Source organism: Puma concolor, chromosome E1, assembly GCF_028749965.1.
Source record: "Puma concolor isolate L17-30 chromosome E1, mPumCon1.1.hap2, whole genome shotgun sequence".
Lineage (NCBI taxonomy): Eukaryota > Metazoa > Chordata > Mammalia > Carnivora > Felidae > Puma > Puma concolor.
In genome coordinates, this window is record NC_141680.1 from 7,476,611 (window position 1) to 7,620,789 (window position 144,179).

Consider the following 144,179-nt stretch of genomic DNA (forward strand, 5'->3'; position numbering starts at 1 on the left):
AATTTTTCCTTCCCTACACAACCTATTAAGTTTTTAATCTTCTAGTTTACAAAATGCATCTTTTATGTTTATTATTTCCTTTCTCTGCTAGGTTTAAAATTGTTTTCTGTTCTTTGAATACATCATCTGTCCATTTTGAGTTTTTCTTGCTTAACTATAAAACCATCTAGTATTTTGATTTTGGCTTTGTGTACCATTTTAGCCACATACTGTCAATTTTGAGAGTAGTATTTTCATCCTGTATATGTTCTAGAGTTGTATTTTCTTTTAATTGTCTCTCTTAATAATTATTTAGGACTTTAATTTTTTTATTGGTTAGCGCATATGTAATTACCTTTCTTTGTTATGAATCTATATTTCCGTTGTACTTTTGTTAAAGTAATCTGTATACTTTTCACTTTTTGGAATTCATTAAGTTTTTATTAACGTCCTCGGGTATGATCAGTTTTTATAAATGTTCTATAGATGTTTAAGAATGAATTATAATTTTTACTTTTATAGAACAGGTAATATACTAAAAATGTGATGATCTTTGGAGTGCCTGGATGGCTCAGTCATTTAAGTGTCTGACTTCAGCTCAGGTCATGATCTCACGGTTCATGAGTTCAAGCCCTGCGTCGGGCTCTGTGCTGACCGCTCAGAGCCTGGAGCCGCTTCAGATTCTGTGTCTCCCTCTCTTTGTCCCTCCCCCACTCGCACTCTGTCTCAATCTCTCTCTCGCTCAAAAAATAAACATTAAAAAATTTTTAAATGTGATGATCCTTAATTAGTAACATTATTTACTGTGTTCTTTTGTGTGTGTCTAATCCATCTGTCAAGTCTAAAACATGTAAAAAGTCTCATAGAGTGTGTTTTTGTTAATTTCTTGGTATTTGTTTTCTACTTGTATTGGCTGTCTGTAACTTGGCATCTAAATACCCATAGCGCGTATCTTTATTGCGGGTTGTATTTTGATTGATCTTATAAAATCAGCCTCTTTCTTTCACTTATTGTTACTATTTTCTACTTTGGCTGCATCAAAAACTATCTCCTGTGCTTGAGGTGAAAGATTAGTTACATTGATTCCTGGTCACAATGGACGTTGGGGCCAGAGCGGTGGGAGGTCTCAACTCCCGGGTCACTCTCTTTTTTATGTCACTTCTGATTTATTAGAATAAATCCTAGTATCTTTTGCTCAATGCAGCTCCACTGATCTTAAACTTAGTAGAAGCTCCTCCAGAAATGCTTGCCAGACAGTGTCCGGTATTGTGATTTTTCTTGGTTTGTTATAAAAGAAACTCTAGGTATTTGAATAAGGTAGACCATGCCTGTGGGATCCAGGAATGAGAATAATCCTATCAGTGGCAGGATGCTATGGAAGGAATTGGCAATCAGCCTCAGGGCAGGGATTAAAATCCTTTTAGAACTCAGTGGAAACGTACCTTTTTATGCGTAAGAGTGGGAAAAGTAGTCCATTTAGTCTGTCCCTGGAGCAGGTTGGCATTTGACACTAAGGATTCAGATTAAGCTTCCCCGGGCGGTACTCTGTACCTTTGAAATTCCAAATTCCTCATTTGTTTGAAGGTGAAACCCTGCTCTTTTTTTTTTTTTTTTTTTTTTAATTTTTTTTTTTCAACGTTTATTTATTTTTCGGACAGAGAGAGACAGAGCATGAACGGGGGAGGGGCAGAGAGAGAGGGAGACACAGAATCGGAAACAGGCTCCAGGCTCTGAGCCATCAGCCCAGCGCCTGACGCGGGGCTCGAACTCACGGACCGCGAGATCGTGACCTGGCTGAAGTCGGACGCTTAACCGACTGCGCCACCCAGGCGCCCCGAAACCCTGCTCTTAAGATCTAGATCACGGTCCTTGGGAAGAAAATTAAGGGCTCAGACTGTGTCCCAGGACTTAGCGTCGGGGTGATAGATGGTACTGAAATTATGTGAGTGGCACGATTTTAATCATCCGTAACAGCACGTAAATAACTCCGACCTCCATCCATTTCTTTTCCTTAGACAGAAACACCTTAAAGAAGTTCCTCACTCCTACTAATACCAGTACCCTATCGGTACGACTCTCTAGAAATACCCCTAATTCCTCTTTCCTAACCCAGAACGTTTCCAAAGTGGCATATTCATCCAAAGAACATCTGAGAGTAGAAAGCCAACCAGCTGTCACAGAAGAAGCAACAAACTTGGGAAGAACTGAAACGTGAGGAAGTCTCATTTTACATGCAATCAGATCTGGAGACCGTCTTCACGCTGGAATTTAAAATATTTGGGCAGTTCCCCATCTTTATCTTCATCATTTGTGCGTTCGGATTGGAGGTCTGCCGGCCGCACCTGCCTTCCACACGAAAGGAAATCCCAGTTCTTTGAGAAGACAGTCATCATCTTGGCACACTATTTGTTACCATGAAAAGGCTCCGTGCAGCCATCTGTTTCATATAAATGTGTTTATTTGCTCACCCTCAAGGAGCAGGGCTTTGGCTAAGCGGTCCCCAGTTGCATAAGGAAAGTCCTGATTATCATCAGACTCTTCAAGAGCTGATAATGAAAGTCATGGTCTTTAGTTTTGACACTGTGTAAATCAAGACACACAGAGCTCACTAAATGTTTGTTCAGTGACGCATGCCCACGTTTTCAATGCCTTCCTTTTTTTTTTCAGGCCTGTAAAGGTCCAGAGGTGAAAATGTGAATATATATGTGTGTGTATATATACATTCACTATATATATATATATATATATATATATATATTTATATATATATATTTATATATATATATATTCACTATATATATTCATATATTCACTATATGTATATTTGCTATATATTTATATGTATTCACTATATATATTTTTATATATTCACTATATATATACACTATATATATATTTTTATATATTCACTATATATATATATATATATATATATATATATATATATATTTTTTTTTTTTTTTTTAGCCTAGGGCATATCTATGCATTATGAAAACAACTGGCATAAAAGTAGAAATTATAAACATCTACTGAAGGCCAGGACAGAAGGGAATGGTATTCGGAAACCCTGTCTTGGGGACAGTGAATTGGTTTGGCATTTTAGGAAAGTAATCTAGCAGTCTCAACAGCAACAAAAGTACACATCCTTTAACTCAGCAATGTATCAATGCAAATGTAGTTTATAGAAATAAGAGACTTGGGAACTTCAGGATATTTGGCAGCATGGTATGGGAGGCTGAGTTGACTATTTTTTCCCCCAAAGGTTAAAACCCCGTTGAGATAAAAAAAAAAAAAAAAAAGGTCAAGTTGCTCCCATTTTTTTTAGCTCAGTGTTCATTGGAAACATTGTTCACTTTGAGTTTTTGCCAGAGACGTGAATGTGGCCAGTATAGGGGCATAGGGGGGCTCGGGAGGAGGGACTCAAAGGTAGAAATCCAATGTCAAAGGAGATCAAATCTTCTGAACTCAAATGAGGCTGTACTATGAAACAAAAGCTACCAAATTGTGATTTTTTTTTCCTTTTTTTTTTTTTTTTTTGTGGAAAAGGTATACAGAATTAGATATAAATACAGAGGACAGGGGCGCCTGGGTGGCGCAGTCGGTTAGGCGTCCGACTTCAGCCAGGTCACGATCTCGCGGTCCGGGAGTTCGAGCCCCGCGTCGGGCTCTGGGCTGATGGCTCGGAGCCTGGAGCCTGTTTCCGATTCTGTGTCTCCCTCTCTCTCTGCCCCTCCCCCGTTCATGCTCTGTCTCTCTCTGTCCCAAAAATAAATAAACGTTGAAAAAAAAATTAAAAAAAAATAAATACAGAGGACATATATATAAAAACCCAGCATCTGGGTGGCTCAGTCAGTTAAGTGTCACTTCGGCTCAGGGCATGATCTTGCGGTTTCTTGAGTTCGAGCCCCGCGTCGGGCTCTGTGCTGACAGCTTAGAGCCTGGAGCCTGCTTTGGATTCTGTGTCTCCCTCTCTCTCTGTCCCCTTCCCCGGTCATGCTCTGTCTCTCTCTGTCTCAAAAATAAACATTGAAAAAAAATTTTAAAAATCTAAAAGTCCAGAGGAGAGCTGGAAAGAGGCACAAAATATTGCTTCGTTAATTTGGGTTGTTCATTTGTAAATGGATGAAATACATGTGTATGGATCACCTGCTCTGTGCCACGTCTGAGTTGGATGCGTTCACATTTACTTCATTTAATACACCTGGCGTGGTCAGAGATGCCTTACTGGATTTTGTGGTTCTCTGTAGACAAAGTTTTCAGTGAAGAAAATTTAGAGCACATGATAGCCTGAAGTTTTAAAAGTGGTTTTTGTGAATTTCACAGAACAGAGCATATATATATTTATATATCTATAGATATAGATATAGATATATATAGATATACATAGATGATAGATAGATATAGATTGATAGCAGGAAGGAGTTAAAAATAAGTAAAAGAAATTGTGACTTGAGAAAACAGGGTCAGTTTTTCCTAAAGACTCATTAAAAAAATAAATGTAACATGGTTGTAATAAAATCTTCTCTGAACAGGGATGTTCATTGCCAATAGTGATTTCACTTGATGGTCATCCATATTCCTTTTTTTTTTTTTTTTTAACATTTATTAATTTAAAAAAAATTTTTTTTTTTCAACGTTTATTTATTTTTGGGACAGAGAGAGACAGAGCATGAACGGGGGAGGGGCAGAGAGAGAGGGAGACACAGAATCGGAAACAGGCTCCAGGCTCCGAGCCATCAGCCCAGAGCCTGACGTGGGGCTCGAACTCCCGGACCGCGAGATCGTGACCTGGCTGAAGTCGGATGCTTAACCGACTGCGCCACCCAGGCGCCCCCATTTATTAATTTTTGAGAGAGAGCACACACACAAGTGGGGGAGGGAACAGAGAGAGAGAGAGGGAGACACAGAATCCCAAGCAGGCTCCAGGCTCTCAGCTGTCAGCACAGAGCCCAATGCGGGGCTCGAACTCAGGAACCGCGAGATCAGGACCTGAGCCCAAGTCGGATGCTTAACTGCCTGAACCATCCAGGCACCCCGATGGTCATCCATATTTTTTACCTCCTCCTCTTCTCTCTACCCCCGCTGACTGCCCACCTCAAAGCAAGTTTCTTTCCCTTAAAAAAACAAACAAGAGAAATGGCTACCCGGTAATGACCATCAGTTTGAACTCACCCAGGATCATTAATAAATAATCGACCTCAGAACATAAACATCACCAGGGGTGAGTCTTCATAAGGCCAACTCTGGTGTATGCCAAATCTCTGTTTTTCCAAGCTCCCAACTTGAACGTCGCGGCATGAGGACCGTAAGCATCAGGTCATGGGGTTCTGGAACCCAGTGAGAAGAATCCAGACCCAAGGCTTACAATGCCTAATGTCTCATCTTGCCTTGGCTAAGGGCTCCTGGCAGCGTGAGTCCTTTATGTCTGATGTGTTTTTCTCCGGAATGATCCCCAGGTCACCCTCCCCTTGTAGCCTGTACACCCCAACTGTTGTTGCCTGGATGCTTAACCGACTGAGCCACCCAGGTGCCCCTAAACAATGTCCAATTTAACGCCAGGCATTATAGTTCTAGAAATGTCTTGGCTCCTTCCAAAAACATTCTTATTGGCTGTGTCCCTTGGTAGAGCCTTCCGCTCTAGTCCAGTCAATGGTTCTCCTATTTGGCTCTATGTAAGAATCACCTAAAAATCGTTTTAAAATGCCAGCTCCCAGGCCTTCCCCCAGACCAAATGAAATCTGAATCCCCAGGGGTGAGAAGCAAAAGAACTATTTACCCCAAAGAGAAATGATGTCACTGGCTGAAAAAGACACAGCTGCAGTCAGGTTTTGTTTAAATAGTGGGTTGTCTTCTTTTTCGAAAGAGTATGCATGGGGACGGTTCTTTGAGCCCCCTTGAAAATGAAGGGCTTTTGCACATCTAAAAACTCTTCCTGTTTGTACAGTGCCCGCTTCTGCCTCCCTGGGGGTTGAGACTTCCTTCTGCCCCAGCAGTATGATCTCAGAGAAGGCTGTTCTCACCCCAGACTCACCAAGCCAGACCCTCCAAAGTTAAGACCAAGGGCGCTCCTGCCTTGCTGCCTGGGGCTGGATAAAATGAACTGGGAAGCGTTTTTGATCTTTAACTCCTGAGAGAGCGATTTCCCCTGCATGTAGGGGGTGGGGTGGGGGTGGAGGAGGAGGGGGAACCTGCAGGGAGCTGACCCACAGGTGTGAACTGAACTTGAGTAACCTCTGCTCTTCACATCTGTTCTCTTTGCATTGGTGCTATTTGGCGTTTTAATGGACGCTTTTATTGAGGGCCGGCCAAGAGCACTATGCAGGCTGGTTCCATCGCCCAAGATTTGGCCTTTCCAGAACAAACAGCATCTTCAGCCTCTCTGTCCAGGTGCTTTCCGGGGTCTCGTAAAGATGCCAGCGAGCGCCTGCAGTGTGTGTCTGGGGAAGGCTAATTACTGAAGCAGCCAACAAGCCATGCAAGACACAGGTGCCTTCAGTTAATTGCCGGGTTGGCAATACAGGTGGTCGTCTCAGATCTTAGCAGGAAAGGGTGGTTTTCCTTCTTATAAACCATGGGTTGTGAGCACTGGCATTGCAGGCTACTGTTGCGCACTGAGCCAGTAATGGTGTTTTCGCGTTCCTATGGGCGAACCGTTTACTTCTTAAAACCTATTTGGGTGGATTCAGCATTATTTTTGTCTCTAAAGAAGAAGAAGAAAATCCCCGTCTCTCACTTGGATTCTAGTTGCTTCCATGTGCCTGACAGAAAGGCATGGGGTTCCAGCCAGTGCCCGGGAACCCTGCATGACACGGAGTCTGTGCGCGGTAATGGGTCCCACATGCCATCCGTCACGTGTGCAGGGGAGAGAGTTTGAGAACCATTGGGATAATTAATGGGGTTATAGGCAGTTAAGTTCAAGAAGACTTCAGTGAAAATTACATGAATGATCACCTTCTTTCCACCACACGCTGTTCCCCCCGCTTGGGTGAGGATTTCCACGCCCAGGAAATTATATTCTGTGTCTTCTCTGTTTCATGGTAATTTATCCGGCGTCCTTTCAGATGTTAATTTTCTTCACTGTGGGGCACGGCCATGGTTCCCAAAGTGGGTGTTTGACGGGGTTTAATCTCTTACGACCAGGTACATTTTTCCAGTCTGAACCGGGGAACTGGGGAACCAACAGGAAAGGGCTTGTGCACAATCTGGACTGAAACGTTTGTTGACGGAATAGACGAACGAAATAGCCGATGACCTAGAACATGCAAAATGTGATGTGAGGAGGTCACCATCTCCTGCCACCCCCTCCCCCTTGTATTTCCTACTCCTGGGGAGGAAAGGGAGGCTCCTCTGATAAAGTGCTACACTGGACTGCCTGGGAAGGACAATGCGTGTAATCGTCATTTTGACCTCTCTTCGGTCTCTACTGAGTCTTTCCTCCTTCAGCTCACTTCCGCTGCTGCCTTCGTGCACCGCTCCCCCAGACTTGCGCCAGCCTCTCCGCCTCCTGTCTGAGACCTGCTTTCATTTCTCTCTGTCCCTGCTTCCAGCTGGGGAGAGTCCCGAGGGTTCTGTTCTCAGCCTTCTCACCGCTCTGTCCTTTTTCTCTTAGAACACTTACAGATTCTTTCCTCATCTCTGTTACTTCTCTCCGTGTTGAAAATGCCCAAACCAGGGGCGCCTGGGTGGCTCGGTTGGTTAAGCGCCAGACTCTTTGCGGCTCAGGTCATGATCTTGAGGTGCGTGAGTTCAGGCCCCGCATCGGACTCTGTGCTGACAGCACGGCTCCTGCTTGGCATTCTTTCTCCCTCTCTCTTTGCCCCTCCCTTGCTTGTATCCTCTCTCTCTCTCTCTCTTTCTCTCTCTCAAAATCAAATAAATAAACATTTAAAATGGCGCAACCAGGATCAAGAGAACTTCGAGCCTTGAGTCTCAGGCTACTGTGTCCAAATGGACACCTCCACCTGGAAGATTCACTGGGATTTTATTTTATTTTACTTTATTATTTTATTTTTTTAATTTTATTTTTATTTATTTATTTTGAGAGAGAGAGAGACAGAGTGAACAAGAAGGGGAGGGGCAAAGAAGGAGGGAGAGAGAGAATCCCCAGCAGGTTCCACGCTGTCGGCCCAGGACCCGACTTGGGGCTCGAACTCGCTAACTGTGAGATCATGACCTGAGCGGAAATCAAGAGTCAGATGCTCAACTGACTCAGCCACCCAAGGCACCCCTCAGACTCCCTGTGGTTTAAAATTTTTTTTTTTCAACGTTTATTTATTTTTGGGACAGAGAGAGACAGAGCATGAACGGGGGAGGGGCAGAGAGAGAGGGAGACACAGAATCGGAAACAGGCTCCAGGCTCTGAGCCATCAGCCCAGAGCCTGATGCAGGGCTCGAACTCACGGACCGCAAGATCGTGACCTGGCTGAAGTCAGACGCCCAACTGACTGCGCCACCCAGGCGCCCCATCCCTGTGGTTTTAAAATCAGTTTGCCCCGTGGCGGCAGGTGGCGTTACCCAGGCTTCTGCCAGACCCGCAGAAACCCCAGGTGAGCTACAGAAGGGGCTCCGTTCTGGGGATGTGACTTGCCCCCATGGCGAGAGCTGGTCAAGCAGTGTGTGTGGGGGGGTGTTGGAGCCTGAAGCCAGTGGAGCAGGCCATTGTGAAGGGATGATGGGTGTGAGAGTGAGGCAGCGAGAGCAGCCGGGACCCACATTTTCCTCTTGCACCTCCAAGTAACCCACCTCCCTGACACGGGGGGTCTGCTGGAGCCCTGTGTCATGCACCTGAATGCACGGCTGTCCCAGGGGTCGGAGAAGCCAGCACGTGTGAGCTCCGCCAGCGCCGAAAGCAGAGCTCACGGACACAAGCACCTGTCTAATTCCACCCCCCACATCTCGCACGGGACACCCTGTGGCCACCCCAACCCCTGGCCCCGTCCTGGGAAGCGCAGTCGGAGGAACGTGGCTCTAGCTGAGTCACGTTGACGCAGCGCGAAGTCACCCCACCAGGTGGTGTGACTGTTCCCTCCACAGCGTGGGTCACCTTCCCACCGACTTGATGTTTTGGGGATGTTGATTTTTTTTTTTTTTTTAACCACCATGCTATTTAAAAAATTCCAGTGGTTTGGCTACAGAAACTGGTGAGTTTTGTTTTGTGTGTGTGTGTGTGTGTGTGTGTTTAACTGTGTTTTTGGTAGAGGGGTTTTTGGGTGTCTTAGGGTAGGCATTCTCAGCAGAGCGTTGGGCTCCTTGGCCCTGCTTCAACCAGAATGGTTTTGCCTTTATCTGCTTTCTCCGTTGAACTTCTCAGTGATATTTCATTTGTAGAAAAGGTACATGTTGTTGCTTAAAGAAGAAGAAAAAAAGAGACAGGGATGGAAGGAGAAGAGGGATGGGAAGAAGGAAAGAAGGGAGGGAGGAAGGAGGGAGGGAGGAAGGGAGAAGGGAAGAAAGAAGAAAAGGGAGGAAGGAAGGGAGGGAGGAAGGAATGATGGGCAAAAAAAAAAAAAAAAAAAAACAAAAACGAGGGGACAGAGAAACTGGTAACATAGAGAATCATGATTGAACTCTCCAACCACAGTCCACCATATTTACCCAACTTTGTCTTCTATTACGAACCCCAGTGGGAGCCATCTTCTTTAGTTTGACTGGGTCTCTCCTCCATCTCCAAGAGACTGTGTTCGTTACCAATTTCGTGACTTGGCTCTTGTAATTTTTTTTTTTTTTTTTTTTTTTTTTTGGTCTAGAATAATCCATCTCTCTTAGTGTTTTCTAAGGGAACTGTGGACCAATGTTGTCCCTGGACTAAGATAAAGAGATTCAGGCTGGTGTCCTAGAAAAGAGGGGAGGATGACAGTGAGTTTTCATTTCATTTGAACACACACAGGCACACGCGTACACAACATGGGCATCGCTGTGTAATTTTATGTTGAAAGTTTTATGTAAATGGCTCTATATCTATACATTTATATGTAAATAACTATCTCGTTGAATTAGATAAAGGTAAAAGTACATCAGAAGCCATCTAGGAGAGGGGAAGAGATACGTTAATAGCATGTGTTAAGTGTCTCCTGAGCGCTAGGTCTCATAATTATTACCTGATTCAATTTTCAAAGCAACCATAAGATGTGGAAGTCATGACCCTCATATAACCAGTTTATTGAGGAATCTAAACTCTTCGTGGGACCGGCATGAAACAGTTTTATTTTTTCTAATAATCTCTACAACCACATTCTCTATTCTGGGCGGTGGGGATGTTTAATGGCATTTCAGCTAGGAGTCTATGACTTTTCCGTCTCATGGTTTTTTGAAGTGTCTCATTTGAGTTCTTAAGACTCGGTCCTGTTTATTTAAAGCCTTCAATCTAATGCCTAATAACTTCTGTCTTTTCCCTGCTGCCTGGGTGGGCTAACCGTGGCTGAGGTGGCTTAGGGAGAAGACCGACTGGGCCGGGTGGTCTGCCTGCCACGGCTTCCCTCCTCTCCCTTTGGCCTGCCCTCCTTCTTCCTCTCCAGTTGTGGTTGGAAAAGTAAGAGAGAGAAGACAGAAGTCTTTTTACTGAATGCTCCTAATGAGGTCACAGTCCTTGTCTTGAAGAATTACATGTACTCCCTTCACTCAACTCTTTGGACTCTGTGTTTATGAGCGGTGGTTCCAAAATGCCTGCTTGACAGGGAACTCCTCCCGGGCCATTCTCTTATGTCTCTTATGGTCCCTCGTAAGATCTCCCACTGTGCTTTCGTGCTCACGTGGAGACGGTCACTGGGAAGACCGGTCGCGGGAAATCTCCTCTCTCCTCCATGGTTGAGTTTTGAGCTCACCAGTTTCCATCTTGCATACCTCTTTGGAACTGAGATCTTGAAGGGAGGAGAATTTGGAAATAAGAGAGATGAAGCATTCATGCGTTTCATGGAGAAATTTGCCAGAGAGGTAGGAACGTGGAAAACTCAACTGCTCAGTGAACAAAAAGAATGTAGCTTTTTTGTTTTCTATAACTGATCGAATCTTTCTAATAAGCCCCTATCCTTCTGTATGTTGCCTGAAGATAGAAGGTGGCATCTAAGTAATATTTCAGCATTCAGGAGCTTAAACAGTGCTTTTAAGGTTGTTAGACCTTTTGGGGACAGAGGCTTAATCTATCAGAGTCTCGACTTCCCCCACCCACTTCTCTCCATACACATCAAGGTACTTCTATGACATCATGGCAGTAGGCGGGGAGGCCTCAGAGCCATGTGTTAACCTTGAACTTGGCTGGTCTAGTTTGCAGGTGAGTTTTGAGCATTTGGGCTACCTCGTGGGTACCCATAGCTATAGCTCATGATCTCGGTTCTTCATCTCCGGTAGCGAATTCCCAACATTCTGTGTCTCTGTTTCCGATTTGAGTGGACATCAGTTCTCTGACCCTTCCAACATCTTGGCACTATCATGGGGGATGCAGAATCTTCTGGATTCACTGCAGCCATATTTAGGACATGGGCCACCTTCGGTAGCGTTGGCTTGATAAGTTCCTTTGTCTAATTGTCTCCATCCATTACGGCTGCACCATTGATGACTTTTGGCCTAGAAGCACATGGTCTCAGGGCACAGTTGGGAACGAGGCCACTAGCCTTGACTTTCCAGAGTTCCCGACACCTCTGTGGATATGAGGTCTCTTATGTCTGGTCTCCTCATCCTACCTCAGTTGCTTTTTCCTCCCATATTCCTCTAGACCAGAAGGAGCCAGACTCCTACTCTCCGTCACGTCCTTCTCCCTGGGAGTGTGGGCTTCATGGCTCGATGGGAAGATGTGGGAAAGGCAAGTTACCTAAAAGGAACTTTGGGAGGGAAGACAGCTCTAAGCCTCTGTCGCACCTTGTATTCTAACACTTCGGCCAACTGGAGAGAACACCTGATATCCCAAACCAGCAAAGCCTGAAGTCAGATGTATTGTCTCTTCCTGACACAGAAACAGAGATGCTACGCTCTTAGAATAGAAATCTAGGGGCGCCTGGGTGGCGCAGTCGGTTAAGCGTCCGACTTCAGCCAGGTCACGATCTCGCGGTCCGTGAGTTCGAGCCCCGCATCAGGCTCTGGGCTGATGGCTCAGAGCCTGGAGCCTGTTTCCGATTCTGTGTCTCCCTCTCTCTCTGCCCCTCCCCCGTTCATGCTCTGTCTCTCTCTGTCCCAAAAATAAATAAAAAAAAAATAAATAAAAAAAAAATAAATAAAAAAGTTGAAAAAAAAATTTAAAAAGAATAGAAATCTATCCTGAGATGCCCTCAAAGCTGCATTTTCAAAATTAATGTGAAATCAGTATTTACAGGTGGTTCAACAAGAATTGAAACGAAGGACACATTGCTGAGGTTGTAGAAGCAAAAATTAAAAGTACAGGAAAAAAAAAAAAAAAACCACCCTGCTTTGTGAGCCTAATTCGTTACGGAAACGTGTTTGTCATCCAAAGCGCTCGGATATCAAAGCGAATTTCCAGGACCATGGGCTCTGTCATGATCACATGATGTTCGGCTTCACAGGCTACTTGTATTGCAAGACATCGTTTGTTAATCAAGTTAAGATTTATTAGACATGTTTGCTCGTCTTTCGGAACACTCGCAGAGCAAGTCACTTGCGATCCAAGGTTTTACTGTATATTCTTAGGTTAGTAAAGGGTACATCAATGCATAGTTTTCTTTCTGTAGGTGAGAAAGAGATAGAAATTCATTGTGAGCAGAGAACATCATTCCTGTTGTACAGCAGCTAAGATTGTGTGTTAAAACTGAGAGAGGCGCCTGGGTGGTTCAGTCAGTAAAGCTTCTGACTCTTGATTTTGGCTCATGGTCATGGGATCGAGCCCTGTGTTGGGCTCCACGCTGAAGGTGGAACCAACTTGGGATTCTCTCTCCCTCTCTCTCTGCCCCTCCTCCATGCTTGCCTGCTTTCTCTTTCTCTCAAAATAAATAAACAAAAAATAAAATAAAACCGAGAGACAGAAAGTTCATTATTAAAGGTATACACTATTCGTGTGACGTAACAACTGGGTTAGGAGATCAGTAACTAGCCAGGTTTAACAAATTGTGGGAAAATTGTGGTCTCTGTGAATTTTACAGACTCAAAAGAGTTGAGTAAGAGTTACTTACTTTGTAAGTAAGATACATTGTACATATACATCACTTCCAGAGAGGAGGTTTGCATGTGGCTGGTAGGAATTTAGTTACACTCTGAGATAAGCTCCCTCACCAAGTGGGATTCAAGTTCTCATAAATATAAATAGCTTTATTACATGACGCTGTTTGCCATATGTGGCCGTGGTCCCCGTCCTCAGAGAATTTCCAGCCTTAGAGAAGAGAACAGTCATTCCACCAAGAAATTGTTAAATCACATGGTGTTGACTATTGTACATCTAATACCAGTTTCTTTTTTTTAATTTTTTTTTTTTCAACGTTTATTTATTTTTGGGACAGAGAGAGACAGAGCATGAACGGGGGAGGGGCAGAGAGAGAGGGAGACACAGAATCGGAAACAGGCTCCAGGCTCTGAGCCATCAGCCCAGAGCCCGACGCGGGGCTCGAACTCACGGACCGCGAGATCGTGACCTGGCTGAAGTCGGACGCCTAACCGACTGCGCCACCCAGGCGCCCCTCTAATACCAGTTTCTGAAGGTTCTATGCGATTGGGTCATCTGGGGGCTTGTAAGAGTGCAGCATCTTAGGTTCATTAAGAGCAAGGCTTGTTGGGGAGAAGTTATTCTAGATTTCCCTTTTCATAATGGAGGAAAAATTCTATCCTCAAAAGGGGTGGGAATGGAACCGAGTGCTAATATTTTGTGTCAGTGAATAACAAGAGAGAAAAACGTGAAGACCCCATCCCCACTGCCCACCTGTGGTAAATTCACTGGATGGAAATAGAGGAGCAAGTTTTGGACTTGCTGAGCCCCTGTCGCAAGGGACGGTAGTGACATGCCGATAGAGAGAAACTCTAAAGTGGGGAGCAGTGGCTGCTGTAGTCTGTGGTTGTCCTACCAAAGGCATTTGAGGAGAAAAACAAAATGATGGAGCCAGTTGGGAATGCAAACTGGTGCGGCCACTCTGGAAAACAGTACGGAGGTTCCTCAAAATATTAAAAATAGAACTACCCTACGACCCAGCAATGGCACTACTAGGCATTTATCCACGGGGTACAGGGGTGCTGTTTCGAAGGGACACATGCACCCCCATGTTTCTAGCAGCACTATCGACAATAGCCAAAGTATGGAAAGAGCCCAAAAGTCCATCAATGGATGAATGGATAAAGAAGGTGTGGTATATATACACAATGGAGTATTAGTTGGCAATCAAAAAAGAATGAAATCTTGCCATTCGCAACTACGTGGATGGAACTGGAGGGTATTATGCTAAATTAGTCAAAGACAAAAATCCTATGACTTCACTCATGAGGACTTTAAGAGACAAAACAGATGAACATAAGGGAAGGGAAACAAAAATAATATAAAAATAGGGAGGGGGACAAAACAGAAGAGACTCATAAATATGGAAAACAAACTGAGGGTTATGGGAGGGGTTGTGGAAGGGGGTATGGGCTAAATGGGTCAGGGGCATTAAGGAATCTCCTCCTGAAATCATTGTTGCACTATATGCTAACTAATTTGGATGTAAATTAAAAAAAATTAAAAATTAAATTAGAAAAAAAATTGTGGAGCCAGTGATTAAAAGCAGTTGAAAAGATGCCAATTTTTTGTCCCAAATTAAAAAAAAAAAAAGACTTTTGTGCAAAAAAAAAAATTGTGACCTAAATTTTATTCTTTTTGAGGGGTACTACCAATTTAGATACAAAGCACGCTGGTCCAAAGGCCTGAAGATCTCACTCAACATGTGATGCAGTCCTTATCAGGACACTTGACTGTTCCAGAGAGAGAGGTAGCAGCTGAGATTAGCAAAGGGAGACATGGGGAGGCATTTCAAAGGCTGAGTGTTGGCTCTTAGGAGGCAGAGGGCATCGAGGGTGGGATAAAGAAAGTATGCTGATTCTTGGAATAACACCGGGATTGCAAAGCCACGAAAAAGGTGGAACCGTTAACGGCTGTTCCAAGAGAAGGGAGGTGCGGTTGTGGAGCAGATTTTAGGTGAGCGAAAAGGAGCTTCTCTGAGATTTGTTCGTACAAAGTGATGTCACAGCCAAGTCAAGAGGTAAGGCTGATGACACGAACCCTGAAGTGAGGGGTCAGGGCTGGAGAAAGGCTTGGGTCCTAAGGGATTGCACTAGGCTGAATAACGGCCCCCAAGATATTTACATCCTCACCCCTGGAATCCTCGAAGGCACCGATCATAGGGTTCCTCGTGAGAGGAGGGAAGGAAACCAGAGGGATGTGAGAGAGAAAATGATGGGAGCAAGAGGTCGAGTGACGTGAAGAAGGGGTCGGAAGAGGACGCGTGTGGGCAGCCTCCAGAAGCTGAAAACAGTGAGGACCATGTTCTTTCTCCCTTGGAGCCTCCAGAAAGACCGGGCCCTGTTGACATCTGACTTCATCCTGGTGACATTGATTGCAGTCTTCTGACCTCCAAAACTGTAAAAGAATAACATTGTGTTGAGATATCCCACTAACACTGGAGGGAGAAAGACCCTCTAACTACGACGTTTCCTTCCTAGTGATTTGAGACTTTTAGTTCTGTTTCAGTAGCTTACGGCACAGCAGGGAAGCATGCAGTCCCACTCAGGTGACCCCAACACTCAGAGCCCTCAGATGATTTGGGGGCGCTTGGGTGGCTCAGTCAGTAAATAGTCTGACTTCGGCTCAGGTCATGATCTCGCGGTTCGTGAGTTTGAGCCCCGCGTTGGGCTCTGTGCTGACAGCTCAGAGCCTGGAGCCTTGTTCGGATTCTGTGTCTCCCTCTCTTCCCCTCTTCTACTGTGCTCTGTCTCTCTCTCTCAAAAATAAACATTAAAAAAAACAAACACACACGGGTGATATGCTGGAGGCCTCTTTGGAGGCCTCTTTCTGTCTTTTTGAAGACCAGGGCAATCCTTAATGAGCTTCGTAGGCCCAGGGGGTGTTAGGGTGTCTGATGTGATACACTTTAAGTATTTCATAGAACGGTAGTTTCCCAGACTCAAGAGAATTTTAGGGAAATCTTGTGGGTTTTTTTTTTTTTTAATTTTTTTTTTTTTCAACGTTTATTTATTTTTGGGACAGAGAGAGACAGAGCATGAACGGGCGAGGGGCAGAGAGAGAGGGAGACACAGAATCGGAAACAGGCTCCAGGCTCTGAGCCATCAGCCCAGAGCCCGACGCGGGGCTCGAACTCACAGACCGCGAGATCGTGACCTGGCTGAAGTCGGACGCTTAACCGACTGCGCCACCCAGGCACCCCAAATCTTGTGTTTTTAATGCCATAAAAACGTTAGAAAGTATTTTTACCCAACTTAAAAATGAGATTTCTTTAAAAAAAAACTTTTTAATGTGTATTTATTTTTGAAGGAGAGAGAGACAGAGTGTGAGTGGGGAGGTGCAGGGAGAGAGGGAGACACAGAATCTAAAGCAGGCTCCAGGCTCCAAGCTGTCAGCACGGAGCCCTACGCGGGGCTCGAACCCATGAGGCGTGAGAACAGGACCTGAGCCAAAGTCGGACGCTCAACTGACTGAGCCATCCAGGTGCCCCTGAGATTTCTTCGTTTTTTGTTTTTGTTTTTTTCTTTAATTTATTTGTTTATTTTGAGAGAGAGGGACAGAGCACACGGGCAGGGGAGGGGCGCAGGGAGAGAATCCCAAGCAGGCTCCACATGGTCAGCGTAGAGCCTGATGTGAGGCTCGAACCCATGAACCATGAGATCGTGGCCTGAGCCGAAGTCGAGAGTTGGACACTTAACCAACTGGTGCCCTGAAAAATGACATTTATTTCTATTTCGCGTTGACTCTTCTGCCTTGTAAGATATTTTCATCGGGTAAGCTTTTTTTTTTTTTTTTAAATTTTTTTTTCAACATTTATTTATTTTTGGGACAGAGAGAGACAGAGCATGAACGGGGGAGGGGCAGAGAGAGAGGGAGACACAGAATCGGAAACAGGCTCCAGGCTCTTGAGCCATCAGCCCAGAGCCTGACGCGGGGCTCGAACTCACGGACCGCGAGATCGTGACCTGGCTGAAGTCGGACGCTCAACCGACTGCGCCACCCAGGCGCCCCTCATCGGGTAAGCTTTTAAGTTCTTAACCAAGTCCATGTTGCTCAGGCAGATGTCCTAGGCGTGTCCGCGGACAGATTCTTGGGAGTAGTAAAGAGGTTTACACATTACTTGAGTTTGAGGGGCACTAGAACACGTCCTTGTTGAATGAACAAAGGGATAAGGAATACACGGGTCCCAAACAATCTCTCAGGAAGTGCATTCAGTGGAGAAAAACACCTAAAGCAAGTTGTTTGCTGGTGTGAAAACTCAAAGGCCTGGTGGGCATACTTCATTTTTCCCATTTCAGGCAGGGCAATTAGGTAGGAATGGCCTTGTGACACTTTCCCCCCTTATTTGGATTCTCTCCTGTACTAAAAGCAGGGCAGCCGTGAGGACTCCTATCTCCACGCCAGACTACATCTTGCACCTATTATCTGTCCTGGCCGACAGTAAGAAGCAAGTGACAGCATCCCCCCTTTAGGCCCCTAATAGATGGCATATCGTTGTTCCGGAACACCTAAAAGAATGCCTGGGTGTGCCTCTCTGAGCACCTGACAGGGGAGGGTTGAGAACCCAGGAATAATTGCCATGTCACTGGCATGTGATTTATTGCAATGCTTAATTATGTCTACAGGGCACCATCTGGAGACCCAATTTGGGTTCTTTACGAACGAAAATTAAAGTCAAAATATACCTTCTTCTGAACGCAACTGGGTCCCGCTTTGGACTTCTCGCACCTGGAGAATATTACCCTGTGCTCAGTCCCCAAACCACATCTTAATTGTTTCAGGTTAGAGGGTCCCAGGCACACAACAGCAACTCTCGCATGGAGGCAATAGGGTTTCCCTTTCTTAGACCTTGTTCTCCAAAGTGCGAAACGTGTAGAATGTTCTGTGTTACACCCAAAACGCAACATTAGAGTGAAATCACCGTCAGTATGTTTCTGAATTTTGACTGGCCATCAGCCAGAAGCAGGATTGTGTTTATTGGCATCTGATTATTTTTTTCTAATGGTCAATTGACTAATAATTGTCCCCAAAATATTTGTTTAAAGGGGATGATGGCAAATCAGTATACATGATGAAGATTTTTTTTTAATATTACTTGGTTTTCAAATAAATGTTTAACCTATTCTAGGAACCTTTTTTTTTTTTAAGCTATATTACTGTGAAGAGCTGATTTAAGAAATGCGTATTCCTTTCAATTAAAACCCAGAGCATTAATCAAATGTTTGACACTATAAATGTTTCCAATTAACATCTAGCTTAAAACCACATGTGTTCCAAGTGAAATTCAAAAGATCTATCTGTACAGGTGACCTCAGAGAAACCATTAACACATGGCTGGAGATAGCAAGAAACGTTCTCCATTTGTGAGACAGTGATAAAGAATCAGTTTATGACTGATTATTACTTCAAACATCCTTTTCAGATGTGGGCTTGCTAAGCTAGAAGTTGGGTGTTTCTCACCGAGACAGAAGGAAAGAAGTGAAAATGTGTGTGTGTGTGTGTGTGTGTGTGTGTGTGTGTGTGCGCGCGCGCGCGCATTTCTTCCTCTATCTATGTATATCTATCTATATGTATTATCTATCATCTATTATATATATTATCTATCTGTGTATCATCTATCTATGTATTATCTATCTATCTACCTATCATCTGTCTATCATCTACCTACCTACCTTCCTCTTGACAGAGAGAATAGAGAGAGAAATCAGGATCAACTCCACAATCCCATCTGGATGAACAGCTAGGAGTTCTAACCCTATCAAAGGCAGTGATTGGTCACAGTGTGGACCTGGTCAGGTCCAAGAGAAATTGGACCAATGCTCTTAGGGCGAAGGGAAATTTCCCCAGTAGCCCTTTTTTTACTTTCTGCCTTAAGGACAGCACACTCAGCTCCTTCCAGGGCCCAGGCAGATAGCATAAATAGAAGACACGGATGTCAAATGGCAGTGGTGACCACGGTTCCCTGGGACGCATGGCTCCTGTCTAGATGTGAGGCACCAGCCAACTCTAGTGTGAAAATGGAAGCCCAGTTGGGCCAAACGTTCTGATACTTCAAGAGAAGCCAGAATGGAAGCTCTTATTTTTTTTTAAATGTTTTTATTTATTTTTGAGAGAGAGAGAGAGAGAGAGGACTAGTGAGGGAGGGGCAGAGAGAGAGGGAGACACAGAATCCGAAGCAGGCTCCAGGTTCTGAGCTGTCGGCACAGAGCCTGACGCAGGGCTCGAACTCATGAACCGTGAGATCATGACCTGAGCCGAAGTCAGACGCTCAACCGACTGACCCCCCCCCCCCAGGTGCCCCAAGACTGGGAGCTTTTTAATGTGACCTCCTGAATTTTATGTGATGGCAGTCAATTCCACAAAAAACAAAAACAGTAACACAGACCTCTTTGCAGCCGATCTGTGATCATCATGTCTGTTGCACGCGGAGTCAGGAGCTGGGCTAACGCGGTCAGGGACAGGAAAGGGCATCCTTTGGATGATCGTGAACCCCCATCACTGGCACATCAGCACATCACCGGCCTTGGAGAGCACACTCTGGCTTGCTCGCTGTCGAATCCACCAGCCCCTGGCAGAAAACGAGAGACCGCATACTTTCCAAATAATATCTCAACTGATCAGTCAAACTCAGTTAAATTATTCCAGGTGTGCTATGCAGGGGGTTATTATGACCATAAGGAAAATGGTAACATTAAGACATGCCCATTTGCCCAGTGTCCTGACGAATTGCATTTTCTCTCCCCTGTCTTGCCACAGCCTATCAACAGCTGGGACTGTCAATCCGACAGCAAGGGCTGACGACAGGCACATACGGTTAGTCTGTTGTGGCTGCAAAGGTACATATTTCCGCCCCCCTTTTTTTCTTCTGCAAATATTTTTCCAAAGGAAAAAAAAAGCGGAAAGCAAAAGATGACCATAATAAGATAAATGCCTGGCACTTTACAGAGCGAAATATTTGACATTCAGGAACCACTTAAAGACCCAAGGAGCTGTGACATTCACGTTTTGTGCGACAATTTCTTTTTCCTTACAGAGCAAAACCAAGATCTGAATGTCTTTGGGGGGAATTGTTGAATGGCTTTAAGAATAAGAAAAGATGATAATTTTAGCTTATCAAGGAGACTCTGCAGTTCACAACTGGAGCCGGACAGCACGGGTTTTATTTTAGTTCTTTGTTTTGCTTCGTAACTAGCTACGCGAATGTCAAATAATTTGCACTGAAGGGATCCAGAATAAGCCACTGTGACATAAAAATTATCTTGAGCTGAAGGCATTTGTGTCCCTGATATCCTTTATCTGCCTAAATGCAGAGACCCCCTCAAAAGAACTCAATTGTTCTAAATCCCCTTCTTGGGAGCAACTCTAATTTTCTCTTTCTCTGAGAAAAGCGGTCAATATCACACCCAGACAGACTTTGTCCAAAAACTGTCCTGCGTCCCACCCATTCTCCTAAGAGCCCATTTATCTTTCCAAAGAAGTCGTTTGTCTTCTTATAAGTGCCCTTTTCTCACCTGTTAAATTTGGTGTTTAAGTCCTAAATTCTAAATACCTGCCCCCAAACCCCAAGTCATTTTTCTGTGTACTCCTGCATACAGAGTAGGTGAATAAAAATGCATTCTTTTGCCAACCTGTCTTTTGCTCATTTAATTTGCAGGACTCTGAGCACAGACATAAGAGGATAGAGGAAAAATTTTTCCTCCCCAAGAGCGTGATTTTTTTTCATTCTTGCTTTCAAAGGAATGGTCACGGATATCAGGCTTTATGCTTAAGATGTAGCTAACCACACAGGAGCAAAATAATGCACATGGTTGCTAGATCCAATAAAGCCTGTTAAGCAATCGGTAAACACTAGCTCATTTGTTTCCTTAGCAAGATCATTTATGCATTATATTGTTTGAGTTGTTTTTTTTTCCTGAAAACATTTTCTGGGTTTCCTTTTGGACTTACTTGATTATAAGTGGCAGGAAACCCAGTTAAAACTAGCTTAAAACAAACAACGAGAAAGCTAACCTTCATGAGCGAAACATCTGCACGTAAGCTTCAGGCAAGGCTCAATTCAGGTACATAAGCAATCCAGGTATAAGGATACAGTATCTCTCCCTGTCTTTTTGTCTCTGTGTTGACTTTTGTCTCTGTGTTGACTGCACTAGAAAGAAATGTCTCTTCACACAGAAGCCTCAGAATTGGGTCTTAGTGGCTTCATTTAACTGATAATTTGGTCTAATTTGGTCTCAATCTTTATGTCTATGGTAATATGATGCCTGATTGGTCAGGTGTAGGTCACATGTCCCCTTGGAAACTGGGGATATGGTTAACCCTTCAGTACCTGGAGTTCTGTACCAAAAATACGGGGAGTGAATATCTATTACACCCCACGACATGAGCCATATTTTGTTTAAATTCCAACCCAAAGCAATGGTTTTAAACCACTTATGCCTTAAATAAAGGTTAAAAAAATTTTTGCTTTCCTGAAGAAATTGGCTTTGCCAATATTCCTTTCTTTGACTATAGGAAAATCATAAACCTCATTTTCTCCCCCCAAATGATTCCCCAACAATAGGTCTTCCTAATTACAGAGTATTTTTTTTCCACTGGATGGTTTTCTCCCTGTTACAACTTTTCTTTTTTTCTTTTTTTCTTTTTTTTTTATTGAGGTATAATTCCTGTGGCACCAGAGTCATCATTTGGAAGTGTACAATTTGGTGTTTTCTGGTATATTCACAAGGTTGTACAGCCACCATTACTGGCTGATGCCAGAATATTTTTGTCACCCCCAAAAGAAACTCCGTATCCATGAGCAGTCACTTTTCATTCCTCTGTGTCCCCAACTCTTGAATAACCACAAGTATATATATATATATATATATATATATTTTTTTTTTTTTTTTTTTGAGAGAGAGCATGCGTGCAAGAGGGGGAGGGGCAGAGAGAGAGGGAGACAGAATCCCACGCAGGCTTCGAGCTGTCAGCGCAGAGCCCGATGCTGGGCTCAAACTCATGAACCATGAGATCGTGTCCTGAGCTGAAATCAAGAGTCAGACGCTTAACCGACTGAGTCACACAGGTGCCCCCGTGCATAACCACAAATCTTTCTGTCTTCCTGGATCTGCCCATTCTGGGCACTTCGTATAGATTGGCAATGTCTTTTATTGTCTGTGTGCTGAAACATTGACATCTGAGGTCTTGCTAACCCTTGAGGGACTGACCCTTCCAGGAGTAGCTAATTCCTAGAGTCAGTAAACAACCCAGCCGGAGTGTGCCTTTCAATGCAGATGCAAACCCACAGATCCCCAACACACACCTCCAGGCCCCCCCTGGAAGGAGCTCTCACACATGGGCCACTCTGCACCTGCACTGATTACCCCAGGGCCAGGTATCAGACAACTTGCGACAGTCCCTGCACCCTTGGAATTGCCCCCTGAGCTTGCTTGCTGTTCCTTCCCATGAAAACCTCAACGACCACTCTGGTTCATGGCTGCCCACCCTTCCTCTGCCTCCTGCCACATCTGTGTTTTCTCATGTGGCCTCTCAGGTATGGTGTCTCCCTTCCTTCTGGAAATTGTGAGGAACAGACTCTTTTTGCAATGCCAGTTGTCAACGGCTCTATTGTCTTTACTTATTTATTAGTAAATTATTATCTCCTAAGTAATGATAAAACCTATTTCAAATTATCCAGAGTCATACAGCGGTGCCTAGGTGGCTCGGTCGGTTAAGCATCCAACTCTTGGTTTCCGCTCAGGTGATGATCTCACGGTGTGTGAGTTCGAGCCTCTCATCGGGTTCTACACTGACAGGGCGGAGCCTGCTTGGGATTTTCCGTCTCCCTCTCTCTCTGCTGCTGCCTCTCCCCGCCCCCCCCACCCCACTTGCTTTCTATCTCTTTCAAAAAAGCAAATAAGTAAACTTAAAAAAAAGAATCCTACAATATGTGGTTTTGTTGTCTCTGGCCTCTTTCACTTAGTATGTTTTTAAGGTTCATCCATGTTGTAGCATGTGTTGGTACTTTATTCCTTTTTATGACTGTGTGGACATGCCATTTTAGGGATATACGTATTTGTTTATCCATTCAGCACTTACTGGGTACCTGGATTATTTCCGGTTTGGGGCTATTATGAATGATGCCACTATGAACAAGTTTACAAGTGTTTTTATATGGAAATATGTTTTCAGTTCTCTTGGGTATATTCCTAGGAGTCGAATGGCTGTGTCGTACGGTAACTCTGTAATTTCACATTTTAAGAAGCTGCCGACCTGTTTTCTAAAGTGGCTTTGCCATTTTACATTTCCCACCAGCAGTGTTCAAGGATTGCGATTTCCCTACATTCCCACAGTGCTTCTCTGTCTTTTTGGTTCTGGCCACCCCAGTGGGTATGACATGGCATCTCACTGTGGTTTTGAAATGCGTTTCCCTAATGACTAGTGATGGATAAGCATATTTTCATGTGTTTATCAGCCATTTAAAAAAAAAATTTTAACGTTTATTTATCATTGAGAGACAGAGAGACACAGAGCGTGAGCAGGGGAGGGGCCGAGAGATGGAGAGACACAGAATCTGAAGCAGGCTCCAGGCTCCAAGCGGTCAGCGCAGAGCCTGACGCGGGGCTCGAACTCACAGACCGCAAGATCATGACCTGAGCCAAAGTTGGATGCTTAACCGACTGAGCCACCCAGGCGCCCTTTATCAGCCATTTTTATGTTATCTTTGGAGAAATATCTATTCAAATACTTTGCCAATTTTTAATTGGGTTGTTTGTCTTTTTATTATATGATTCTTCCTATATTCTGAATACTAGACCCTTATTAGATACGTGATTTGCAAATATTTTGCCCTGTTAATTTGGGTTGGCTTTTACTTTCTTGATAGTGTCTTTTGAAACATAAGAAGTTTTTATTTTGAATGAGGATGTTGGGAGGAAAACTTCCTGTTGTTATTTGGGTGCGGTGGATGGGGGCATACAAATTAACAAACAGCAGACAGGTTAAGAGGAGAAAAAATATTTATATATTTATGCATTCAGTGAAGTGTATCTCCCTCATTAGCCAGAGAGAAAGGGCTATATGCATAACTTGACGGTATTTTGTTTTGTTTTGTTTTTGTTTGTTTTTAGGGCTTCATTGGGATGGTCTGGAAGACTCTATTGGACCTTTTCATGCTAATGGAATGGGGGCAGGCTGTCTCTGCAGCTGAATTCACAGGAAACTCCCTAGGAGCGAGGTCACTGTCAGTTGTGTTTTTTGGAAGTTCTATTCTCGTAAGGTAAGGGAAGTTCAGATAAAATTTCTTTCCGCATCTTCTTTAGCCCAGATGTTTTCATTTAAAAGTAGTCTTTATACTGTGATTGACTACTCACAGGGCCTAAGCCATCTTGTTAATTTTCTGGTGACCTGTGCCTTTGATGAGATACCTAAGAAAACACCGCCACATGTAAGGTCACAAAGATGTTCACCTATGTCTTCTTGGAAGAGTTTTATCATTTTAGCTCTTATATTAGGTGTTTGATCATTTTCTGTTAATTTTTGCATATGGTGTGAGCTAGGGGTCCGGCTTCATTCTTTTGCATGTGGCTCTTCTGTTGTCTCGGTACCACTTGTAAAGTGTATTCTTTCCTCATTGACTTCTCTTAGCACATTTGTTGAAAGTCGATTGACCATACATGCGTGAGTTTCTATCTGGACTCTCAATTCTCAAATGCTATCTTCATTCAGTCTGATCCTTTACGAGATCTTTTCAAGGTGTTGGTACGTGTTGTGATAGGCAACTCAGTCAACATTGCGTGACGTACGTGATGTGGCACATGTCAGCTGTGGAATGTCACAGTAGGCTGCAAGCCAGCAAACGGGGTGCCACGGCCAGCCCCTCTGTGCTGTGGTCCTCTGTCATCCCTCGGGGTGTTTCAGAGTAAATGTCAAGTGTGACTGGAGGGACACCTAGACTGCGCAAGGGGAACAGTGTCGATCTATACAAGTATTAATAAACATTAATGTGACTTTTTGGGGGAACGAAAATGAACTGAAATTTTAATATTTTTTTCCTTGTGCTGTAACCTATAGTCCTGTGCGCTTCCTGGGCCGCCTGCACCCCAATTTAGAGATCACTCATGCCAAAGCCCGTACATGAATATCTCTCAATTTTGGCACCACTGCTGACTTGAGCCAAATAACTATGTGTTGTAGAAGGCGTGGCTGTGCATTGTGGAATATTTAGCATCATCCGTGGGCACCATCCAGTAGATGCCGGTGGAAACCCCAGTTGTGACAACCAGGCATTGCCAAGTGTCCCTGAGAGAGGGGGACAAAATTACTCTTGGCTAAGAACCACCGCTCTATACTGGTTAAAGCCATAGGCGCATGAGTTGCTCCCACCTGACACCCCCCGCTGTAAGGCGATACCCCCATCACCCGCAGATCTATCAAACAAGCACCTTCTGCCCCGTCTGCAGTCTACCTTGCTTTCTCGTTTTGTTTGCTGATTTTTGTCTCTATCACAACGGAAGTCCATATTACTTGGAAAAGATTTAGAAAGCACGAGGAAGAAGACTGTGAACATTTATTATTGGACCACTTAACTTCTCAGTTTGTGGCATTTTTTAATTAGTTGTGTAGAATTCATTGGCTGGCAAGCGCTTGGTTCAATGTGATCTTGTTTATGTTCTGTATTTTGGAAATTTCTGTATATTCCTATCACAGACTTTGAAAATTCTACCCTATGGGACTTAAACGTTAATCTCTGGCACTGATAAAATCAGAAGCCCCCTCCCCCATTTATCTAATTCTTTTATGGGGGTTTTTGGAAAGAAAGAATTAAAAATTAAATGAACACCAAACAGGGCATAAAATACAACCATAAAATATAAATATATTTTGCTACAATGGAAATAAATAAAAGCTGTACCTCCCCAACGTTGTAAATACAATTAATATTCAAATGACAGAAATCTGATAAAATATTTGGAATTTATGTAAAATGACAGCATTAATACTTTCAGTAGAAATTTACTTAATAATTCTACCACTAGGAATTTATTCTAAATAAATACATACAGATGTATTTTATGATTTTGCTCTAAGAAAGTTCATCAGACTGATATCCATAATAGTAAAAAATTTGAGAACTGCTTCAGTGTGTAATATTAAGGCATTCTAGGGGTGCCTGGGTGGCTCATTTGGTTACACGTCCACAGACATTGGCTCAGGTCACAATCTCATGGTTTGTGAGTTCGAGCCTTGTGGCTCTGTGCTAACAGCTCGGAGCCTGGAGCCTGCTTTGGATTCTGTGTCTCCCTCTCTCTCTGCCCCTCTCCTGCTTATGCTGTCTCTCTCTCTCTCTCTCTCTCTAAAAAATGAATAAACATTAAAAAAAAAACTTAAAAAATATTAAGGCATTCTAAAATAAATTATGGTATGACAGTATCTTATACCATTATTAATACTGTATTTTAGAAAACCATTTACTAGCACGGGAAACAGTCATATATTGTAGGAGGAAAAACGTAGTATGCGATTATGGTCTAATACCAAACAGGATAAAGTAACAAACGTAATATGTGTTCGCAATTTTGAAAGTTTTAACACTCGGAAGGATCAACACCAATATATTGCTATCTCTGCCAGTGGCTCTCCCAAGTTTATTTTAATTTTCTTCTGTTTTTCCATTTATATTTTCAAAATATTGCTACAGCGACCATTTGTAATACAAACGATAAAAGTGACCGTAGTAATACAGTGAGTTCCTTGAAATAATTTGTCGTCGAGAAAGAAATAGCATAACAGCGTTTTCCTCTGCAAACGGCCGCCAGCTGGGAAAACCATCATGTAAGTTGTTTCACACAACATGCTTCATTCAGCCTTTGAAGGAAGCACATCTTGAGAAGGCCCTTGTGTTCATGGGCAGCAACGTCCACTCAGGGATCCTTTCTTGGTTTTTCCTCACCGAGCCCAGCGTGTTCACCTTCTGCTTAGGTAGAACTGTTTCTCAGCCAGGAGCACATAGGAATGTTTACATAAAGATGCCAGCAGCATTTAGAATGCGGCTTGGGTGGGTTTTCAGAGGACGTGTAATTATGATTTGATAGCTAGTGGCAATTTAATGGGGTGAGAGCTGCCTATACCGATGACGATTATTCTGAGGGGAGGGAAACAGAGGGTGTCTGAAGAGACCGAAGGGCTGTCCAAAGCATCTGGTTTTCGGTTTTATGAGGCCAGGGGCCAGATTTGTCTTGTTGGTCACTGTACCTCTCTGGCCAGCCGACTCCCAGGCTTGGAATTAAGTAGTGCACACTAAGTAGTTGTTAAATAAATGAACCTGTATTGTAACATAGTACAGAGTATGTAGTCAAATGGCAAGAAGCGAGTATAAAAAGCAAGTGGAAAGGGAGGAGGGACATTGAATAATCGGAAGAAAATAACCCCGAACAAGATACTAGAAAATATTAAATGAAAATCAAGTAAATATATATATATTGGAAATAGAAGACTATCACAGAAGTGGTCCCACTCTTGAAGATTGATGATGTGATACGAGCCAAGGACATGCTTCGTACATTCTTTCATTCATTCTTTCCTTCCCCTTCCTTCCTTCCTTCCTTCTTCCCCCTCTTTAAAAAAAAAAAAAAGTTCCTGGGGCGCCTGGGTGGCTCAGTCAGGTCATGATCTCACAGTTCATGGATTCGAGCCCCGCATCGGGCTCTGCGCCTCGGAGAGGCCTCGCATCGGGCTCTGACAGCTCGGAGCCTGGAGCCTGCTTCGGATTCTGTGTTCCCTCTCTCTCTCTGCCTCCTCCCTGCTCAAGCTCTGTCTCTTTCTCTCTCAAAAATAAACATTGAAAAAAATGGTCTTGAGGAACATTCCATGCCAGACATAAGATAAACACTATACTTTCTCTTCTAGGACCAATTTTACTCAGAGGTTTTGGGGAAAATTAAGCCACAGTAGGCTTTGACGTTTTTAGGTGGAATGAAAAAAGGTCATATGCGTTATAAAATGTACAGACAAAAAAAATGTCCTATTTGATTTTAGTGAATCCAACTTGATGTTGAACGTGCAGAAGATCATTTTGGACTCTTCACGATTAGGGATTCTTGGGTAGATGATTGTGAGAAATAATGCTTTACGTGAAGTCCTAGAAAGCATGCTTATCCAGTAGATGAAAAAATACAAAGCCTGGAGGGATGGCTTTATGTTGGATGAAGGAATCAAGATCTGAAAAGTCTCTCTGTAGCTGGACCTTAAGGAACCAGCGGTCCTTTACTTTTTAGTAAAGAGATAAAAAGATAAAAAAAGTAAAAAGATAAAAATTGTCCTGGGATGATAAATTCAAAAAAAAAAAAAAAAAAAAAAAAAAGAGGGAGAAGAAAGGGTTCAGAGAAGTCCACAAGAGAAGGGTCTTAAGGAGTGTATTTTTAATATGAGCCAACAACAGAATAGAGGAACCCAAGAAAGGCTCACGGATTTTAGGCTGAATTCAGATGGAAGGAGGGAAACTCCCATTTTATTCCAACCCCATCTGGTGGGTTGCATTTGTCTCTGCACATCATATTTTAAGAGAGCCATTGACACATTAGAACATATTCACAGAAGGATTGACAAGACAAAGATGTGAGACCATGTTAGACGGGCGACAGTGCGATCTGCTCAAGAAACGGTAACCTTCAACCTCTGAGGCATAGTATCTAGGGAATCACGGATGTGGTCTGTGGTTATATTTTCTCTAATACGTATTTGAATAAGTGACTTTTGGAAATCCAGAACCTCATTCATCTGAAATCATTTCCCATGATCCAAAATGTGTCCCCTTTAGGGACCGGGAAGGCAACCTATATAGGAGGGGCGATGCAAAGAGGCTGCGAAATGCTGTAGGAGTTCTGAGTGGAAATTAGGGGTCAAACTGCAGAACAATTACAACAATGGTGTCTTAGACTGGCACAATAATTCTTTTTTTAATTTTTTTTAATGTTTATTTATTTTTGAGAGAGAGAGACAAGAGTGTGAGCAGGGGAGGGGCAAAGAGAGAGGGAGACACAGAGTCTGAAGCAGGCTCCAGGCTCTGAGCTGTCAGCACAGAGCTGGATGCGGGGCTCAAACCCATGAACCGTGAGACCATGACCTGAGCCGAAGTGGGATGTTTGAGCCTTGACTAGCACAATAATTCTGACTTGGAAACACTGAGCGAGACGAATGCGCAGAAGAATAAAGCCATGGAGGACTAACAATGATACCAGCAAAGAAATGCGACATAAAAATGCATTTACAATGCCTGAGTTTGGACTTTTCACGCTTGCTCCCCCCCCCCCCCCCCCCCAGTTGCATTAGTCGCTTAAGGAGGCCAAGGAACTGAAGGAGAAGTAGAGTTGATTCACTTACAAACTGCTTTGCTTGGAGAAGACTCACTGGTATTGTTCCCACCTGCTGTGCCCAAGTCTTTCCCCCACGGGATCTCATTTAATCTTTTCAACCATCCTACAGAGTGGATTCCAGTAACGGTCCCATTTTACAGACGAGAAAACCTGAGGCTTACGTACCGTGAGAGTCTTGCCCAAGTTCGTAGAGATAAACCTGCGACCTAGGTCCTCACCTAAAATCCAAACCCTCAGAAGGAACTCTGATTTCCCAGCTTGTTTCTGGGTCTTTTGTTTTAATTTCTTCACCACTTCTTTGTCTCCGACTCTCCCTTTTGGAGTCAGTAAGTAAACAGTAGCTCAAAGAGGACTGTTAGATAGATTTTCTGAGTGATCATCCATCTTGTTTCATTTTCTTTCATATTTCTTTTCCACCGCGCCTTCTTTCTCTTCTTCTTTTCTTCCTTTTTTTTTAAAAAAAAAAACAATTTTTCCAGTCCAAAGGCCAGAGTCAACAAGATCAAAAATCAAACAGAAATCTTGAGTTTCCCCGAGGACACACACGGGGGATTTGGGAATGTCAGCTGTACAAATATGACGCCATCTTTAGACAAACTGTCTGGAAGGACGGGGGGACCAGCCCCTGTGTGTTGCATGCAGATGTCATGTGGTCATGCCTCTAGCCAGCTTTATTATCTGACAGATACGGAGCACAAATATTGACTTTTGCTATTTTTACTGTAACTGCAGCCATAAACATTGATTCCTGCAGGAGAGGGCGACTGGGAAGAAAGCAGCAGTGTCTTCAGAGGCCGGGAGAGCTTTGCCTTTGCCTCGGGAGGGAAAGGAGTAAGATGTGAATGAGGTCCTCCTGGAACGATTCAATACAGAAATAATAAAACGGTGATGATGTGAAAGGTCCCACAGGTTTGACGGGCTTGGAAGAAAAAATCCCTATTGATTCTGCGTTGTCATCTGTGTTCATTTAACCCGAGTGAATTCTGAACGTAGGAAGAACGGAAACTTAAGAGAACTTCGCCTCCCTCCGAAGGTAGACACTTCCATCGAGTCAGGCTTCTGCCTATCCCAAGGCAGCGCACCATCGGTAACCACATCTTGCTCCATATCCCGATGTGGCACGGCAAGAGAAGTAACCACACAACCCTGAGCGTTTTGTCCGTCCTTTGTAGGCAGTGAAGGGATTGCTCTTTCAGTGGTGATCCGTTCACTCGGCAGGGGAGAAAAAACCCATGGGGTTTTTAGTGATTTATGTGATTGTGGTTTAGATCCATAGTTTAAAATGTATGTTGCCAGAGCAGGGTAACTCAGATTTCCTATTTGATTAGATCTAGCGTATCCTGCACCACCCAGCAAGATCGCAATAAGGACCGTTAGCAGAATAATGTAGGGGGAGACAGCCCTAAACCTAAGAGTGGGTCTGCAGAATGGTCTCCATACGCAAGAGAATGGAGCTAGGCGGCTCAGCCAGGCACCTAAAGGCTCCATTGGTACAAGCCTGCAGAGTCTTTAGGTAGATCCTGTGCTGGCATCTAACCCTGAGCCCAGATCAGCCCAGGGCTCAGGGATATGCACCTTCTTCAAAGATTCAGGGAGCAGGCATAAAGCTCACGGAGTCACTGTCGGGGGTCAAAACTCATTCAAATAAATGCAGAGGAACAAAGGAATGAGTGTGGTCTCTGGCCTGTGTTGTAGGTGGTAGTATATGTGACGTGTATTTGAAGGAGAGATGAAATCCTCTATTTCCCTACGAGTCGCCGTCAGAAAACTTAGGACGTTCGACCTAAGACATCTGTAGCAGTGGCTCCATGTCAAATGCTGCTGGTGTCTGCCTTTAAGGGAGCTACTCGTTAATTGATGAAGTGAGCTTGATTGGGGGGTTTCTACTCTTGAGCAGTGGGGTGAAAGACACATGTCACATGGGGGAAAGACCTTGTTTTTTTATTAAAAACATTTTTTTTAATGTTTATTTATTTTTGAGAGAGAGAGAGTGGGGGAGGGGCAGAGAGAGACGGAGACACAGAATCCGAAGCAGGCTGCAGGCTCCGAGCTGTCAGCACAGAGCCCGACGCAGGGCTTGAACTAAAAAAAATGTGAGATCATGACCGGAGCCGAAGTTGGGCGCTCACCTGACTGAGCCACCCAGGCGCCCCAAGACCTTGTTTTTTTTTTTTTAATTTTTTTTTTCAACGTTTTTATTTATTTTTGGGACAGAGAGAGACAGAGCATGAACGGGGGAGGGGCAGAGAGAGAGGGAGACACAGAATCAGAAACAGGCTCCAGGCTCCGAGCCACCAGCCCAGAGCCCGACGCGGGGCTCGAACTCACGGACCGCGAAATCGTGACCTGGCTGAAGTCGGACGCTTAACCGACTGCGCCACCCAGGCGCCCCCCAAGACCTTGTTTTACAGAGTCCAGCAGAGTCGGATGCAAACCTACATTCAGACACGTGCACTTTTTGTGTGATTTCATGAGTGATTTCTTGGGTTTTCCTGAGCCTGGTCTTCAATCTCCATAAAAGAAACGATGGTTCTTGGTGGGCTGAAAATAAATAATAGCCTTACAGTGTTTTGCATATATGGTCACTCCTGGTCTTAATTACCATCCCCCACTCCCCATAAGAAGACCAGTCGGGAGAGTATAGGATTGGTATCTAGGAAGCACTCTGTAGAATAGTGTGGGGCTGAGCTTCTCTTCGAGAGAATTCAGTTGACCGGGATCTCAGAAAACTGGCTGACATATCCTGTTTACCAAGAAGGCTGTAGAAGCCACCACATTTGTTTAAACTTCGCATAAAATATTAATCTCCTGTCTACCTTTGTTGTATGTACCTTCTAGAATGCCTTTCCTTTCAAGCTTTTGTAAAAAGAGTAGAAAGGTGCCATTGATTTAGTTTCTCTCTACCACTGGCTGTGTAATCCATCAGAAGGGAGACAGTCTTTTCAAGTTCCCGGGCCTGGAGATCTTCTCTAAGTTCTCACTTGGTGATATGAGCTTGTTCTCTGAGTCATCCATTAAAAAAAAAAAAAATTGTTTTTTTTTTTGTGACTTGCAATCTCAAGGATTTTCCGTTGAGATTGTAGAAGTGTCAATTATCCTAGATACACATCTTAAGTCTCCTCTTGGAACCAAAACCCGTAAATCCCCATTCATTGTTATAAATACAAAACACGCACCTCACTCCCCTTTACCAATATCCCCTGAACTCTCTCACTTTAAGGAATGGTTGTTGGATGACAGTGAAACCATTTTTGTGTGCCGAGTGTACTTTATGTCTATATTCATTTTGACTATCCAATATAACAAACATGATGACTATTTTTAGCGACTCTGTAGAGTGACCTTGACATCAATCATCAGGTCAATTGGTTGTAAGAAGAATATATTGTTTGCAATATCAGTCTTGCCCTTAATGAAACTAGGAATATAATATGGCATCCTTTTAAAGACGGGCAGATGGAGGGTCCAGGCCAGTGCCAAGAAATGTAATGAACTTATGTAAGGTCAGCCAGTTAGGACCCAAGTCAAGGGCCCTGGCTAGCAGGGAGCGTGCGGATAAGGATAATCTTGCAGGCTGGTTGGTCGTGTAACGCATGGGATTCCTAGGCCTAAGTTTACGCTCACCTTCACTGAATAGGAAACTATTTGTAGACCCCTCTCCATTCCATTGGGGAAAGAAGTATTATTTATATTATTTCAAGATCTAAGTAGGCAAATGCAACCTTGTTATGGTGGCTTGAGCAGGATACTTGTGGCCTAACACTACTATGAGATTATTTAAATAATTTGGGGATGAATATTGCATTTGGAATGGCAGTAGCTGCCCTTATGTCACGTTCTACTGGTTGAGTGACATTAACCAAGTCACTTCCCCCTTGTGTTTGGTTTTCTCATCCACTAAGTGTGGATGGCCATTTCTGCTCTGCACTGTTGATAGGATTAGGCCAAAACTATGTATGAAAAGAGGCGCCTAAATTACAAATACAACATACATCTAAGATCCATGTCTCTGTTCTCACCCTTCTTACCCTCCTCCCATTTTTACTAAAAATTAAAGAAGCTTTGATGACTTTCGGTTATTTCTTAAAGCTGTTAAAGCTGCGGCAATGAGACAGCTCAGTCGGTTAAGCGACTGACTGACTTTGGCTCAGGTCATGATCTCGCGGCTCGTGGACTCGAGCCCCACGTCGGGCTCTGTGCCGACAGTTCGGAGCCTGGAGCCTGCTTCAGATTCTGTGTCTCCCTCTCTCTCTCTCCCCTTCCCTGGTGCTCTCTCTCTGTCTCTCAAAAATAAATAAACATTTAAAAAGGAAAAAACTTGGGGTACCTGGGTGGCTCAGTTGGTTAAGCATGCGACTTCAGCTCAGGGCATGATCTTGCAGTCTGTGAGACAGGCTCTGTGCTGACAGAGCCTGGAGCTTGCTTGGGATTCTCTCTCTCTCCCTTTCATAAATAAATAAACATTAAAATAAACATTAAAGAATTTAAAAAAAAAAAAAACTGTTAAAGCCAAATATGTTAGCCTGTCATTCAGAGTCTCAACATGTCCACTCTTCTTCCCCACTGTTTTCTTATACAAATTTTTAGCCAACAACGGCAGATCTATTTTTCCCTAAGTGTGTTCACCGTAGTTGAGAGATCTCACTAGGACTTCCCGTCGTCCTATTAAGCAGGACATCACGTCTTGGAACTTTGCCTCAGCAAAAGAAGGGATTTGGGGCTTTTACGCACAGAGAGTCCGAGGGCAGAATCCTGGCCCCATCTCTGGGCGTGGGTCATGCTAAAAGGTTCTGGTGAGAGCCAGAATGCCAGCTTGTGAATTACCACAGATCAATTGCCCACTATTTATGTTCTGCTATACTAATATCTTCGTGGAAATTCACATTATAATCATAGCTTTGCTGGATGACCGTGACATCAGAGGAGGAGGAATGTATTCAATGATACTGATGAGTGTGGTGTTAATGCAGACAGGTCCAGACCCCGGTGGGATCTAGTGGGTGCCCCTGAGAGGCTTTGGTCTCTCAGCAGAGCTCTTTCAAGTGTTCTGTAGTGTAGCTGGGGGGACGGACATGAATGAATGGACCAGAACTGCCTTCAGGCAGGGCCTGGAGGACAGGGGAAGCACCTGAAATTTAGTGTGTGTGTCTACAGGGGCTTTTAACCAGTCCCCCGGCTGCCTCGGAGAGACAATGTCATATTTAGTAAGTAACGGTAGACAGGGAGACTGGGAGAGATCCCAGCACACCTCTCTTTGGTGAGCTTATGAGTCATTCCCCCCCCCCCCCAATAAACAAAAAGCCACTTAAACAAATGAGACCATGTTGCTTCTCTCAGTAGCCTGTCACATATTTTCTTCCCCGCTTGCCCATGTTCTGTCAAAGATGAGCAAGGGCCTGGCAGAATTCCTGACAACGTTGGGATCACAGCACAGCCAGGCTGACCTGGAAGCCTCACGGGGGATTTCTTCTTGAAACATCTCAGCCCCATTTTCGGGGCCTCTGTGCTGAGTCTTCAGATAACAGTCTCCACGCCTTATAGCCCGTCCATCACCTCATTTCTAGGGTTTGCCACTCTTAGTTTGTGTCAAACTGCAAAGAGTTGGGAAAACAAAAAAAAACCAAAACAAAACATTTGGGGGCAGGCAGTTCAAGAAAAGCCAAGGTCGAGTGGTTACTTGGCCCTTCCGTTCTTTCCCATTCTACACACCAGAGAGCTGAATTCAAAATCACGCTGTGCACAAACGAGAAAACGACACCATCCCGATTTCTGTCCCTGTTGTTGGAGGTAACCATGAGGAATCTTGTAGGATCGTTCATGAATTCACAAGAAAAGCCCACTCTGGCCTTCCTGAATGAGTTTGTCAGCCCGTATTTCGTGAGATCTGTAATGCGTTCTCCAGTATTCTCAAATGCAGCTGTGTTATTATCGCTGGATACGGAATATAAATGTTTAGTCACCTCTGAGCTATCGACTAGAATATTCCCCAGGGATGTCACGCCGCTAGGTGAAAGGGGCGTCGCTAAGTGGAGGGGCAGTCATCTGGTTCTGTTGAACATGTAGGGGGTAGGGAGGAACAGTCTGCGAGGGGGAGCGTGTAGTCTGAAAAGGTATATTGAATCCTGTAATTGCTTATTTGTTTTCGTTGGTAGGCATTATCTTGAAATCTCAAGTAACACAAAGAAGATCTCAGTGTTTTATATTTCGGAAGGAAGGCCTAGACTAAAAAGGGCTAGGAAATGAACCTCAGAGCAAATAGACAGTTCTTAAATATGTGCTCTACCAATAAATATCCCTTTAACAGAGAGGATAAAGGGAATGAAATACAGAATGTGGAATCTTAAGCAGGAAAATCTCATTGGCATCTTCAAGATCCTTTTCATTTTTTAACTTTGTTAAGGAATAATTGGCAAATGCAATTATATATGGGGGTGAGGTGGCCAATATATACATTGTGGAATGATTACCAAGATCAGGATAATTAAGGTCCTTTTTCCTTTGGCCGTTGAAAAAAATTTGTTTTCACTTATTTTAGAGAGAGAGAGAAGGGAGGGGTGGAGAGAGAGGGAGAGAGACAGAATCCTAAGCAGGCTCCAAGCTCAGCTTGGAACCCGACAGGTTCATCTCACAGCTGCGAGATCATGACCTGAGCCGAAACCTAGAGTCAGAGACGCTTAACTGACAGGTGCCCCTCTGTTGGCCATTTTTGCATCAATGCCCCATGAAGTGATGCTCTCTATTTCGACAGATGCTTGTATGCAAGATCCTAAAAGTAAATTGTCCATGCTTTTTACAGTACTCTCCTCTGTGGAAGCAGCAGACTCACAAAGAGCTGTATTTTTAGACAACTGGACTGTTCGTTACGTGTTACACTATTAGAACGTACTTACCTATTATGGAATTTGAGTACGTCTGAAGGAGATGCTTCTTGGTCACGATTAGAGAATTGCTCACAGGGCTCTGTGGTTTCTCCCAGTTCCTGGCAGGTCCTCAGCCTCTGGGATCGGAGGGACCAGGAGGCCCAGGGAGGCTAGTGAGAAAGCTGGGTGGGTGTGTATGTGTGTGTGTGTGGGGGGGGGGGTGCTACTGCTCTAAGACCCCCACCCCAGTTCCGATCCCAGCAGCTCTGCTCCCACTTGACTTTTTCAGAGTGTCCTTCTACATTATAACCAAAGAAATGCTGGACTAGTTTTCTGTTTGGAATTCTAGTTCTAAGAAGACCAAACCCAAACCCAAACAAGCTGTATGAGGAGGTCCTAGATCTACAAGGAGGGTGCTCTGGGCTGAAAGGTACAGTGTGGGTTAAAGTCACCCTGAGGCACTCAGCCCCCATCGCAGCCACATCTGTGTGCCTGTTGACAGAGGCAGGGAGCAAGGGAAAGTCAATCTCACCGTCCAGCCCTCCCTCGCTCCTTCACTCTGGTTATTCTCACCACGGCACTGGGGTGTGTGTGTAAGTCTCATCCTGATGGATTGTGATTCTTCAGTTTTAAGATCAAACCTCAGTGATTTTTTTAAAAACTCAGTTGGAACTTTTCCCATTGCAAATGATAGAAAACACAATAACGGTTTTTTAAAGGATGGTATTTTTTTGTGTAACTGAGGGGCTCAAGGCTTCAAGCTTAGACGGATCTAGTGCCTCGGGTGACACAGCTGTCCTCTCTGCTCCATGTTGGTTTGTTCTTGGGTTCCAGGGGGTGACAAGGTGGCTGCCTGCCAGGTTCAATCCAGCGTAAGGGGAACATCTTTCTCCGGTCACTTTTGTGAAAGTCCAGGGATTTTCGCTGGCCATCCAGATCCCAGTCGCCAGGGAGGGGAGATTGGTTGCTCTGATTGGCCAAAGTGGAGTCTTACCTCAGCCACATGATACGCTGGGATTGGGGGTGGGGGTTACTCAAAGAAATTACTGTTTCCTGAAATGTAGAATAAATAGTAGATCCATTAATAACATCCCTGCTGGTTCTTATGACTACTTAAAAAAAATTTTTTTTAAATGTTTAATTATATTAGAGAGAGAGAGAGAGAGAGAGTGTGGGTCGAGGAGGGGCAGAGAGAGAGGGAGACAGAATCCAAAGCAGGCTCCAGGTTGCAAGCTGTCAGCACAGAGCCCAGTGTGGGACTGGAGCACACGGACTGCCTGTGAGATGATGACCTGAGCCAAAGTCAGATGCTCAACCGACTGAGTCACCTAGGTGTGCCCCCCACCCCATGACTACTTTTACAAAAAGTTCCAAAACCAGTAGGAAATAGGATTCCTTGGGTGACCACTTCTGCGACCTCCCCTCATGCCTGTGAGTGTAAGGCAAGAAGCAAGGACAAATGTCATCTCTCTGCAGCTTGAGTTTTTAAAAATAATTTGCTTTTAACAACTTTTCGATACACGGTTTTCTTTGAATGTCAAGCATTTTGAAAGCACGTAGACATGTATCAGTAGTTCCTTGGGCAGATCCACATAAGCAAGCTCTGAAGTGGGCAGAAGCTATAAAAGGAGTCCCAAGTAAAATCAGAAAAGCCTTGGAGAGAATCAGTGCATGAAAAATAGTAATTTGTGCACATTATGGGAACCTCTAGGCATGTTATCCTTAACAATGTGATTTTATTAAGCGATGTCTCTAAGCACAAGGAAAAGATTATTTTAGTTCATTTAATTATTCCCAAAGTGTTTTTTAATGATATTAAAAAAGGTTTTTTTTTAATGTTTGAGACAGAGAGAGAGACACAGAGCACGAGGAGGGGAGGGGCAGAGAGAGAGGGAGACACAGAATCCGAAGCAGGCTCCAGGCTCTGAGCCATCAGCACAGAGCCCGATGCGGGGCTCGAACTCACAAACCGCGAGATCATGACCCAAGCTGAAGTTGGACACTTAACCGACTGAGTCACCTAGGTGCCCCATTTTGACAGTCATTTCCAATGGCAAACACATTCATCTACATATATAGAAATGACTATTTTTATATTAAAAGGTATATAAAAATAAAACGGTATATATATTCACACACACACACGTAACCACACATAACTATTATTTGACTTGAATCTATAGCCTGAGGTAACGAGGAAATAAAAGGTCAGACTTCCAAACACAAAACACATGTATATTGAGAGCACCATAAGCTGGAAAGAAAAAACAAAAGTTTTCTCAGATTTTTCGTCATTTTTTTAGCTTCACGAACAGCAGAGACGCTTCTTCTCGATTAAATTTCATACTTCTGAGTTTGGTCAAATCCTAAAACGCCAATCAGACTGTGGCTTTTAAACCACTATGGGTCATTAAGGAAGGATGGACACTAAGAGCATATATTATCCCATCTTTATCTTGTTACGAAAAATGAGAACTTGTGTGCGTGTTTTCAATCCCACAGTTTCCTTGTAAACTCACGAGAAGCCCAGTGCTCCAAGTCTCTGAGGATGGCGTAGTTACAGGTGGACACCAAATACTCTTTTTTCCACATGCCCTCTCCCAGTACACAGGGTTTGTGTTTCCCTGTTGACTGTCTGAAGAGTCCCGATGAAGTCAGGACCTTCACATCCATGGGCTCAGAACTGGAGAGTATCCTTGATGTGCAGATGTTGTTGCTCTCAAATTTCCTGCTGGCAGTCTCCTAAGAAACACTGAAAGCTTCTCAGGAATTTGAATTACCCAGTTAATAGAGAGGTGTCTGCTCCAGCTGAGAACTTCTCAGCTTTACTCAAGCCTGATCAGTATTCTGGGGGAGAGTTGTTCCCCAAGTACAAAACGGACTTGCTGCTCCTTGTGGGACCAGAAGGGGGAGCCATTGTGTAAAGGTATCAGAGGCTGTTCAACTTTTTGGTGTAGATGAAGAAAAGTCACAGCCTAGAAATACGTAACGGGTGGCACAGCACAAAGGAAACCAATGCTGTTACAGTGCAGTTCTGGAAAGAGTATTTGGGTAAAGATGGCAGTCATCATATTCCCACTTAGGTGACCAAGAAGGAATAGAGAAAAATCTTTACCCATCTTAGAAAGTACTAATGGCTGCCATCAATATGTCAGAAATCTTAAGGTTCTTTTGTAGCACAGATTGAAGAAGCGAATGTATTGGTGAATGGGCTTCGGTGCTTGAAGCCTGACTGCAGAATAAGTTGAGGGACTCCCTGAAAGGCGCCCAGGTATCCAGAAGTAGCAGGTGTTCCTCAACTTGGACAGGTTGGCATTGGGTGAGCTTTGTTCCTACCTCTGACAACAGCTCAAAGCACCAGCAATCACATGGGGCAGGGAAACCAGCTGTGGCATTTGTCCTTGACTTACACCAGCAGGAGCCATACCAGTAATGAAGGCAGGCACTGATTCTGCAGACTTCCGGTCCTACAACCGGGAAGTGTAGCCTGAGGCACAAAGGCATCCTTCACAGTTGGCATTTGCTCCTCCTTACGGAGAAGTGGACCTCAAGTGACAAAGTAAAAGTAGCCTTCTCATTCTTTCTTTTCTTGAGTTTGAGAGACTTAGAAGTGTTACAGTTAAAGCAGATCTAACTAAACCCATTTACTCACCGCTTTAAGGGTGAGCAAACAGAAAAAGGAGACACAAAGAGGGGAATGGGTGGCATAGGCGATGTGTATTAAGGAGCGCGCTTGTGATGAGCACCGGCTGATTTATTTTAGTGTTGAATCACTACACCAGAAATGAATAGAGCACCGTAGGTTCACTAACTGGAATTAAACGAAAAACTTGAAAATCCACCGAGAAAAGATTGTGCCAAAGAAGAGAAACAATCTGCAAAATCTCTCCAAGGTAGCCCGTGAAACGAAATTCCTACATGAGAGAGAATACAGTGTTAGGAAATCTCTAATTGGTATTCTGACCAAGTGTGAGAGGACCCAGCATCTTTGCAGCTAGAGTAGGCAGTCATAAAAAGGTACAGATCTGAAGTCAGGCAGATTGTTTACAGACAAAAAGCAAGCTGGTTAAATTTTAAAATGCCATGAAAGGAGTGAACTGAAGAGAGACCGCCACAGGACACTGAATCACTCAAGTAGAAGGAAGTTGAAGAAAGTCAGAACTCAGAGGAGAAGCATCCTGACTCTAAGTGGATGAGAAAAAAAATGAAAGGAGACACGTTTTGTGTATTAAGAATAACAGAAGCAAAAATAGAGCAGATCAGGGAGAAGAAATCACCAAAATAAGAGAAGAGAAAGTTGCTAAAATGAATAAGGGTTACATTTTATTTAAATCCCAGAGAAGATTTATTTAATAAAGTTGTTCAATGGGTGAAACTGATCAAGTACCTTTATATCATGGCCCTGAGCGAGGATGGATGTGGTCCCTGTTCCAACAGAGCCAGATCTGCCTCGTAAGGCAGACCAGTCTCAACCAGCAGCACAAAGCACAGAAAGTTCTGGGAGAGAAGTAGCAAGCTTATAAGAGGGGCACTTTAATTGGCCGAGGGGATCAGGAGTGATTTTTCCAGAAGACATGATATTTTAGCAGACTTGAGGAATACGCAGGCATTATCTGGATAAATAAATATAAAAAAAAAAAATCTCAGGGAGCAGAAAGGGATGTAATCCAGGTGGAGGTCACAGCCTGGAGAAAGTCTCAACACTGGAAGAGAGTGGCAAAAACAACAGGAAAAATTCCTGTAAGCCTGGAAAAATCAAAGATGAGTTAATGAGAGTGAAGGAAAACCAGAGTCTACATTACAAATGATCTTGTCGTCTCTAGGATTCACTTTAGCCATTATTCTAGGATTGAGGATGTAACACAAAGATAAAGACTTTTAGTAATGATTACATGTGTGTTTTCAAAAGGACTCTCCAGTGATAACGTGAAGAATGAGCACTGGAACAGCAAGACTAATTGTGGGAGATCAATTAGGAGGCCACCACAAGAATTTAGGGAGGGAAAGGTAATCGTTAGTGGCCCTGGGAATGGAGGGAAGTAGGTAGATGTGAGAAATTTTTAAGAGGTAGAAGTGACTTTAAATTCATTAGATGTGGGTATCAGGAAGAAGGGGGAGTCAGGGATGACAGCCATGTGGAAATGCCATGTGGAAAATCTTGCCCCAGATCACTTAGTATTTGGAAGAACTCTGCAAGGAAGGGTATTTGGAAGGGAGGACTAGGTTTCCAACATGGCCTGACAGTGAAGTGACAGAAAATTTACAAGAGTTTTTTTTTTTTTTTTCTCATCAAAGAAGTGCTTCAATTGGAAGAAAAAGGAGAGATTTAAGAGAAAGTATAAAGACATATGTGGAAAAGAGATAAATGCATGACAAAGGATTGCGTCTTATGTGTTGGGAAAGGATAGGAGATGTGATATGAGGTATGAGACATGATGAAGTAAAATGAGAGCCACTCTGAGGTATATTCTAGACATAAGTTTTTAAACATCGTGTTTAGTGGGAAAATGCAGTAAGTAAGCGGAAGGAAATCAACAACGGAAGTGAGAGCTAGAAGCAGTCTGTCACCAGATGGTGACTGCAAATATCAGACCACCGTGGGACAACACTTACAAGATTTCAAGGTGGAAAGATTGTGAGACCAGGATTTTATACCCAGCTGTTGTTTATGTCAGAGGGTGCTAAAAATTCTTGGAAATGCAAGGGTGCAGAAGATACAGCAGTTTGTTGAAGATGCAGCAACCAACATACACTTCTTGTAAATGTACTCAGAGCAAATTAAGAAATGAATGAAGGTTAGGAACATGGCTTCTATACCAAGATGGCGATTAAACAAATATATACCTCCACCAGCTCTTCTTCAAATCCCAGGAAAATAACTAAAGGAGTAAAAGAACAAAATGAAATCCTTAGCAGTCCCAGAAGACAGAGAAGTTTTTATCAGCAGATATTTTAAGGAATTTTAGAAAATTGTAAAGTAGACTGGTTTGATGGAAAATAGAGCCAAGAAAATCACAAACAAATAGAGACATCTGGAATGGGTCACTGAAGAAGGGAGTACCAGTCTTCCCCACAGAGCCCTGGAAAAATGCCAAGATCATCATCAACAAGAGCTGGAAATATTTGTTGAATGATGTTAAATGAATGAGCAGCTTGTGTGGCAATTAGCAGCATAATTAATTGAAGGGTTGCCAGCCCAGCTCAACTGGTCCTCAGTTCTGGCACACAGGCGGCTGGCTGTGGGATTTTCACTTTGGATGTAATAGATGAGATGAACTCTAGAAATAAAGTGGCAGCACTGTCTTCCAGAAAGGGAAAAATAATAGGAAAGGGATTGTGCAGACCAGTGAAATGACCTAAAACTCCCTGCTTCCAGGCAAATACCTTGCTTGGCTTACTCTGAGTTTTTGAGATGAGACCTTAACGTGCTTATGTGCTTTCTGCTTGCACAGCTTGAAAAGAGGTCCATTGGCAGAGCATCCCCCCACCATCCACCCAAAGAGGACCAAATATGGTCCCAGTCAGGGCAGAGTCCTGAGGCGAGAATGGGACCCTCCACGGCTACCGAGGAAGGCCAGTGGAGGGACCAACATTGACTCAGGTACAACGTGTAAAGAGCCAAGTAAACTTACAGGAGTTGATATGCCGATTGTCAATTCCCTTTTCGTCTGTACCCTCCCCCAGGTCCCCAAAAGTCACTATCACCTCTTCCAGCTGATGACTGTGGTGTTTTCCTGCATATCTCTAAATGATGTGTTGGTCTTTCTGCTTCTTGATTTTTTTTTTTAATTTGAGAGAGAGCAAACACATGCAGAAGCTGTGGAGAGGGGTGGAGGGAGAGGGAGAATATTAAGCAGGCTACCTGCTCAGAATGGAACCCAGCGTGGGGCTCAATCTCACATCCCTGGGATCATGACCCTGAGATCAAGAGTTGGGCACTCAACTGACTGAGCCACCTAAGCACCCCTTCTTCTTGATTTTTTAGCTTTATACCTTTTCACTTCCTGCTAGGGAAGATGAGGCTGTAACTTTGCTCAGTAGTCTACGTATTTATTACCAGGGTAACACAGACTTTCCAGAAGTCATCTGAATCTCTTCTCAATACACTCATTCACATTAGTCATGCTGACACTTTAAGAAATCCCTTCACAGCTTGTTTCAGTGTGGAATGGTTTTCCTCCACAAGGGTTATCTGAGGTTCTCTGATCCTCACCATCCTGGCGATTTTTCATTTCTTTTCTCTTGAGTGGATACCCTGTTTCTTTGATCTCAATACTTATTTCTGGGTTTACTCCCTAGTTTGGGTGGAGCATGTCCTCCAGTAGCTTTTCTTGGAGGGATGAATAGGAGGTAAATTTTTTTAGACCTTCAGTTGCTGAAACGGTTTATATTTCTGCCTGACACTTGGTTGATAGTTTAGCTGGGTACATAGTTTTAAGAATAGGGATAGGGAAATATCTCATGCTTTTCTTTACGTCTTCAGGATTTCCTGTTAAGAAGTCGGGAGCCCCCGGGATTCTTGATCTTTTGTGTAGAACTTTTCATTTATTTTTCTCTCTGGGAGACTGTGGGATTTCCTCATTGTACCCAATCTTTGTTTGCCCAATTACATTAAATAGAAACTAATTTCTAACGTGATTTCAACCAAGCCTTCTTATTTTAGGCCCCTATTTTCCCTTTACCTCCACTTCCAGAAGCTGCTCATATGTATGCTCACTGAAACTTTTGAGGGTTCTGTGGTATAATCTGTTTTCTCTACCATTGGCTTCAATTCAGCCTTCTTAAATAATAAGCCTCTTATTGCTCATCCATCTGCTTTTAGATTTTAAAATGTTGTTGCTCTGCGGGGTAACTGGGTGGCTCAGTTGTTTAACCACCCTACTCTCGATCTCAGTTCAGGTCTTGCTCTCAGGGTCGTGAGCTCAAGCCCCACATTCGGCTCCATGCTGGGTGTGAAGCCTACTTAAAAAAAAAAAAAAATTGTTGCTGTTGTCCCTCCTGCTCTATCTTTATGTTTATGTTATGAAATTCCCCATTGTTTTCCTTATAATGGGGTTTGGGGAGGGAAGGAGTACACACACATGTGTCTAATATGCCATCTTTATCTGGAAGTTCATTTTTAGTGTATTTGCTAATGGAAATAACATACCTGGTTATATCCAGCTCTCTACACTGGGGAGGTCTTGGGCATCTGTGTTGATCAATATAGGCTGGTAATGCGCTATAGCAACAGCGAACCCAAAACTCGAGTGGCTTTATACAACAAAGATACAATTTTTACTTTTGTTGAATGTCCATTATGGGTGGAGGTGGTTCTGCCCCATGGTTCTCCCTGGGGATTGACAGAGGCTTAATCATCTTGCAGCTGAACAGTCAAAAACATCCAACCTTCTTGGTTCCCGTAGGAGGGACAGAGAGAGCTGGAGGATCTCACATTGGCAAATGAGTATTTTAGAGTGATACGGTCATATTTTGTCAGCCAGGATGTTTCATGACCATGATTTACTGAAAGAATAGGAAAGTCTCATCCATACAGATATTTGAAAACAAGAGAGATACTAAGGGAACCCCGGAAGTCTCCACCCTCGCAGCTACCTACATCTTCGGGTAAACATTATAGATCCAACTCTATTCAGTGGCTTAAAAAGGCGTGTAGTCTATTTATCTGTACTGTGGCACATCAAGATAAACATCCAACATTGGTGGGTAGCTATGCTCTATACCAGATGCATTTTATGTTCACAGCAGCACTCCTTAGACTCAGAAAAGTTATGTAACATGTCAAGAGTCCCTACACGCACAGGTAGGAACTATAGAGACAGTCACACTAAGGGCTAACTGTGAAAGAGCGTAACGCTAAGCCCCCAAACATCTCTGCACCTTCCCACCTTTCTCCTGCAGGCGATGTACCATTATGTTTGAAAACACAAGGTGGGGGCACCTGGGTGGCTCTGCGGGTTAAGTGTCTGACTCTCGGTGTTGGCTCAGGTCATGATCTCATGTTTCCATGAATTCGAGCCCTGTGTTGGGCTCTGCACTGACAGTGTAGATCCTGCTTGTGATTCTCTCTCTTCCTGTCTCTACCCCTCCGCACTCATGCTGTCTCTGTCTCTCTCAAATAAATTTTTTAAAAAACTTAAAAAAGAAAAAAAAAAAACAAGGAAAGGTATCTGTTGAGAAAGATGAAAGTTGATAGTGAGGAACAAGATGGAACATGTGGAAGCCTAGTCATGGAAAAGCTGAAGACATCATGCCAGGATTCTCTGAAAATAGGAGACAAGAGAAAAATAAAAAGCCCAACTCAGTGACTGTGGTGCTTCTGTGGTTACTTCGGTGGGAATTTTGACTCAGTGTAGCAGAAGTGGGAAGGCTTGATGCGTTGTGTGTCCATTTCTACAAGCAGGAATTGCCTAACCGTGGAATAGACATCATGTGATTTCAAATAATACACAATAAACTGGAAGTTTTCTTACTGGTGTTTCTAAATTCACTTTCTTTCATTATGCATCACCTTAGATACAGTAATCAAGCTTCTAAACATATGGAGCTAAATGATGAAATCTTAAAATCCTGAAATACAGAAATATCAGAATAACAGAGCGTTAAGATATTTCTGCTCTGGCCACCATCTTTGCTCCCACAGGGCTCCTTAGTATCTCCTGATAATCTTCAACATTTACTCACCTCTCATCCCACATCAATTATAAGAAGCATCATAGGATGGAGACACAAACCCTTTTATTTTTTTTTTTAATTTTTTTTTAACGTTTATTTATTTTTTGGGGACAGAGAGAGACAGAGCATGAACGGGGGAGGGACAGAGAGAGAGGGAGACACAGAATCAGAAACAGGCTCCAGGCTCTGAGCCATCAGCCCAGAGCCCGACGCGGGGCTCGAACTCATGGACCACGAGATCGCGACCTGGCTGAAGTCGGACGCTTAACCGACTGCGCCACCCAGGCGCCCCGACACAAACCCTTTTAAATACAATCTCCGATGGTGCTGCTCTCACTTCAAGTTCAGAAATCTTCCCCTATAAGAAGATGAATTTTAGAACAGAAGCATATTAAGTGGATGGTTATGACCAATATTGGGAGGTAATTATTGGCTGGTGAATGGCAGACCAGCTAGCAGTATTCTGGCACAATGCTCAATGGAAAATGCTTCTGGGTCAGCTAGGGCTATAGATGAAAAAGGGTTTTATTTCCCTAGGAAGACAGAAGATGCTGTGGGAGGGAAAGAATGGTTTTCGCAGAAACTGGAGGAGAATTTGATGACTTAGGGAAGTGGGTCCTTGAGCGTGGCCCAGACTGTCCCTTTAGTCAGGGAACTTGATTTTGATTAATGTTAAAACATCATGATACGAAAAAGAAATCCTGGATTTCTCTGGAATTTCTCTGGGACCCACGCTGAAACGTGGGTCTTCTAGAGGGGTTTACAGTTGTGTTCATAATTCTCTCTCTCTCTTTTTTTTTTTTTATCTGTAGAACAGACTGTAAGATGAACACAGTCACTTTCCCTGTTGAACACAAACGTGGCTTCTGAAATAAATCCAGGAAAGCCAATCACTTGTCCCGAGTAGTTACTGGGTTTCGGCGTCCGGTCCACCCAAATCAAAATCGAAAAGCTGACCAAAATGGCACCTGACTTACTCTTCCATGGTCTCTTTCCTGTCTTCCTCATCGGGGCATAACCTTCTCAAGGGTTATCACACCTCCCAAACTAATCCTAGGCAAGGAGTGAGCTAATATGTTCGATGATGAGAATGCCTTCCAGAAGAGTAAATTTCAAGAGAAAACAGGCTTCAGAAGAAGAAATGGCAAGACAGGCTTTTGGTCTGAGGCTGAATGGTGTGTTACCCAAAGGGGGGGGGGGATAAATAGGAAATCCAACGGGGAGGGACTTACAGGGGAATGTCCAGAGTGGAGGCCACAAGCATTGGGAGGCCAGCACTGAACCAACAAGTATCAATTCATTCAACACTTAGAGTGAAAACCTACTGAAGTAAGCGTATTGCATCCTCTACGTTGCAGATGAGAGGACCTCTATGACATGGATGGAACACTGATGTCCTATTTAAGGCCATGAAGATTTGAACTGAGGGAGGGTTGCCTGACAACAGAGCCCTGTTCTTCCTTCTCCACAAGAGGCCTGGGATTCGAACCCATGGTGGAGGCCAACACCAATCACCTTGTGACCGCTAACATCTCCGTGTCCAAGGGTGGCCTGGGGGGAGTCCCATGAAGTTGAGGGCCTCTGCAATATTCTGAAATATCATGTGCCAACCGGAACCCACCGATTACTATTAATCCTACTTACAAATTTGTAATTGTAAACAGGTGGCATTCCCTCCTGACTACAGTTGATATTTTGTAGGCCAGAGGTTGGTCTCCTGCTGCACATCCTCCACACCCACTTCCTGCCCCCACCAGGCACTCCCCGCATCAGGGGCCACACTTGGACGGAGGCCCCAGAGCTGAGCCCATGTCAGCTGGTCAGGGAAGCCAAACACTGCCCCTGTTCTTGTCTGTGTGATGGAAACTTTTCCTCAAGGTGTCCCCTCTTCTCTGGGAAATGGTTTCTGTTCTTCACAAGGACACTGATTCTGGGGCGGATGACCGGTCATCTGCCATGACAAGCAGAGGATGGAAGGTGAAGGGCACATTTCCTGAAGATGGGACCCCACGGAGGTGACTCTCTCTGGGAATGGTTCCAGTAACGTTGTAGGAGAACCCCCTTATCCTGCCCCTTCTTTTCCTCTAGTTGAGCTCAGTTTAGGGGGGGGGGGTCTGCTTCAATCCCACTGGCATGTAACTGAGGGCCGTATGAGAGACATGCATGTGAAAATATCTTCTGTTTGTTTTACCTTAATTGTTTTACCATTAGTTAAGCCTATTCATATCCACGACCGCATTTTGGACACTCTAACGCGCTGTTAAGACTGACCTAACATTCCCAGCTGGACCTCAGTGTTATTACAGGGTTGCCTGATGCCCACAGCCAGGCCACTTTGTTTTCCTGGAGCACGTAATTCCACAGAGCACCAACTTCAGACACGATTAGTCTGAGACAACGAGAAAAGGAAACAAAAATAGGGCCGCTTCAGAATCTTGTCTTAGATAAAAACAAAGTCACCGTGACACCCACGAAATACCGAGGCATGAAATTTCCCCGCCCTCTGACAGCTTCCGAGCTGGAGGGAACCGCTTGCTTTTGTAGACCATTCCCCAACTAACCCAACCAAAACTCTGTGCTTTCTAACATTTTCTAACTGAGGTACACCCTCCCACACTCTTGTCTGTGGTGTTTTTTCTCCCTCGTGAAAGAAGTAATAAAACCCCATTCGTTTAACATCGTATTCCTGTTGGGCTTGGCTGCAGGGCGTTGACAGACCTCGCGCTTAACCCACGACTTGGCCATTGCAAAGCCAGAGTAATTAAAAGTCCTCCTTTGAATCCTCCTTCCTCACCCCATCTAATGCCTGTGATCGTCATGTAGTTAAAGGTTGTAAGTTGGGACAATTTCTCCCGCACTCCTACCTTTTCAACTAGGCAAATGGTCAAGTGTCTTGCTTACCCATAGGGAGCATGGGGTCTCTTCTGTCCTTGTCAGGTGGGCTCTCGTGGTGGGTCTTGGGAATCACCTTCATTCCAGAAGGCATGTATCAACTCTAGATTCCACGAAGGAATTTGTACAGAGCTGGCTAGTGGAATCATGGGAGGCACGGGTTACTCTGATGCTTCCTACAGGCATCCATGTGTGTAGTTGGGCTCATGGTCAGAAATCAGTGATTGCCGGGCAAAGCCAGCAAGTATGCTCATGAGTGAGAGAGGCTAGGTGTAATACACTACAAGGTTATGGAGCGCTTGGCAGACTGGCAAGAGCATGTCCTTTCTAAGGAGTGGACAGCTTACTTGCTGCCTGTTGCTCTCATGAGGCAATGGGGTCCCAGTGTGGCCAGACCTTTTGATTTTTTTCAAGTGAAGTTGAAACCCATATTTTATTCATTCATTTATTCATTCATTCATTCATTCATAAAAGATATTCATTCATTTTTGAGAGAGACCGCAAGCAGGGAAGGGGCAGAAAGAAGACAGAGAATCCAACGCAGGTTTTGCGTTGTCAGCACAGAGCCCGATGGGGGGCTCGAACTCACGAACCGCAAAATCATGACTTGAGCCGAAGTCAGATGATCAACCGACTGAGCCACCTGCAATGCAGATTTTAAAATGTGAACTCTTGGGGTGCCTGGGTGGCTCAGTTGGTTAAAGCATCTGACTTTGGCTTAGGTCATGATCTCACAGTTCGGTTCATGGGTTCAAAGCAGGCTTGGGTTCGAGCCCTGCCTTGGACTCTGTGCTGACAGCCCAGAGCCTGGATCCTGCTTCGGATTCTGTGTCTCCCTCTCTCTCAGCCCCTCCCCTGCTCACTCTCTGTCTGTCTTTCTCAAACATAAACATTAAAAAAAATTTTTTTAATGTGAACTCTTGGGGTGTCTGAGTGACTTTTTTTTTTAACAGAGCGAGACCAAAATATAATAGGAATATTTGAGTTGTTATTCCTAAGTCTACTTAAGATGATCTTTCCTTGCAACAGAAGTTAATCTGTGTGTGTTTTCCTAGAAAAGTAAAATTTTAAATATTTGGTTTTCCTTATAAACGTATACAATTCTTAATGATAATTATTTCCATCAGGCTAATCTCCATAAGCAATTCTGCGATAACAAACCAGGAGCTCAATGAACTGAGTAAAGTCACTACTTCTTAGGTTGAAGATTGCAGTTTGGGCTTATAGTGAATTATTATAAACAAAGGGATGTACTTTGTCTTGAAAATATTAAAAATATCAAAATTATATTCTTGGCTCTTACAGGTCTTTTAATGAAGTTATTTGTTGCACAAGAATAAGTCCTATAAATTTAGTTTAAAACTAAATAAAAGGAAACGAGAAAACTATAAAATAATGATTTATGAGTTTCTCTTATATAGGAAAATGCAACAAAAAGAAGGTTTTTCTTCCCCCGTCCCATCATGATGTTTATATTTTAAGGTTACAACGTTGTGTGACGATGGTCGAAATTTTGCTGACTTGATTGACAAATGGTATAATTCTCTTTTCCTGTTTCTTTTAGGAGTTTCTCTCTGTGTTGTGTTTTGTTTGCTTGGAAATAATTGTTTAGCACTTGGAAAAATTTGAGGACCCCAAGGGTTAAAAAATATCTAGTCCTATGTATCAACCCCCTGCATTATATGCTTGCGCTGGGGAAGACTCTAGAATGTAAAGACCCATAACATAGCACTTGCTTTACAAGGGCTTGAGATCAAGACTCACACAATCATAGAAATAGAACAGCCTCAATGACCCTTAAATTCAGCTCCAAACAATGTTTGAGCAAATACTCCTTTTGTTCTTAAGTTCTTAGTAATACAGAACATACAAATCCCAACCCTTATATTGTCTTGAATAGCTATAATAGTTACTATTTTTTTTTTCTACAGGGACTGATACATCTCATTTTTTTTTTTTTTACCTCATTTTTCACATCAGGCCATACAAAAATAGACCCATCTCTTTCTGCATGGGAACCATTTAAATTGTTGAAGATAGGTTTCGTATTCTCTCCAGGTTAAACCAAACACACTGAGTTTCACAGTGTCTTGACATCGTGCTTCCTTCAAACGTTTTCTCTTTTTTTCACCATCTGGCCAGCCGTCCAACCCCCTTGTGCTCCATTTTGTCTGAATCTACTCTGAGTGGTGTTCCCAGCAACGATGAGGCCAGTGAGGAGTGAAACTGTTGCCTTGATTCGATGTCTCCCGAGCCAGCATAAGATTCTGTTAAAGGTTTAAAAATGAACACATCAGGTGTTTGAAACATTTTGAACTTATGTCAGCTCAGGCTCACAAGAATTTCTGCTTATGTTCTGCTTCTAAGACACACCTGAAGAGTTCCGCGTTTGCGAAATAAGCCCCTGAGATCCAAAGACAGGATCTTAGATCTGCTTCGGTGAGTTTCTTCTGGTTAGACTTGTGCTTTGGTCTTGAAACGACCCAAAGTCTTGCTTGAAGGTGGCTGCTTCGAGCTTTGTGCTCAAATGGAACATGATGTCGTGGTAGGAATTGGCCCCATTGCAAAACCTTCTCTTTCGAACCGCCTGATTTTTTCATACTCTTGATATTTTTTTTTTCTTTTTACTCATCCTGTCTACCAGTGGGATTATTTATCTTGCATATAAAATAGATTATTTATCTGTTTATCTCGCATTCGGAATCTGGAAGGATTTGTTCAAAAACGTGCCTGCGATTCTTTTCAAATATCGGAGGTCCAGATGGAGACAGTAAGGAAGTTTGGATCTATGCTAGCTTTACTGTGCAAGACTTGAGTTTCATCTGTGGAGCTGAGACAGAGCTACAGCTGGAACCGGCTGTGTAATATCACCTCAGTGACAAACAGTTTCCTTCCTTTGTTTGTTGTGGCGACACAAAGCGATCTGGGACAGTGCCCCTGGTTGCTAACCATGGTAGGACTTCCAGGGATTCTAAAACATCCCTTGGCTCTCGAGAGTATTCACGATCCCCAGTGCTATGAAGTGGTCTCGGATCAGTGGATGCCTTCCCTCTTTTCTAGAAAACTTCCTTCTGGTGATAGCCCTTAGTCCTGGTCTGTCCCTTGTACCTTCCACTGCGGTCTGGGGACTTTTTGCTTGAGCCTGTGGCGGCTTTATATTCCTTGAGTTCTGAGAATCAGGTTCTGTTGGCGTGTAGCACTCTCATTAGGAAGCTTTGTTTATGATTATAGTCTTTGTTTATGACTGAGTACCAAACGTGCTGTTTGAAAAGAGCAGGACAGGAGGCAGTAAGAACCATATCAAATGTACGGAGATAAGTAAGTAGAAATAATCTAGCAATGCAGAAGTTAACTGTGAAAATAATCTCGTGTGGCTGAGAGAGCTGGTGACTAACTAACCCATGGGAAATAAACAAGTATTCTGACAGCACTGTAAAAAAAAGCAGATTCTGTTCACAAATCAGGGTCATAATGGAAAAACATCCTGCCCTGTGGTGCGCCTCTGAGCTCTGGTTCAACTCTTGGTTCCTTGGGAAAGATGATCAATTTGGCACCCCAGCTCAGCAAGTCACGGCCCACGAAGTCTTACCCCTTCCCACTGTCCTGAGTTCTAAGCGCAGAGAATCAGTTGTAAAACACCTCCTAGTTTCCTAGAACTAATGGGGTTTGACACACTGATCCATTGCGCAGACGCACCATTGGCTTCTCTTCAGGGTGCTCGCAAACTATCAACTCCCAGTGTGTTACAGATTTTAAGACCTAAGCTCTTCTCTTTTTCTGGGGCAGTTAGGTCAGCTATGAAGTTTCTATCAGAAGGGAGACACGATCCACGACAAACCATTCTCACACTCCATTCCCTAACGTTCCCACCTGAGGGATGATGACGCTTGACTTTGAATCAAACCAGGTGCCCTGGAGCCCAGAGGAGAGCTGTGATTTGAGAATTCAGAAGCCAAAACAGTATCTCGTTAGTGAGAAGAAGAATTTCTTGCAAACTATGTTAGCTTAACTGCAGGCACAGTCAGATATTTAGTGTTAATGGGTGAAAGCCATGGCCAAGTTGTGGCCAACCATATTAACACTTCTGAAGGCAAAAAGCAAACATAAATAGAGCAAAGGTGAAGTCACCACAGTAAAGGGGAAAAGTTAAAAGGAAGAAGAAAAATAACATCAAAATCTTGCTTGAAAAAATAAGGCAGTGAAGTAAACCCCTATGATTGAAGACAAAGTAGAGAAACAAAAATACTTGGGAAGAGAAAGAAGCTATAATCACAGATAATAATAATAATAATAATAATAATAATAAGCAGTAATAGTAGTAATAAATAAGGGGAAGAAGAGGAAGAAGGAGAAGGAGGAGAAAAGTTAAATATTTAAATAGCATTTAATGTATCAAGATCTGTTCTGGTGTTTTACTTTAAGTTTATTCATTTATTTTGAGAGAGAGAATTCCAAGCAGACTCCACACTGTCAGCGTGGAGCCCAACTCGAAGCTCAACCCCATGAACCTTGAGCTCCTGACTTGAGCCAAAACTGAGACCAGAGGCTTAACCATCGAGCTACGCAGGCATCCCGTGTTCCGGTGTTTTAGAGATGTGAATTTTTTAATCCTCACAAAAATCCTACGATGTGCTATTATTTTACAGGCAAAGAAACCAAGTCACCAAGAGGTTACATTAGTATCTGGTGTGTTTCATACGGAGACATTTCTAGGCTTATAGACAAGTCCTTGTCGCAGGACTTACCACAATACAGCTTCTTTGACTGTGTCTTTCCTTCAGTAATCATATCCAAGATCTCAACAGGTCTGCAAGCCCTGCTTCCAAAATATATGCCAAATCTGTCACGTCTCTTCATCCTTCCTGCTGCTCTTTTCATCAAGGGCACTGTTACTTCACCCAGATGATATCAATAGCTTCTAGATGGACTTCCTCCTCTTTCTTCCCTCTTAAAATCCTTTCAGCGATTAAAATAAGCTTGGGAGGGATGCCTGGGGGACTCAATTAGTTAAGCGTCCACCTCTTGATTTCTGCTCAGGTCATGATCTCACAGTTCATGAGATCAAGCCCTGCATTGGGCTCTGCACTGACAGTGCATAGCCTGCTTGGGATTCTCTCTCTTTTTCTCTCTCTCACTCACTCCCTTTCTCCCTCTTTCAAAAATAAATAAACTTTAAAAATGAGATAAATCAGATTCTATTTCTTGATTTAAAACTTTCCAATGATTCCCCATCGCACTTAGAGTAAGTACATTCTAAGCTCCCTACCCTGGTTTATAATTCTTTATATGATTTGGCCTCTCCAACTTCATCTCGTTCCATTCTCTTTCACTTTATTAATGGTAGTGGGCTCAAGTTCCAGTAACTTGTCCGTCACCTTAGAAGAAATCTATCCACATGTCCCCAAACGTTGGAGCTTTACGAGGGTCCAAGGTGCTTGCTGCTTCTGCTCACCATATCTGATTAGTATAATATCAATATGATGGGTCAGTTTGCCGTTCTGTAGGATGTCAAGACAGTTAGGGTCCCTGGAATTATATCAGGGCGGAGAGCAAGAGAATAAACATAGCCCTGAGCAAGAGAGTGAACATGTACTCACTCTTGTCTTACATAAAAGCAAATTGCTTGTGATTCTTCTTTACTGATGGATTTGGAAAAGAACACATCCACCAGGTTGATAACCACATACCAGATGCCAGAAACTGTGCAGTTCTGTTCTAGTAGAGATCTCTCATCTGACATGGCAGCTGAAACTGGGGCTGATTCTAGGCTTACAGAAGTTCACTTTCATCCACCGTGATTCATCTGGTGTTTGCTGGGACCAGACAGTTTAATTAAAAGGGAATGGGGCGAGACCACAAACGCTGCCTCTCTCGACGTCTTTGATGTTAATAGTATGCAGGATTTGTCTAACTTACGAACTTGGCTGGGGTACTGGAGAAGGGGAAATTTCTGGGTCTTGTCCTAAATAGTTCCCTTACCGTTGATGACTCTCACTGAATAACTCAGAGAACCAATGTGAGAGATTGCTAATTGTTCAATATGTTCGTCCCAATTATGCACTTAGGGATTAGAAAGCCACTCGGGATTCCCTTTATAAAAGGCTTTCCTATATGCTAGAATGTACTCTAACTGGAGGGCCATATTGACACTTAAGGTTCCCGGATGTCAGTGTCAGTTAAGACCCCTTATCCAACCATCCTTTTAAAAAGCTGGGTGTTCCTGCTTCCCCAGTGAAGTTACCCTGGTGAATGGCCGCAGTTTATTTGGGAAAAGGATTGGGGAATACCGACAGGATATGCTAGTGGTGATGTCATACAGTTCTGCGGGAGGCTGGTGTCCACTTGAATGGATAATTCTGGGTTTGCGATCTAAGCTTAAATCTGGAAACTGGGTAAAGGATCACGATTTTCCATTGCAGCTGATGGCATTCTTCGCTTCCATGCCTCTCATTTTCCTTTTCTTCTTACAATTTCGGTAACACTGCAGTGGGTAGTCTGTGTATCTTGTCCCTTGGGATACTGTGATCCTTCAGCAATTGACAGAGATAGTCTTACGGACCCTCTTCCTTTCTGTCCATTGCAGTCATAACATCCACTTTGTCTCTGGCAGCTAAGCATCATTGCCTGGTGATGCCACTGTAGACACCCATCATTCCCATTGACGCAGAGGGCCAACTAAGTTGTCAACTCTCACCCACCAAGGGTAGACTCCCCTCTCATTGTCTAGACATGGAGGCGTCCTCGGAGTCCCGCCCCACCCCCGCTCTGGGGTGTGTTATCAGTTGGTGGATTTTCTGACCTCCTATGATGAATGCGTTCTATCATGTATCTTCTGATATCTTCAATAATGCCATGTTAAGGCAATTTGATCCTCTCTACTTCATACGTTGTAGGTCATTTTTTGACCAAGCTTCATAAAGTCTTCTCAGCCACGTTTAAGAATCATTTCCAGGGGCGCCTGGGTGGCGCAGTCGGTTGAGCGTCCGACTTCAGCCAGGTCACGATCTCACGGTCCGTGAGTTCGAGCCCCGCGTCAGGCTCTGGGCTGATGGGTCAGAGCCTGGAGCCTGTTTCCGATTCTGTGTCTCCCTCTCTCTCTGCCCCTCCCCCGTTCATGCTCTGTCTCTCTCTCTGTCCCAAAAATAAATAAAAAACGTTGAAAAAAAATTAAAAAAAAAAAAAAGAATCATTTCCAGGGGCGCCTGGGTGGCGCAGTCGGTTAAGCGTCCGACTTCAGCCAGGTCACGATCTCGCGGTCCGTGGGTTCGAGCCCCGCGTCAGGCTATGGGCTGATGGCTCAGAGCCTGGAGCCTGTTTCCGATTCTGTGTCTCCCTCTCTCTCTGCCCCTCCCCCGTTCATGCTCTGTCTCTCTCTGTCCCAAAAATAAATAAACGTTGAAAAAAAAAAAAAGTTAAAAAAAAAAAAAAAAAGAATCATTTCCAGGTAGCTCTGTCAGGATGTTAAAACCGTAGTCACTGGAAAGCACATCCATGTGAATAAATTGCTGCTCTCTGGTCATGTATTCCACTCCCTCGGTCTCCAGTCCAACACGCTGAGAATACACGCACAAGTTTTCCTGCAGTTCTTGCTAGTGGGGATTAACCAAGTGCCGTAATTAGCCCCTTTCTACTGGAAACAGAAACTGCAGCAAACTTCCTGGGCTGTGGTGAGCTCTGACATGAGTAAAACAAGCAATAAGCCTGAGAGCAATAAAAGGTGCTAAGTGCAAATCCTGAAGAGGACGAGAATTATTTTGTGCGACACCTGCCTCAGGTGATGCCTTTGCAGAATTCCGGTAAGTGGAGTTTGTTCTCCTCTCTGAAAGGAGACTGGGAACTCCTTCTGTCGGCCCAGAGATTTTAGAGGAATCTAGAAGCTGGATCAGATCAGGCTCAAACATAGGAAAACCATCCAGAGAGACTTCAGCTTCCAACAAATGGAATAATGGAGACCAGATTTACCCCTTGACCTGGGGGGGGGGGGGTGGTGGAAAAAAAGGATAATATACGTGCAACAATGATATTCAAGGCACTGGACACCGAGCAATGAACGAGAGTGATTACCACTGGGAACAAGAAGATCCGCCCTATAATTGCCCCAGCTGGCTATTTCAAGGTTTTGGGCTTATGGTCCTGGGAAAAAGAATCCAGGGGAAGCCTGGTAGACTCTGTGAGTTGAGGAAACAAGGTTGAGTGCGTGCAAACCCAGGCAGCGAGAGTTTGTAGCACAAAGTACAAGTGCAGGAAACAGTAAGACTTTGAATTTCAAAAATAGCATTTCAAATACCAAAAACTTGTACACTGAACACTGAAAAACATTCTTGAAAGAAACTAAAGAAAACCTAAATATATGGAGAGATGCATCGTGTTCCTTGGTCAGAAAATTGAATACCATGAAGATGTCCGTTCTCTTTAAATTAATCATAGATGTAATGCAACACCAAGTGAAATCCCAACAGTCTTTCTGGTAGACACTGCTAAGGTAATTCTAGAAGAGCAAAATCAACTTTGAAAGTGAACAATTTTGAAGGACTCCACGGGTGTTAAGACTTCTTATAAAAAGAAATTCATGGATACATGCAGTGCTGGAGTCAAAATTAACAAGTCGATCAATAGAACAAAGGCAAGAGTCTAAACTTAGACCCATATAAATACGGACAACTTGGTTTTGTACAAAGGCAATTCAATGGTGAAAGAATCATCTTTTCAACAAATAGTGCTGGAATAATTGGATATCCAAATGCAAAAATTAAGCGTAGATCTCAACCTCGCACCATATAAGAAATTTAACTCAAAATGGATCATAGACTTAAGTGTAAAATTTAAAACCATACAACTTCTGGAAAAACATAGAAACAGGTCTTAGAATCCCTGGGGTAGGCAAAGAGTTCCTAGACATAACACCAAACGTATTGTTCATAAAACTTCAAATTGGTAACTTGAGTTTCATTAAAATTAACTTTTGCTCTCCAAAAGACACTGTTTAAATGAAAAGACAAGACACAAACTGGGAGAAAATAGTTACACATCATATATCTGAAAAACACTTTTTCCAGAATATAGAAAAGAACTCTCAAAAACTCAATAACAAGAGAACAAACTATCCTATTAATAAATGGCAAAAAACATCTGTACAGACGCATCACCAAAGAAAATGTGTAGAGAGCAATTAGGCACATAAAAATATAGCCAACATAATTAACCATTAGGAAAAAATGCAAATTAAAGCCATGCTGGGATAACATTACACATCTGTCACAATGATCAAAACCTAACAACAACAACAAAAAACTTACCCATACTAAGTGTTGAGGGTCCAGTGCACCTGGAACTCTTACTCTGTTCAGGTGTGAATGGAAAACCATGAATCCACTTTGGAAAATAGTTCACCAACTTCTTAAAAATGTAAATATATGAGGGGCGCCTGGGTGGCGCAGTCGGTTAAGCGTCCGACTTCAGCCAGGTCACGATCTCGCGGTCTGTGAGTTCGAGCCCCGCGTCGGGCTCTGGGCTGATGGCTCAGAGCCTGGAGCCTGTTTCCGATTCTGTGTCTCCCTCTCTCTCTGCCCCTCCCCCGTTCATGCTCTGTCTCTCTCTGTCCCAAAAATAAATAAACATTGAAAAAAAAAATTAAAAAAAAAAATGTAAATATATGCTTACCGTGTGATTCAACCATTCTATAATATGTATTTACAAAAAACAATGACAGCATATATTCATGCAAACAATTTTTTTTCCTTTATTTATTTTTGAGAGCTAGAGAGAGACAGCCCAAGTAGGGGAGGGGCAGAGAGAGAAGGAGACACAAAATCTAAAGCAGGCGCTGCTCTGAACCCAACGCGGGGCTCGAACCCACAAACTGTGAGATCGTGACCTGAGCCAAAGTCGGACGCTTAAGCCACCCAGGCGCCCCTCATGCAAACAATTTTTGAAGGCTTTTATACTTCTATCTTTCAAATGTAAGTATGTAATCTATGTGACTTAATTTTTGTACATGGTGTGAATTAGAGGTCAAAAGCTGTTACTTTCTTATAGTTCTGCAATGCCATTTTTGCTATGAAACAAGTTTCTAGATATCCATGGATGTCTTTCCAGGATCTTATTTCTGTTTCTTTGGCCTTTTATTTTGTTTTCATCTAGGCACTAATACCCATGCCACCTAAATGGCATTTCCATACACATTTCAGAATCGCCCTGTCAAATTGCACAAAAAAAGAGTTGTACTTTTTATTGGATTGCCCTGAAGCTATAATCAATTTGGAGAGAATTAACATTTTTGCAATATTGAGTTTTCCGATTAAATAATCATGATATATCCTTCATATGTTTATGTGCCATTTACTTCCTCTTAATAATGTTTTGTAATGTTTTGCATTGAATTCTTACACATCTTTTGTTAGATTCATTCCAGCTACTTGATTCTTTGTAATCCTAGGGATTTTTTTAAAACTACAAAAACATTAATACAGAGGGATACATGCATCCCTGTGTTTACTGCAGCATTATTTACAATAGCCAAATTATGAAAGCAGCCCAAGTGTCCACATGATATGATATATATCATATATATCGTATATAACACATAATGGAATATTACTCAGCCATAAAAAAGAATGAAATCTTTCCATTTGCAATGGCATGGATGGAGCTAGAGAGTATTATTCTAAGCAAAATGAATCAAAGAAAGACAAATACCATATGATTTCACTCATATGTGGAATTTAAGAACCAAAATAAATGAGCAAAGCAGAGAGAGAGAGAGGAACCAAGAAACAGACTCTTAACTATAGAGAAAAAACTGAGGGTTTCCAGAGGGGAGGTGGGGGGACGCTGGGGGAAATAGGTGATGGGGATTAAGGAGGGCACTTGTGATGAGCACCAGGTGATGTATGGAAGTGTTGAATCACTGTATTGTACGCCTGAAACTAACATAACACAGTATGCTAACTATGATGGAATTAAAATTTAAAAAGTAAAAATAAATAGAATTCTGTTTCTCACAACTTGCTATTGGTGTGTAAAACTTCAGTCAACATTTTAATATTGACTTTATACCTAGCAACCTTGCTGATAAACTGTATTATTAGTTTTAGTGGTTTATTTGTAGTTTTTTTTTTTTTTTTTTTAAATTTTTTTTTCAACGTTTATTTATTTTTGGGACAGGGAGAGACAGAGCATGAACGGGGGAGGGTCAGAGAGAGGGAGACAGAGAATCGGAAACAGGCTCCAGGCTCTGAGCCATCAGCCCAGAGCCCGACGCGGGGCTCGAACTCACGGACTGCGAGATCGTGACCTGGCTGAAGTCGGACGCTTAACCGACTGCGCCACCCAGGCGCCCCTATTTGTAGTTTTTAAAATTTTAGATAATCGGTACAGAATTAGAATACCATTGACAGGGAGACTTAATGAGATGTACACATGTTAAATGTGATTTCAAGATATTTTGATCAAAAAGAAAGGGTGCACAGAGTAGAAATACAGATTACATCATTCAAGGACACCAGTATTCATGTGAAATAGTATGATATCTGCATCTGGTTCCCAAATTTTGTCCCCTAGTAAAGTTCTCCACTAAAACAAACACACACAAAAACAAAACAAAAAAACAAAAAAGAATGCCAACAAAATAAAACAAGAAACAATTACAAAAACACTGGACATTCTTAGAGTAGAGATAATTTTGTAGCTTGAATACCTTGTTGCTTTGGAGCAAAGCTTCTTAAGTTCAGAGATGATGTCAAAAAGGCACAAGAAACCAAATTAAAGGTGTTTCCACTGGTTGATCTGGTGGCAATTTGCGAATCAGAAGAAAAAGCAGAAGTTCCAGTTAATTAGGCAAGTGTAGTGTGTAAAACTCGTAAATTAATCATGGTTCTCAAAAGAAGATTAATTTTTTTTCCAATTAGCTAGTGTCATACCCAAGTTAACTTCTCTCGGAAACCTTGTCTGTGTAAAAGCGGATTGTCAATGGGATACTTCTAAAGGAGTTAATCCCCGAGTTTAAAATGTTCTTATCCATAAGAGCAACAGGGCACGTGCTTTATAGGACAAATTGCAGTGAAGGTCTAGGAAGCTTTACGGAATCAACAACACTGCGACTGTTCGTTCATCCGGAATTAGATAAGTTGGTAAAACCTTTGACTTCTTTCATTTTTCTTTTTTTTTTTTAAATGAGCATTTCTGAGGCCTTGAAACTCTGCTAAGACCAGTCATATTCTTGCAAGGACAGTCCTCTATTAAATAATATTTTACTAGTTATAAATTCATAAAGGGCTAGGTTGAGACAATCCAGTAAAAAAAAATATGTAGACTCTTTTTAAAAAAATTTTTTTTAACATTTATTTATTTTTTAGAGACAGAGAGAGACAGAGCATGAGCAAGGGAGGGGCAGAGAGAGAGGGAGACACAGAATCGGAAGCAGGCTCCAGGCTCCGAGGCATCAGCACAGAGCCTGACGCAGGGCTTGAACTCACGAACCTCAAGATCATGACCTGAGCCAAAGTCAGATGCTTAACTGACTGAGCCACCCAGGCGCCCCTGTAGACTCTTTCTTACAATCCAAATGAGTAGAGTCATAAGGAGGGTGCCCTGGAGGATAATTGTGTTTCAGAGTTCACCCCTGCGAGAGGACAGTGTTTTCCATCCCCAACTTGTCAGCTTCATGAACCGCTCAGCATTCAACAAGACTGTTCACTGGACAAATCTCTCAAGCTTTCCTTACCCCAGAATCCTTGTCTCTGTTTCTGACTCACCAGTTTGACTTTTGCCACCCAATCGTATGTCTTAAAACAGTGGGACAGTGCTGATGACCTGTTTTCTGCCAGGGGAAAAATGATTGAAATACTTCTTACCATCTGAGGGATGGAACTCTACTTAAGATCTACCCAGTGGCCCTGTGACCAACCACCGCACTAAGAACTGCTCCGTTTGTAGTGAAAGGACCTGTAAATGATAATCACGCAGAAGCTTCGTGGCTACCACACTGACGATCTCTAGAGGCTGCACTTACTGTCCCAATTGGCATATAAAGTGTGAATCCAAATTTTAAGGGGGTACATATATGACAAAAAGAAAAGGAAGCCAAGAGCCTCCACGTGCCAATAGGTAGAACACGAACTCACAGCTTGGGTCAAAAACAGAATAGGAAATAAATTGAGAAGAAAATTATGGAACTTGGACAGATTCAGGTTTCTGAGGAGATGGTAACACAAGGGAGCAACACCAAAATGGGGGAGCAGAGGGTCAAAATGTATTTTACTTTCTTTCGGAAGGATATATATTACCAGAAACCAGGGTTTCTGCTTACGTGCCAGTTTTTAATTAGCAATTTTTTTTTTTTTTTTTTTTTTGGCCAGCAGATACTATTTGTTTGTTTAGTTTCTTATTTATCTAATCTGGCCCTGTATGCCACAGGTTTTGTTTTTGGTTTTGTTTTTTTCTAATCTCCTGTCACCCAAGGAGAAAATGATGAGCACAGTACCATCAAATAAAAAAAAAAAAGTTTACTCTTATTTCTTCAAATACTAAAGGATAATAATTATCTCTGCTTCCTTCTCTCTCTCCTTTCCTTCCAGGACTCCTGTTATGAGTATATTGGTCCGCTCGATTATGTTCTACAAGTCTCTGAGGTTATATTTATTTCTCTTTATTCCTTTTTTATTTCTGGTCCTCACACTGGATCATCTCAAGTGACCTGTCTTCAGGTTTGCTGATACATTCTTCTGATTACTCACATCCACTGTTGATCCTGTGGTAAGCAGAATGATGGTTCCCCCAAATTTCCATGTCCTGCCCCAGAATCTGTGAATATATTGTCACACTGCAAGGAAGAATGAAGATTGCAGAGAGAATTACGTACGCTAATAAGTTGTCCTTAAGATAAAGACATTATCATCGGTTATCTGACGTGTCCAGTGCAATCCTAAACCACAAGAGTCCTAAAATGGGGTAAAGAGAGGCAGAACAGTGAGAAACCGAGAAATAGCATCGTGAGAGAGATTTGATCTGCCATTGTTGGCTTTAAAGATGGAAAAGGGCTATGAGTGAAGGAATGCAGGAAGCCTCTAGAAACTGGAAAAGATCAGGAAACAGATTCTTCTTAGAGGCTCCAGAAAGAAATACAACCCTGCCAATGCCTTGATTTTAGCCCAGTGAGACCCATTTCAGATATCGGACCTCAAGAACTATAGGGAGCACATTTTTGTTGTTTCAAGCTGCTACATTTGTGGCAGTTTCTTACACCAGCAACAGGAAACCAGCACATTTCAGTTACGAAACTTTTCAACTCTAGAATTCATTTGATTATTTAAAAAAATAATTTTTCTGTCTTTAGTAACATTCTCCATTTGGTGAGGCATTGTTCTCACTCTTTCCATTGAGTTATTTCGATACGGTCTCTTTTAGTTCTTTTAGCACATTTAAAATAGCTGATTTACAGGGCACCTGGGTGGCTCAGTTGGTTGGACATCAGACTTCGGCTCAGGTCATGATCTCGCGGTTCGTGGGTTCAAGCCCCGCATCAGGCTCTGTGCTACAACTCAGAGCCTGGAGCCTGCTTCAAATTTTCTGTCTCTGTCTTTGTTCCTCCCCCTCTTGCCCTCTCTCTCTCTCTCTCTCTGTCTTTCAAAAATAAATAAACATTACAGTCTTTGTCTAGTAAGGCCAATATCTGTGCTTTCTTAGGATAGCCTCTACTGACTTCTTCTTTTTGGGTATGGGCCATACTATTTTGTTCTCTTACCTACCCTAATTTTTTGTTGACAACTGAACATTTTTAAATTTTTTTTTTCAACGTTTATTTATTTTTGGGACAGAGAGAGACAGAGCATGAACGGGGGAGGGGCAGAGAGAGAGAGGGAGACACAGAATCGGAAACAGGCTCCAGGCTCTGAGCCATCAGCCCAGAGCCTGATGCGGGGCTTGAACTCACAGACCACGAGATCGTGACCTGGCTGAAGTCGGATGCTTAACCGACTGCGCCACCCAGGCGCCCCGACAACTGAACATTTTTTTTTTTTTTAATTTTTTTTTTTCAACGTTTATTTTTATTTTTGGGACAGAGAGAGACAGAGCATGAACGGGGGAGGGGCAGAGAGAGAGGGAGACACAGAATCCGAAACAGGCTCCAGGCTCTGAGCCATCAGCCCAGAGCCCGACGCGGGGCTCGAACTCACGGACCGCGAGATCGTGACCTGGCTGAAGTCAGACGCTTAACCGACTGCGCCACCCAGGCGCCCCCCGACAACTGAACATTTTAAGTAATATGAGGTAATATCATTGGAAATTAGATTCTCCTCACCTCTTCCCTCAGGGTTTGCCGCTGTGACTGTTTTTTGTTGTTATTTTTAGTTGTTTAATGACTTTTCTGAAGTGATTCTCTCCAATATGCATTCGCTTTCATGGGTGACCTTTGAAGTCTTGCTTAGTTCACTTAGTGGTCAGCTAATGATTGAACGGAGATTTCCTGAAATGCTTGTAACCAATAAATGTCCCCACATTTGCCATCGGGTCTGGTGTGTGTGTTGGGGGCACACTTTACAACCCTCTCTCAGCCTTCGCTGCCTGCTTGCTCAGAGCCTCAAAGTTAGCCAAAGGTGAGAGCTTAGGGCCTTCTCAGTTTTTCTTTCCTGAGAATGCTCATAGCCCTGGACAGGTACACACCCCCGCACGTGCATGTGGTCTTTCTGACTTCCCAGCAATATATCAGAGCTTTTCAAAGCCAACTCTGGACATTTTATTCCCTAGATTTTCCTTTTAAGCTTTTTGATCGGCCTCTTGTGCACCTCACCTTTTGTTGCCATCTTAGGCAGTCATGATGTTAAACAATTGTCTGTGATTGTTTTCAACAAGTTTCTTTGGGCAAAAAAACTGATCATACTGGGAGAACTCGGGGTCAGGTCAGCTCAAGACAGTCTTTCAAGTGGGGTCTTCCAGTGAACCCCCAGACAGGGAATGGAGTTTGGAACAAGTTCCTATCCATATCAGCCCTTTAGTGTGATTGACAGGCTGTTAATTTTTACTGTGATCATAGTCTGTTGGCCATCAGGGACACTGCAAAGTTGGATAGAGGGGATGGGAGTATGAACAGCTGAAGTTCTACAAAGTTGCTGTTCTTATCAAGATTCAGCCATTTTTCTTGAATAAACACTCCCTGGATTTCTGAAGCTTTGGTTAAGTTCCAGAGTTGGAAAAAGTTAATTCTGACAACTTTGCAATATTCTCATTGCTTTTATGGAGGAGATCATTTTCCAAGGTCCTGACTTTGCCAGTTTCATTGACATCACTTTAAATTAGTTTTAAGGGGGGGTGGTGCCTGGCGGCTCAGTTGGTAGAATGTGTGACTCTTGGTCTCAGGGTTGTGAGTTCGAACCCCGTGTTGGGTGTAGAGATTACTTAAGAATGAAATCTTTAAAAAAATGTTAGTTTTTTGTTTTAAAATATTTATTTAGTTTGGGGAGAGCACAAACAGGGGAGGGGAAGAGACAGGGGGACAGAGGATCCGAAGCCGGCTCTGCGCTGACAGGCTAACAGGAGCAAGCCTGATGCGGGGCTCGAACTCACGAACCGTGAGATCATGACCCGAACCAAAGTCGGATGCTCAACCAACTGAGCCACCCAGGCGCTCCTAAAAAAAGTTTGTTTTAAGGTTTGCTAATTTAAATTAATTGCAAAATCTTAAAACTATGTCTAATGTGAAAATTAATCATAGATCCAAAATGTATTAGTGAGTATAAACAATGCAGCAATAAAAGCTTTCTCAGCAACTTAAGGTTTGTTTTCAGAGTAATAAATGGAAGCTCTTAATGGTTGAGATGAGCAATCCCAATTCTTTGCTTTCCGTGACTTCTCAGTTTTTTGTGATGCCTCAGTATAGCTCAGTGTTCTTGTTGTATTATTTCTATACCTAGCAAATCTACATGTTAGTATTAACCTCAGAGAAATACACTTGTCCAAAAGAGCTGAATCCCAAGGATTTACAAAACAGAAGAAGTTGGTAACAATTGGTGTTTCTAGCCATATGAGAACTAGTTAAATAATTTCTGCATATTAGACAGCTACTAAAAAGACTTGCTGGGACTTTGTGTACCGATACAGAAAAATACTCATTACATAGTTTTAAGTAAAAAAAAAAAAAAGTGAGTAACTGTACTTATGTATGTTTTGGTACTGATTATGTTTAAAAACCGGTAAGTTAAAGCATAACTATTTCTACGTGTTCATATATGCTCGTAATTATCTGTAAAAGTATCTAGAAATGTGCACATAAAATTAGCATCATTGGTTATTTCTGGTGGTAATTGTGGAATTGAAGCTGTATTTTGGTTGAGGTGGGGGAGGGAGGATGCCGAGAAAGGATGGAATTATATAAGAATGTTAACTTTGCTTTGAGATTTAAAAAATCGATTACAGGTATAACTAAATTAATGTAAATTAAAAATAATGTAGGTATAACTAAAATAAATTTTTACGTATGAACATATAAAATTATTGTTGGATATCGCAGCAAGCAAAAGCCAAATAGTAATTACCTTAATGGCTCTGGAAGATTAAGTATAAATGCAGTTTTCATATATGTATTTTTCTGTTTTTTCCACATTTTTATGTAATAAGCATTTATTACTTTTGAATGACAAAATTTTTAAATTTTTTACACAGGTAAATATAGATACTAAAGAGTAAGCAAGGAATCTCCAGTACTATTTTAATACTTTAATAATGTTAATAGTTAAATAAAAATTATAATTTTGGTTCATAATCGAACAATAGTGCCTCTTGCATCTCGTGCAAAATGTATAATAGTTGGAGAAGCCTATTTGTTTTTTTTTATTTTTTTTTTAACATTTATTTATTTTTGAAAGAAACAGACAGAGTGCGAGTGGGGGAGGGGTAGAGAGAGAGGGAGACTCAGAATCCGAAGCAGGCTCCAGGCTCTGAGCTGTCAGCACAGAGCCTGACACAGGGCTTGAACTCATGAACCGCGAGATCATGACCTGAGCTGAAGTCAGATGCTTAACCGACTGAACCACCCAGGTGCCCCAGGAGAAGAAGCCTGTTTGTATTGGCCTGGAAACTAAAACCTATTATCATTAACAAAATAATAGGGAAAAAGTTTTTCTTTCTCTTTGTTTTTGAATGAGTCTGCTATATACTGGGACAGAATTTTTTAGAGCTTCCCAGAAGGTTCTCCTTGAAAATTACACCTCTAAATAACTCTAGCCTGTATTAAAATCAATCATGAGCCTGGAAAGTCATATATACTTTAATTGAATATATGTGGTTAGATCCCCTAAGATGAACTGACATTTATTCAACTTTCCATCATAGCTTCCTATGCCCTTTGAAGGTATAGATTGAAATGTATCTTACACGCACATGACAGAGGTGACCCAAGAAATGCCACTGATTTTTTTAGACATTTCACAATTCACTACTCTACTCCTTAAAAGCAATCTCTTATCAGTTTATGTCTTATTTTTCTTGTTCTTGCTCTTGAGATGCTGATATCCTGCGTACAGAAGTCACTGTGATCATGTGACTGTATCAAAGAGTTTCTAAAGATGTCTTGAAATGAGGCAATCTAATTACAGTCTGTTCTTTGATCCCTCTTGATGTGTCCTGGTCAATATACCCACCACCAACCTTCTCAAAGATGGCAGCACCATACACCATTTGCCCACAAAAGAACTCCAAGTTGGTCTAAATGTTTGGGTGTCTCCCAACACTACGTGTCAGTCCCTTTCATCCCCCGACAAAACCAGCATGAACTAATGTCAGCTCCTTTCCTGGGGCTGTAGAAAAGAAAATGTGACCCGAATAAATAATGTATTGCAAATGTCAAAATAAATTTCAGCTAAAAATGATATTTTTCAACGAGATCTAGTGAGAAGACTGTTCAAAAGGCAGAGTTAGAGTTTCCTGGTTCTACATTTAATTAACTCAATCTGACTTTTATTATGCTTTGTGTTATGTGTTTCCCTGTTCGGTAAACAAACAGCAGAAAATTAAACTAGGGCAACTGCCAACTAGCAGTAAATTTAATTGAAAAATAATAAATTGCCATGGGGTGCTGTAGGGTTCTGTGCAGATAAACTTATTTTTCCTGGAAAGTTTCCACTTGCATTTGTCACAATGTGATCTATAAAAGGAACAAAAGAAGTGAAATACGGTACTTGATGGTAGATGTGTTAAGAGTGGAATGGCCTTGGAGGATAATTCATAGGCTGGTTTCTGGGACTTTCGATGGATGAGCCGTGTTTCCTCCTGAAGAACAGAGTTGGCTTCCAGAGGAGTTCTAACTCTGCCCTCTGAATCTGCCGAACCTGCTGAAACTGTGCCCTATCAACTTTCAGAGAAAGCTCGCTGAGGAAGAAGCCTGAGTGTACATGATTTAGGGCAAAGGGAGACTGCAGACAGAAAAGGCTAGTCCTCAATAATTCCATGCTACGTGCCTAATAACTGCTTAAGTCCTTCAAACTTGATACGAATCAAAAGTATTTCTAAACATTTGGCTATTTATTTTCCTTCCTTGATATCTTTTCCTGGTGTATAGGTAAGCTTCTAATGATTCTCTGTTAGAGGTCACGTCCAGGCGGGAGAGGTTTAAATTAAGTCAGGAAAAAAAATAAGGGCTTTCTGCATGATGTGAAAACTACCACATCTGGTTCTCTGTCTCACAGTGTGGAGGGCAGGTATCTGTTTATCTGATTGTAGATTCTATCTTCCAGGTTCAAGTGCCGGGAATGGAACAAAGTTCCCATTCCTTCCCTCAGATCCCCCAAGCATAAGTGGAATCACTGGACTGAACACACAGACCATCTTTTCTTCTTTCGCTTCTGCTGCAGAGAAGGAAGTTGCTCAGTTATTCTCCAAATTTCTAGCAACAGTTCCCATAATGGACCTCGATCCTTCACTAGGAGGCTGCTTGGCTTGAAAGAATCCACTGGCTGGTGTTAGATATCTGTTTGGACTCAATATCCACTCCTTGCTTGTTAAATAGACTTTGAAGAGTTGTTTGTTCATTCAGTGGATATTTTCTAAGTACTAGCTATGCACCTGGTACTATTCCGGGTACACGGGGCTTAGAAAAAAAAGACAAAAAAAATCCTCTGACTTCAAGGAACTTACACCTTCTTAGGGGAAAGGCAGACAGGCAAAGTAAGTGACCATGTCATAAAACAGTGGTCACTAAGGAGAAGTAATGTGGAGTTCTAGAAGTCAGCAGCTGTTTTTGATAAACGTCCCTGAGAAGATATCATTTGCAAAAAGACTTGAAGGAAAGGAGAGTGTGACTTGAAGACATCTGAAGGTGGGACATTCAGGCAGAAGAAACAACCGGTTGCCGTTGGCAGGAGCATGTCTGGGGTGTCCTCGGAGGGCACAGAGTCCAGTGCAGCAGAAATGGAGTGAAGGAGGCGGAAGGTAAGTCGTACGGGTAGCAGAGGCCAAATGGTACGGGGTCTTTGCAGCTTGTGTAAGGATTCTTAACTCTAGGCAGGGGGACAGGCTACAAGAAGGCTTTGGGCAGAAGTGACAAGACCTCACTCTGATCCAGTGTGGGAAGAGACTGTAGGAGGCAAGAGGGGGTGCAGGAGACCAGTTAGACACTGCTTCAGTCGGCAGGGCAACCATTGTGGCTCGGTTCAGTGTGTTCATCATGTGAAGTGAAGAGCTTCTGGAATAACCTGATGTGGTTAGCCAGTTTCATAATCTCTACAATGGGGAGATAAAACTTGTACTTGGTTATCTTAAGAACTGACACAACGTATGTAAATGTGTATTGCATATGTAATAAGGGGCCAAGAAACGTTCACTCCTGTTTCAGAGCTTCTCACCTAAAAAAGTGACCATGGGACCATGAGAAACACGGGCTTTTGCAGGTTCGGTGGTTGTAAATTTAACTCAAAGAGTTGGAGGCTGCAATTTATAAGTCATATATAATGACTTTAAAAAATTGACAAGAAACGATGCTGACAGCCATAGAGAAGTGAAGGACTTACTTGTGTACATGAAAGTATATTTTTAGAACAGTCCTGGAATTTATAAACCAGACTCGTGATAGTTGTTGTAATCTGGAAGGTAGAGAAAAGGAAGGAAGGAAGAAAGGAGGGAAGGCAGAGAGGGACTGTTCGGAGGGAGAAACAATCAGATTAACCATAATCTACTTTAAGCAGATGTCATTTCATTTGGAAATATGTCTTTTCAAATATTCATCCATAGCTAGATGTTAACTGAAAATTATCCACGTAATTAGTAACAGTTCTAGCTGACATCAGAATTACATTTTATAGATTATAAGACCCTCCCACATACTTGATGCATTTAGTTCGCCAAACAACTGTGAACGATAACGTGGCAGTTATGAAATCTCTGGTTTACAGGTGAGGAAATGAACATGCAGAGTTGCTAAATGATTTTCCCAAGGTCCCATGGCATGAATGCTACAGGGCTTGGACCCCAAGCTTTGGGTCCTGAGGATTCAGATAGCTACTGTTTTCTGAAGCCTCCATAAGCATGTCATGTAAATTTTCAATTTAATAGTAATTTTGTTCTTTTTATTTCATAGGAAACATAGGGATTCTAGTCTCACTCTAAAAATCCAAAAAATAAGGGAAAGCTAAGCACTCCCTTGATTTTCTGGCACCTCTTCCCATGCCCTGTGACCTATGTCAAGATGATTCACCTGCTTTCACTATTTGGGGTGGCCCTTCTGGACCCTCTCCTGTGCAATCACACATGTATATTTGTATCTCTTGGGATATGATTTTAATCTATTCTATTCTTGACGTAAGTGGGATGAAACTGTTTCCTAGTAGGGTGAGATTATATCTCCTTCTCTAACAAATATTTCTCAATTGTCTTCCAAAATGGCTAAACCAATGGCAATGTTATGTAAGAATTTGCTTCGCGTCCGCCAATACTAGCTATTAATGGCCAGTTTCATTTCACCAACCTAAGAGGGAAACGTTTAGTGTTATTTTAGGTTGTACTTGCTGAATTACAGGGAAATTGAGCATCTTTTTATGCGTTCATTGGCTGTAGCATTTCCTCTTCTGCGTCCTTTGTTAATTTGTCTTCTGGATGGTTCGCCTCTTATTGATTCCAAGTTCTCTAGATTTATCTGGTTCTTAATTCTTTATGTTTAAATGTGTTTCAAGTAGTTTTTCACAGTCTTTCTTGGCCTTTTAATATTTTTTATGGTATCTTTTCCCATATAAATAAAATTTTACGTGTTAATATAGTCAGACTTTCCATTTATGCCTTCTCTTTGGGTCATGTTTTAGAAGGCTACCCCTGTTCAGGCATTAAGAAGCACTTTATATTTGTGTATAATTTTGCTTTTACATTTAATTACTTTACGCCTGGAATTGATTTCTGCGAGAACTCAAAGATTTATTTTCGAAGTAGAAATACGGTGATTTCAGAAGCATTTCATGAAAGGTGCATACTTTCCCAAGTGATTTAAAATGCCACCTTTGGGACGCCTGGTGGGCTCAGTCAGAAGTGCATATGATTCTTGATCTCCGGGTTGTGAGTTTGAGCCCCACATTGGGTGTAGAGATTACAAAAAAAATAATAAAAATAAACTTAAAAAAAATAAAATGCCACCTTTATCCTATTCAAAATTCTTTTAAAAGCCTGAATCTGTTGCACACTCCATGCATTTTAGAATTGATGCAGTTGGACAGACACATTTTAGAATTTATTTGTTCAGTTACATGAAAAATGCATCTGAAAACACAGGCACCTCAGATTATAGAGCTAATACTTCAATTCTTATTTCACTTATGTTCTCCTACCTCAACTCTAGCCTCTACTATTGGTGTTTATTTCTCAGGCCCTTTACATTTTTTAAAAAAAATATTTTTTTAATGTTTATTACTTTTGAGAGACAGAGAGAGAGAGAGACAGAGTGCAAGCAGGGGAAGAGCAGAGAGAGAGGGAGACACAGAGTCTGAAACAGGCTCCAGGCTCTGAGCTGTCAGCACAGAGCCCGACACGGGGCTGGAACTCAAGAGCCATGAGATCATGACCTGAGCTGAAGTTGGACACTCAACCGGCTGAGCCACCCAGGCATCCCACCTTTTCGTTCTTAAATTTAAGTACGTAACAACACAGGAATAGATTCTCTTTGTAAAAAATAGAAATGCTAAGAGAAAACCCCAAGTGCCTTTGATAGTTCTTTCCAGCACCAGTAGCCCCTTTGTGGTAACTACTATGAACGGTTTAGTGTATTTCCTTCCAGAACTTTCTTCCCATGAATTTACATGTATGTAGGCATAGAAAACACACATAGGGCTGATGCTTAGCTGGCATTCAGTGGTGTGGTTCTATCAGTTATTAAAAATATTGGAGTGGGGCGCCTGGGTGGCTCAGTCAGTTAAGCAGCCGACTTCGGCTCAGGTCATGATCTCACGGTCTGTGAGTTCGAGCCCTGCGTCAGGCTCTGTGCTGACCGCTCAGAGCCTGGAGCCTGTTTCAGATTCTGTGTCTCCCTCTCTGACCCTCCCCCGTTCATGCTCTGTTTCTTTCTGTCTCAAAAATAAACAAACATTAAAAAAAAATTAAAAAAAATATTGGAGAGAGAAATAAGATAAAAACAGGGTGACAAACCATAAGAGACTCTTAAATACAGAGAACAAACTGAGGGCTGCTGGAGGGGAGGTGGGTGGGGGATGGGCTAAATGGGGGATGGGCATTAAGGAGGGCACTTGTTGGGATGAGCACTGGGTGTTGTAAGTGATGAATCACTGGGTTCCACCCCCCAAAACCAACACTACACCGTATGTTAATGAACTTGAATTTAAATAAATTAGTTAAAAAATGTTGATAAGCTTCTATGACAGAGAACTTCTGCCTTCAGTTTCTGAAGTGCCCTCCACTTGCTGGACCATCCCACCCTGTCTTCATCCCCCCCCCCCCCCCCCGCCATCTCCAAGTCCCTGAACATCCCTCCTAATACAACTGATTATGAAGAGGGTTAATGCTTCCAATGACAGTAGGCCCTCAGCACTGTATCCAGGATCTATTTTGGTCTATTTGTTTCCTGCGTACTAGTTGTTAAATACCTTGAATATCATTCCTGACTACGTAGCACATGTAGTTAATCTCTAAGATGTACAATTAAGACAACCAAGTTGGAGAAGGTGGTAGGCGGAATAATGCCCACCCCCCCAAAAGGTGCGTGTCTTAATCCCTAGAACCTGTGAACACATTGTCTTCTATGACAAAGGAAGACCAAGGCTGCGGATGGAATTAAGGTTGCTAACCAGTTGACTTTAGATGGGGAGATAGTCCTGGATTATCTGGGTAGGTACACTCACAAAAGTCTATAAACCAGAAGAGAGAGGTAGGAGCGCCAGAGTCAGAAAGAGGTGGAAACGCACTGCCAGCCAAGGAATGCAGGTAGCCTCTGGAAGCTAGGAAGATAAGGAAATGAAGGCTCTAAGGGAGACAGAAGGAACACAGCCCTGAGTGCACCTTGACCTTAACCCAGGAAGACCCATTCTGATGTCCAGAACTGTAAGATAATTTGCGCTGCCTTTTTTTTTAAATTAATGTTTATTTATTTTTGAGGAAGAGGGAGACAGAATGTGAGTAGGGGAGGGGCAGAGAGAGGGAGACACTGAATCTGAAGCAGGCTCCGGGCTCCCAGCTGACGCACAGAGCCTGACTCGGGGCTCAAACTCACGAGCTGTGAGATCGTGAACCTGAGCCGAAGTCGGACGCTTAACCGCCTGAGCCACACAGGCGCCCCAGTAACTTGTGCTGTTTTAAGCCACTGAGGTTGGGGAAGTTTGTGAGAGCAATGGGCAACCAACTCAAAGAGCTAAGCATACAGTGTTTTTTAATTAATTAATTTTAATTTTATTTTATGTTATTATATAGGTTATGTTATGTTATTTTATAGGTTATATTATATTATTTTATAGGTTATGTTATGTTATGCTATTTTTTTTTTTTAAGTAAGTTTCACACCAAGCATGGAGCCCAAAGCAGGGCTTGAACTCAGCGCCCTGAGATCAAGACCTGAGCTGAGATCAAGAGTCAGAGGCTTAACCGACCGAGCCACCCAGGCGCCCCATACAGTGTACCATTTATAATGCTGTTCATTTCTAACTACCAGGAGCTGTTCCTAATCTCTCGATTCTAAGAAAACGGTCCCTTTCTCCTTGTGGGATGTAATGGACTATTTTTGGTTCCTATCATATTGGATCTGTGGCCCTTGCCACTTAGAGACGTCTTTTCCGAAATGCCCTCCTCCCTCAGTTTGTATGAATCTGCTCCTTCTTAGTTCCCCTGCCCCTTGCACTGGTAGCCGTGCCTCATAACCTCTCTTTTTCCTCCTACAAACTTTGTTCTCTCCTCCTCTCTTCTAGATCTGTATGGTCTCACTCGATAACCTCACCCACTCCTCTAGCTCCACTACCCTCTGCTAAAAACTCTCAAATGCTTGGGGTGCCTCAGTGGCTCAGTTGGTTAAACATCCAACTCTTCATTTCGGCTCAAGTCATGATCTTATAGTTCATGAGTTCAAGGCCTGCACTGTCAGCGCGGAGCCTTCTTGGTATTCTCTCTCTTTCCCTTTCTCTTTGCCCCTCCTCTCCTCAAGCTCTGTCTCTGTCTCTCTCAAAGTAAGTAAATAAACTTTAAAAAATTTAAAAAAAAAAAAAAACCTCTCAAATGCTTGTGTCTAGTTCTATTATGAAGGTAATCATATTGTTTTCCTCTTCTTTCTCCTTTCTGGTTGACGATTCTGTGACGTCTACAAAATCAAGTAGTCCTTGAAGTTGGCTCACTGATATCAAAAGCCCTGGTTCGTTGCAGGGAGATGAGCTGGCTTCACCTCCTGCTTGCTTCCCCAGTCCCCAGATTTCTTACGAACTTTGATTTGTGTAGTAGGAAAAAGGTACACTGCATCTCACACTTTCCAGTCTGTCACGGAAGCCAGCAATGTGTTCATGCCAGTGTTAGGGTCATATTGTAGGTATGGGACAGCCTGGGAGAGCTAATTTCCAACGAGAAGTATGGAAAAGAAGGAAGCATTTCTTCTCCTCCTCCTCCTCCTCCTCCTCCTCTTCCTCCTCCTCCTCCTCCTCCTCCTCCTCTTCCTCCTCCTCCTCCTCCTCCTCCTCCTCCTCCTCCTCCTCCTCCCCCTCCTCTCCTTCTTCCTTCTTCTTTCTTTTTTCTTCTGCTTTCTTCTTTCTTCTTCAATACACTAATGGATCATACTTGAAAGGCAAGTTTGCTGCTGAATGGGCAGAGTTTTTTTGAGGGAGACTGGATCCTTTCGAGAGCATAAAGAAAGCCCATGTTCTCTGCCCATCTGAATTCTAGCCTCGGTCATTCTGTGACCCTACTGCCTGAAGGGCCTGCCTAGGAGCTATCAGAATCAGACTTCACAGCTTATAATTGGCATCGTACCCTGATTACAAACTAAAAAGACTCAAATTGAAGAGACAAGTTTTACTGAGACCAGGGTGGGCCCAGATTGAGAGGGAGAGAGAGAGAGAGAGAGATGATTTACTGAGGCAAACATGGGAGAAGTATCAAACGGAAGAGTGGGAGCCCACAAGGGACGAATGAGGCACTCATGGGCCCTGCAGTTTTGGAAGGGCCGAGAGAAAAAAGCGTGATTCTAACATCAGCTGCTCCAGGCCACAACTACAGTGACTCAGCCTCACGGACGACCCTGTGCTTCTGTGTTTTATACAGAGACTTTGGATTCTATAACTAGCACAGGGAGAAGACTTTCAAATATGTAAGATCCAGTTGAAGCTGCAACCAGGACAGGGGCAGCGGAGGAGGATGTGACCGAGGGACATGGGGTCGGGAGGGACCCATATCTGCCGTAGGCCTTCGTCAGAGACAGCTGCTCCCATCTGGTCTAACCAGTACAAGGCAAATGTTGACTGCATGTACGCCTGAGTTTCTTAAGGGGGCTCATGAAGTTAGTTCTAGAAAGGAGCTGTAGGGGAGCCTGGGTGGCTCAGTCAGTTAAGCGTCCGCCTCTTGATCTCAGCTCAGGTCATGATATCACAGTTCGTGAGTTTGAGCCCTGCATCAGGCTCTGCACTGACAGTGTGGAGCCTGTTTGGAACTCTCTTTCTCTCTCTCTCTCTCTCTCTCTCTCTCTCTCTCTCCCCCTCCCCCTCCCTCCCTCTCTCTCCCCCTCCCTCCCTCTCTCTCCCCCTCCCTCCCTCTCTCTCCCTCTCTGCCTCTCCCCCACTTGTGCTTTCTCTCTCTCAAAATAAATAAAACAACAAAATTAAAATAAAAAGGGACTATAGCTCAGAGGAATGAGAAACAAGCCTGTTCTAGGAGATACATGAGGTTTGTCGTCAAAACCCACTCCACCCAAACACGCAGCGAGGCTGGGTCATAAACCAATGGCAGCTTCTAGTTGGAGACCTGGCATCTTCCATCATGGGGCAGAGTGTGCTCTCGGGCAGGCGTGTATGCCTTCGAGGGGTCATGGAGGCTTACCGGCAAGAGAGCATAGAGTGTAATGGGCAGAACCGTTCTGAAAAATCATAATGGATCTCCTCTGTACTTTTTTGGGACAAACCCTTCTCCTTAACCAATTCCAAAAATAAGCACTAGCCTTAGAGGTAGGGGTGGGGGCGTAGGTGATTATTTCTGCGAGAACACAAAGAGAATGAGTTTCATTTGGGGTGTCCACACTAGGATTCTGGAATAAAATAATGAGCTGGACCCGGAGAACCCGGATTCCGCCCTTCCCACAGCTTACCTACGTCAGTCCATACGCTTTCGTGTCTTGCCTGAGCATATTTAACTGTGGGCTCTTTTTCCGGCCATTAATGCCTCTGACCATGCAGTGCTCTTGTGAGTGTCTGAGTTCGAACAGCATGAAATGAAACTACCCTCCTTCCCGCCGCGGTATGATACTCATCTAGAATTATTTCTAATGCACTAATGTACTTCCTAGAGAGGACTTTGCCAATGTTGATCCATTCGTAGAAGATGTTTAAAGACGCCTTTTTGTTCCCACCCGTCTGGCAAACAACGCTAATAACCCCCTTTTGGAACGTGCCAAAGAAGAGTACGTCCGTCAAAGAGGTGAGAGCCTGTGTTGTGATTCATCTGGCCTTTCCGTGGGGAACCGTGTTGCTGTACTTATTTTTCCGAGGTCAGATGAGAAAAACCATGTTATTTCCCTTTTGTGTGTTATAAGTGAATCAAATTGCCAGGAAGCCCACAGAACCTTCTGATGTAAACCTGCACTCACTGCAGCCAAGAGCCTCCAAACGCCACCACATACCTAAGGACCTGGGTCGGCGGATCTATTTTCACAGTTCTTTCCGATTCTAACGAACTCTGAAGAAGTTTATTTCAAAATAATCCTTCTGTATTAAGCGCTGGCTTATTGACAAGACTTCTTTTATCACGATTGTATGAAGTTTATTTTCCAAACGAAGGTTTATTTTTGCATGGAATTCTGAGGTTTCGCATTGTGTATACCAAGCAATTAGTTTGGGATTTTTGGAATTTATTTGAGACCAGACAGATGTCTTTAATTTACACACCCTCGGAGGTGACAAACCCTATTAACATTCAAAAGCTATCAATTTGCTTTATCTTTGTTCTTTGGCTCTCTCAGCTACGATCCAAGCTGACTCCTTTTTTGGTCTGCTGGTTGGTTTTTTCGTTGGTGGTGGTGGTTTGTTTTTGTTTTTGTTTTTGGTCCTGTATGTAGACAGAAGAAGAAATTCAAGGAAGACATGAAAGATAGCGTTGGTAATTTTATCGCTGTCCAAACTGGGTGGGATGCTTTAAGAGCCATGGACTTCGCCTCTATTAGGAATGCATTTTGTCCAACTATAGCCCCTTCCTCTTTAGCAGTCACGGTCTGTGCATGTACACATTCGTGCCAGCAACTCCTCTGCACTCAGGCTTTTCTCTGATCATGTTGGTGGCCCCTGACCGCAATCTGGTGCTGCCTTAGCCTACATTTTCTCTCCTCAGTGATCGTTTTGCACACGTCCCATAAATGCACGTCTGAGCTGCGTACGCTTATGCATCAGTCTGGATATGCTTCCCGTGTGCTGACCACATCCTTTGCACGTCGGTAGTAACTGCACTCCCATTGTTGATTCGGAGAACTGTTGAGTTGGGAGATGGGGGCAGGTTCAGCGATGTTGTCCCATTCATCTCTAGTCTGAAATTGAAATCACACCTGTGTGTGTGTGTGTGTGTGTGTGTGTGTGTGTGTGTGTGGTGGGGTTTTCTGTTTTTGTTTGTTTTTCAGGCGCGCTCTGCAGCCACTAGGTGGCTCAGTGGATGTGCCCAGGTGTTCTCCAGAGTCACGATTTCAAACCCTAACAACCTGCTCTGCTCTTCCTTTCTCACAGTGAAGTTCAGGGCTGCACCTGGGACTGTGCTGATTATAGAATGAAAACATGAGGGCGCAGCTTGACCTGAGCAAACCCAGCCCGCTATGCGACAGCCTTGTTTCCATGTTCGCTTTTTGTTACGGTTGCCATATTTTATTCTCGGCGAACGTGGGCCATATTATTACTGGCAAGGGGAAGATTACGGGCTAGCAGATGTCATCAGGAGAGCCAGATCTAGATCAAATGTAGAATGATTATACATCCTGACGCACTTGTTTGTGAAATACAGGGTAATCCGTTATGTACAGGATGTCTGACATCTCTAGTTTTGGTGACATGGTACCCGACTTTGAACTCAACGCTGTTTCTTTTATCTTGGATTAAGTTATTTACGTATGAACCCAAGAGAACTAAAAGCACTTAGAACTAAGATTAGAAGGCTACTTCCTTAACACGACTACTTCAAAAATATGTATCAAAATACACTTAACGGTGAAATATCATAGAAGTTCCTATGAAAACAGGGAACAAGAGAAGTGTGCTTGCCTTCAAAATTTACAGTTTTTCTCCCGGACATCCTAGATAATGCAGCAAGTCAAGAAAAATAGAAAACATGATGGGAAAAGAGGAGTTTTGTAAAAGCCTCAGGTGTAAATGATGTTACTTCCCTAACCTAAAAATAGAAGGTTTTGTGATAAGAAAGCATTACAAAGGAAGAAATTGCATCAGTGACAAAAAAAAATTGTACAAAAATCATTAAACTTAAAAAACTAATTGTATGAAAAGTAAACTGCCCTAAAACAGCAATTAATATAAATGAAACACAATATATCCAATTAACAGAATTAGATTATATTAATTATACTGACAGCAATTAATAGGAATTAATAAAATATATTCCATGTACAACGATATGCACATGGGCTTAAAAGAAATTCATTTGCTATATGGCAAATACTACAAGACTTTCTTGAATGGCATAAAAATACTTTAAAAAAAGAAAAGACTACTCTCTTCCTGGATGGGGAAAAATACTGTAAACCTATTAATTCTTACCCTCGTTTAAAATTTTAGTACTAGTCTAGCAAATGTCATTCCAGGATTCTCCTTTTCAATTTTCACAAAATATTTCTTGAGCTCATGTGAAGAATCAGTGAGAAAAAGAGCCAAGCAAGTAAGAATTTGTGAAGTATTTTGTTTATAATTTATCATAAACCTACAGTAATGACAATAGCATAGCACAGACTACTCAAGAAGAAAAATGAAAATTCAGGGTATATATTCTTAACTGAACACTAATCTGTAGTATATATTTTTAATATACTTACATAGGATATAAAATATTATCATATATAAATGTATATACACGTATAATATATAGATAAATTAGTGTTTAATAAGGTAGCTCTTCAGGGGCACCTGGGTGCCTCAGTTGGTTGAGCATCTGACTTTGGCTCAGGTCATGATCTCGTGGTTCGTGGGTTTGAGCCTCGCGTCGGGCTCTGTGCTGACAGCTCGGAGCCCGGAGCCTGCTTCGGATTCTGTGTCTCCCTCTCTCTCTCTGCCTCTCCCCCATTTGCACTCTGTCTCTCTCTCAAACATAAACATTTAAAAAATTTAAAAAAATAAGGTAGCTCTTAAAATTATCGGATAAAGAATGGATTTATTCAACACATTATATTTGTTTAATATTTCAAAACTAATTTAATTCCCTACCATAAACTATACTGCAAAATAAAATCCAGGTGGATCATAGAGAGAAATAAACAGAAATCTGTAAGAAAACTAAAAGTATTGATTTGAACATTAACACAATAATAGGGTTAGAGAAGGCTTTTAAGCAATTAAAGGGGAACGTATTCACATATATGATTACCTAAAAATAAACGTTTTCCCCCCAAAACTACAAAAAGGATAAATTAAATTATCAACAAGGACAGGTTTTTTTTTTAGACATTAATGAAATGATGCTATTATCCTCAATATATTGAGCTCTTAGAAATCAATAAGAAACACACACACACACACACACACACACACACACACCACCACCACCACCACCACCACCACCACCACAGGAGAAATTAAAAGCAAGGGCATGAACTGGCACATTACCAGTGAAGAAACATAAACGACCAGTAAAGCGGTTTAAAATTTTTTTCAACGACGGTAGTAGCCAAAGAAACGAAAATCACAGTAACAATGGAATACTGTTTTTGTCTCAAGTTGGCAGTGGCTGAAAGGAATAATTATGTGAGTGGTAGGCAGGATGAAGAGAAATGGACACTCTCATATTCCAGTGGTGGCTATGCAAATTGGAACAACATTTCTGGAGGGCAATTTGGCAGCGTATTTCAAACCCATTAAAATGTGCATATCTTTTCACCAACGCATGCCACATTTAGGACTTGATTATACATATATAGAAAAATATCCGGGCAAGGATGATCACCCTTCTGTCTCTCGTTACTGTCAACATGTGGGCCAGATTTAAATGTTGAAGAAAATCAGAGGGATTCAATAAGCTGTAGTAGGTACCTAAGATTCTTTTATCTAGTCGTTCTGCAAATATTCCTTCACGGGAGCATAGTATGTACTCAGACATCTAAAAGACAAAGGGCTCGGGAAATGTTCACAGGTTATTGCTGGGTGACAGAAGCAGTCCATGAAACCATAGGCATGGGAGATCCCATTTGCAGGAAACCCAGATGCCTCAGTCCTCGAGAGAAAGGGGACACAGATGAAGTTTTAGCAGTAGTGACACCCGCAATATGCCCATCGCTGCAGGATTTTAGATCCCTTCTCCAAATTTCCCTCAGTAATTATTCTTAGATTCACCTAAAATTGACTCGAACCAACTATCCCATATCTGGTGTTAATACCCAGAGTTTTCCAGAGAAATAGATGAATGGATATCTATATCCTTTCTATATATTACATACGTATAATGTATGTGTGCATATATATAAAAAGGGATTTATGATAAGGAAACGGCTCATGCAGCGTGTAGGGTGAGAAAGTCCCAAGATCTGTCCTCTGTAAGCTGGAGACACAGGAAAGCCAGCGGTGTGGACCTGTCCAAGTCTGAAGGCAGAAGATTGATTCCCATCTCAAGCAGTTAGGCACAGAGACAGAAAATTCTCCCTTCCTCTGCCTTTTGGCTCTATTCATGTCCTCACAGGAATGGAGGTTACCTGCCCACACTGAAGAGAGCAGTCTGTTTCATTGAGTCCATTGATTCAAATGCTGGTCTCTTCCAGAAACGCATACTTCACAGACACATTCAGAAATAATGTTCAGTTAGCTACGTGGGCGTCTTCTGGCCAGGTCAAACGGACACCTAAAATTCATCCTCACCCAGCGAAAGGTTGAAAACCTGTCCAACATTCCTGAGAGGTTTAGGGATTTAACTTTTCACGGTACCCTCAATGTTCCCATCTTGTCTCAGTAAACTCTGAGCCTACCAGGTCTGCACCTGGGCTCTCCTCTCTGACCAAAGCCAACCTAGACATGGAACATTGATTGCACTCTCCAATTTTTAAATAAATATCTCTAGCCCACCATCCACACAGAGCATATTTGTGTACAATGCCTTTACCGGACACATGGGTGATACACAATTACACAATGCACAGCACTCAAGGCCCTCTGGCTAGCCTCCTACTCAGGGTGCCCTGTGTTTGGACACGTCTCCCTCAGAGCCTAGCCTGTCTCTTGTGACCCTTTGTATTCTCCATGATTCTCCAGAGAAATAGATCCAATAAAAATTTTTTTGAAATTACACCTGTGGGGAGAGGCGGGGAGACAGATTTATTTTTTATGAAATCGATTTGCGTGATTCAGGGGGCTGTTAAGTCTAAAATCTGTAGGTGGGGGGGAAGCACCTGAGTGGCTCAGTCGGTTAAACATCCGACTTCAGCTCAGGTCATGATCTCGTGGTTTTGGGGGTTGAAGCTCTGCGTCGGGCTCTGTGCTGACAGCTCAGAGCCTGGAGCCTGTTGCGGATTCTGTGTCTCCCTCCCTCTCTACCCCTCCCCCACTCGCACTCTGTCTCTCAAAAGTAAACATTAAAAATAAATAAATGAATAAATCTGTAGGGAAGGTCAGCGGACTAGAAATTAAGGCAGAGTTTTTATGTTGCAGTCTTGAGGAGAGTTCCTTCTTAGAAAGCTACGGTCTTTGCTCTCAGGCTTTCAGCTGATTAGATGTGGCCCACCCATGCTATGGAAGGTCACCTGCTTTACTCAGTCTACAGAATTAAATGTTTATCTCCTCTAAAAAATGCTTCACAGCAACACATAGACTGATCTTTGACCAAAAAACCGGGCACCATAGCCTGGCTAAACTGACCCAAATAAATGATCGTTATCACTCAATCTCCTTCCTCTATTTACACTTCTTCTGTACTTTTCATTATGTACTCCCATTAAGTTCTCATTTAGACTAGCTTGAGTTCTTCAGACTGTATCTTTTCAAATAGGCCATAACCTGGAGTCTCTTTTTATATGTCTTCAAACTCTCCAGAGTGTCCTGTATGCTACATTCTAGAGTGATTGCCTCACGTGGTGAATCACCTGTATTTTCTCGTGGCCTTGAACAGAAAGTAAGAACAGCAACAGTAAACCTTCCAGGTTTATAATCATATACATAAATACATACAATACTCTGTACGGTGGAAGGAAAGATGGCTGATTTTTGTTTGTTTTGTTTTTTACTGCCTTCGTGTTGTTCTGCTTTCAGTGCTTTAAGCAATATATAATTTTGTAATGGGGAGGGGTTATAGAAATGCATTTAGTTAGCAAGTACCGTAAGACCTTGGATTGAGAGTAACTTGTTCATGAGTGTTCTGCAAGATGAGCCAACATTTCTAATAAATTTTAACTTGATAAACGAGCGATGTCTTACAATACGAGTAGCACGTGATGCCAGACGTCACGTGATCACTATTGAGCCAATGGTTCTTTTTTTTTTTTTTAATTTTTTTTTTTCAACGTTTTTAATTTTATTTTTGGGACAGAGAGAGACAGAGCATGAACGGGGGAGGGGCAGAGAGAGAGGGAGACACAGAATCAGAAACAGGCTCCAGGCTCTGAGCCATCAGCCCGGAGCCTGACGCGGGGCTCGAACTCACGGACCGCGAGATCGTGACCTGGCAGAAGTCGGACGCTTAACCGACTGCGCCACCCAGGCGCCCCGAGCCAATGGTTCTTGAAATTCACTTTGATATACAAGTGCTTTGGAGTACAGGCAAGTTTCTGGAACAAATTACGCTCGTAAGCCAAGGTTTTAATGTGTCTCTGTTTATACTTCATTGGTTGCGTATTTAAAAAATAGACCTGAAAGGGACTTAGATTGATTCATGTTTAAATAATACGTTGCTTCTTACATCTATTATTTTCTTTTGTATCAATTATTTTAATGTTTATTTATCTTTGAGAGAGAGACAGAGTGCGAGTGGGGAGAGAGCAGAGAGGGAGACAGAGAATCCAAAGTAGGCTCCAGGCTCTGAGCTGTCAGCACAGAGCCCTATGTGGGACTCAAACTCACGAACCATGAGATCATGACCTGAGTCGAAGTCAGACACTTATTGAGTGATCGAGTTCAATCACCGATAGCCAGTGATTTAATCAACCATACCTATGTTAATGAAGCCTCCATAAAAACTCAAAAAGACAGGGTTTAGAGAGGTTCCTTCTATTCTGTGTTCACCAAGGTCCATTTTGGTCAGCGGTCATGCTTGATGTGCACATGGGATCTTGGGCTGGCATGCCTAGAGAGAAACGTGAGCATTGGGTCACTTCTTCACATTAATGCCATGTCGTTCTGAGTGATTTATTAATGTCATATGACTTTAGTGACTATCATTTAAGCAACAGCAGGAAGATCTTTTTTAGATATTCCAATAAAATCCAGTGTCCGAATCTGGCGGATGGAGAGGGTAACCCCGGGCTGCCTTTAGTTTCTGAACTGAGGCACCTGCAGGGTCCCTGGGCACATGCTGACGGCAGTCGTCCGACCTCACCATGATCCGGGTCTGCTCTCCCTCTGCCGGAACCACTGTTGTTTCATAGCTCCTGCCTAGCACCACGCTTGGCACACGGTACTGACTCGGCAATTATTTGGCACGTTGAATTGAATTGAGTGTTTTCCAGATGTTTCTGTCAATCAAAGAATCCTCCACTACCCTCCGCGCCGTCCGAGTTTTTTTCTTTCTAGACATAGTTTGTCCTCAAAGAGCTCAAGGTCTAAATATCTCCCGTGACCAGTGCACCCTCAGTAGTGATCAGCTTCCTGACAGACACGCCCTTGACTCCCTTTTTTTTTTCTAATTTCTGTTTTTATTTTATTTTATTTTTTTTTATTTAAAATTTTTTTTTTCAACGTTTTTATTTATTTTTGGGACAGAGAGAGACAGAGCATGAACGGGGGAGGGGCAGAGAGAGAGGGAGACACAGAATCGGAAACAGGCTCCAGGCTCCGAGCCATCAGCCCAGAGCCCGACGCGGGGCTCGAACTCACGGACCGCGAGATCATGACCTGGCTGAAGTCGGACGCTTAACCGACTGCGCCACCCAGGCGCCCCTCTAATTTCTGTTTTTAAATGAAGGTATAGTTCACAAACCACAAAATTTACACTTGTGTTGCAACGATCACTAGCATCTAACCCCAGAACACATTTATCACGTCAAAAAGAAACCTCCTAGCCTTCAGCAGTGACCGCCTGTCCTTCTTCTGTCTCAGCCCCCCAGCCCTCACCAGCGTACCTCCGTCTCCATGAATTTGCCTGCTCTGGACATTTCATATAAATGGCACCATGTAATAGGTGGTCTTTTATCCTTGACTCGCGTCTGATTTCAACCCAGTAATTTACTTATTTTTTAAATGTTTGTTTATTTATTTTGAGAGAGAGAGAGAGTGGGCGAGCAGGGGAGGAAAAGAGAGAAGGAGAAAAGAGAGAATCCCAAGCAGGCTCCACGCTGTCCACACAGAGCTTGACGCAGGGCTCGATCCCCCAAACTGCGAGATGGTGACGTGAGCGGAAACCAAGAGTAGGACGCTGAACTGACTGAGCCACTCAGGCAACCCCTCAGCTCAATAATTTAATCATCCATCCAAACAATTCACTGATAATCACCAGTAGGGGGAAAAAATAGTCAAATAGAACTAGTTAATTTCAAAAGAGTGCAAGCCAGGTGAACAAGGGTACCTACCTCTAGCATTTAAATAGGAAATTAAGTCACAATAACAATTAGGTCAAACCGTCCCAACACTAAATCTCAGTTACTCTGATTTATTATTATCTAGAAAGAACCAACAAATACAAATCTACACTCTGGATCCACATTCTGCCCCAAAGAGAGTTTTCACTCTGGAGATACAGAGCTTGGGTTCTAGAGTGGTAGTGTTTCAGCTCAGACTTAGCCACATCTCCCCTACTTCCTGGCTGTTTGAATTGGGGCCAGTTTAATTCACTTCTCTGTTCTTTGTTCTATAGGATAATAGCTCCAAGCATCAAAGAGGACTTCTCACTTAACATGCACTTTAGAGGTGTTACTATAAGAATAGATTGCTTTGGAAATATCATGTTTAGTGTTTATGTCCATTCTATTAACTACACTTCATGTGGCTTACATCAGAGAACATTTCTCACAATTCTTAGGACTGTGTCCCTCTTCAGCAAAATCTATGCTCCTATCTAGGACAGAGATTCAAAATCTATAATAATACGTAAAAAAAAAAAAAAAAAAGGCACTGACCAATCATAAGGGACAGACACCACCCTAAAGGACATCTTAGGGGCGCCTGGGTGGCTTAGTTGGTTAAGCGTCCAACTCTTGGTTTCAGCTCAGGTCATGATCTCCTGGTTCATGGGATTGAGCTCCTGTCCAGCTCTGTGCTGACAGTGCAGAGACTGCTTGGGATTCTCTCTGTGACCCTCCTCTCCCTAAGTAAATAAAGAAACAAATAAATAAACGTGTAAAAGTTTAAAAAAAAAAAATACAGGAGCTTCCTAGCATTAACCTTCTAGATGCCAGATTTCGGGAAGTCTGGGGCAGGGACCTAATGCTGGAATGGTGACAGAGGGCCCTCCACGCACCCCAGGGAGCGTCAGTCACGCCCCCTGTAGGAGAGCATTTCCCGTATTTCCCACCCCCGCAAACTGGATGTCAGCCTGGCTTCCCAGCTACCATCTGAATGATGTTCTTTCTTACTATCCCAAACCAAAATCAAGCGGGAAATAAATACAGTTATAAAACAGTGAGCGTCTTTTATACTCCACCCTATTCCAGAGCAGTGAATGCCTCTTTCCCTTTAGTGAAAAAGAAAAAAAAAAAAAAATGTTAACGCAGAGCTGTGTTCAGATTTTGCGTCTCTGTTACATTCCCCGAAAAGGGTAAATGGACCAGAACTGGGTAAATGGCCCCGCACTATCCAGTGGCCTGTTTGGGCATCTCTGGGGGCATGAGTAAGTTACCTTCGTATCTTTGCAACTCTGTTCCTTTTTCTTGGTTCATGACACAGGCCCAGGTTGAGTGATAGCCCCGGGCCCCAGAGCTTTGCCCTAGTGCCAAAAGGTAGGAATGTTATGATAAATCTACTGGGGAGAAAAATGCACCCAACCCACAGAGTGATTCCCTCGTCCCTGAAAAGGGTTTTGCTGCTGCAAATTTTTGTCCCAGAACATTTGAGCCAGCAGTTCAGTCTAGACGCAAAGTGGCCAACATGCTTTGAACAAATCTGCTTTTAATGTGCGGAGTGCTTGTTTCCCGTTATTATTCTGAGTGATTAAAGAAAACTTCCAAGCCTGTGCTGGGCCAGTCATCATTTATTACGGAGAAGCTTGTTGCGGATTTCGGTGTCGTCCATCTGAGACAGTATCTTCAGCCTGACGAATTCAAAAGAAAAGTGATGTGTTTTTGGCACAAATTGATAGAGTTTCAAGATCTCGGTAACAGATACATACACAATCGTATTGCTGAGCTGAAAGAAATGTGTTTCCAATAAACGGTATTTACTGGGGTTTAACAGCGGTATAATAGTTACCTGTCTATTACATGGTAGTCAAAGCTAAAAAATGTGTTTTTAATAATCAATTGGCATTTCAAATAATGTAAGATAACTGCCATATGAAATTCAAACCTCGAGACAGCCACATTTTAGACCTGCTCTTGAATCCCATTCATGAACTCAAGGTATTAAGAGACTGGCCATTGTCAAAAAAGGATGTGACCATCAAGGGGCTGGAATTTTTATTCTCTTCTCTACACTTTCTCGGCTTTTCTCTTTTGAGTCTTCCTTTTTCTCTGCCGAACATGGATTTCATTACACCTTGTATTAACTAGCAGAGATAACACCCTGCCTATCAAGAACGTGGATCCTTCCCCCCAACTGAGAAGGAAAAAAAATAATAATAACTGAAAAAGTAACTCCATACCTGGAGAGATAGATGGGACACGTCTCAAGGTCACAGTGATGTGCGTGGGGTGACAGGTTCCCTTGGGGGTAACTTTGCAATGAGAGTTTCACAAGTCATTTTGTCCTGTGGCTTACACTTACGTGGTGTTGTATGTCGATTGTATCTCAGTAAGACCAGGGGAAGAAAAGGAATGTCAGCCCCTCTCCCTCCTATGGCCTCCTGGAGAGGAGCCTGTTGTCCCACACCCCGGTAGATGTTGTGTCCTTCATTCGTACAAATATTTATAAGGTGCCTGTTGTATGTGAAATTGCTCTATCAGGTATGAATGCCTCAAAAACAAAAGGCAACGTACCTGCCTCAGGGGAACTCTCAGTCAGAAGGGGAAGAAGGATAGGACAGTCCATAATGACAGACTCTGCAGGATAAGTGAAGGGGCCCACCCGTATGAGCACAAGGGGTACGGATACCCAACACAGGTGCAAGACAAGGACCATTCAAATAATGATGCTGATAAAACATCGCTCTCTCATGCCTTGTGGCTTAGAAAGCCTCTCCCTGTGCAATCCTTCGCTTCCAGAGGCTTCTCCCTCCCTTTCCCGTGCACACATCTCCCTACCTGGCATGCTCTTCGCCCCCTCCATGGCCAAGCCCCACCCATCCAGCCTGGAGCTCAGCTCTGATGTCGCCATCTCCAAGGGGTCTTCCTCTGCCCTCCCCAGAGTGGTGCTCCTAACACCAGACCCCTTTATTCTCTCACATCATCCTTGTTTTCCTCAAACATTAGGCATACTCTTCGTTATCCGTCTCTCCCTGGTAGAACCCGGGCTCCGGAAAAGCGGGATCGGTTCCAGCACCGATGATTGCCCGAAGCCCCCACAGGGGAGGGGTAGAAGATGGCCTGACAGCAGTGAGCGTTAAGCCTTCGCTTGAGTGGATGGATTCCAAGCCTATGGTGCCATTTAACCATCAGAGCGTTAGCCACCGGGAGAGCCATTGTTGGACACGTTTGGGGGCAAGGGAATGCTCTCTTCTTGAGCACATAAGATGACGTTCGGGGTTTGACACGGAAGGCTAGATGTCCCATGTGACTTGCTGCCCATCGCAGGTGGGTTTCATCGACTGACCCCCCACCCCCACCCCCCGCCCCGCAGAAGATACAGATCGCTGAGTCCACCAAGGATCCCTGGAGTCTGCACTGATGATCACCTGTTCTCCCCTCCATCTGACGCCCGACAACAAGGGCTGACACCCAGATCTCCAGCCAGACGTGGCCTGATGCAGCATCTCTGCCAGTAGCGAACTATGGCCCCCCGCACCCTGAGAGCGGGGGCAGATAACTGGAGGAAGCATATGGCAGGAGGTATGCTTCTGTGACGCCAAAGCCTCTTAGGAACGAGAGCTCGTTAAGAGCATGAGCCTCGGCTCCCCACCTCTGCCAAGTGTCAACCTTCATTAAAGGGCTGAGGGAAGATGAGTTGCAGAAGATGGAGAGTCTGGGCCAAGGCGGGAGTTCCCTCCCCAAGCTCAAGAGGGCTCGGTTAGCGTTTCTGCGGAGATTGGCAACTGTGGTTGAACTTGTCAGACCGTGAGCTTTCCTGAGGATTTAGCCACCCCAACACGTGCACGTTTTGAAAAGCAGGGATCTGTTGAGAGTTGATTCACCCCTCCATGGGGGCTTCTGATTCCACCACCCACCTCTGTTAGCCTGTCCCGCCCCTTTCTTTGCTTCTGGAATTCTCAGAGCCCCATGTTAGGAGGTGTTCTTTGCTGCTTAAGGTTAGTGTTTTCTTGGAAGAGACTCATTCCAACAATAATAGTACACTAAATTTGGTCCTCTGACAAACGAGGACTATTATTTCTAAAGGCACTTTGGAAGACGTTGCTCTACAAAATTAGCTCACATTGGGTTTTTAGCCTCATTGAAAATCCCGAGATAGTCACATTCCAATTTTCCACCAAAAGGAAATGGAGATTCAGAGAGGTTAAAGTTTTCCCAAGGTCACACAGCTGATGGGGAGTAGAGGGTTGGGGGCGGGGGGGGGGGCCAGGAGGGGGAGAAAACACAGGACTTCTCTCTACCATTCCGTATCAGTACCGATCTCTTGGAAATTTCCTTCCAAGACGGGACCTAGGGAGACTGAAGTTGACAAGTTGCCTCCTGGTTTGCGAAATACTCCTTTTTAATCTAAAAGAAAACAATAGCATATTTGCAAATAAGCCGTGAGATTAAATGTATCGGTGGGCATTCACATATAAGCATGTAAAAGGCAGCTTGCCCAATGAAGCATATGTGGTTTGCAGATATTTTTAATATTTCAAAATATGTCCCTAAGGATGAATTCTTTGCAAATGCACACTCAAGTTTCACTCTCTTTAAAAAGGGCCACAACTCTGTCATTTGAGATGTAAAAGGAAGTGATATATAATTTTTATGCAGTTTATGCTGTTTTACATGGTATTAAAATTATTGCTTGATATTTTAAGCTTTTGGGAAGACTGATCCCATCTCATTAGTTTTATTAATACGCCTAGAAACAATTTAATCGGAAGTCTAGTAATTTGAAATTCATGACCACTCAAACATACACGTTTACCTTTGTTTGGCTAATGGGGAAAACATGTAGGCAAATGGAAAATGCAAACCCTACATGTTTGATATACTTAAGAAAATACCTATTTCAATCTCTTTAGAACCAGATGCTTCTACTGTATGCACATCTTAACTTATTTATTCATTAAGACCAATCCTCAAGGGTTCCTATGTGGTAGCTATTACTGGCTTAAGTACAAAGTATGGCATAGTCTTGAAAGTAATTGTTAGAATTCGTTTTTTCTTAAAACTTCATTTACAGAACTTTACTAGTCAAGCCACAAGTCTAGATTAGGGATATTTATTAGCAGTAGAAGGAATGCAGAATTTGAAGTCTGACAGACCTGGTTTGATTTCCAGTGCTGCCATTTTTTTTTTTTTAACTTAAGTGTGAAGCTTGATGAATTTTTTTTTAATATATTTTTATTTTGAGAGACAGAACACAAGCGGGGGAGGGGCAGAGGAAGAGAGGGAGACACAGAGTCGGAAGCAGGCTCCAGGCTCTGAGCTGTCAGCACAGAGCCCGATGCGGGGCTTGAACCCATGAAGTGTGAGATTGTGACCTGAGCTGAAGTCAGACGCTCAACTGACTGAGCCACCCAGGCACCCTGATGCTACATTTTAGCTGATTGTCCTTGGACAGGTGACTTGATCTTCATGAGTTTCATCATTGTCCAAGCTGGGCCACTTCCCAGACTAAAAGAAGTGTTGTCAATAATTACTCTGGTAAAGCAATCATAATCAGGTACTGGCCTGGGCAAGCCAGACAGATGGTTACTCTTATCAAAATGTGACTGGTCTTCCAAGTTTCTAGCCGTTGGCATATCTGGGCTGTTGGCAGATGGTGTTTTGTTTCAATTTTTCTATCATTGCCCTCAACTGTAAGGAATGAAATCTATCCAAGCCTCATGACGCCATCCTGAATCTGTCCCATTCAGTTGTAAGAATATTCCCACTAGGGTTATTGAGTCCCATGTTCATGTGGAGGAAAGTCCTAAAGACAGATTTGGAACTTCTTACGTAACTCAGCATTTTACCCCGACCTGATATCAGACCCTCAGGACTAGCAGAGTAAAGGGCGAATTCCGTTCTATGTCTCTTGTTCTTTGAATCCTCTGTGTTCTCCTCAGTTCACTGCTTCTGGCTCCCCCAGGGGCAAGGTTGGGGAAAATGGGGATTGTAGGAAAGGGGCCTTATCCCAGCCACCCCAGGCTTCGTGGGGCAGTATGCCTACTGTGCACCCCACCCTTTATTAAAAAAATCTGTACCAATTGTGGTTTTAATTTGCAGTCCGTTGGCTAACGATGATGTTGAATACATTTTCACTTGTACTTCTCTTTTGCAGATTACCTATTTATGTGCTTGGTCAGTGTATCTTTCTTGACTTTTTAAAATAAGATTTTCTTTCACTTTCCTAAAATAAAAAGAACAATAAAAGCCATACCCATGCCTACAAATGATGATGATTAGCATTTTAGAACATTTTCACTATCTGTCTTTAATAGAAGTAAAGCACTGTGGATAGAAGTGTACGTTTTAACTACAGCAACCATGAGTGCTAAATAGTATATTACTTACATGTGTGTTTTAAATTTATATAAATGGTAAAATTCCATACCCATATTCTGTAGTGCTTCTTTACATGACAATATGCTTTTTAGCTCTTCCCATTACATGTTAAAAAGAGAAATACATATTTTAAAAGTTTATTTATTTAAACAATTTTTTTTAATGTTTACTTATTTTTGAGAGGGAGGGAGAGACAGAGTGCAAGCGGTGGGGTCAGGGGGCAGAGAGAGAGAGGGAGACACAGAATCCGAAGCAGGCTCCAGGCACAGAGCCCGACTAAGGGCTCAAATTCACGAACCGTGAGACCATGACCTGAGCTGAAGTCAGACGCTTAACCAACTGAGCCACCCAGATGCCCCTTAAAAGTTTCTTTTAATCACTGTATAACGTTCCACTTGAAGACAAGATGATTTAAAACCTTGTAACTGCCGTATAATATTCTATCATGTTTGTAAAGTTTGATGGTTCTAAGCAATGATTGTAAACATCCTCACACGTCTCTCCATGTTTGTGTCCAAATAGTTCTTGATGATAATTACTGTAAGTGGAATCCCTGAGCGATAAGATATGTGCTTTTTAATTTTACAGACTACTGACAAAATGCTCTTTGCGTGAGTCACAAAACCTTCTACTTCTGCTGACAAGGTGTGACCCCACCCATTTCTCCACATTCTTGCCAGCAAGTGATATTGCCAAACGTTTAAATCTGTATAGATTTGATGGGTGAGATATAAAAATGTATTTTTCATTTTTGATCATCTGATTTCAGTCCTGCCTTGCTGACCATTGATCAGTTAGTACCAAATGTGAACAGTATTTGTTGCGCCAAGTGGGCACTTCTGTGTCTCCACTTGTAAATTCCCCATTTGCATTCTTTGTGCCTTTTGCTTTTGGGGTAATAGTTCTTACTTGTGTGGGTGGTGTTTTTTGTTTTTTTTTTTCTTAAGAGAGAGAAAAAGTGTGAGTGGGGGAGGGGCAGAGAGAGAGAAGGAGACACAGAATCTGAAGCAGGCTCCAGTCTCTGAGCTGTCAGCACAGAGCCCGACGCGGGGCTCGAACCCACGAACCACAAGATCATGACCTGAGCTGAAGTCAGACACTTAACCAGTTGACTGAGCCACCCAGGCGCCTCCCCCATACTTGCATTTTAATAGATACACGTTTACTGAAGATATTTGCCTTGATTTTTTTTCCAGCTCGTATTTTACGCTTACGTTTTCTTGCGGTGTTTTGGACACTTGGGAGATGTTAACTTTTTGTTTAGTTAGATAGCACCCTCTTCCTTTATGATTTTCCTACTGATTTTATACTTCACTATAGTTGGATGGGTGAACAGGGATTAACATGGCAACAACAGAGCTGTTTTGCAGATGAAGAGACAGTTTTACAAAAGGACCCACGTGGTGTAGCTTTAATATTCTTCAATGAAATAGAAGCCAAAGTTATATGAGAAAGGGAACACATGAGGTGGGAGGAAATAAAAGTGTTACCTGATTTTTTTTTTTTTTTTTTACAACATACGTAATTTTGTTTTGCTGGGGTGAGCATAGCTACTCAGTTAATTCGTTCTCTCCAGGTACCAGGATAGTCTCAGTTGAATGAACTCCAATACCGTGCATGCTGTGATGATGATTTCTGGACTTTGTGTCAAACACAATAAAATATTTCTTGGAGAACCGTTGGGTGACACGGTGGCTTTGAGTAGCATGCTCCTTTCAGTGTACAGATGACCAGCAAAACAAGCTGACTCCAGGAGTCACCTGTCCCGAACACAGCACAGAAAGAAGGGAAATTGTCAAGTAGACAAACAACAAACATCAGCATAATCAGCCTCCACTGACAAGTGACACTAAAAGCTCCTGGGTTAGCAAAGTGAGCTTTGCTGATATTACGCAGAGACGTTCTCTGACTGACATTTCCTGTGTATAAATTCTCCATCTGTGATTGTCGGAATTGATTATTTTTGAGCCGGCCGGATGCCGTGCTTTTCTGGCCCTGGCGTGTGTCTCAGCCACTGCCTCCTAGGACGCTAAGCTTCCTGCACTGTTTCTTGCTTGCAAGAACACCCAGAAAAAACCCGAACGGAACAGACTTGCACGGCGTGGGACCTTGTACGGAGAAAACGCTAATGGGCTGCTGGATCGTCCGTAGATCAAAGTTCTAAGTGTGTTATGTACTCTCCAGTGATTGCCCTGAAAAAGGAAGGGGAGGAAACCCACAGTTAGGAAATATTAAAGTGGCTCCAAATCTAAGTCATTAAACTGCCCACATTAGAGGCACTCCGTGCTGCTTTAGTTGTAAACAAGCTGTAGACCCGGACAGGGACGCCGTAGCAATGTCCCCATGCCTGCCACTAATCATCTTTAGCTTTCTTTTTTTTTTTTTTAATTTTTTTTTTAACGTTTATTTATTTTTGAGACAGAGAGAGAGAGACAGAGCATGACAGGGGAGGGGCAGAGAGAGAGGGAGACACAGAATCGGAAGCAGGCTCCAGGCTCCGAGCCATCAGCCCAGAGCCCGACGCGGGGCTCGAACTCACGGACCGCGTGATCGTGACCTGAGCTGAAGTCGGACGCTTAACCGACTGAGCCACCCAGGCGCCCCTCATCTTTAAGCTTTCAAGTTAAAATATCTTCTGCTGTCTTGGGGGCTGTGGTATGGGCCCCTCACTAAGGAAAGAAAAAAAAAACATATCAAGGCAACGCATACGTGACAACATTCTTCACCACCTCGTAACATGAGACCACTTGATCAGGCTACGTGTGTGTGTTACCACGTATGGGAAACAAAAAAGTAAAAAAATATAAAAAAAACTACGCCACGTGGCGGTCGGGGCTCAGTTCTTTGGGTGCGGACCCAGCTGAGCGGGGCCAGCACAAATAAGGTTGCTTCCTGGGAAGAAAAGCCTCTGTGTCACGATTCTCTGTGCGAGAATCCTGCTCTAGGGCGGTCTCATTATCTTACTTCCAATGATTATTTTGAATGAAGGGTATTTTCTCAGCTTTCCTTGTGGCTGTTGGAATAATGTCATCACTCTGTTTCGTGGAGAATTCCCTTCGGTATCTGTTGGCAGTAACCATCCTAACCCCGGATGGAGATGGGGCAGAGGGCAGACAGTGTCATGTGCTCAGCCGGGAGCTGGATGCTTTTATTTTTAGTGTTTGTTTACTTTTGTGTGTGTGAGAGAGAGACAGAGTATGAGCCGGGGAGGGGCAGAGAGAGAGGGAGACACAGAATCCGAAGCAGGCTCCAGGCTCCAAGCCGTCAGCACAGAGCCCAACGTGGGGCTCGAACCCACGAACCTCAAGATCATGACCTGAGCTGAAGTCTGACACTTAACCAACTGAGCCACTCAGGCTCCCCGGGAAGCTGAGCTTTTAACGCAATTTGCTATTTAATCCTCAGGACAGCCCTCTAAGTTTAATGTTATGGTCCAGAATGTTCACAGAGCAGGTGACTGACCTACAGACAGGCCGTAGTTACTCGGTTTGTATGTGGCAGTGTGCGATTCAACCCCCTGTTTATTGGACAATAAGCCATTTCTCTTTTTACTGTTCCACTCTTATGGTACCTGTGGATGCCCTTGTAAAAAAAAGAATAATGGGGTGCTCTTGGCCAAGGCACATTTTCTTTCCTGGCCCGCTTCATAGTGCATAAAAATGAGAGGAATGAACTAAATAATCATAAGCATCTTCTTTAATCTTGTGAGTCTTCCAACTCTATAAAAGAGGAATAGAGGGGCGCCTGGGTGGCACAGTCGGTTAAGCGTCCGACTTCAGCCAGGTCACGATCTCGCGGTCCGTGAGTTCGAGCCCCGCGTCAGGCTCTGGGCTGATGGCTCGGAGCCTGGAGCCTGTTTCCGATTCTGTGTCTCCCTCTCTCTCTGCCCCTCCCCCGTTCATGCTCTGTCTCTCTCTGTCCCAAAAATAAATAAACGTTGAAAAAAAAAAAAAAAGAGGAATAGAAACGTCAAGGTTTTCAGATCAGTAATTGATATAAAAAGATAAACTACTGTCAAAATGAGACAAAGCTTTCAAAAAACACGTTTGTGTGTGATAGCTCTGCATTTAAAATAAAACATTTTTAAGGCGCCTGGGTGGCTCAGTCGGTTGAGTGTCCGACTTTGGCTCAGGTCGTGATATCGCAGTTTGTGGGTTCGAGTCCCACGTCAGGCTCTGTGCTGACAGCTCAGATCCGGGAACCTGCTTTGGATTCTGTGTCTCCCTGTGTCTTTGCCCCTCCCTGGCTCACACTCTGTCTCTCTCTGTCTCAAAAATAAACAAACATTAAACAAAAAATTTTTTTAAATAAAACATTCCAATTTTTAAACTCTGTTGTCTGCAAAATTACCAGAACATTCACAGTGTGATTTTCGCTTGTGGTAGTAGCAATGATTTTTTAAAAAGTTACGAGTTTATAATACAATCTTGGTTTTTTTTCTGTCAAATGTTTGTTTAGTTTTATGATGCATTAAGATCAAAATACTAAATAATAAGTTGACCGTTCAATAGAAACAAAATTTATAAAAAATATCCAGGAATTCACTGTATATTAATTAACCTACAACCACAGACAGAGAAGAAAACTTGGTTAACTACTTGGAGATATTTCCTTGGGCGAAATGGTTTAGTGTAGAAAAGTGATAGATTCTCTCTGAATGAACATAAATTTAACGAACTGCCAAAAAAATTCAGCATGATTTCTGGGGAAGCATAATGTAACGATTTTAATATTTACCTGGTGGGATAAAGTAGTAAGAAAAGCCAATTAAACAACAACAAAAAATACATGGGGTTGTGGAACTAGTCTGGCTACATTTCCAGTTGCAATATTAATTATGGTTCTTAAAACTATAAACAAAGTTGGGGCATCTAGGTGGCTCAGTTGGCTAAGCGTCTGACTTCAGCTCAGGTCATGATCTGGCAGTTTGTGAGTTCGAGCCCCATGTCGGGCTCTGTGCTGACAGCTCAGGGCCTGGAGCCTGCTTTGGATTCTGTGTTTCCTTCTCTCTCTCCCCCTCCCTGCTCATGTTCTGTATCTGTCTCCTTCAAAAATAAATAAACATTAAAAATAAATAAATAAACTGTAAGCGAAATTTTGATGAAAAGGGTAGAGAATAGATGTTCTGGCTTATCCAGCATATCAATTTATCCTTCTAAAACTTTAATTGGGGCATCGAGGAATCTGGTTGTGGGTGGGTTAGATCACTGAAGGATGAGATTAGACCTCTTAAGACAAAGAGTGAAGACAAGAGTTGTAATTTATTAGCCATCTCATCCCAACACAAACTTTCGATGTAGCTAGTTATAGTGTTAGGGAGGAAGGTATATTACTTAGGATGGAATTCAGCTGTGAGCATTTAGGCTCGGGAGGCCAGAAACTCTCCTTGGACTTCTTATTCCAGACCACATTTAGTCATCCCTAGAATAGAGCTCTCATCTTTGTGATCCAAGATGGCAGTGTCCACATGCCAGGAAGCAAGATGGAGGAGAAGGCTAAGCAGAGGGAGAAGACAAACAGCCCCAGAGGAGGATTCCTGAAAGTGGTCTTCTTCCGTCACCTGGACTGCCACTGAGCCACACGTGATATCTAGTTGCCACCGAAGCCTGGAACGTTTGCCCTATTCTGAGGAGCCTGGGATCCAGCTCAAATCCTACTATCCCGGAAGGAATGGATACTAGGAGAAAACCAACACTCTCCACTGCTAAGGGAAAGGAGAAGGAACTGAAGGGGGGTGGTCAGGGCAAGTCGTGTAATTTTGGGATTTGTGAACATTTTTGTGAAATCTCTGAAATAAGCATAGATGGGGATATTTCTTGGCTCCCTTAATGTGAGTGTGACCAGGAAGTAACCCCAAATCTCCCAACATTCTGTCAACCAGAGTCACAGCCCTCCTAGAGCATTAGTTTCTGTTATTCCAGAACTTAAACAACACAGCTTTAGGTAAAAGAAGCTTTTGTTTTAGGAAATGAAAAAAATAACAATAAAATAATTTATGAAGCCATGGAATCACGCTATGTATCATACCTGAATCTGTTTTAAAGCTTGAACATTTGATAATATCATTTGATCTATCACCCATACAAAGCGAGAAATTACCCAGAGAAATAAGTATTTTTCTAAATCATGCCTCTCATGCCCGCATAGCGTTTCACTGTAATTCATACCCCATTGTTGGATTACCGATACATGTAGTTTCATCATAGTAAGTAAAGTGAACCCTAACTCAACCTGATTTAAGGACCACAAGAACACCTCCTGCTATCAAAATCAGACAACTGTTCAACTGCTAGAGAAGCCGTTTACTTTAAGCCTCTTGCTCTGTTTTCTCATTATCAATTGTCCTGGTAAACCGTTAATCCCGACTGCTCACTTGGCTTTGAAGGATTTATTTTTCCCTTCCCTTTAATCAGTGCAACCAAAGGAAACCACAAGTAACTTTGACTCTCAGGTATCAAAAGCTGTCTCCCAGGTTTGTGACAGGTTGAATTGAATGTGTACCACAGGGGATGCAGATTGATGCGTGGGCAGGTCTGGTGCCCAGATGGCCTACATGGTCTTGTTTTGTTTTTCAGTGGAGCCAACATACACAACAATCAGGATATTTCACATAAACATCTAGTGTTCTGGCTTTTCTTCGAATGTCAAGAGATGTGACAGTTCCTGACCATACCCCTCCCCAACGACATATGACAGCAGAGAGTTGAAAATCTGACTCGAAGTTCCATCTAACAAGAGAAACCATCTCTGTAAGTGCATCCATCCCCTTCTCCCTCTGAACAGGGCTCCGTGTCTAGGTGACTGTCTCATATCTGTGGCTGTGCTTCTGATTCTGTTCATGTTCAGCAGCCGGGAGCTTTGCCTCCAATGCCACGCCCATCTGTTTTCCATGTCTCTACTCTTCTTTTGCACAGATCCCATCAGCTGTAAAGAAAACTGCTTTTCTTCTTAGCTATTGCCGTCTCTTCTTTTTACTGCCCAGATCCTAACGCACATAGTGTGTTCCCTGTTTGGCTTGCACATGCCATCTGCTCAAGCTAGCCTTGACTCAAGTGGTGTGGCGTTCTTGCCAACAACTTCCCCCATAATTCTCTCATCAAGATGAACAACGGTCTCCTTCTAGTCACTTCCAGTTACTTTACTTTCATGGAACTTTCTAGAACTTTTAATAACATTGACTTTTCATGGTTTCTTAAGACTTTGCTACCCCTTGGAGTCTGTGACCAAATACTTCCCTGATTTCCCTACTGCCTAACTGCAAGTGACTTCCTTGCTTCTTTATGTTTTCTCTGTATTTATATTTACACTCTCAGTTTTCTCCTATGGAGAACTCACTGATTTTTATGGCTTTTGTTATTCTACATATTTATCTTCTCTTTTTACGATTTATTTATCTTATAACTGGGAGTTTGTGCCTTTGGAACATTTTCACCCACCCCCCACCCTCGCCTGGCAAACCACCCATCTCTTCTGAGTTATTTATTTACTCATTTATTTTTAGATTCCACCTAGAAATGAACTTATACAGTATTTGCCTTTCTCTGTCTGACTTAGCATAATGCCCTCAAGGTCCTCCATCCACGTTGCCACAAATGGCAGGGTTTCTTCCTTTTTTATGCCTAATACTCCATCGGGTATCCGTGCATTTCTGATGCCCTCCATGTACATGTCTTCACAAAATCTTTCACCCAGATATGTAGATAGCCTGCTAGATTTTGAGAAGTACTCTTACAATTATCCCAATGATTCATGCGTCATTTTCCCAACCACTGCTAATGTTGATATTCTTATTACTATCCCCACTTCAGGAATAAACTCTAGAGAAGTTATACTCCCGAGTGATCTGGAGTTAGTGTAAGTTCCAGCTAGCAGAAGGACCGTGGTGCTGGAAGGCATAGAGCTGACAAAGGTGATAGAGCACAATGAATTAATAGCAAGAAGGCCATATGGTGATGGAGACGGAGTTTTAACTCTGTCACTTAAGAGTTGCATGATTTTATTAGCTCTATTAAGTAATCGCTCTGACCTCTATTAAGTAATTGCTCTGACAATATAATAATGACGAAACTACCTGAAGCTGGGGTCTAGAACACACACTTTTGGCTTCAGATATGAAGAGGTGTGTGAGAGTCTTTCTAAGTCATTGTGTGTCCTGTTCACATCACTGGGATTTTCTGTCTTCCTTTCCATACCCCCTGTTCCCCATGCAACCTTGTCTTGAGTGTGATAGAGCATGTGACCTGACCCTTATATCTCCTGCTGGATGCTTGGACTGTCCTCCTGTCCTCTGAGAGGTGAAAGGCCCATGGCTCAGCTGGAACCACGATGAGGTTACCTGTCTACACTGGTGATTATTATTCTTTTTTTTTTTTTATTTTTAATGTTTATTTTTGAGAGAGAGAGAGTACGAGTGGGGGAGGAGCAGAGAGAGAGGGAGACACAGAATCTGAAGCCGAATCCAGGCTCTGAGCTGTCAACACAGAGCCCGTCACAGGGCTTAAACTCACGAACCACGAGATCATGACCTGAGCCGAAGTTGGGTGCTTAACTGTCTGAGCCACCCAGGCGCCCCGGTGATTATCATTCTTGACATGCTCCTGTAGGTGTGACCCACCTTCACAGGAAGCTCCCTGGGATACTGAAGTTAGATTTCACTGGTGACACTTCATTGTCACTTCAGAATTTCTATACAAGGGGGCCCTAAGCTCAGCCTTTCCTTTTGGGGAAGGGGCTTTTCTAGGAGCCTTTCCTTAAAACTCCACATGCATGGCAAGTATATTGTTTTTATGTGTATTGCATGTTTGTGTGAGCTAATTTGGAAGACCTATTCCCAAGCAACTGTGAAGCATCAGGAATTTCCTCCTTGTGGGGGCAGTGGGGGGCGTTTCCCCCAGTCCTGACCCGGGTTGGTCCATGTTCTTCCCCTGCATCCCGTTACTGCTAACATCCGGTGAAGATGTTAGACATTCTTCTAGAAACTCACTCATTCTCCCCTCTGTTAATAAAATGGCCACCTGTGATCTGCAGTGGCTCTTATCTGTCATTCCTGTAATGGGGTCAATTCATCCACTAAATTCAATAGACTCTATGGGCACCTGGGTGGCTCAGTCTGTTAAGTGTCTGACTTCGGCTCAGGTCTTGATCTCATGGTTCATGGGTTCGAACCCTGAGTCACGCTCTGTGCTGCTAGCTCAGAGCCTGGAGCCTGCTTCGGATTCTGTGTCTCCCTCTCTCTCTGCCCCTCCCCTGCTCTCTCTCTCTCTCTCTCAAAAATAAATAAACATTAAAAAATATTAAATTCAATAGACTTCACTGTATCATTCTTTTTGTCCACGGGATCAGTAATGGTGCCCCTCTTTGACTTCTGACATTGGTAACTTGTGTCTTCTTTCTTTTATCCTTGGTTGGCGGGGCTATCAGTTTTATGGATCTATTTTTTTTTTAAGAACCAGTTTTGGGTTTCACTTGATTGTCGTTTTCCTGTTTTCAATTTTACTGATTACTGATCTAATTTTTACTATCTCCTTCTTGTGTTAGGTCTAAATTGCTCTCCTTTCTCTAGTTCCTGAGATAGAAGCTTAGATGATCGATTTTAGAACTTTATTTGTTTCTAATATAGGCATTTAAAGCTATAAATTTCCCTCCAATTTCCCACTGCTATTGCTGCGTCACACACATTTTGATCAGTTGTATTTTCATTTGGTTCAAAATAATGTTGTTGTTTTTTTAATTTGGGGTCTTCTCCTTTGATCCTTGTGTTATTTAGAGGTTGTTTAATCTCCAAACATTTGAGAATTGCCCCCACTCTCTTTCTGTTTGTGATTTTGGTTTAATTCCATCATGATCCGAGAGCATACTTTGCATGATTTCTGTTCTTTGAAATGTGGTAGGGTTTGTTTTATGCACAGAAGTTAATCTGTTTTGGCAAATGCTCCATGTGAGCTAGAGAAGAATGTGTAATTTGCTGTTGTTGGATGGGATGTTGTGTAAATGTCAGTTAGAACAATTTGATTGATATTACTTTCAGGTCAGCTATATCCTTACTGATTTCTTGACCCATCATTAACTGATAGAAGTGTGGTAAAATCCCCAACTAGGGTAGGGATTTGTCTAATTTTCCTCTCAGTTTGTACTTCAAATATTTTGGTGCTTTGTTGTTAGATGCATCCACATGTAGGATTAATATATCTTCTTGGAGAATTAACGCTTCACCACTATGCAGTGTCTCCCTTTATCTCTGATAATTCTCCTTGATCTGAAATGTGCTTTGTCTGAAATTAAAATAACAGCGCCAACTTGTTTTGATTAGTGTTAGCAGGATACGTCTTTCACCATCCTCTTGCTTTTAAACTCTATGTGTCTTTAATGTGCATTTCTTGTAAATCACATATAGTTAGGGTCTCGTGTGTTATCTACTCTGACAGTCTCTGTCTTTTCAACCAAGTATTTAGATCATTCACATTTAACATGATTATTGATGTAATTGGGGAAATAGCCAGTATGTTTGTAAATGTGTTCTCTGCATTGTCCTTTTTTCCCCCTATTTCATCCCATTTTTTCTGCCTTCCCTGCTTTTAACTGAACATATCATGCGATCCCATTTTATTTCCTTTCCTTGACTATAAACTATGCTTCTTTAAAAAAAAAAATAGTGGTTGCCCTAGAGTTTGTAATACGTATTTTTAAATAACCTAAGTCCACCTTCAAATAAGACCATACCACTTTACATGTATTATAGGTACCTCATAACAAAGTATCCTAATTCCTCCCTCTGCTCTTTATGACTTTGTTGTGTATATTTTTAAGTTTATTTATTTATTTATTTTGAAAGAGAGAGAGGGAGAGAGCATGCACGTGCGCAAGCCAGTGGGGTAGGGGCCAAGAGAGAGAATCCCAAGCCGGCTCCACGCTATTAGCACAGAGCCTGATGCTGTACTTGAACTCACGAACCGTGAGATCATGACCTGAGCCAAGTCAAGAGCTGGACGCTTAACCAACTGAGCCACCCGGGAGCCCCTATGATTTTGTTGTTATTCTCTTCCTTTACCCATAGCTTTATATAATAACTGAATATATTATTTTATTAATATGTTACTTTAAACAAACAGGTGTCTTTTAGATCGACTAAGAATAATACAAATAAAATATTTTGTTTTCCTTCATATGATCCTTCTCTGATTCTTTCTTTCTTTCTTTCTGGAGATCTGAGTCTGTGACCCATGCCATTTTCCTTCTGTTGCAAGTGCCTCTTTTCTTGCAGGGAAGGCCTGGAAGGGATGAATTCCCTCAGTGTTTATTTGTCAAAGAAGGTCTGGATTTCCTCTTCACTTTTGAGGAACAATTTTGCTGGATTTAGAATTTTTAGATTGTTGTGTTGATTTATGTTTCCTTGTAATACTTTGAATACATCACTCCATTCTCTTCCTGGTTGTGGGGTTTCTGATGACAAACCCACTGTAATTCTTATCCTTTTTCCCTCTATTAGAAGAACTTCCCCACTCACAGCCTGCTTCAGGACTTTCAATTTGTCTTTCATTTTCTGCAGTTTGAATATGAAATGCATATATGTCAATTTTTGGATATTTGTCTTCCCTGGTATTCTCTGAACTTTCTGGATCTGTGATTTGGTGACTGTCAGTCTTTCTGAAAAAACTGTGAACTTTATTACTTTAAATGTTTTTCTGCTGTATTCATTTTCTCCTTCGGGTATTCTTTTTTAAGATATTTTTTCTAAAAAAAAAAAAATGTTCATTTATTTTTGAGAGATAGGGCGAGTGGGGGAGGGGAAGAGAGAGAGGGAGAGAGAGGATCCGAAGCAGCGTCTGCACTGGCAGCAGTGAGCCCGATGTGGGGCTCAAACTCCCGTACCATGAGATCATGACCTGAGCCGAGGTAGGACATTTAACCGAGCCACCCAGGAGCCCCTCTCCTTCTGGCATTCTAGTTGAGTATAGCTTATACCCTTTGAAATTGTCCCACAGTTCTTGAATGTTCTGTTCTGGGTTGTTGTTTTTTTCCCCATTCTTTTTTCTTTTCTTTGCATTTCAGTTTAAGATGTTTCAGTCGACATATCTTCGTACTTACTGATTCTTTCCTAGGCGGTGTCCAGTCTACTCAGGAGCCCATGAAAGGCATTCTTCATTCTCTTACAGTGTTTTTGATTTCTAGCATTTCCTTTCGGCTCTTAATGTTTCCATCTCTCTGTTTTCATACGTCTCCTTTTTTCTATGCGATCTGCGTTTTCACGAGAGCCCCTAACGTACTCATCTCAGGGATTTTAACTTCTGCGCCAAATCCGACAGTTCCAAATCTGTTCCTGTATCTCAGTCTGGTTCTGATGCTCAGTCTGGTGTTGTGTCTTCACATTGTGTTTTTTTGTTTTTTGTTTTCTCTTGAGTTTTGGCATGCCTAGTGATTTTCTGTTGAAAGCCAGACATGATAGAAAGAGATAATAGGAAACTGAGGTAAGTAAGCCGTTCATCTGGCTAGATATTGAGCTGTGTTCAATGGATGCTGTAGCTGCAGTTGCTGGAGGTTTCGATTACCTCTAGCATCCTTGTTTTTGTCTCCCCTGTTGACTTGGAGCTCTCTTAAGAACTTCTTAGACAGAATATGCGTCTTGTGACTCTTTCAGCTGTGACCGATTGTTACTCTGTCAGAGCCCTGTTGGTGTCACAGTGTGGGGAAGGAAGGTGTTCTATGATATTATGATTAAATCCCATTCTTTGTAACGTGCCTGTGTCCCTGAGCTGTGACCTTCAGTTTCACAGGCTGGTGATTCTAAACTTTCTTTCCCCTCCCTACTCTGTTAGGCGAGACAGAAAGCATACAAGAGGCTACAATGGCAGGAGCCCCCCCCCCACCCCCGCCCCGCCACCCCCAGGTAAGATGAGGCTCTGTTAGGACTTTGTTACAGAGACTGCTCAGGTTGATTTCACGGTACTCTCTCCCTCTGCCTGCCTGGACCAGGAGGAGATCTTTTTGAAGCTCTTTGTTCTGATAGCATGATCGGGTTCCTAGAGGTAAAACCTATCAAAGTACATCCCACCTCCCTAAGACTGTGATTCTCTCACTCTCAGGCTAACTTCCTCCCTGCCTCCACCATTTCCTCAAGTTTAGACATTCCTACTACGTGATGGCTCCAGGAGCTTCTGTTCCAGGTGACAGACCTGGGCTGTGACTCTCAGGATGTCCCTCTCCAGATGTGGAGGTTTGCTCCGTGACCTCCGCTCTCTGAAAAGTCCATGAAAAGGCACTAATTTTCAGTTGGCCCAGCTTTGTCCTGTTGTAAGGATGGGAGTGACAACACTCAAGCCTTCCTTATGTCCGAGCCGGAAGCGGAAGCTTCTACGTCTTTTGAACCATTACTTCGTGTCTCATCTCAGTTTAACATATACTTCTGTCTTTACCCAGGGCTTCCCAGAAGCCACCTAAATGCACATTCCACCGCATGAATTTGATGTTTCCTAACATCCAGGACATCCCTTCTACTATGCCATTTCTCAGCTCCAACCATCAGCGACCTCTGGTTGCTTACTTACACAAATCCAAAATTTTTATCTTGACATATTAGGCTGTTTTCAGTCTTTGCTCATAATTTGCCTCTGGGTACTTTCCAATAAGAAACTGGTGACTCAGTTCAGGAATATTGTCTCATTGTCCCTCCAATATCAGCTGTGTTTATTGATGGCTGGGGTGCTTTGTCACATAAGTTCTCCCTTTTCCTTTAGGTACTGATCAAATCCCGTATTCTCCATGAGGCATTTTCCAGTTATCTTTTGTGACATGCATTTTTACATGGATAGAAAGAATAGCATGAAAGAGACCTGAGAAGTCTTATTATTCATTGGACAGATGAGGAAACTGATAGGCTGAGTTGAAGGGGCTTTCTCAAAGACACACAGCTAGTGAATGTCTGCACTGAGGTTAAACCCACTTTTCCTTTTTATCCCCCCATCAATTTCAGGTCTTTTAGAGTAGTGACTCTCAAAAATCAGTGTGCGTAGAGTTAGCAGGGGAACTGGTGTTTCATTTTGTTTCATTTTTAAAGGTTCCTGGAACACATAACACATCTCTTGAGATTCTGACTCAGTGGGTGATAGCTAGGGCTCAGGAATCTGCATTTCGATCAAAGGACTCTGATGCTGGTGGTTCAATAATTCACTCTGAAAAACACCATCCTAAAAAGCACTCATGGAACATGGAATCAGTGGGCACCATTCAGAGAGTAGCTGGGTCATCAAACCAGTGAAAGCTAGTGCTACAAGAAGCAGTTTTCATGTGGCTCTGTTAAGTTTGCTCAGAAAATAAAAATAGGTCCGCTGTTGCACTTTGGATCCTTCGACTACAAATAAAAATCTTGTTAGCTTTTCCTAAACACGCATACCTTTATTTATGGCTCCATGCAATTCAGTATTGCCATTTCAAATATTTGGATCCACTGTTAAAGATCCACTAACTTCTCCCCTCCCCCCTCCACTTAGGTAGAAGTAAAATATATGATCACTGAGAAATTTGGGGAAACACTGGAAATTAGAAGAACGTGAGCTACTCTTTTTATTGGACTTGCTCTGTGACAGTGCATTGTGGTTCCTTACATTTAATTAACTGATTAATTAAACCAATCTCGCTTCATTCTTAGAACTACTCTAGGGCATAGATTTTGAAAAATTTCTCTTTCGTAGCTTGAAAAAGTGAATCTTAGGAAGGTGAAGTGACTTGCTCAGAGACAAGCAGCAAGTAAGCAACAGCATCAGGATTTAAATACTGCAGATCAGATTCTGGAAACTGTGTAGTCCCCACTGGGCTCTCTTGTATGAAGATCCCATCATTTGTAATCCTGTGACCATAGGTAAACCCCATTAATATCCATGCAGTTCCCTTCAACCCTTTTCAAAGCATAGGATTGTTAGGGGTGCCTCGTGGCTCAGTCAGCTAAGCATCAGACTCTTGATCTCAGCTCCCATCAGGGTTTCACAGTTCGTGAGATCGAGCCCCACATTGGGTTCTGTGCTGACAGTGCGGAGCCTGCTTAAGATTCTCTCACGTGTGCATGCATGCGTGCTCTCTCTCTCTCTCTCTCTCTCTGCCCCTCCCTTGCTCTCTCTCTTTCTCAAAATAAATAAATAAACTTTAAAAACAAAAACAAAAAGAAAGCATAGCAGTGTAACATTGAAAAGTCTGGCTTTTGGAGACAGAATGAGGTTGGTTCAATTTCTGGCTTTGGCATTAATGTCGTGAATTTGAGTAATTTTTTTTTTAAATGTCTTTGAGTCTCAGTTCTCCCAGCTGTAAAATCAGGAGAACAAGATTTACCTTGTGACTGAGAACAGTTTAATAATGTAATAATGGTGGTGAAGCACTTAGCACTGTGTCTAGTTATAAGGACTCAATAAATGTTAGTATAAATACGTGTGTGTGTGTGTGTGTGTGTGTGTGTGTGTGTGTGTGTAATTTAAAGTTGATCTATTTAAGATTTGAAGTCATATGGAAAATACAGTGTTATATACTTCACATTCTGCTTGTATTTATGACCTATTCTGGCCAAGTGTCCAAATGTTTGCACTGCACACCCTCCTGTCTCAGAAAATCTACCCTGCCCACAGCCCCTGATACTTAGATAGCCATGGTTATCACATGTAACTCTACTCTTCTACTCCTATCCCCATGTCTCCAGCTGATTAGGGATCTGGTACAAAGAGAGGTGATCCAATAGCTGACCAGTGACCTGTGGCCTAGTACAAGTGGGTAGGCTGAGATTCTAGAAGAGACAACTGAGAAATGTTAAGAAACTAGACCCGTTGACAATAGGGTCTGCAGTGAAGGAACAAAGGTGTAAGGAGATCAGGACAGCCACGAGAGTTGTTGCTACAGCAAGAAGGGATGTGGGAAGCCCATAGGCAGTGAACAAATGAGAAAGGGAGAGACAGTAGGAGAAAAGGAGAGAGAGGGAGAGACAATGAGAGAGGGAGAAGGAAAGGGGGACACGGGGGGGGGGGGGGGAGAATAGAGTCCCAAAGCTATATTTGCCTCCACCTCTGATTCCCTCATTCCCAGAAAGATCTCAGGAGGATTTTACTTGTAATCCCCAGCATGATTCTTAAGTGGGAAAAATAAATACTCAGAAATAACTACAAGATGAGTAATGAAGAGGGTCTTTCCCTGTCAGCTAAAAGATATACATTAAAATACCGAGATAGACTGTGGTACAGACAGACAGACTGATGAATAGGGGACAGCATGTGAAGTCCAGAAACAGATTGTGAGCATATAAAAGTTATTATATAATAAAGGTGGCATTTTCATTCAGGGAGGACAGGATAGATTTGCCAAGAAAAAAAACCTTACATACGATATTGAAGTAATTGGCTCATCTTAATGAAAAATACAAATCACTTCTTCACTATGAAGAAAATATATTGATTTGTGTATGTATATATATATATATATATATATATATATATATATATGTATATATATACACACACACACCAGCATAAATTCCACAGGGATTAATGATTCACTTCAGAAAAGAAAACCATAAAAGTTTCACGGGGACAGGTGGTTCTTTTTTTAAAATTTTTTATATTTCTATTTTACTTATTTTGAGAGAGAGAGAGAGAGAGAGAGAGAATCCCAAGCAGGCTCTGGACTGTCAGCACAGAGCCCAATGTGGGGTTTGATTCCACAAACTATGAGATCATGACCTGAGCCAAAAGCAAGAGTCAGATGCTCAACCAACTGAGCCACCCAGGCGCCCCTGGACACGTGATTCTTTCTATATCTTTGGGTGGATGGAGAGTTTTAAGGAAAATATAAGGCATTCAACAACATAAAAATTACAAACACTTGCATGCAAACAGGATTGGCCAATAAAAGACTAACATTTGGGAAACCATTGCGATATATATAACTAACAAAGGATGAGACCTCCTAATAAAGAACTCACCAATAATGAAGAAAACACGGCAGAAAAACGGGAAATACATACCACATATGCAAGAGGGTCTACTTTAGGCCAGAACTTTTTTGGTAACGACACATTTGTGAGTACTCTTTTTCTGTGTGTGTGTACCTAAATATGCCTTTTGTAAAAACGCGCATTTCTGTACAACAAAAGAAAAGCAATACATTTTATAGTTAAATAAATAATTGTATTTATTTGTAAATAACTGAAGAGATGTGCCCCAAATTGTTAAAAGTGTTATATGATCACGGATAATCTGTATTTGCTTCTTTTCTGCCTCTCTGGATTTTCCGAACATTCAGCAATAAATGCATTTTACTCCCGGAATGACTGATGACAGCTGTAAAAATTAGAAGAAATATGAACAAAGGGACGACTCACTACCTAATTTTCTTGCGCTATTTGGTTTCCTCAACATGCTTTCGTTGGGGTGGGGTGGCGGAGCAGAAGCTTCGGGACTCTCACTGAAGGTCCCCAGTATGGGGGTTTTGGCCTCGAGATGCTGATGTCTTACACAGGGGAAGCCATTGTGAGGACTGGGTTGGCCCACCCAGCCTGCCCCCAAATGGCATGTTCCTGGGACCAAACAGAGCACAATGAAGAAAGAAGGGGAAATAGCCATAGGCTTGTATCATGCTAAAGAGAGAGCGTGCCTGGCTCCAAGGACTTTCCAGGGCGTTTCCTCCTTGACATTTCCTGCCTTGACCTTTCGGCTCCCCACTGTCCTTCACGTAACACTGGCCAAGAGCTAGATTTAACATTATCTTTAGAAAAAGGCAATTTCCACCCAAACTCAAACTGTAGATCCCTGAACTCAAGAAGGCAGATTCAAAGACAGTGTGTGAGGGTTTGTTTAACAGGGTTATATAACCTTGGAAGAAAGCTCCTCCGTGACTCAGGAGAGTAGGCAGATAGCTTCCCAGACTTGAGCAAGACTTGGGTATCGGGTGGTCTTTTGTAGGATATGCCTGAATATGAGCGTAGCCTCGCAAATACATCACTCTGCCTTTTCTCTTCATTGATTTCCCTTGACCTGCCTCCAAACATAAGATGTTGCTGTTGCCTTTAGCACTGATGAGAGGCTCGATATTTTTGGTGATCTGGGTGAAGGTAGAAGTCAGCCAGGAGGGTTCGATCTTTATGGCTTTGAACCTGACTGTTGGTCCATTATCTCTCTCAACAAGGCCCAGCCCCTTCCCGTCCCTGTGTCTCAGTCGCGCACAACGGCGTGGGTCCTCTGAGCTACTCATGGGTTTGGAGAGTGTCCGGTCTCCATCTTGGAACAGTGGCCCTGCTTTCACACTCTCCACCCGGAAAGTTCCCCGAGCAAGCCATGGCTGACCCTCAGCCTTGTCCAGATGTTCCACGAGCATCCTATGATTTTCTGGAGCCAAGACTTTGTACTCTTATTCCTTGTTTCCTTCCCTGGACCCCCTGCCCCTTGAGTGTCACCCAACAACCAAGGAACAACACAGCAGATTAAGTGACCGCACTCTGGCATCCAAACGCCTGGGTTCAAATCACTGTTCCCTGACCTACGTTGTTAGCTGTGTGTGTTAGGCAGTAGACTCAACTTTTTACTCTCTTTTCTCATATGTAAAATATGGATGCTGATGATGATGCCTATCTCATACCTTTGGAGTAAGACGGAGCATGGGGATGGCTTAGCCTAATGTGTGGTTATGTCGTAACAGTTGACAGACGAGTTAGCAAATAGGGCCGCCTGAGCGGGTCAGTCCATTAAGGGTCCGACTCTTGATTTCAGGTCGGGTCATGATATCAGGGGTTTGTGAGTTTGAGCCCCGCATTGGGCTCTACGATGGCCGTGCTGAACCTGCTTGGGATTCTCTCTCCCTCTCTCTCTGCCCCTCCCCTGCTCATGCTCCCTCTTTCTCAAAAATAAATAAATAAACTTAAAAAAAAAAAAGCAAATATAGTTAGCCAATATTCATTTCTATCTTGCCAGTCCCCCCCCCCCCCCACTAACTTTATCTGGCCATGGTAGCCTACATGCCCCTAAAACAGGAACTCTTTCCCACCTCAGGACCTTTGCACTATCTGCTTCTCTCCCCATGCCTGCTGCACATTTCCTTGACTCTTTCCCTGTGTGGCTGGTTTCTGTTCTTCCTATTTTAGCTCAGTCGCCACTTCCTCCAGGAGGTTTTTGGAGTAATTTTAGGTGGAGTAGGTAAACTGATTCCCTGCCTTATCATAGCACTAGATTTATTTCTCTGACCATTTATTTACTTCTATATTAATTTTTACTATTTACTATTTACTATTTTATATTAATTTATTTCTATATTAATTGTCCCCCACACCAGCCTGTGAACACTCTGAGAGCAGAAGCTCTTCTGTTTTGTTTTTTGTTTTTTTGTGTGTGGTTTGTTTTTTGTTTTTTTGGGGTTTTTTTGTTTTGTTTTGTTTTGTTTTTTTGGTAGCCCCAGCTTTATGCCGAGTCTGGCTCAGTCTTTACTAAACATTTGTTGAAGGACTAACAGAATAGGTTAATAAAGGAAAGGGCTGAAGGAATGCACTTCTTTTACAAAATTTATCAAACGAAACAGTCTGCGAGCACTGACAAGCTTAGCAGGAAATCCAAGTTCTCCCTGAGTTCGCCGCTAACGCTGAAGTCTGTCTCCATTTTCCTTTATCAAGACCGACAAGCTCTGCAAAGTCCTTTGAGCTTCTTAGAGAGGAATGGTGATGCATAAACACAAAAGATCATCTCGTTTCTTTTTATGAATTCGAAATAATTTTTGAAAAGGAACAGGCCCTCTCAGTGCCTTATGCCACACAGTCTTTCCTTTAAGTAGCAAAAAACCCCAAATAGTTTTATGATCCATAACGTAAGGCAGATGTAGAGGGTAAGAATTTGATGGTCAATTAATTTAGAAAATAGCCAGGGCCTCACAAAGTTGACTTTGAAATTTGACTCATGATTACAATGCCCTTCCCCCCTATGCTTTCCCCCATTCCTAGATATAAAAAGAAAGGCAAGCTTGTAATATTGCTTATGGAATGTTCTAGAGAGGTTGTTAAGCTGCTCTTCATAAAAACTCTTGGACCAAGTTTTCCTGGCCTTTTCCAGTTGGGACTGTTCCTGAGCATTGAAGTGAAGCAATATTAAACCGGCAGGCTGCTGAGAGCCGATTATGGTGGCTAGTTGAAAGGAAAGGGCTGGCATCCTTGTGCTTCATTAATCTTCGAAGGAAAGAAAGCTCTGGCCACTGGACCAAAAGCCCATATGTCAGAGCTTGATTTCCTGTTCTTCTGGGTTTGGTCTGAATGCAAAGCAAATGTTTCAGAAAGCTCCAGGCAGCTAGGGGGCGTGCTCCTCTCCCGTATGATCTGGCCTTGATTTCATGAATTAATATCCAACTCTGAGAAAGCCAAGAGCTACTGAGGCTAAAAGCAATATGGTGCTGAGCCCCAAAGGCAAGAAGGTCGTCAGTCGGCCAATCCATCAATTTGCAAATGGTGGTTGTGCTTCCTTGAAACCCGTAGACAAAATAAATGCTCTCCTCTGCTCTGCGTCCAGAGTTCTTTGCCCAAGCAAAGAACCATTGTACTTTCCGCTTTCTTTGAATACAGTGTTTTCCTCCAGAGGGAACAAACTCCGTAATAGCAATTTGGAGATCTGATTGGCACACCGTACGATTCACCCATTAGAGTGTGCAATTCACTGGTTTTTATTGCATACACAGAGTTGTGCAACCCTCACCATAATCAGTCGCAGAACGTTTTTATCACTCCTAAAAGGAGCTCTCATACCCTTTTGGCTATCATCCCACCAAACCCCACATCAGCCCTCCCCAAGCCCTGGGCCATCACATGTCTGCTTTCTGTCTCTACAGATTTCCCAAGTCTGGACATTTCATTTAACTAGAATCATGCAATATGTGGTCTTTTGTAACTGGCTGTAACAGCATTTTACTTATGACTTATTTATTTTTGCGCCAAGTACAAAAAAGGTTCCCAGTAAGTAAAGGTTGTTTGAATGAACAACTGTGCCTCTATCAATTCACCACTGTGCGATAACTGTGTGGAAGGAAGGGCAGACAGGAATCTTGACCACAAGTTCTTTTCTTTTTTTTTAATTTATTTTTTGTTATTTTTTAAATATTTATTTATTGTTGAGAGACAGAGCACGAGCAGGGGAGGGACACAGAGAGAGACACACACAGAATCTGAGGCAGGTTTCAGGGTGTGAGCTATCAGCACAGAGCCTGACACAGGGCTCAAACCCACAAACCATGAGATCATGACCTGAGCTGAAGTTGGACACTTGACCGACTGAACCACCCAGGTGCCCCCCCCCATTTTAAAATTTTTTAAATATTTATTTTTGAGAGAGAAACAGAGTGCAAGTGGGGGAGGAACAGAGAGAGAGGGAGACAGAATCTGAAGCAGGCTCCAGGCTCTGAGCTGTCAGCACAGAGCCAGACGCGGGGCTTGAACTCACAAACCATGTCCAACCATGTTGAACCATGTTCAACCATAACCTGAGCTGAAGTTGGACGCTTAACTGACTGAGCCACCCAGGACCACAATTTATTTTCAATTCAGATGAGAGATTGATCTGAAATACTAAAATTAGCTAAATTCTGTGACTGAAGATGCCCAATTAAGTGGTATATACACCCGGAAGAATAAGATGATGCATCGCAAGGTGATGCAAAAATTGGTTAGGAATTACAGATGCAGTTTTGGCTTGATCAAAAAGGATTATACGTTGGTATTGTAACTTCGCTTCTCATCCAAACATTTCTCTTGACCTACATCCATATCTAGATCATCTATTTGTACTTCTGTTTGTACCGTGTCTCTACTTCTTTCTATATAATATGTATCACTTTTTTTTTTTTTTGAGCAATATCACAAAGTTTCTGTTCTTTCAGTCATTACTGTAAGTTTCTTCTCCTGAAACATGAATAAGGAAACTTATAATTTGATCGGTGAATACCAGGGAACCTCCAATGAAACAACTCTTCAGTGGCTCCCCACACTCTTTTCCTCCTCTTGTTTTCTGATGGTGTCTTGTCCTAATCTAGTCTTAGTACACACCACACCTTTCTCTGAAGCCAGGGTTCCATTCTCTGACCATCTTGCCTCACTTGGATATTCCATCCTTCTTCAAGCTCCGAATGTTTAAAACAGACTAATCTCTTTTTTTCCCCCCATCCCATCCCTCTCACTGAATTTCAGTGAAACCATGCATGCTGAGATCGTATTTCAGTCCTGCCAGTCTTCATAGTCTATGCCCAATTCATGATCAAAGTCTGGTAATGTTTCACTGTGGATTGTATTTGACCAGTTACCCACATTTTCTTGTGTCCAGCTCCCTAGTTACAAAATGCAGATGAATGTCTTCGGCCCCACAAAGGAAATATCCCCACAAAGGGATAAAAAGCCACAGGCGTTCGGTTCTTCCCTTTACAGGAGAGAATGCACATTCTTAAGCATCACCCCTGGACTCTGAAATCTGCCTGAGTGTGGCTCTGTGGCTTTGGAAGAGTAATGAAACTTCTCTGTGTCTTTGTACAGTCGAAACATTTTATGTTAATAATAGCGTGGGATGATGGTGGTAAGTAAGGGTTAAAGGAGATGATCAATGGAAAGTGTTTAGAAGGCTGCCTAGAGTGGAGGAAGAACTCAGAAAATGCTACCCCTTGGCAGGTGTACACATTTTGTGTGAGCCTCACTTTGTCAGAAGCAGGGGAGCCCAAGGTTCCCTTTATGGGGTGTCCTGTGCACAGGTAGGCAGACAGTTGGCCTCCACCCACACTTGCATCATCATGAATTTACCCAGATGTGTAGCTGTGGCTCCTTTTTTGCTCTGGCCAATAAGAGAAGGGCGGGTCTTGTTGCCGGTGGACTTCTCTAAGATCATCATTAATGAAAAGACAAATATTTATAAGGGCTTGATGGCATTCCTTGCTTTAGATTTTTTTTAAAAGGAATAAAACTTGAAGTTTGCTCTGGTATAGGGAGTCTTGTCTGATGCTGAATGAGTTTCACCTGGGCACTTTAAACCATCAGAACTACTTTCCATTAAGCCAATTTCTAGCCTAAGAACCAACCTTGAACTTCCACAGGGACCTGAGGGCACAGCCATGTGCTAAATCCCTCCGTGGCATTGCAGTTATGTCTCACACCGACTTGGTCTTTCTCTGTCTTCTCATTCTTCTGTCTGTAAGAGAAAAATACCTTTTAATTACCCACCCTATTCACCGTTATAATTCTGAGTGATTTTTGACTCTTTCCAAAGGAATGTGTCACAGGCTCAGGGGCCATGCCCGCAAGGGGCTCCAGAAAGGATGTGAGGAAAGGAAGCGTGGTTTTCATAAGTGCATGGCTTCCCAAGGGACCTACATTCAAGATCCCTGAACTCATTTACGGCCTTAACGTCTGGTATGTTTGATAAAAGAAATCAGAGTCATTACCTTCATAACTTGGGGAAAAAAAAGTCTCATTATCTTTGAATAAAATCAACCTGTATTTATCCTGGTACGAAGCCATCTCCAAAATGCATTTTCTTTGGCTGTTGATTTTATGCATGTTCACAAGGAAAATCTAAAAAGCCCATTCAGCAGGAATGCAAATGTGGGTTGAGAAGGAGCGTTCTTCTAAAACTTTCCGAAAAGGGCCAATTTGCTATTCGACTCTCAAATCCTTCCTCCACTGTGAATATCAGTTACAAATGCATCGAGAAGCCTCCTGGTTTTGCCATCTTCTCCTAACACAAACAGCCAACATAATCACACAGAGATCTGCACAGGCACATTGCAATCTGCAAGCCTTTGGCTCGACTGTGGCAAGAAGCCGCTGTCCTCAGAAGCAACAGCACATTCTCTTCCTGGAGGCTCGGGCCGGCAGCTCTCGCTAAGGCCACGCCGTCGTAGATACGAGACTTCCCCACTCTGTGTTCCAAATGGCAAGGAGGTGGCAATCGTTAAAAAGAGATCGCTGCTAATAGCATATTTAGAAAACTCAGCCAACAGCCTGGTTTCCTTTTTTAGCCCTCATGAAAGAGTAATGTAAACCAGGCCAACAGCATTGGAACTTTGTGCTTGAAAATAATGACAGCTCCTCTCCAGCCACAGCCCAAGAAAGAGGATTGATTTAAGAGTTATTTCTCTTGCACCCTTTCTTCTTCCTTTTCATATTTTGATGAGTGTTTAATGATCATCTGCCGTGTACCAGAAGCGTATGAGCAGATGGCCATTGTACCTTTCCCCAAAGAGCTTACGGTCTAGTGTGGCAAAATGAAGGAAAGTGCTATTAAAAGACAAGAAGCATTTGACCCAACGGTCAGGGCCTCAAGGAGGCTTGCGAGGGCAAGCACAATCTCAGCAGAGACTTGAAATATGGAGAAGAGAGAACCAGAAAAATAAGAACATTCTAGGCTCAAAGAAAGCTGGTGCGTAAATCGGAATGTGAGAGAGAGCCTGGTACGTTGGAAAAGCTCAACTTGAGAGAGAGCCACCTTGCATAGGTTATATGAAGTCATGTTGAAGAATCTGGGATCTCTGTGAGCATGTTGGCAGGGAAGGTGTCATGGAGGGATGAATTTATTAGTCTGCATTTCAATGTTTAATTCGTTTTGAGAGAGAGAGATGGACAGACAGAATACGAGAGGGAAAGGGGCAGGGAGAGATGGAGACAGAATCTGAAGCAGGCTCCAGACTCTGAGCTGTCAGCACAGAGCCCAATGCGGGGTTCAAACTCACACACCACAAGATCATGACCTGAGCTGAAGTTGGATGCCTAACTGACTGAGCCACCCAGGTACCCCTGGATCTGCATTTCGGACAAAGCAGTGTAACTTCATTGTGCAGAATGGATGAAAGCAGGGATGTCAGTGGGAGGCTGGCATCCAAATCTACTCAGGGAGATGGTTGTATGAACCACAGTGGCCACAGTGGTAACGAAACGACATAGAGTCCAAGGTGTTCAATAACAGTGCCAGGTGTTCCCAGCATCCTAATTGCAAGAAGATTCTTCTGTTGAGGTTGGACCCATACCGTTGATGGACTGCTGAGATCTAGAACACATGTATTACCAGAGATGCATTTTTGTGGGTGATCATGCCCAGCTGGGAGTTGGTCAGGTCTGCCTTGTGAGCCCCACATGGAAAGAAATGACCCTTTAAAGTGGTTGAGATTTGGAAGATACCCAAGGCATTGAGTTCTTTATCTTTATACCAATATCACACATTATTGAATACTGTAGCTTTAAAACAAGCCTTGAAGTTTGGTACAATTAGCTCTCCAAGTTTGTTTTTCTTTTTCAAAGTTGTTTTGGTTAGTGTGGGTCTTTCTTGTTTCCCTATGGGTTTTAGAATGAGCTTGTCAATTAGAAAGAAAAAAAAATACTGCTAAGAGTTTCATTGTGAATGCCTGATGGCAAATAATAAGGTTTCCAAGTATGCAAAGATTAAGAAACGTCGCCTTTCATGTACCATTCTGAGGAAATTATTTGAGGATTTACACCAGCAAAAATAGAGAGAGATCAAAGGGAGGAAATAGTGGAATGCAGGAAACACTGATAGACCCCAGTGGTGTCCATGAAGCCTAGAAAGCATCTGGTCTAGATTGTAGCAAGAGGTCAGGGGGCGGATGAGTGTCCCCAGGAAGAAAGTGGATTCCGTGCAGTCATAATGGAAATTCTGTGCACATAATGGAAAGGCTGAAATATTTTGAAGATGTAGTGGGACACACCACATTTTTTCAAACAAGAAAAAAGAAAGGCACGTAGAGACTTCTGGCAAGGTGAGGGAGAAACCGCACAGGAAATCTGAGGTCAGAATATGAAACAAAAATTGACAATGGCATTTTGAAAAAGCTGTTGTTAGAACATAAGAAAAAGAAATTCATTTAACCTTGATTCAAGAGGGATTCTGCTTTTAGGTGGTCCAGAGACAATCATGTCGAAGCAGTAAAAATGTGATGCTTACACATGACTGAGCTAAGCAGTAAACAGTAACTAACATATAGTGAGTCTTTACTGCCTGCCATGGGTTAGTGATACCACCTTCACAGCAACCCCAAAGATATACATTATTTTCCTCTTTTTAGAGATGAAGAACTAAGGCAAAAAGTAGTTAAGCAACTTGACTAAGATTACAAAGCTAATAAGTGATGGGGCAAGACTCTTACTAATGTTATTATATGATATTGTTAAAAAATATACAATAATAGTATATTATATATAAGTATATAATAATGATATATATATATATATATATATACATATATATAACATTCTAGAATGTAATGTTCATGCTGTCAGTCTCACAATATGCAAACATATATACAGTTCACAGAAGTCAGTAGGTAGGACGGGGGGAAGGTGGAAGAGAGGAAAAGGAGGGTAATAGTGTCATCTCATGTAATGGGTAATAAGGGGATAATGTCTAAATTTGATGAACCAGATACAGAAGTATCAGCATTGGTGTTAAATTCTAAATGCAGCCAATGGAAAGACATTTATAATTATGTAATTACCCACAGTGAGAAGCATGTGGAAGGGGAAAGATAGGGATTGTGTAAGCAAACGAAATCTTCAGTTCTCATAACAGATAATTAATAAATAGTTCCTAAAACGGATAGGTCAAACAATTATTCTGTAAGCATATTATATAGCTCAGTGGCTCTTAACTCTCAAGATGCTGCAAAATTACCAACTGGGCATTAAAATTAATATCATTGCATGAGTCCTGCCCCCAGGAATCCAGGTCAGTTAATATTAAGGAAGGTCTAGGATGCAGAAATTTAGAAAATTCTTGGGTATTTTTTTAATGTGAAGTTAGAAACCAGACCTCTGACTTAGAGACACCAGAAGTATCTAATACAGCAACTGTTAAAAGTGGTCACATCTAGGGAGTAGGATTTGAGTTGAGAAAGATTGCAGTGGGAGACTTTATGCTTTTTAGTATAAAGTTATTTGTATCATTAGATTTTATAATGTGCATAACCATACTTTATAAATTACAAAGAAATACATATAATAACAAAATAAATAGTAAAATATTTGGATTTAGCTAGTAGATTACAAAAGAACCAGCGAAAACAATAGCATTTCAGGATTGTGAGAAATGTATTTCCCACAAATACATAGCAAGATGTTAACAGTGGTCATCTGTGCATAAAGTGTTTATGCACAGCCTGTAGTAGAGTCTTAGGTTTTTCATACCTTTAAAGGAGAAGTGACACATTGACACATATCTTAGAGATGCCAGTGAGCCTGTAAGGGTGCACATTTCTCAACTTGAGAAATAATTACTCAATGATACTGAACTCTTAGGCTATGAAAATATCTTCTGTGGATTACCTGCGTAAAATGTTTGCTCACAGCAATTGAATGACAGAATATTGCCATGAGACTACCAAGCTTCGTTCCCCAAAGCTAAGAAAGGTATAATAAGTCCAAGGATCCTCATTCCCAAATCAAGGGGCAGGGACCACCAACAGATTGCGGATTTGGCTCTGCCTTCATTAGCCCGTCACCCAACCTGAAGGTATCAGAAGAGTTGACGTGGAGAAAATTGCTTTGGAGAGAATGGTGGAAAAAGTGATGGCACTTATTCCTTCTTCCTTTCCTCCTTTGTCGATCTGGAGAGGAGGAGAGTGCCTCCATGCTCCCCAACGCAAGTAAAAATCCTTGACGACTCAGATCTGTGTTCTCTGACCACGGAGATGCGGTCTGGGGTGTGATACAGACCTAAGAAAATGGAGCTGACAGAAAAGGGAGATGAATGCACAGGTGGGCGGGGGGATGGGTTGCATTTCCACTGGTGGCAAAAAAAAAAAAAAAGGGTTTCCCTTGGGATTAGATGTGGATGCATTGGAAGGGAGCCACCGTAGTGTCGTCTTTCAAAGGGTTCCCATCCAAGATGATATCTGGAATGGGGGAGGAGCACCAACACAGCGTTGGGTTACAATGAAGCCCAGCCTGCCTAACCCTCCTTGAGTCATAGAAACCACAGCTAGAAGACCCCAGAGGAGGCTCTGTGGAAGACTCTCAAATGATGCCACATCAAAAGAATCAGTCTGTGGAATCTGCCACCGCCGGAGGGTACCAAGACACGTTGTAATGATGCCATGCAAGTTCCTTTCTGCCCTCCCTTCCTGCCCTTCTGGTTCCAACACTGCGGGAGCTTCTTCCTGAGGAAGAGCAATGGAGCCAGGACTCGGCGAAGAGGCAGCCCAGCCCCCTGCCCTCTGCTCTGGGCTTCGGGTCCGGAAGCAGGTGAGCCACACTGAGGGCGGGGGTGTATCTTAAACTTGAATGGAATTTGGGGTTTTGTCACTGCTCCGAACTGGAGTTACTTGTTTAGGAAGACAAGGTTGGAGTCTTCATTTTATGAGAGAGACAGAAAAAGCTGGGGAGCCCACATGAGATGAGAGCTAGGGGTGCATAGAGAGTTTTTCCACAGAACAAGGTTAATGGGAGATGGTGAAAAAAATTTCAGCCCACAGTTCGTGGCGTCCAGCTCATTCCAGTTGCGAAAATAATATCCCTGAGTTACTGTTATTAATTTAAGAATGTTGTTGTTTTAGGGGCGCCTGGGTGGCTCAGTCAGTTAAACATCAGACTTCGGCTCAGGTCATGATCTCACGGTCCGTGAGTTCGAGCCCCACGTCAGGCTCTGTGCTGACAGCTCGGAGCCTGGAGCCTGCTTCGGATTCTGTGTCTCCCTCTCTCTCTGACCCTCCCCCGTTCATGCTCTGTCTCCCTCTGTCTCTCAAAAATAAATAAATGTTAAAAAAAAAAAAAAAAGAATGTTGTTGTTTTGTTTTTGAGAATTAACCTGAGGGGTAGTTTTTGTGCACAGAAGGGACTCTTCAGAAGTTTATTTAATTTCTTTAATGTTTTGTTTATTTTTGAGAGAGAGAGAGCATGAGTGGAGGAGGGGCGGGGGGGGGGTGGACAGAGGATCCAAAACAGGTTCCACATTGACAGAAGCAAGCCCAGTGTGGAGCTTGAACCCACGAACCAAACTGTGGCATCATGACCTGAGCTGAAGTCAGACACTTAACCAACTGAGCAACCCAGGTGCCCCTATTTAGTTTCTAAGATTAATATTTGACATGTTTCAGTTACAAAGTTAAAAGCTTAGCTCTGCCTTGCACTTTTAAGTTCTTTTGTTAATTTTTTAAAAATTCTTTTAAATTCTAATTATAGGGGCGCCTGGGTGGCGCAGTCGGTTAAGCGTCCGACTTCAGCCAAGTCACGATCTCGCGGTCCGTGAGTTCGAGCCCCGCGTCGGGCTCTGGGCTGATGGCTCAGAGCCTGGAGCCTGTTTCCGATTCTGTGTCTCTCTCTCTCTCTGCCCCTCCCCCGTTCATGCTCTGTCTCTCTCTGTCCCAAAAATAAATAAACGTTGAAAAAAAAAATTTTAAATTCTAATTATAGGGGCGCCTGTGTGACTCAGTCGGTTAAGCATTTGGCTCTTGACTTCCACTCAGGTCATTGTCTCACAGTTCATGTGTTCAAGCCCCACATTGGACTCTACACTGACAGCACAGAGCCTACTTGGGATTCTCTCTCTCTGTCTCTCTCTCTCTCTCTCTCTCTCTCTCTGTCCCTCCTCTGCTCATGCGCTCTGTTTCTCTCTCTCTCAAAAATAAATAAATAAATAAATAAATAAATAAATAAATAAATAAATTCTACTTATAAATTCTATTATTCTCTTTATTCCCTTAGCAATTTTACTATTCACTCTCAAAGTTCTTTTGATTAGTGCATGGTCCTGGTTATAAATTTAAATAATTTAATTCCCTGGAGTATCTCAGATTGCATATTTAAATATGATGTGTTTGACTTCCTTAACTTCTTTGTAACTTAAGCCATCCCTTAGACTTCTAATAAACAAGCATAAATATAATGTTTAACACTAAATATTAAAACCATTGTGTTTTTTTAAAGTTAATGTTTGGTTTTTTTTCTTTGGAGAGAGAGAGAGAGAGCACACACACATGGGGGAGGGGCAGAGAGAGAGGGAGACACAGAATCTGAAGCAGGCTCCAGGCTCCCAGCTGTCAGCACAGAGCCCGATGCGGGGCTCGAACCCATGAACCACAAGATCATGACCTGAGCCGAAGTCAGGCACTTAACTGACTGAGCCACCCAGGTGCCCCACCACTGTGTTCTTTTAATTCCACATTTGAATGCTGAGTTCTGACTCTTTGGGGGGGGGGGGGTGGGGGCGGTTTATAAGGTGCACACCACTAAGGAGGCTATTTTCCCTCTCAAGTAATCTATGTGAAATTGAGCAAGATATTTCTGACGGGTGGGAGGTCCAGAGTTGCATGCATTCAGGACCGTTATTTCTGCCAAGGAAGGACACTATTATATTAATCCACGGATGATGTGGAGTTGCTTTTTCAGCATGTGACAAAAAGAAAAATTTCAGCCAGGACGCCGACTGGATTCTTGTCAGCAACTTTGATGGGGTACCTTAAACCATGTTGATAATTGGTACGCGTCAATGACTCTAGATTTTCATGTGGTGCGAGACCTCTGGACTCATGTCTTGGGCATTTCTCAATTCCTTCTACTCATGGACACCTGCAACTTGAACCTAGGTTGATTACCTCATCAGATTTTCTCTTGCCTTGTAAGGCAAGATCTTACATTATGTAGGTGTATTTTCTGTCTACTGCTGAATGCCTTTGAACTTGATGGAAGCCTGCATTCTTTCATCCTCCCAGACCACCCAATGCTTACAGATATTAAAATGATAATCGAGGGGCGCCTGGGTGGCGCAGTCGGTTAAGCGTCCGACTTCAGCCAGGTCACGATCTCGCGGTCCGTGAGTTCGAGCCCCGCGTCAGGCTCTGGGCTGATGGCTCAGAACCTGGAGCCTGTTTCCGATTCTGTGTCTCCCTCTCTCTCTGCCCCTCCCCCGTTCATGCTCTGTCTCTCTCTGTCCCAAAATAAATAAACGTTGAAAAAAAAATTTTTTTTAATGATAATCGATAGGGTTTTGAATGCTTCACAGAGCTACAAAGCCATTCTCCTAAAGATTCATTCAAAAGAAACTTCAAATAAACAAATGAATGGAGACCTCAGTTTGTTGGTCTCTGTTGTAACCAGTTCTGTGGTTTTTCTATTTAACATTCATAGGAATGAAGCTGCTTAGATATTTCTGTTTTATAAATGAGGGCATTTGAACGTAGAGAGACTTGGTAACTTACCCCAAAATATGTAGATAATAAGTAGCAGAATTAGGACCCAAACCCAATTCTAATTACAAACATTCCTTGTATTTTTCTGTCAGGCCTCCCTGCCTCTCCTTAAAAGTTCACTGAAGGCAGGCCAAAAGAATAAATGTCGACAGAAAATTTTGCAGTATTTTTTAGTTTCATGAAGAACAAAAAAAAACAGCTTTTTATTTATTTTTTATTTTTTTTTAACATTTTTATTTTATTTTTGAGACAGAGAGAGAGCATGAATGGGGGAGGGGCAGAGAGAGAGGGAGACACAGAATCGGAAACAGGCTCCAGGCTCTGAGCTGTCAGCACAGAGCCTGATGCGGGGCTCGAACTCATGGACGGCGAGATCATGACCTGAGCCGAAGTCGGACGCTTAACCGACTGAGCCACCCAGGAGCCCCAAAAAACAGCTTTTTAAAAAGGGTGTGGGCAGGCACCTGGATGGCTCAGTCGGTTAAGCATCCAACTTTGGCTCTGGTCATCTCGTGGTTGGGGAGCCCAAGCCCCGCATCGGACTTGCTCTCTGCTGTCAGTGCAGAGCCCGCTTTGGATCCTCTGTCTCCCTCTCTCTCTCTGCCCCTCCCCCAGCTTCTCTTTCTTTCTCCCTCAAAAATAAAGCCATTAAGAAAAGGATGTATGTTATGTTTGGTAAGCATTTCTGACCCACCTCTGCTTCTTCAGGAGCATGAAATGCTACTAAATCCTGGAGGAAGAAAAGATCTCTGTTACAAGACATTGATTGTGTAAAGTGGGTTCATCAAGGGTTGGGACTTTCCGTAGTCAGGAACACTGGCATTTTTCTCTGCTATATTTCAAATCTTACAGAAATTTCTCCAAACTTATAGAAATTTTCTCCAAAAATATTGCTACCCGCAATATTTTTTAAGTTTCTTTATTTTTGAGAGAGAGAGAGAGAGAGCACAAGCAGGGGAAGGGCAGAAAGAGAGGTAGAGAGAGAGAATCCCAAGCAAGTTCCACACAGTGTGGAGGCTGATGCAAAGCCCGACGCGAGGCTTGAACCCGCGAACCGTGAGATCACGACCTGAGATGAAGTCGGATGCTCAACTGACTGAGCCACCCAGGTGCTCCCGGGTGGCTCCAGACATCGTTCCTTTTCCTCCACGTTCCCATGGGGACCTTAAGTACTTCTGCAGCCTTCGTGGTTCATGAAAGACGGTTTACCTACTGCCCTCATGGACAGGGCATGGCATTCTGAGCACAGCATTTCTCCAGAAAAAGTCTAGAGAGGACGCTCTTTAGAAGACGTCTCTCTTCGCCCCAAGGAGGGAACCTGAACCCAGGATCTAGAAGGGGCAGACGTCATTCTGACTCCACATCTACCACTTGATACTGGAAACAATGCCGTGATTGTTCGAGCCGTACAGAAGCTTCGTGAGATGTTTGCCAGATGGAGCATCTCTCAACCGTTTTGTCTAAGGCAAATATGTATTTGTCAGAGAATAATTGGTAAGCGCGACTGTTAGAAGCAGTCTCTGTGGGAGAATTTCTCCTCCCCTGTTTTATCTCATTGCTAATATGCTTTTTGCAACTTAGGGGAGTATATCAGAACAAAGCTATTCTGTGAAAGGGGATTAATCTAGTGACTCCCTAATTCTGCGTTTCTCACCAGATCTTACGTGGCTTCTGGGCATCAGGGTAGAAAAATAATGGGAAAGGAGGAAACTGTTGTCAGGGCCAACCTTGCTGGTTAACCTTGGCCTTGCGGAGACTCTGGCAGACTGTAATGCTTGAATGCTCAATCCAAATATAATTTATATTACAGTTATTGATTGCTTCTGCTACCTCAGAATGATGGAAACAGACTTGGAAGTCATCAGGAAAAAAAGGTAGAGACTATTATTAGAGCACTTATACATCCAACAGTTTGTGGTTTTCCCTTCGCATAAACTTGGGACTTGAAACCCAAGGCCAAGTGGGAATCGTAGCCATAAAAAACATGGGCATCTATTTCACTCCCTCAAACCATTTTGAAGAGCTCTGATTATAGTATCCACCCCACCTCCCCCCCCCAAAAAAAAAAAATTCAACCCCAAATCCCCTTAAAGATTAACAAGCTGACAAACCTTGCTAATGTCAAGGAGAGGAAAACAGCTCCCTGCTAGCTGCCGGAAATGGACTCCAGACTTCCTCTTTCTTCAGCTGAGGACACTATGTAACTGTTCAGAAATGTGAAGGTTGCTTAAAACATGATGACTATTACAGGACAGAGACACAGGCTTCTAGGGAGCCAGGTAGCAGCCTGCAGCCAATGAATCAGACCCCAGCCGGGCCTGATGTTCAGCAAGGAGGTGATTTATAATGGGATACGGGGGCAGCCGGCGGATACACCTCAGAGGTTGGATAATCCAGACCAGCTGGGCATAGATTGTGACACTTCCCTCCCCGGCTTTTGCTCCCTGCGGAATGTGGGCAGAGCAGGTCTGTGCGGGGACAGCTCCGAGACATCCGACACACAAACGCGCAGGTTTATGAGGAAACGGTCCCACTGTATGTCTTTTCTGAAACCCGTGTCAGCCCAGAGGAAATATCCCAGCAGGAGTTAGACTCATCGGAATTCTGGAAACCATAAGAAAGTCATAGTATATGAAAGATGGCTTCTTCCCCCTCACCCTGTCGGGTTTTCCCCCCTTTGGTGTGTGTTGGGGGGTACTTTGGCCGAGTGCACAAAAATCATCATTTATAGCATTATCTATCTCAAAAGATTATTAGCTCTATAGTCTATAATATACTTCGGGCCATAATAAGTTTTATTTTGGGTTCCTCAGCTATATAATACTATATTACACTTACCTCCCATAAATATACATGATATTTACCAGCAGAGCAATATACTCGGTATGTAATATTATTATTCCAATAAACAGAACACTTAAATACTACACAACTGTTACTCTAAAAACAGAAAAGTCCATAGACACAATCGTAATACGAAGGACAGTTTTCACAAAGTGGCAAAACATACATATTCTATTTTCAGAAACATTTCTAGACCTCTTTCTATATAGGAAGCAAATAGGACTTTTTGTTGTGATCTTATTTTCAGCACTTTAACCAAACCCGTGACAACTGACTGAACGTAGGTCAACTGGTGGTGATTTCACATCTCCACCACGTTTCCTTGTTCTCTGTTCATGACCACCCTCCTGCTTCCCCTGCACTCTCCTGTTTGCGACCAAGGGCTAGGGCAGGAGACTCGTTTCCCTAAACCATACCATACATCACAATCTTATTCCGTCCTTTGGGAACATGTGCTCTGAGCAGGTTCGTCTTGACTTTTCTGACAAGTTACCAGGACCACGTTAAAATGTAATTTAAACTTTTACAACTCAACTGATATTGTCGAGTCCACAGGCTCAGTATGGGGAGCTCATTGTAGGAAGGAACTTGTCTAGTAAATTCTTTTGCAGAGCAAACAAGGACCAGGATGGGTTGAGGCCGCTCCTCTGTGACATTAAATGTGTCAAGGCGCTGGAGAAATCCATAAAGAATTTTGAGAGGAAAATTGACTAACCTCCCAATTCCTAGGCAAAATGCTACTCACGTGTGAAAATAATAGGAAAAGCTCCCAGATATGCAAATAGAGCATGCAACCCACATACCTATCCAGAAAAATGTTACCCCAAACTGAACTCAAATGTAATAAGAAACTGTGGCAATCTTTAAAAACTCAGACTCTGTCATGAGGAAATAGTATAAAGGGCTAGAAATGAAACTTGGAATTGTTTACATATATAATTAAGTCTTAATACATTTAAAATAAAGTTGCAAAGCACTGTGGAATTGCCATAAGTGATTTTGAAAGATTAGAAGGCTTTAAAATGAGGAAAAAAATAATAAGCAGCTTCTAAAATCTCCTATTTCACATAAAACAGAAAGTGGAAAAAAATAAGGAATTTTACAATTTTCCGAACTGAAAGAGAAATGGTAGATAGTGTTTCCTACTTGAGATTGATAATGAAAGTGCTAATGGATGCAGTTTAAAAAAAAAAACAAAACAAACTTAAAACGAAGCTATAATTGAATTAAAAGCAGGATTTATATTTTTAAATTCCCTAGAGAAAACAAAGACATATATATGGCTCATATCCCAAAAGATAGGAAAAGGAAAGCAATGTATGAGCATAGAGAGGAAAGAATAAAGCAGGATGGCATGGAGACAATAAATGTAAATTGGAAACTGGTTCAGCATAAGAAAACAAAGACCATAAGCTCACAGCACAAAAGGAGAGGTTAACTATTTTGAGTGTAATGGAGACAAAGGAACCTGGAGAAGTTACATTCAAAGGATATGAAAACATGTCCGTTAAACGCAAAGGGAAAAGAAATCACGTGTCACATTAATATCGAGAAGCACAGAATTGGCAACAACCTCAATAGTTAAAAGATATGGGGGGGCGCCTGGGTGGCGCAGTCGGTTAAGCGTCCGACTTCAGCCAGGTCACGATCTCGCGGTCCGTGGGTTCGAGCCCCGCGTCGGGCTCTGGGCTGATGGCTCGGAGCCTGGAGCCTGTTTCCAATTCTGTGTCTCCCTCTCTCTCTGCCCCTCCCCCGTTCATGCTCTGTCTCTCTCTGTCCCAAAAATAAATAAACGTTGAAAAAAAAATTAAAAAAAAAAAAAAAAAAAGATATGGGAAGGATTCCAGGTTATCTACATAGATGTTTCAGTCAGGGCTCTCCACTGGATTCAGTTCCCAATGCAAATGACCAAATGAGTATATTAGAGAAAACTCTGGATGATGACCGGAACTCAGAGAGAGATGTTACTGTCCCTTAACATTTGGAGAAGCATGGCAGTTCATGGTACAAGCAAAAGACAGACAGAGGGGTTGCCCGGATGAGAATCTCCACCAGGTGAGACTGACCAGGCAAGAAGATACTGGCTTCCTGCTGAGCCTGTGTGAGTGATCTGTAAAAAACTACACCCAGGGACAAATGGTACCAGTGATAAGTAACTATTCATCAAAAGGAATTATTTAGGGGCAACTGGGTGGCTCAGTTGGTTAAGGTCTGACTCTTGGTTTGGGCTCAGGTCATGATCTCACAGTGGGTGAGTTCAAGCCCTGCATCAGGCTCTGCGCTGACAGCACAGTCTGCTTGGGATTCTCTCTCTCCCTTTCTCTCTGCGCCTTCGCCACTCACTCTCTCTCTCTCCTTCTCTCCGCCCCCCTCCCGTCTTTAAATAAATAAATGAGAAGCAAGGTTTAAAATCACAAATCAAGTTCCATCTTAAGAAATTGTGAAAAGGAGGATAAATCATACCTTAGACAAGGAGCAAGGATAGAATAATAAAGACAACAGCAACCAAATAGGAAAAACTAATAGAGAAAATCAACAAAATTCATGCTTGTTTTTTTTTTTTTTGTTTTGAAAAGACTAAAGAAAATTGATACAGCGTCTAGGAACACTGATCAAGAAAAAGAAAAAAAAGAAGACACAAATGAACGCCAGGAATTACAAGGGTGATATCATCACAGATTCTATAGATTTTTTTAAAAAGGATATTATGGGGACTTTATGCCAATAAATACAATGACTCAAATGAAATAAGCACATTCCTTTGAAAGCATAATTTACCAAAACTGACTCAGGAAGAAATAGAAGATCTGAATAGTTTCAACTCTTTTAAAGATATTTTTTTCATGTGTTTATTTTATTTTTAAGAGAGAGTGAGCAGGGGAGAGGCAGAAAGAGAGGAGGACAGAGCATCTAAAGCAGGCTCTGCTCACAGTGCAGAGCCCAACTCAAGGCCTGAACTCAGGAACCTAACTGTGAGATCATGACCTGAGCTGAAGTTGGTTGCCCACCCGATTGAGCCACCCAGGTGCCCCTAAAGATATTTAATTCATGATCAAATACCTTCTCCCACCAAAGAAGCTCCAATTATGTCAAACATTTAAGGAAAAACTGCCGATTTTATTTGAACTCTTTTTTTTTTAATGTTTATTTGTTTGTGTATTTATTGGGAGGGGGGAGGGGGAGAGAGAGAGAGGGACAGAGAGAGTCCCAAGCAGGCTCCACACAGTCAATGCAGAGCCCAGTGTGGGGCTCAGTCTCATGAACTGTGAGATCGTGACCTGAGCTGAAATCAAGAGTTGGGTCCTTAATTGACTGAGCCACCCAGGCGCCCCTCACATGAACTCTTTAGAAATGATAGGAGCCAGCCCTTAAATTACTGATTCTATTATTTACTTTCTTCTAATTATTTTTCTGATTTTAGACGCATTCATTTTCTCCTGCAGTTTGTAATTCCCTTGCCCATTTTCCATCTCATTGAGTTCATCATCTCATTTAGTTTTTCTTATTCCATTTTGAAATAAAATGATTTAATCTGTTAGCTTGCATTTGACTGCATTCTGAAGTTTTGCCCAGTTTTGTTTTCATCCAAATACTCTGTAATTAAAACATCGTCTTTGCACACACACTTTACAGGACGGTGTTAGGTTCTTTTCTCCCCATTTCTAAGTATTTAGGATTTTGTCGCTTTGTCATAAATTCTGTCAATTTCTAGTTTTATTGCATCGTGACCACATTAGAGTGTCTGCACATTCTTTCCTTTTAGAAATCATTGAAGGCTTTTTGTACTGTAGATTATGATCAATTTTCAAAATTCTCCCTGGGGCTTTGTAAAGAATATGTATTCTCTGTTGGTTAAAAAGTTTGACATATCTAGTAAATCAACCTTATTTCTTTTATTATCCAATTACGCATGTTATGTCTACTTGACCAAATGTGGTATGTTAAAATCATCAACATTCATATTTCTGTTAATGTTGTCTACACTTACCAAGAGTCTTTCCTTTATATACTGCGAAGACGTTTCATTTGATGGATCAAGTTTCGTTCAATTATACCTTTATTGAGGCTGATAATTACTATCGAACTGAAATGGATTATTTCCCCTTAATACACTCTACCCGGCATTGTATGTCGTCTAGTGGTAATGTCCCTTTGTCTTCTTTTTTGCTCAAACTTGCCCTAATGCATTCTCATCCATCACACATATATTCCGTGATACTTGGCTTTGGTTGTGTTTCTTACAGTCATCATCACATAGCTGCAGTTCTTTCAATTAATTGAAGCGTGCTTGTGCTTTAAGAAAAACAAACGTTTTGAAAGAATTTTAGATTACCGGATTTCCAGAAGGTTACAGAGAGTTCCTACACCTTCTTCATTCAGGCTTCTCCTAATCTTAACATCTTAGATAGCCGTGGTATAATCCTGTTAACTAAATTAATACTTCACTGGGACTTCACTAGTTTCTCCACTATTTCTGGTTCCAATCCAGGATGCTGGTTGCATTTAGTTAAAATGTCTCCCTGGTTTCCTCCAATATGACAGTCTCTTAATCTTTCCTTATTTTTCAGGTCAACGTTTTGCAGGGTACTGTGCAGACATGTTGGTAGAATATCCTTCACCTTAAGTTTGTCTCACGTTTTCTCATGCTTGGTCTACAGTTATAGATTTGGGGAGAAAATGGTGCAGAGGAAGTCGCTTCTCATCACATGCTATCAGGCAGCATGTGATACCATGACTTACAACTGGTGATATTGACCTTCTTCACTCACTTAAGATGGCATCTTCCGGGTTTCTCCACCACAAAATCATGATTGGCCCTTTCTGTATGTTAGTCATTAGAACCAGTCACTGAATCCAGCTCAAATTCAAGGGGGGGGGGGGTGGAAATGAGATGCCACCTCCTGGAGGGAAGAATACCAAAGAATTGTGTGGACATCTGTTAAAACCACCACGGTAGTGAACAAATACAATGGGAGAAACTCTGTGGCTGTGCAAATACCCTGTTTAAGATACCCTTCGTGTTTCATCCGCTAGCTTTACCATTTATCAGTGGATCTTGTCTGCAGCAATCATCACTATGGAACTTTAATGGTGGTGTTAGCTCTCCCTGATCCCTTCTGTATTTACTTACTAGAATTTTTCTTTCAGGGCTGTCTGTCCCTTCTCCACTTATTGATTGACGGATGATCATTTTTTAATTTTATTTTAAGTCCGCCATAGCTCACGTGCAGAGTGGTATTAGTTTCAGGTGTACAATAGAATGATTCGACCCTTCCATACACTCGTCCATGCTCATCAAGATAAGTGCACTCTTCACCTATTTACTTATTCCATCAAGTATTGAAAGCGGTATGGACTTGAGAATATTTATTTTATTCTTCGGTTATGATCCAAAGCTAAATGCTATTATTATATATTTCGTTGCTCACCTTGCTCGAGCTTGGCCACCAGGATCTCTTTTGGGTTACCCTGTGTCTTTTTGACGTGCCCCTATTTTGTTTTTAAGTATTTCATTGTTTTTTTTGGGGGGGGCGCTACAAGACCCTCATCTTGTATTTTCCCCGCACAGCCTTAGAATCAGCCACTGTTCTAGAGAGACTTGATCCCTTTTATTGAAGAACAGTATTTGGGTAATTCTATACATTCAATATTTGTGTTCCCCGCCAATTCATATGTTAAATCCAAACGCCCAATGTGGTGCTATTTGGACGTGAAATCTTTGGGAGGTGATGCGCTCATGAGGGGGCAGTCCTTAGGAAAGAGACCCCGAGGAGCCCCCTGTCCCTCCTGCCATGTGAGGACACAGCCGAAGGATGGCCATCAGCGAACCAGGGTGGGCCCTCACCGGACACCAGATCTGCTAGCACCTTGATCTTGGGCTTGCCAGCCTCAAGAACTATGAGAAATAAATTTCTGTTGCTTCTAAACCATCCAATCTGTGGTATTCTGCTAGAGCAGCCCGAACGGAGACAGAAACCAGGATCTGAGTGCACCTGTCTGTTGCCAATGGGGTGTCACTTCTAAGAAGCACTCCGCGTCGAGAGCAGGATAATATCCGCGTGTATTCTAAGCCTTGTATCCGAGCCTGGTCTATACTTCTGTACCTACTTGGACCCATATGAAATAATAGCATCATGACAATTATAATCATGAGGTGGTACCAGCAGCCTCTGCCTCTTAGCAGCAACGGAAGCTTCATGCTAGCATCTTCTACTTGCTTGTTTCTAGCCATTCTCCCTCACCGAGGGGAACCTGACTCCCCTCGTCTACAGTAGCTTATTTCTTTGTGCAAGCATCACATACACGTGGCTTGTGAAACCCTCGCCCACGTGAGAAGCAAGCTCAACGATGTGCCTGAATGGTTCATTTTGTGTTCAGTCTTGCAGTAACCAATCCAAACCTCATTTTCCAACGTACCGAGACCCTCTCCCACTCTTTGCGGCTGTGTTTGTGTTTTCGTGGAGTGGTTGAGCCATTTTTCAAACTCTGTAGTTTTTTCCTCACTCTTTTATGGAGTTTTAGAAGTTGAGAAGAAGGGGCGCCTAGGTGGCTCAGCTGGTTAAGCATCTGACTCTTTTTTTTTCATGTTTATTTATTTTTGAGACAGACAGAGACAGAACACAAGTGGGGGAGTGGGAGGGACGAGAGAGAAGGAAACACAGGATCCGAAGCAGGCTCCAGGCTCTGAGCGCTCAGCACAGAGCCCGACATGGGGCTCGAAGCCAGGAACCGTGAGATCCTGACCTGAGCCGAAGTCGGATGCTCGACCGACTGAGCCACCCAGACACCCCAAGCATCCAGCCCTTGATTTCAGCTCAGGTCATGATCTCACTGTTCATGATTTCAAGACGCCCCCCATCGGACTCTGTGCTGACAGTGCAGAGCCTGCTTGGGGTTCTGTTACTTCCTCTCTCTCTGCCTCTCTCCTGCTAGTTCGTTCTCTCTCTCTCTCTCTCTCTCTCTCTTTCAAAAATAAATAAAGGGATGCCTGGGAGGCTTAGTTGGTTAAGCACCGACTTCGGCTCAGGTCATGATTTCATGGCTTGTGAGTTCCAGTCCCACATCGGGCTCTGTGCTGACAGCTCGGAGCCTGGAGCCTGCTTCGGATTCTGTGTCTCCCTCTCTCTCTGCCCCTCCCCAGCTCACGCTCTGTCTCTCTCTGTCTCAAAAATAAATAAACATTAAAAAAATAAATAAAAACTTTAAAAAGTAGAAGTAGAGAAGAATCTGATATCAGTCCACTTTTTGTTTCTTTGGGTTTAGATTTTTTTTTTTCCTCCCCTGTTTGGATGTATTCATAGTAATTTTCTTGAAACTCTAAAATATCATCAAGTTGATATCTTGCCACCCACCTGGGTGGCTCAGTCATTTAAGCATCTGACTTTGGCTCAGGTCATGATCTCGAGGTTCACGGGTGTGGGCCCCGTGTCGGGTTCTGTGCTGAAAACTCGGAGCCTGGAGCCTGCTTCGGATTCTGTGTCTCCCTCTCTGCCCCTCCCTGCTCGCTCGCTCTCTCTCTCAAAAATATATAAACATTTAAAAATTTTTAAGTATCATTAAGGTTAAGTCTGGATCTTAGCCCTGTTTCTTAAAATGTACACAGTGCTTAGTAAACCAATTAGTTCTGCCGACTCAGGTCTTTCTTTGGGGAAAAATTCTTACTTTTTCCTTTGAAGCTAAAATGAAAATGTTCTAAGTTTAAAAGGCCTGCGTGCCTGGGCAGGCTCTGGGGCAATGCAGGTGATTTCCTCTTAGGAGACGAATATAAAGATGGAGAAAGGGGTGCCTGGGTGGCTCAGTCGGTTGAGCGTCCGACTTCAGCTCAGGTCATGATCTTGCTGTCTGTGAGTTCGAGCGCTGCGTCGGGCTCTGTGCTGATGGCTCAGAGCCTGGAGCCTGCTTTGGATTCTGTGTCTCCCTCTCTCTCTGTGCCCCTCCCCCACTCATGCTCTGTCTTCTCTCTGTTTCAGAAATAAACGTTAAAAAAAAAAAAGATGGAGAAAGAAGCACCCTTTGTCTTTAGCCCCAACACATTTTCCTCTCTTTTTTCTTTTTAAAATTTTATTGTGCTAAGAACACTTAACATATTTACCCTTTTAATAGATTATTAAATGTACACTACCATACTGTTATCTATAGGCACAAGGTTGTACAGCCGATCTCTCGGAATTATCTTGCATAAATTTTATACGTGTTGATTAGCAGCCCCTCATTTTTCTTTCTCTCCAGCCCCTGGCAACCACCATTCTATTTTTGCGTCCATTTTTAAAATATTTTCTCTATTTAATTATCTCAAATTAGTGGAAGCATACAATATTTGTCCTTTTGTGTCTGGCTTATTTCATTTAGCACAATGTCCTCTGGTTTCATCTGTGTTGTCACATTGCAGGATTTTTTTCTTTTTGAATTCTGCAATATATACCAGTGTGTGTGTGTGTAATTTTTTTTAATCCATTCATTTGTCAACGGATACTTAGGTTGTATCCACATTTTGGCTATTCCTGTCATGAACATGAGACACAAGTGTCTCTTTGAGATCCTGATCTAAATTCTTCCAGGGGCGCCTGGGTGGCTCAGTCGGTTAAGTGTCTGACTTCGGTTCAGGTCATGATCTCGCGGTCCGTGAGTTCGAGCCCCGTGTTGGGCTCTGCGCTGACAGCTCGGAGCCTGGAGCCTGCTTCGGATTCTGTGTCTCCGTCTCTCTCTGCCCCTCCCCTGCTCATGCTCTGTCTCTCTCTGTCTCTCAAAACTAAATAAACATTGAAAAAAAAATTTTTTAAATTCTTCCAGATAGACACCCACAAGGGGGATTGTTGGATCTCATGGCAGCTCTATTTGTCGTTTTTTGAAGGATCCGCCATATTGTTTTCTATAGTGGCAGTACCATTTTGTATTCCCACCAACAGTGCACAAAGGCTTTAATTTCTCTACAACCTCGCCAGTCATCAGGACAATGTAAATCATGATGTGCTGTGGCCTTGGCAGGTTTTCAGGTGGTTCCTTAGATACAGCCATTCCTTCTGAAAACCCCTGTTAGTGCCAGGGAACTAAAATCCACTACCACTGACATCGTCTAGGCTGTATTCATACAAACCAGGACTGAGAACCACTGCAGAAAGTCGGGCAGCTGTGAACAAGTCAGTTGGAGACAGCGAGGACTTGGTGGAAAACCGGCTGGTAGTTTGGTCCCATTACAGCACCTGATTCAACATCGGCACAAATCTCTGGTTGGAACTTGGTGGAAAGGCATGCATTTCCACTCGCAGGCAGACACTGTGCGGACAGGGCAATTCAGAGGACCCGCCAGGAGGGCTCCTGCACTGCCAAGCCTCGAGTATCAGAGACTCCCTTACATGCTCCTGCAGGCTGTGTTCTCCCCATCAGCTGCCAACACGCTGGTCCTGTCCCAAGAACTCAAGTGCCATCTGCAAAGTTGGCAGAAGATTATGGCGGAGACTGTTGGTTATGTGCCATGGGGATCGTTCTGGAGCAGAAGGGAGTGAGCAGGTGAGTCTTCCATCTGCAAATAATGTGCTCTTTGCCCCCAGCCCCAGGACAGACAGATCACTCCCCACTCCCCCCATTAGGGGCTTGGAGTACCTGAGTCTCGGATGCTGAGTGCACAGTGGGTGATTTTATGGCGTTGGTCTATGACGCTGGTACGTGCCCTAGCAAGACACTGCATTGTCATCAGAAAGTCCGGATTTGGGTCCTGGATCTTCCTCTGTGCGCTCTGGGCAGACCCTTCACTTTCTCCAATTGGGACAGTGATCCTGGTGCTACCCCGTCACAGAGACGTTCGGAGACTCGCCCGACAGACCTCAAACGTGTGTGAGAAACTGGTGTTGCCAGTTCAGCCATCCACAACCACGTGACAGGAAGATGCCATCGTTGAGGGAACGGCCTCTGGACTCTACCGACCAGATGACTCTCAGCAGGTGTGAACTCGGAAGGTTGATGAATCGCTGTGCCTCAGTTTCCCGGGAAAGTGATGCTACCAGCCCCTGCCCCAGAGCTGTGTCATAGAGATAATACGTGTTAAGTCCTATTTCTCTGTGCCTGGCACAGAGCAAAGGTAATTAAACCGCCCCTATTGACTTGGAGCTGTTTTCCAGCCCCACAGGGTTCTTGCACCTGCTGAACACCCTAAATGTTCAGAAAGGTCTTATTCCTCCATTTTCCCAGATTAATTGGAAGAACATCGTGGAACTGGCTCCCTGGGAAATGTATACCTCACGGACTCCACCTTATTTTCTACTGCATACGAGCATCCCATGGCTTATTTGCGATAACAGATAGTGGTGTTTTTAAAAAGAAAAGGGATCTTCTTTTTTTGCAGCCTTTTAAAGAAAGTTTGGTTTAACAGGCATTAATCCAGCAAAGCAAAAACAAAAACAGATTCTTCCTGTTTTCTCATGTAGAGCAATTCAACTCTCAGACTCAGCTCTGGTCCACTTCCTTCTACCACTAGAGCTTAGAATTTGCCACTTGTGAGTACTTGGATTAAGCTTGTAGATCAGGAAATTCTCCTATGTTGCATGAAATGGCTGCTGTGGCCCCTCAGTCACAAATATCTGCTTAGCAATTCTAACTGGAAGGATTTCTTCAAGAGTTCTTAAGAGTCTAGGAAAGACTCAGACTGTCCCAACAACTTAGGACACATGATCCCTGCTAGATGAAAATTTACAGTCAGAGGTGCAGTTTACTCCACCCAGACCTGCTTAGCCACGTCACTCTGTGATGAGAGGTCATCCTTCCTAGCCACGTGAAGAAGGTTCCATGCCAGGGAGAGGACCTCTGGTATTGGAAGGAGTGAGGAACCTATGCAGGACCGACAAAAACAAAAGACAAAGACCCCCTCAAGCATCAACGTTAAGGCCAAGAGGTTCTTGGTCTGAGCCATTGACCACACCACCAGGGTAGGGGAGCAAATTTTGCCACCCCCAAAATATGTCTCTCTGGCATATTGATTATTTTAAGCTAGTTATTTTTAAGAAACGAGAGACACAAAAGAAGCTGTGAAAAATCAAAAGTTGTCCTTTTATAGGAGACATGTGTGTTTATAAGAGAAATCCATTTGTAAGAGAAATCTCCATTTGTAAGGGTGTGTCCCTCGCTGTACCTGGAAGGGAGTATGACTCAATCTCTAGAAATCCTTATCAATGCAGAAATCTGCATAAAATCCTTATCCTTGTTTACTCTGCTTTTCCTGGTCAACTCCCACACCTGACTTTCCACCCCCAACATCTTCTTTTGTCTTTAGCTGAACATGGTATTTAAGGTGATGGTGGCTTTGGCTATTTCAGAGTTACTCAGTTTTTCTGGGTCTTTCCCCCATATACAGGAAGTACACATGTATTAAAGTTTTGTTTGTTTTTCTCCTGTATGTCTGTCTCCCGTCAATTTAATTAGGCCAGCAAAGAACCTAGAACAGAAGAAGGAAAAACTTTTCCGCCCCTGCACCCCTATGTCAGTCCTTCTGGAATACTGCTGTTCTGAATTTCTCCCATATTCAAAAACTTGTAATGATTTCCCATTGCTCAGTAAATAAATCTGGATTGGAGATAGTTAAGGGAAAGCACTCAAGGTCATCTATGACCTAGCACCAATTTATCTTGAATTTTAGATTCCATATCCCCCCCCCCCCCCCCGCCTTCTGTATAAAGACTTCCTTAGGGACAGAGAGTATATAGTTGCTGTCCCACAAATCCACCTTGCCTAGTCATGCTCCTGGGTCATTATTCAAGCTGTTACGCCATTGAAATGCCTGCCGTTTTTCATCGTAGCATCCTACAAGGCCCTTTCTAACTCCATTACTTTTGTGAAGACTTTCATGACCTACTTTCTACCATCCAGGATGGTAATAGGTAGGAAATGATGGTGGGAGACAGTGGCTGTGGACAGAGCTCCCTCCTCAGAGTGTCAGAAGGGAAGATGCCTGCCACGAATGCATCGTTTTTACATTTAAAAAATCATGTCTTTCACGCTTTATGCACCCCGGCTACTGTTCCGCCAAAGAAGAGCGTTGGACTCTATGATTTGTAAGGTCCTATCTAACTCCATTATTTGAGAATCCATTCATTCCTTTTTCAGGAGCTATTTGTCCTTTTTCAGGAAGACATAAATAAACACCTACCCCTCACAGTGTTTACTGCTCCCTCAAAAAATGGATGGAAGAGACATAAATGAATGGAAGAGACAAAAAAATGAATGTCAGCCTCTCTGCCTACTTGGGGAGAACAGAAATAAAGTCCCTTTTGATACATGTCTCTTCTCTCCAGTGGAATCAATCAACCTTTAGAGCAACATTTGTGCATCCATTTGCTTTCCTAGGGGGTGGGACGGTGCCACATTCTGCCAAGAAAACAAGAAACCGTATAATGGGTGATAGTACCGTTTTAGAAATTTGCATGCAAGGTGATTTTTAAATTATGGTTTATTAAGCATAGCATATGCATAAATTTCCAAGAAACAGGCTACTCACAGAGGTGTAATGAATATACCCATCGTCATTTCCAACATTTCATTTTGCAGCTCCATTTACTTGAGACGATCGGATGCAAAAAGATACTGTACGACATATTTCCTTTTCATGAGTATACTTAGACACTGTGGGAGGAAATGGGATCCTTGGAGTTTGGTAGTGGGGAGAAGAGTTAAGGGAACATGAAGGGTGAGTTTCAAGCGTTTTTTGTTCAGTAGTCAAAAGAATTTCACATTATCTTGCCCCAAGGTATTGCCCCCAACCAATGTGTCAGGAGATGTCATTACACCGCCTTCTGGGCTGACAATCATATTGGTACACACCGGCAGTCCCACAGGTCATGCGCCTCTCTGGCAAACGCTGATGAGTTTATTAACGTATACAGCATCACTTGGCCAAGTCTCCTTGTTATTCTACACTTACAGATGCACAGTGGTTGATGGAGGTGAAATGCTTCCCTGGTTAGGGCGCACAATGGCCCCAAATCAAAGTACGTAGCAGAAACAGCAAGCCGACTGCAGGGTCGGGATGTGGAAAGTCCCTCCTTTATTTTATGAATTCAGATATCTGTGGGTTGCCGATAAGGTCTGTACACTCATGTTTTTCTAACAAACGGTTCTCATGAAAAAGCGTAAGAACACCAAACAGATACGATTTTTCCTTCGCTATGGTGTAGAAGGTGCGGTAATCTACAGATCGGTCCACTTACCACATAGTATCTGCGTGACCTTTGACCAGCAAAGTTACTCAAATCCTCAATCTTGGTTTTCTCATCGGTAAAATGGGATGCATCTATCTACCCACTTACTCATTCATGGACTTCCTACTTCCCTCCGCAGACCGGAAGTTTTTAGAGAGTAACAACTCTGTTATCTAGTTATTTTCTCCCTTAAGCAGGTCTCTGTCCCTTGCAAGCTGACCATTCTGCCTCCTGCTACAGATGTGCTGGGTCCTACATTCTCCTGTGCTACAGGTTACCACGTAGGTACCCTCCCCAGGTTTTTCATGGATGTCGCCCTGTTACCAGCTCATTTGCATCCCTGTCACAAAGGATCACAGCCAGCAACATTATGCCTTCTATTAGCTGAAGAATCTTTCCTTGTCAGCCCTGTGATTTGTCCAGGGTCATTCGCGGGGGGTCCCCTCACCCATGCAGAATGTCTTCTGCCTTACTCAGGCTAGTTTCATTCAAGCCCACACTGAAAAAAACACACAAGCCCTACGTAAGAAGCCAACAGCACTTGGCAACACAGGAAGGAAGGTCAGCTTCAGAGTCCAGAAGCATCCCAGCCGCGGACTGGAAATGCTACCCAGGAGCAAGATGGAGCCTGAGTCACAGGCAGTGGCTGGTCCGAGACATGCCAGGCCAGAGGAATTAGCAGAAAGAGAACATGAGGGTGTGGAAGCCAAGGGTAAAAGCAAAAGAGATGTGGCCAACTGGAAAATAAAATGTCAGTCCTCAGAGCAGATGAAAATGATAATGACATTGGATTGATTTAAACTAACCAAGTATCAGGCACTGCGCTAAATGCTTTTCATGCATCATCTCATTTAATCCTCAAAACATCTCCAAGGGTATGATTATCCCCATTTTAGAGATGAGGAAACTATGCTTCATAGTTAAGTATTTTGCCCACAGACACACATATAACCAAGAAGCGGCAGAATCAAGAGTCGGACCCAAGATGTCCAGTGCCAGACCTCAGCCTTAACCACTCCTGGCATAGCCCCATTGCAGCCAAAATCAAGAGCAGTTCCCAGAACAGAGCGACGTTTCAGCCCTACACATGTCAGAAACTTATACTCTACACTTTTGCAGCCTTACTTCATCTGTCTTAAAGAAGTAATTTCTGTTTATACCATTTTTCTTTCTAAGGAGCAAGTTAGGAGGTATTAGGCTGCTTTGGACCACGAATAACCAACACCGAACAAGAGTATCGTACGGGCTTCGTTCTCTCTATCACAACACGTCTAGAGACAGGTCAGTCTGGAAATTTTAATTCAGTGGCACAACTATGTCCTGTGTTTCCTCTCTGCCAGCTCAGTCGATCAGGGCAGTTGTTCCTCATAGTCACAAGATGGCTGCAGCATCTCCAGGCATCAAACACAAGTTAAGGATGTCCATTAAAGAAACAGAGTATTTCTCCCATGCATGTCTATTTAGTAGAGACGAAAACCTTTACCAGAAGTTTCTTTGAATACTGCCTCTTGGGCTTTATGTCCGTGACCATGTTGAAACCAATCACTGGCAAGGAGGGGAGCATTGCCATGAGAAGTTTCTAGCAATGGTGATTCTTGGATCCGGTGAGGTTTTACCCCCTTTACCCACATGGGAAAGCAAAGTACAAAACAAAAGTGGGGAGGAAGAAGGTGTGTTTGTAGGGTAGGGCAGAAGGCGACTGAATAATCAAAAAGGGATAACTGCGACGCTGGGGTGAGAGGAAAGGAGATTGTTGGATTATTTAATCCCTTCCTGTTTTTGTCTGTAAGGTTGATTATGTAAACCGGGGATAGACATACACCAGAAACGAAACCTCAAGGAATGGCAATGGGTATCCCATCCACAGCACAAATGATCTCCACTCCATTTTTCTGGTAGATCTACATGTTTGTGTAGACCCTTGGGACGCTTTAAAAACAAGCTAATGGTCAACGCCCACCATGACTACGGTTTCACTCCCAAAGAAACCTCCTCCTGAGGGGCGCCTGGGGGGGCTCAGTCGGTTGAGCGCCTGACTTCAGCTCAGGTCATGATCTCACGGTTTGTGGCTTCAAGCCCTGGGTCGGGCTCTGTGCCGACAGCCCGGAGCCTGGAGCCTGCTTTGGATTCTGTGCCTCCCACCCTCTCTGATTCCGCCTCAAACAGCACATCTTAATATAAGAGATGCTGGGAAAATTAGGATGTGGGCGACTTTTAAACATCTCTGATGTATCCTGTTTACCTGAGTGGTTCCAAGCAGAGCTTTGCAGTTTGCATGCAAACTGCATGAGGATATGTAAGCAACAGGGTCCCCTGTGTGGTGGCAAACAAAAAACCAAATAAAATGACTCCATGGAAATTTGTTAGCAGCAGAATAATCCTTCGAGTCAGCAGATTATTAGGCTGATGTTAATACAAACACAGTTGTGAATTCCCCTGCTGTCTTTCCCTGTACTTAATTCTAACCACACACTCCTCAGGAAGACTGACCTAGTTACCAGCTCTATTCTGTGACTCACTCAGTGCCGTACCTACCTCCCACTCTTGAAGCCTGGCCATCAGCTTCCATATCTTTAGGAATCCTATAGTCAGGAATGGCCTCTGGCTCCAGATACCCCGTTCTTAATATTTCACATCTCTCCATGAGGCATACAATGGGTACGGATATCCAATATGGGAGACATGGCGTGGGGGGTACGGGGCAGTTGATAAGGTTGCCCATAGTGGATAACCTGTAAACTGATTTGGACACAAATCCACTTGCATTTAAATTCTTAACTTTTCCTACTATACCGGCCTCCTTCCCATGTTTCAGGACAACATGTTTTGGGGAGGAATAGAGACAGCAAAACGATCCACTAATAACTAAGAAGTCCAAAAAAGCCATCCCTTTTCCCTAGCTTCCTCCAACCCCTGTGGAGAGAAAATAACGATCAATGGAAACCAAGCTATTAACAACATGAGTTGTCACGCTGTTTATAAAAAGCCCTTGTTTATTACACTGGTTGCCATTTTGAGCCTCACATTCCAGTGGTGCAGTGGTGTTACTGTTACCTGTCTTACAGAATCCCTGATTCCTAATTGGAATCTGCTCTGTGAACATGAAGTCTCCTTTGTTGACCAGCCCTCCTCTTGGCTCCCCAGCAGTAAATGGTTATGGTGAATTATACACTGCTCCTCCTCCTCCTCAAATGGAAGGCATTTCCATTGGAAGCATTTCCATTGGAAGCAAGGATACTGAAATTGATGAGGTGCCCCATACAGATTCTGCCCCTTTTCACCAGCTGTGGAAAGACTACAATGATCGAATACATACTCAACCCTGAGTATCTGTGACATGTGGGGCACACTGCCGGGCACCTTTACCTGCCATCCCCTTTAAATCTGTTCATGAACCGTGTTTGTCTTAACAAGCGAGCCCTGAGAAATTAAGGAATTTGCTCAGGTTTATTCAGGAAGTGGCAAAGCTGTGTGATGCAGAGCCAGGCTTCTCCCCTCACGGGTCATACTTTTCACACGACATTGTGTTTTTTCCATCTACGATGACATCTAATAGGGGACAAACTAATGAAATAAAACTGTATTTATATAGAACTACTATAGGCATGACTCCAGATGGTGGAATTTAAGCCTTTTGATCTGGACAGGGTTCAGATAAGAAGGGAAGCAGAGAAGCCACTGAGGTTGGAAGAGAAGTAATTGAGGTGTTTACTTTTTATTTGCTGGGGCATATTTTACTTTTTTTTGTTTTTTAAAAAAGGAAGTACAAAATGAAATTCAAATCGGATCAGAACTTCTTTGAGCGCCAAAACCTGGTGAGACGGGCACCAAGCCTTAACCTTGACCTTAAGTTGGATTTGGTCCTCCAGGCAGCATCCTTGTGAATGGATTTGTTTATGCTGTGAACCTCCCACAGGAATGTGTTTGTTTTAGGGGAGAACTTAGGGGAAAAATTGTAAATAAAAACCAAAAAAAAAAACCCCCAAAAACCCAGTTTTCCAGATGTTACTTATCTTCCTCAATTTTTGTTTTCTATCAGATTTATGTTTCCATTTTCTTATAGACAAGGAAACCAACTGGCTCAGGCATTGGTCTGTGGAATTTCTGGAATTCCAATGGAACAAGGAAAACTTTGTTATTCTTATCTGCACAGGTGTATCATCAGGGGTTGGGAAGCTCCTTTCCCAGTAGGAAGGTTCATCTATTTTCACAGGTCTGGCAGTGGCCTGGTAAGGACAATATGGAGGAAAATACAGGGACCGCCATTAGCCCTGACTTTCTCGTGATGTATATTCAGGTCTTATCCCTTCTGTGCCTTGAATGTGTCCTCACAGTCCTGACATGTGCTTTCCTACAAAAGGATAGATGGGCATCCCCTCCCTGCTTGGCCCGCACTGGCATATAACCTCCATTGCTTCCTCTTGTGTGTCCTGATATACAACAGAATATAAACTATCCTTTTGAATAACCTGCAATGTCTCAGGGTTCACCAGGGAAATCGGAGAAATGATCTCCGCGAAAACTCTTTAATTATAACGGTGTGGTTGTGACAGTTGGCGTTAGGAAAGGCGAATCACAAGCTGTAAGAATGGTTTCACATTATCCATCCACCCAGTCCTGTTGCCTTCGCTGAAACAGCCCATAATGAAGATAAATGTGCTATTTGTAAACCTCAGAATGAAAAGGTGGAGAGTGTTGATCTGAGAGTATGCAAGATCATCAAAAGTTGGAATACATGGAATTAAACAATTGAAGCTTATAATTTTTCTTCAGAGAGGTTAGTTAAGAAAGCATTATCATGGAAAAATGAAATGTTGTCGCGATCACTCCGGATTTCTCAAGCAAAGTGAGGAAAGCACAAGAGACAGATGTGACAAAGGAGTAGGAGTGTGTGTGTGTGTGTGTGTGTGTGTGTGTGTGTGTGTGTTCATTCAGAGATGACACAAATCACCCTAAAACCTAATGGTTTGGAACAGCAACAACCATTTATTTGCGTATGATTCTGCAATTTGAACAGGGCTTTGCAGAGATGGCCCAAGGCTACTTCACAAGGTGTTAGCTGGGGCCTTTACAAGGCTTATTCAACCAGGAGCTTGGCTGAGGTTGGACATCCAGAGAGGTTTCACTGTCATGTCTGGGACCTGAGCTGGGCCTCTCTCTCTCTCC

At 42.9% G+C, this 144,179-nt stretch overlaps 2 long non-coding RNA genes across 2 annotated transcripts; both read right to left on the reverse strand.

Annotated features, from left to right (window-relative positions):
- Nucleotides 1–16,893: 16,893 nt before the first annotated feature.
- LOC147574044 (uncharacterized) lies at nt 16,894–94,424 on the reverse strand. The gene is made up of 2 exons (XR_015243691.1): nt 94,382–94,424; nt 16,894–17,082 (listed from the first exon to the last, which is right to left on the reverse strand). It is a non-coding gene; the product is annotated as an uncharacterized LOC147574044 (long non-coding RNA).
- Nucleotides 37,035–46,060, reverse strand: LOC147574045 (uncharacterized). Its single transcript, XR_015243690.1, has 2 exons — nt 46,014–46,060; nt 37,035–37,382 (listed from the first exon to the last, which is right to left on the reverse strand). It is a non-coding gene; the product is annotated as an uncharacterized LOC147574045 (long non-coding RNA).
- Nucleotides 94,425–144,179: the final 49,755 nt, after the last annotated feature.